Source organism: Rana temporaria, chromosome 8 (assembly GCF_905171775.1).
Source record: "Rana temporaria chromosome 8, aRanTem1.1, whole genome shotgun sequence".
Taxonomy (NCBI): domain Eukaryota; kingdom Metazoa; phylum Chordata; class Amphibia; order Anura; family Ranidae; genus Rana; species Rana temporaria.
In genome coordinates, this window is record NC_053496.1 from 121374689 (window position 1) to 121518867 (window position 144179).

Sequence of the window (144179 nt, forward strand, 5' to 3'; positions counted from 1 at the left end):
AAAATAGCAATTCATTATTTGTATGTCTTACATTGTTTGCACACATATTAACGCCCTTGTCCTGCTGTAGCCAATCTTTGTAATGCTAAAAATATTATTTTTTCGTGTTCCAATAAGTTGAAGGAAAAAAAAATACAGTGATGTGCCTATATTGTGCTGGAAATGTATATCAGTTTTACAGAGATGTTAAAATGTGATGTACAATTAAATCAGTTTACAGTCTAAGACCAAGGCTATTTATTCATCTTGTGCTAAGTTTTACTATATAAAGTGATGTAAATTATAAAAAAAAATAAAATGGTGAACATAATATCTCGTTGCAAAACACCAGAACACAGGCTCTTGGTTTATTAAAATATACTTTTATGTATCACAAAGTGCACATTAAAGAAAAGCTGTATTGATAAAATGTTGGCTTCTCAAGGGTAGTAGGTTGGAATAATCTTCATCTAGAGTCTGCAAGACAAAAAGATCTGATGAATAATAGCACAATGTATAGCTTATGTTTAACTAATATGCTGGACACTAAATGGTGCATTCTTTGAGCATATAACTGGGAAGAGAAGAGGGGTTTGATGTACAAAACCTACAGAAATGGAAAGGTATAGCACCCTGCTGACAACACCGCTTTCTGTTTTTTTTTTTTTTTTCTCCACTGTACTGTTTAGCATTGAAATAAATAGAAACTCAATGTGTGTCTTTACATGCATGTTGTGACATGTATTTCCATTGATTTGAATAGCAAAATTCCAAAGGTGCATTTTCCAGCCTTAAAGTGGTAGTAAAGCCTGCTTGGTAATTTGTACCTGTACGTAAAATGAATGCACCATTTAGGAGATATTCACCCTGCATGCAGCCAGTGACGGCATCGGCGCATGTGCTCTGATGATCCGGCATACCTTGCTGGAACTTCAGAGCTTCAAGCTGGAACCGCGTGAGTGACGTCATCGTGGCTCCAGCCAATCGCACAGCCCGAATCCGGAAGAAAGACCGGGGGAAGGTGTCAGCCCTCTCAGTTGTGACAGCGCAAGGGCTTTGTTCTGAGGTAAGTATTTCATGATGTGCTAGTATGCAATTTGCCTTACAGGTTGGGGTTTTTTTGTTAGTTTTTTTGCTGTTAAATGCACATAATTTATTTTTATTTTTTCTGCACATTTACTTAAATACATGTATATGACACATACTGTTCACATAATGAACATTTATTGTATGGACATTTTGTCCATCATTAAACACAAGTGTAAATTATAATGGCTGTAACAAACTATACTGTAGCCGGTTTTGAGTACAGTACTTGTAATCCATATACAATGAGCTGGTACCCTCAAGGCACAGAACCTCTACTACCTGGGTTGTGACATCAGATATTCAGACTCTCAGCTCAGGTCTTATTTAGGCTAGGAGAATGGACTGTGACAGGATAAATGCATATTATGATTTTTTGTTTCTATTAAATATTTTATTATATCTTTTCATGTGACAACACTGAAGACATGACACTTTACTACAATGTAAAGTAGTGAGTGTACAGCTTGTGTAACAGTGTAAACTTGCTGTCCCCTTAAAGTAACTCAACACACAGCTATTAATGTCTAAACGGCTGGCAACAAAAGTGATTACAGTAACAGTCCCTGTCTTTCTTGGGACCGCCTGTATACTGCTGTTCAGAGTATATAGGGCCTGGGGGCCCCACGCCTTTTCTTTTTTAAATTTGGGTGTGGGGTTCCTCTTAATATCCATACAAGACCCAAAGGGCCTGGTAATGGGCTGGGGGGAGGGGGGGGGGGTACCCATGCCGTTTTTCTCAATAATTTTCATCTATATTGCTGGGACCCAACATTACATTAAAGCCGCCAGTAGTTTTAAATTACTTTTATTCCTTTAGAAATGTTGTTTTGTGCAGGGACTGTTCTAAACACTGGAAACACGCGCCACTTCACAGGCATACTAAAGACACCCCCCAGATACGATATTTAAAGGAATATTTCACTTTTATTTTTTCACTTTAAGCATCATTGAAATCACTGCTCCCGAAAAAACGGCAATTTTTAAAACTTTTTTTTGCATTGATACATGTCCCCTGGGGCAGGAACCGGGTCCCCAAACCCTTTTCAGGACAATAACTTGCACATTAGCCTTTAAAATTTGCACTTGCAGTGCGATGAGGACAGAGCGGGACTTCGGGGACAGACAGAGAGACGCAGTGAGATGAGGACAGGGGTGTAGTGATATGCGGACAGAGAGGGATGCTGGGGACAGACAGAGGGATGCAGTGTAATGAGGACAAGGAGGGATGCTGGGGACAGACAGAGGGACGTAGTGAGATGAGGACAGAGAGGGACACTGGGGACAGACAGAGAGGGACGCAGTGAGATGAGGACAGAGGGACGCAAAGTAAACAGAGGGACACTGGGGACAGACAGAGAGGGACACAGTGAGATGAGGACAGAAAGGGACGCTGGGGACAGACAGAGAGGGATGCCGGGACAGAGTGCGATGAGGACAGAGAGCGATGCAATGGGGACACAGTGGGGAAGGGGGACACACTGGTGGGAGGGACAGGGGGACACTGTGGTGGGGGGGAGGTGGCTTTTTTTTGCAAACACAAGCCAACTGGATAGGGGCTGGGCGGGCTGCTCCATGTATGGTGGCTGATAGAAAGGGGGCGGAGCCACATACACAGAGCCGCCCTCCCAGCCCCCCATCGGCTTGTGTCGATAGGCTAGCTGTTCGGTCCCTCCCACCCCCGACATCAGTGTCGAGTTTTGACAGCTCGTCTGCAAGCAGTGACATTACAATTTAATGCTCTTGCATGCCTCGCTGACTGCTCAATGGGAAACTGTCTCACAGGCAGCGCGCTATACAGTTTCTTGCAGCATTTTACAGCAGATGTCCGGACACACATTAGGGTGTGCCCAGGCGCACACCTATGTGTGTATGTTTATATAATATATATATATATATATATATATATATATATATATATATATATATATATATATATATATACACACACACACACACACACACACACACACACACACACACACACACACACTAGCCATGTGGAGATATTTACATTCTGTTATTTCTTACACTTATTGCAGTATATTACATTTAGAGAACACTAGGTGGTGATGTGAGCCTGTAGAAAGTCATGGTGACATTAGCTGTGCAAGCAATAGTTTCTTCTTCTTGCATACATTTGAACAAGTTGCATGGGTGGACTTTGGCTGAATGGAAGTTTTCTGAGTCACATTATATCTTCGTTATCCATATGCAAATATAAGTTTGTACCAAGTTAACCAGTTATGGTGCAACAGAATATTTCACATATAGAAATATAACAAGAGGAAGAAAATTAGAGGCGTTATTTTGGCCTAGTGGGCAAAAAGGAACCATAAAGAACACCATTGAACCAGAAGCAGTTTTACATTGGTAACACATTTTGCTAACGCATGTAATGTGCATTAACATGCAGTATGTTTAATTGTGAGTCATTGAACGCATTAGAGAAGTGTAAAGTGCCTATAAAAAATGAAAAATACTCACTTATCTGTCATAAATACAACCAGAAATGTATTTCCTGTTGAGCTTCACTGCAAGGGCATGTCAACCGCAAGGCAAACAAAGCGTTTGCTTTGGGCGGCATTTTTTAGGGAGAGGAGGCGGCGCCGCCCCCAGGCAGAGGTGGGTCTTAAACCACTTCCTGTCCTTTCAGTGGCTGTACCGGAATGATGCCTGCATCTATTGCCCCGGTACCGTTTTTTTAAAGCCAATGGTCCACTCTTTTGTAATAGCAATCAGAAACATAAATATATCCCATAGTTTGTAGACGCTAGAACATTTGCGCAAACCAACCAATATACGAGAATCAAGAGTTAGAACGGGATGGGACTTTAAGGTTACAGTTTCCCAACCCTCTCAATCCCTTTATTTTTGATTGATTATTTTTTTTATTTCATTGATAAAATAAAAAAAAGATGTAAAAAATGAGGTGTAAGAACATACAGCAGCAGTCCCCTATAAAAGAAAAAGCTTTATACTTCTCTCGAGTGCTTTGGTATTTTAGAGACTTTGCAATCCAACACTTCCATGTGTGCCAGATAGTGAGTCCCTTGCTGGGCATTGTGGATCATGCTGCTGACCCCTACATTTTTACTGTGTCTTGTAGTGACATAGGGGTCACTGGAAGGAACCACACAGCCCAGCAAGGAACACAATTTCCTAAACACCCTAAGGATGTCCTCGATAGTTTCACTGCATTGGTGTAGTAAAAATGGGCAAAGAAACCCTCTGATGGGACTTTATAGGGCAATAACTTCAAAAATTGTGTATGCAAACAATTAGGTATAAAAAAAATATTTAATACAAAGTCTAAAAAACATCAATACATATAGGTTCATATCAAAAACTGCGTAATCAATTTGATGTCATAGATATGAGATCATAGTCAAACCACTGAGTGAAGCTCAATGCGTTTCACGATTTTTGCGCGATTCCTCTTCATCAGGAGAAAGTGGTTTAGAGGTTTAAGATATCTTACTTGGTGGTTAGTGGTGGGCAAGAGACTGAACTTAAAAGTGGGTCCAAGGAAGAGGGACCCAAAGCCGATAGATAGTAGTATCCTGACCAGAGCTCTAATTTTTGACTGGATGTTCGAATAGAGCGATAATCGCTGATGCATATCAAGAAATCGACCTATTGAATAAGTGTCTCTGAGTTGGAATAGGTATCCCGAGCCAAGCAAGTGGTTGGATGGATCATTGGTCAGGAGTATATGGTGATGTTCCCTCTATCCTAGGAGCAGCTATCCATCTTGGCGATTATCGTTATATTCTAACATCCAGTTAGAAAATTTGAGTTCTGGTCAGGATACTACTATCTATTGGCTTTGGGTCCCTCTACCGTGGACCAGGGATGGACTGGCCATTGGGACTACAGGGAGTTTCCCGGTGGGCCGATGGCTCAGTGGGCCGGCTTCAGTGACAGCGGCCTGGGAGTTTCTCACTTCTGCCTAATCTTGTCCCATAAGGGGGGGCACCAAACTGATTCTTTGCCCCGGGAGAAATAATGTCTAGCTTCCCCACTGGTACTGCCTTATAAGAGTATCAGTACCAGCCGTTCTACTCTAAAGTAAAACGGCTAGTGAAGGGGGAGAGGGGGCTGGGGGGGGGGGTGCGGGAGTTGTCCGGCCGCTGTGGGAGAGACCTGTCAAAGTGGGCCAGTCTGGATGAAGTCCAGGGCCAAATTATTTTCCCAGTCCAGCCCTGCCTTGGACCCAAAGCCGTGAGAGTTCAGCCTCTTGTCCACCGCTTTCGAGTTTGGCCTCTGGCCCACCACTAACCCCCAATTGAGATAGCATAAACCTCTACACCACTTTCTCCTGATGAAGAGGAATAACGCAAAAAAAACTTGAAACGCGTTCACTCTGTTCATTTGCACAAGAGTGTTGTAAATAGGTGGTTTGATTATGATCTCATATCTATAACATCAAACTGAATATGCCGTTTTTGATATAAACCTCTATGCATCGATATTTTTTTAAAGGTTGTATCAAGTTCAATCTTATTTTATTGAGAAAAAGAGGTGTACAGTACACAAGTATAACGTTCGTTAACACATAGAAATAAACATTTCAATATCGTCACATTGAATAGAGAAGTTGTTTGCTTTAACTGAGTTAATTTAGTATATAAGCCTGTGTAGCCATATCATCTAACATTACATATTAAGGGAAAAAGGAAAGAAACTGAGCTAAGATACCATTAACCAAAAGAAGTGAAAAAAAGGAAAGAAAACCTCCGGCCCAATACTGGCCTTTTCACTCTGAGAGCTGCGATAAACAAGTAAACAATAAGTACAAGAAAAAAGTGTGAGAAAAATATAAATCGCGCCAACTCTAAATATAGGAGCCTATTAAAAGCACCAAACAGTGATTTCTAAAAGACAGTGATATATAATGCTATATATAGCTGTATCAGAAAATATATATTGTGTGATAGGAGTGGGTAGCCACTAGAGAGCGCTAGATGGCCATATCAACACCCATCAGTGTTAATAAACTTTGTTATGGTGATACCAACAGTGTATACATTTCAATTAAAACATATATAAACAGAAGCTGAGAATCAAAATAAACAGAGCAAGTAAATGTAATGATATTGAATTTATAAACTGTAACGAAAAAGTCCATAAATTATTGACGAAGATTTCATCAGAACACCCGTGAGTTGTGCCAAATATCATGTAGTAGATAACGTGACCAAAAGAAACGGTGATGCAATCCTCCACCAGTCTAATGATTGGATTCTTACCAGAACTCCACGATCCCTTATTACAGGGAATCATGAACAGCATATAAAAGGGCAATCACTCCCAGTCATGTAGTTCAGACATATGTGATCCAATTGGGTCTCATTCACAAGTGATGACAGCAATATCCACCATGTAAAAACAATCATAGAGGCTCCACATAGTATATTAAATGGGTAAAAAGATTTATTTTTAAAAAGTAACGCACTTCCAGAAATGCAGTAAAACAGTAAAAAGATCGCCTTGAATCTGATGTGCAGGACGGAACACAAATTCACAGACACCCGTCCACTGGGGAACGTTTGGAGCTTGTTTGGGTGACAACAGCGCGCCGCTCCGCCCCACGTCCGTTTCGTAAAAAAACATACTTCCAGGGGCACGGGCAGCGCGCTGCGTCACCTCATTATATATATATATATATATATATATATATATATATATATATATATATATATATATATATATATATATATATATAAAATAAACTGAGCCTCTCTCTGGTTCACAGCCACCTCCCCCACCTGCGCACTAACAGAAAAAGCAGGCTTCAAAATGGCGTCCGATATCGCACACATGCTGCGCATCATGAATCTAACATGCTCAAACAAAGAGTCTGGCACCATAAAAAGCACAATATTAGCCACTATGAGAGAAAGGGGCGGGGGGGGGGAAGTATCTAAATGGCCCTATTTGTCACTATCCCTACCTTTACCACCGCTGTGTAGCCACAAGCAGCTAGGCTACAACATGGCGTCCGATCCTGTGCATGCGCAGTGCGGGCAGCAAAGCCACAACATGGTGCCCGATTCCACGCATGCGCAGTACGGGCAGGTAGACTCAAAAATGGCGCCCACCGCCCCAAACACATACATCGTGTACTGCGGGTGGGCTACAACATGGTGCCCATAACCTCAGACAACACTGCAGGCGACAGGTGGACTAGAACCTGGCGCCCAACCATACGGACAAATAGAGTACAGAGCTAATAGCATTAAATGGTAAACATGTATACAGAAACTTCCAGATCGCCGCCACCACCAACCTTCATAAGGTTGTGGCAAAAGGTCAAGGCAAGGAGATAAGAGGCAAAGTCCAGGTCAGAGGCCGAGGATCAAACACAGGAGACAAGCGGAGTCCGTAATACAAGCCGAGGTTCGGTCCAGGAGAAGATCAGCAGAGTCAGAGGCAATCCGGGTCACAGGAAGCTGAAGACAAACCAGCAATCCCTCTGAGCACTTCCTGAGCTTTTATAGACAGCCAGGAAGTCATGTGGTGCGTGAGTGTTTCACTGACAACTTTGCTGCCATCTAGCGTTCAAATGGAAGTAGAACATGACTTTTCACAATGTGTTTCTCTGACAGTTTCACTGTCAACTTTTCTGCCATCTAGCGTTCGAATGGAAGTAGAACATGACACTTCACAATGTGTTTCTCTGACACAGACATTCTGTCTCCGAGATAATCTACATGAGCTAATTACTAATCATTTACCCAGACAGGTGACTCCGAGATAAGCTCTTCTCATCTGCTATACAATACAGATTTATCATCAATAGAAATTCACACAATACAGTGTCAATTAGCATCACACAATTAAAGGTTCTTGAGAGCCAGACTAAGGTTCATTTACATGACAGTAGCAGACGACATTAAACACCTTAACAGTCTGTGTTCCCACATTGAATGAATCACTCTTTCTATTGACCGGTTGGGTTTAGAATTAACAACCTGTAATATTTCAAGATATCCTGGAATACATTGTGAATTATCATTACTGTCCCATCTCCTGTAATTCAAGATATCATTTCTCAGTCATCCTATGCCCCTATTGGACATAGGATGACTTTAGACACAAGAGTCATCGGTGAAGCTGAAATAGGAGTACCCCACACCCTGCAAGAGCCTCTGGGTACCACGGGCCCTCCCGTTACAATAGTCAACTGACTTGTGTAGAAATGATGGATCAATTAATAAAAAAATACCCCACTCCATTCAAATCCACTCTTATGCCCTGTACACACGATCGGTTCATCCGATGAAAACGGTCTGATGGATTTTTTCATCAGATATCCGATGAAGCTGACTTTCATCAGTCTTGCCTACACACCATCAGTTAAAAAAGTTCAATGCTTCCGAGCATGCGTCGACTTGATTCTGAGCATGCGTTGATTTTTTACCAATGGATTTCCCCACAGACGATCGTTTTTTTCTATCGTTTTTTTAACCATCAGATAATTTTAAAACAGGTTCTACGTTTTTTCACTGATGGGAAAAAAAACGATGGGGCCCACACACGATCCGTTTATCTGATGAAAACGGTCCATCACAAAAAACGATCGTGTGATTCCACTGCTGCCACCTACCGTCTTGGGGGCCCTAAAGTCCTCAAAAAGCAGCATGGGCACACAGTACAGCCAGAGCTGGAACAGAGGCCTTAAATTTAGCCTAATTAACATGGTCAGAGGCAACTAACTCTCTGACCCCCCTAAATTTACAACAGCACCTGCTATGAAAGTAGCTAGGCACTACACATATGAAGAGTTTTATTTCTGAATTTTGGATTTTTTTTGATTGATAGGGTGTTTGGATTAACATTGATCACAGCCTGTGGAAGGCTTACTGAGGGATTTTTTTTTTTTTTTAGAATGACATCAATTTTACTTAAATTTTTTTTATTGGATTTTAGTCTAAATATGACCCCAGATCTCATAATTAAGAGGACCTGTCATGCTTTTTTTTTTTTTATTACAAGGGATGTGTACATTCCTTGTAATAGGATTTAAAGTGACCCAAAAATATATATTTTTTAAAACAGTGTCAAAATAAAGAAAATAAAGTAAAATTAATAAGAAAGCGCCCCATCCCTACAAGATTGCGCGTAGAAGCGAATGCATACATGAGCAGCGCCCGCATATGAAAACGGTGTTCAAACCACACATGTGAGGTATCGTCGTGATCATTAGAGCGAGAGCAATAATTCTACCACTAGATCTCTTCTGTAACTCAAAAAATGCAACCTGTAGATTTTTTTAAACATCGCCTAGGGAGATTTTTAAGGGTAAAAGTTTGTCGCCATTCCACGAGCGAGCGCAACTTCGAACCGTGACATGTTGGGTATCAATTTACTCTGCGTAACATTATCTTTCATAATATAAAAGAAATTGGGCTAACTTTATTGTTGTCTTATTTTTTTTATTAAAAAAGGTGATTTTTCTCAAAAAAAAGTGCGCTTGTAAGACCACCGAGCAAATACGGTGTGACAAAAAGTTTTGCAACGATCGACATTTTATTCTCTAGGGTGTTAGAATTTTTGTTATAAGGTTTGGGGTTTCTAAGTAATTTTCTAGCAAAAAAAAAATATGTTTTTAACTTGTAAACACCAAATCTCAGAAAGAGGCTCGGTCCGTAATGGCCCGTACACAAGATCAGAAAATCGTACGGAAAATACGGCTTTTGAAGCGATTGTACGATAATCTGACTGTCAGTACACAGCTTACGAGAGCCGATCACGACACTTCATCCGATTTTGTCTGATGGGACAAGCGCGAAAAGTTTTCTCGTACGATACCAGATCATGCGATTTTCGTTTAATCAGTATTACAATGCAATAGAAATACTCTACAGCACATTACATCAATTTTCGTGACTTTAGTAAACGCTTCATTTTTGATTTGAGTCTAGCATGCAAAGAAAAAATAAAACAGACGATCATTCGTCCGATAATCTCATTGTGTGTACCAGGCATAAGAAAGAAATGATTGCACTTTGATAACACCAGTGACAGCGGATATGTAAGCAGTTCTTGTGGGAGATCATTAACCAGTTGCAGCGATAATGATCTGCAGACAGCATGGAGTGTGATCACCTCCAAACATGGCTCCTGGCTGCGGTGTATGGGGATTGCTGTGCTGCTGAATGACTGGGATGGAGGCTCAGCCCTGACTATTTACATTGGGTGGACTCCCAGGCCAAGCCTCCTCCCCCATCACACAGCTAGACAAGCAGCAGCTCAGCTGGGACCAGTGACAGCACACAGGCTCAGCCACCGGTTGCTAAATCCCTTGTGAAGACATGGTAAGGTGATGCTTTAATGTTTCTGGATCTGATTTCCTTCTCTTTATCATCTTTTCTTTTATAGAAAAAAATATGACTCTGATGTGCAGGTGGTGAGTCTCATCTGAAGTCAAAGTACATTAGTTAATGAATAGCTCAGGCAGTAGTGCAGTGTGATAAGGCTTTGTTTCCTTTCCTCTAATGTACATATTGGGGAAGGTAGAGAGTTAGCTATATGCACCAATCCCAGCCTTGGTCATTTATAACCTGTGTACCTACCTGAGCTCCCTGCCATGTTCTAAGCTCCCATGGGCTCCTTCTGTTTTATTGCTTGAGAGAAAGGCGGAAGTATGCAAACACTGCCGGATATCAGAGGAGTCATAGGATTGTTCTTACTCAATGGCTTTTATTTATTGTACTTAATGACTTTTATATTTGTTTTTGTTTTGTTTTTACTTTTTGTTTTTTTATTATTTACCTTTGTTACTTTAGGGCTTGTTTATGCAAGTGTTTTATTTCTGTCTCCAAACAAACTCTAAATCAAGGGTGCCCAACCTTTTGAAGAGCGAGGGCCACCTAAGCGACTTGGTAACCGGTGGCAGGCAACAATGCGCAGAGTGGGTGCATGGCAGTCCACTCTACTCTATAGAGCCCACTCAATTTTTTTTTTTTGCACATCGGATTGGAGGTAGGCGTTTGTAAATGGACAAAAAAGGAAAATTTATATGAAATACTTACCGTAATTTTCCTTTCCTGATGGACTCCATGGCAGCCTACGTGTGGGTTAACCCCGCCTCTCATACCTCATAGGACCCTACTCCCATAAAGCTTTGCTTCCTGGCCATAGACAGTGTTCCGTAATATAGCCTACTCCAGCAAAGGGAGGGAACTCCGGCTGCCATGGAGTCCATCAGGAAAGGAAAATTACGGTAAGTATTTCATATAAATTTTCCTTTTTCCTGACAGACTCCATGGCAGCCTACGTGTGGGAAATGACTAGCCAAACACACCCGGGTGGGCAATTGCTGGTTAAAGAAACAAAATTTTAATTGACATTGTCAACAGATAATATATTCAAACCAAAATTCACCGACGACAAGGAGGCCGGTTCTACGCAATAGTGCGTCATAAATGTATTTAAGGACGACCAAGAGGCCGCTTTGCAAATAACTTCAGGGGAAACATGTCGGGCAGCCGCCCATGATGTAGAGACGCTCCTCGTGGAATGAGCGGTTACCGCTTCAGGAAGAGCCAACCCTTTAGCCTTGTAAGCCCTTTGGATAGCTTGGACGATCCATGTGGCGATGGTTCTGGAGGAAGCACGCATGCCTTTGTTTTTTCCATGGAATGACACAAACAAATGATCAGATTTACGGAAGGACGCTGTGGCTTCCAGATATTGTTTAAGGATTTTGCCGACATCCAGAGGATGAACCATAGAACCCTCAGAAGAATGAAATGTGGGAAGTACAATTTCCTGGTTTTCATGAAAGACTGACGTGACTTTAGGCTTGGAACCCAGCATTGGAATCAACACTACACGGTCCGGAAAAAAGGTGAGGAACGGTTCTTTGGAGCCTAGAGAGCCAATTTCGGAGACCCTTTTGGCAGATGTTATAGCCACAAGGAAGACAATCTTGAGGGAAAGATCTTTGATAGATTGATTAGATGAATTTTGATCTCCTGAAAAAAAGTCCAAGACTAATGGAAGATCCCACTTAGAAAATCTCGGTTTTCTTAAAGGTCTTAACCTCATGGCTCCTTTGAAGAATTGACGGACAAGGGAATGTCTGGCCCACGAAATACCTGTGAAGGCAGAGATTGCCGATACTTGGACCCTCAAGGAGCTGACTGATAAGGGTAGGTCAAGCCCAGTTTGGAGGAAGCCCAAAATGTCCTGTACTCTGGGGACTTTGGCTGAACTGTTCATGGAGGAGGTGTAATCCGAGAACTTAGACCATATCCTCTGATAGACTTTATTGGTGCTCACTTTCCTAGCATTTAGTAATGTAGAGATTGCTTGGCTTGGGCAACCTAGCGCTTCCAATCTTTCCCTCTCAAAAACCAGGCCATCAGGTGCAGGTGTGATGGACAAGGGTGAAGGGTCGACCCCTGGAGCAAGAGATCTGGTCTGGATGGGAGCTGAACTGGATCCCGGAAGCTCAACTGAAGCAACAGTGGAAACCATGGTCTGTTGGGCCAGTAAGGAATTATTGCGACCACTTCGACTTCCTCCCATCTGAGTCTCGACAGGAACCGGAGAATAACTGGAGTTGGGGGAAAAGCATAGGCTTTGTGGAACATCCACTGATCTGTTAGAGCATCCACCCCGAACGCTTGGGGACAGCGATTTCTTGTGTAAAATTTCTTCAGTTTGTAGTTGCATGGGGATGCAAATAGGTCCACTTCCGGTGTGAATCCTAGTGACAGGATCCAGACGAAAACCTCGTTGTGGAGAGACCATTCGTTGTTGTCGAGTGTCGTCCTCGATAGGAAATCTGCTTGAATATTCTGAGTTCCGGGGAGATAAACTGCTGTTAGATCTGTCAGATGTGTCTGAGCCCATGACATAATCGGCTCCACCTCCCTCAGAAGGGACAAACTGCGAGTGCCTCCTTGTCTTTTTATGTAAGACACGGCTGTCGTATTGTCCATCCTCAGAAGGACTGACGATCCCTTTATCAGATGGGTGAAGGTTTGAAGGGCACAGAAGGCTGCACGGAGTTCCAGGATATTGGATACTACCTTCCGAGATGGGAAATCCCACTTCCCTTGGGCTATTTCTTTCAGGCAAAGGGCACCCCAGCCGCTGTTGCTGGCATCGGATGTAACTGTGATCCAGGAGACAGGGGCTATTGAGAGACAATTGAGGAGATTTTTCCGCAGAAGCCACCAGAGGAGGCTGTCCCTCATTGACTGAGTTATCCGGATTAATTGGTCCTGGGGCCTCGGATCCCATTGTTGGAGAAAACCCCTCTGGAAAGGACGCATTCGCCATTGTGCCCATCTGACCATGGGAGTCGTGGACACCATGGTGCCTATAATTTTGAGACATAGTGAAGCTTTGAGAAAAGGGGACTCCAGTGCGAGACGAACTCTTTCCCGGATGACTGGGATTTTTTCTAAGGGTAGAGAAATTGTACTCTGGATCGTATCGAACTGGGCACCGAGGAAGACTAGAGACTGTGTGGGTTCTAGATGACTCTTTTCCCTGTTCAAAAGCCAGCCGAACTCGGTCAAAGTGAGAATAACTTGAGCCCGATGTATCAATAGCTGTTCCCTGTTCTGTGAAAGTAACAGCAGGTCGTCTAGATAGTGGTGTAGACGGATACCTTTCATTCTGATTAAGGCCACGACAGCCAGTAAGAGCTTTGAAAACACTCGCGGCGATGTTGTAAGCCCGAATGGGAGACACGTGAACTGTAGGTGAACACTGTCCACTGCGAACCGAAGGTATTTCTGAAATTCTGCCGCTATGGGCACGTGGAAGTAGGCATCTTTCAAGTCGATTGACACAAGCCAGTCGCCTGGTAGAATGGTCTGACGAATTGTGAGAAGTGACTCCATCCTGAATTTTTCCTTTTTTATAAAGGTGTTTAGATGCGTCAGGTCTATCACTGGCCTCCAAGAGCCGGACTTCTTCAAAACCATGAACAGAGGTGAGTACATTCCCTGAAATCTTTCTGCCGCTGGCACTTGTATAGCGGCGCCCTGGGACAAAAGAGTGTCCGTGTATGTTAGAAGGATATTTCTCTTTTCTTCTGAATGAGGCAGAGTTGTGGGGACAAAATGAAGTGTAGGAGGGTTGACAAAGGTCCAGGAGTGACCTAAGGATACAGTCTTGATCGTCCAAAAGTCTTTTATTGAAGCTGCCCAAACGTGCCGGAATTGTAGAAGCCGCGCTCCAACCTGCTCCGTCTGAGCGATCCCAATATCAAAAAGATTTAGGGGTATCTCGGTTACCCGGAGTTGCCCCTTTTGTGGGTTTTTGACCCGAAGGTTGGTTTCTTCTCCAATTTTTCCTGAACTCTCTACCCGGCTTGTATCGACGGGCCTCTCTAGCACGATCTTGGTCTTGCCTGGGAAAAAATTTTCTTTGGTTGAAGGGACGACGGTCCTGGGGAAGGAACCCCGACTTACCCCCTGTGGCGCGGGAGATAGCGCTGTCAAGTTTGTTCCCGAACAGGGAGGATCCCTGAAAGGGAATACGGCACCATGCCTGTTTAGAGGCTGGGTCGGCTACCCAAGGACGGAGCCATAGGGCACGCTTGGCTGTAACAGACGAAAGCATGACCCGTGCCACCAGGCGGATAATATCAAGGGAAGCCTCACCCAAGAAGGCAACAGCCATTCTTAACTCATGAACCGGTAAGTCTCTGACTAGAAGACCAGACATATTGGATAGAGTAGAATCCACTTCATCCGTCCAAGCTTCCATTGCCTTGGAGAGGGCCGCGAGGGCCAGAGCTGGCTTACATGCCATACCCGCTGTGACATATATGCGCTTTAGATCTGTATCAATCTTTCTGTCCAAAGCATCTTTAAAGGAAACTGTGTCTTCCAAAGGAAGGGTAACATGTTTGACCAGTCTCATTAAAGCGGCGTCCACCAAAGGCGCTGATTCTAGATGTTTCACGTCTTCACGTTTAAATGGATACATCTTTGATACTTTAGAAATCAATGAATTTTTCCTTTCAGTGGAAGTCCACTCATCAGTGATCATTTCACCAAGTTCACCCAAAAGGGGAAAGCTGGGACGCTCCTTCTTGAGGTGTTTGAAATATTTTCTTTGTTTATTAGGAGATTCCACCGGGTCTTCCCATTTTAGAGCGGTTTTGACTGCCTTAACCAGATTTGGGACTAGAGAGAAATCAAATCCTGTGGAATTGATGACACTCTCTACCTCACTAGAGGAGGACAAACTTGAGGAGCGATTGCGCTGAGATGGACCCGGAACCTCAGAGTCATCCTGTATAAGGACAGGGGCTGGATTTACAGGAGAAAGAATACCACCAGAGGAAACAGGTTTGTTCAGGGATTCCTGAACCACCTTCCTGACCAGAGCTTCAACTTGTTGGTCTCCATCCACTCTCTCTCTTGCCGCACGAGAATAGCAGGGATCACAGAGAGATTTCCCTTCCGGGACCTGGGCCTTGCACCCCCAGCAAGATCTTCTTCCAGAATAGCCCGAATGACGGTGGGAATGGCGGTCAGAGGTGGATCTATATTTTTCCCCATGATGTCTGGAGGGTGACCTGCTCTTTGGACGTTTAGAGCTTGACCTGGAATGATGACGATGTGCACTAGCGACGTCAATGTCTTCCTGAACTGAGGGCTGATGATCAGACCTAGAAGGGCTGAAGGAGGAGAAAGAAATGATAAGAAAATAAAATACAGAAACCCAAACAACAGGCAGAGGAAAGAAATTTTTCCATCCTACCTGCGGCGTGAGGGTTGGCCACTGGGGGGCGGTGACACATCCATAGTGGTAAGATATATCCACTGAAAACAATTATAATAAAAATATTACCATGAGAGCTGAGCACAGGCAATAAGGTACAGGAGACAATCGGTGCAGTAATAAGAATAGTGCAGCCAAGCACCCTACCTTCTCCAATAAGGATTGAGCCTGGAAGCAGTGATCCTAGGAGAAAATCCCCAAAATCAGCTGTAGCAGACAGCTTTTTAAAAGCTGCCGCCATCGATGACGTCACCGCGCCCGCCGCGTACGCCGCGCACCTGCGCTGTGATTGGCGTGGCCCTGACTGCCGCGCGCGCCTGCGCGAATCGGCAAATGGACTCTAGTGCGCACGCGCGAACCGGAGACTTGCGCGCGCACACACAGGAGACTGAAGGAGGAGAGAGTGGAACGCACAATGCGTTCCAGCAGCCATAGATCCGGAAGGTAAGGAAAGAAACGGCGCTGACAAAACAACATACACAAACAGCTGCCATAGATACAGTAATCGATACATTACCAAGACGATCCGGTCCAGCCTGGGAGTGGGAGCATAGTAAATCACCTGGGCACCATCAGTGGGAAGAAGGTCTCCTGCTAATAGCTAGGACGATTGACCATAAGTAGCATATTAGCCAATGGCTAAATAGTAAGCTTCTACCAGGATTTCTATCTATAGTGTATAATCCGCCCAGCTAATAGCTGGGACTTGTTGGACTCCAACCATTGAATTCTCCCAAAAAAAAAACCGCCAGGACTTGAACTTTAAAGTGTAAAAACGTTATAGGTCCTAGGAGGAGGACAAAAAAGGAACACTGTCTATGGCCAGGAAGCAAAGCTTTATGGGAGTAGGGTCCTATGAGGTATGAGAGGCGGGGTTAACCCACACGTAGGCTGCCATGGAGTCTGTCAGGAAAGTTAATTTACATCTTTTACTCCTTAAGCCTCATACACACGATAGGACTTCAAACAAACTTTGGCCGGGCACACCCATAGCATACACACGGCAGGACTTTTCTGCAAACTTTCCTAAAACTTTCCCAACATTATGTGTTTTTTCTGCTCTTTACCGCCACCCTTTGGTCAACTTGGTCAACTTGGTTCTGGGCATGCGTATTTGTACTTTTGTTGCCGAAAAGTTTGTCCGTTTGCAGAGCGAACTTTTGTCTGATGAAAACCAAAAAAGTTTGTCCGATGGAGCGTACACACGGTAGGATTTTTTTGAAAACGTGCAAATTTTGAAGTTTGTTGTCAAAAAGTCCTACCATGTGTATGGGGCTTTAGAGGTGAATGGTGGGTCCAATTGGGTCAGACTGACTGTGTGAAAGGGGCCTATGGCTCAGTGCAGGTAACCCTCAGGTGCGGTGCTCTGCACCTGCGGATCAGTTTGAAAGCAGCCCAATAACCACTGCAGAAAAAATGTGCCCAAATATACACAGTGGCCCAGATTCTCAAAGGGCTTACGACGGCGCAACGCCATGTACGCTGTCGTAAGTCCTAATCTGGGCCGTCGTATCTATGCGACTGATTCTTAGAATCAGTTACGCATAGATACCCATTAGATCTGACAGGCGTAAGGCTCTTACGCCGTCGGATCTTAACTGCAATTTTTTTTTTGCCCGCTAGGTAGTGCTTCGGTCATTTTCCCCGTCAAGTATGCAAATTAGCTAGATACGCGAATTCCCGAACGTACGTACTGCCGACGCAGTAAAGTTACAACGTTTACGTTAGGCTTTTCCCTGCGTAAAGTTGCCCCTGCTATATGAGGCGCAACCAATGTTAAGTATGGCCATCGTTCACGCGTCGAAATTTGAAAAGTTATGTCGTTTGCGTAAGTCGTCCGTGAATGGGACTTGACGCCATTTACGTTCACGTCAAACAATGACGTCCTTGCGGACGGCGCATGCGCAGTTCGTTCGGCGCGGGGACGCGCTTCATTTAAATGAAACACGCCCCCTACCCGCTGAATTTGAATTACGCGGCCTTACGCCGCCGCAACTTTACACGCAAGTGCTTTGTGAATAATGCACTTGCATGAAAAACTTGCGGCGGCGTAACGTAAATGACATACGTTACGCCGCCGCAGAGATACGCCCGATCGACAAGAATCTGGGCCTGTGATTTTTAGTAATAAACTTGCCTTCCATCCCAGAGCAGGAGGTCGCGTGCCACATCAGAGGGCTCCGTGGGCCACTGGTTGGGCACCCCTGCTCTAAATGTTGGATAATATACGGTTATCTGCATGCTATAGGAAGAGCCTAATGGTTACAAAGTGAAAACTATCCACGTAGCTCTAATGATAGCGGTGCTTTATTAAAGTCCCGTGCTGGAAGTGAGACAGTTAATGAGATGTGCTGTAGAGGAGGGGAAGGTTTGCACAGTGCTTCTTCCATTTCTCTCTGGCTGCTTTAATTAGCATTGCCCAATACTGACTACAAAAGTCATTTAAAACACAACCTAGGACATCTGGGAGTCTTTGTAGATCCCATGATGCAAACAAACTAAATAATAATCACATGTTGAGACTTTTTTTTTTTTTTTTTTTTCTCAAGCGACCCAAATTGGGAGGAAATAAGATCTTGTTCATATTTTTGCATTTATACATTTTGTGGTCAGACTGGCTTCAGCACAAACTATATATTTGATGTAACAAGGCAGACTATTGTTAATAAAGCAGCACAAACCGTAACTAAATAAAGACCCTCTCTTATGCATTTTGTAAGCATTGTGCATTGTGTTTAACACAAATGTGTTACGTTGTGTGTTAATGTGCATTGTGTTAAGGCAGCCCATTTATTTGAACTAGCTAACGCATCAAAGTAAACAGAAAGGGTGCATGCACTATTTCTTGCAATGCATTTTATATTTTCAGCAGTATCAGCAATTGCATTCTGATATAAGAACACTACAGGGAGGGCACAGATAAGCATAACGTGCGTTGCTGCAGTTCAGCAGTGATGTCGCGTACACACGATCATTTTTCAGCATGAACAAAAACGTTTCAAAAATGTAATTTAAAATGATCGTGTGTGGGCTACACATAATTTTTCAGGTTCTGAAAAACGACAAAAAAAAAATTCGAACATGCTGCATTTTTTAACGTCGTTTTTCGAATTGTAAAAAGAAATCGTGTGTGGGCAAAAATGACGTTTTAAACACGCGCATGCTCAGAAGCAAGTAATGAGACGGGAGCGCTCGTTCTGGTAAAACTACTGCTCATAATGGAGTAAGCACATTCATCACGCTGTAACAGACAGAAAAGCGCAAATCGTCTTTTACTAACACTGAATCAGCTAAAGCAGCCCAAAAGGCGAATGGAACTTCCCCTTTATAGTGCCGTCGTATGTGTTGTACGTCACCGCGCTTTGCTAGATCATTTTTTAAAAACAATGGTGTGTAGGCAACATCGTTTTAATGATGAAGTTGGGAAAACGTTGTTTTTTTTTCATGCTGAAAAATGATCGTGTGTACACGGCATGAGAGTCTTGCCTAAATCATTGTGTTTTACAACCTTAAAGTGGATGTAAACCCTCCATACACCCAGGGAAGTGAACCGCCTCAGATGATACACTGAGATGAACCAAATCTCCCTACAGTTTTACATGTATATCTGCTGTCTTCACATTTATACTGTATACTGTTTAGAAAGTTCAGATCGTGTTAGGAAATTTTCTCTTCCTGTTTAACACAGAGTTTGATGTCTGGGCATACAGCCAAGATAGCTAAAATTGCTGATTGGAGTAAAGGCACACACCCCCCTCTCATCATAGGCAGAGACTCTCAGAGGTGTTTTGTAACAGGGCCAGCTCCCTGCTAATCTATTCATAGCAACCTCCCCGGACAGAAATTTCAGGCTGCTTTTATCTGATGTGTCCAAGAATTTGTCAGGAGTTAACAGAGGAATGGGTCAGGAGAGAACTAACAAAACACTGCAGATATATGTGCCCATCTCAAATTTCATGAATTGGGTTTACATCCACTTTAAAGTTTCCCTAAAAACCATAATAAAGATGAACTCCAGTATAAGAATATATTGTCTAAATACAAAAGGCATATATATATATTCTTCCTTGAATCTTGGGTGTGCTTTGTGTATTGCTTCCAGATCTGTGCAGATTGAGGCTTTGCCCCTGTGCAGGAGCTTCCTGTAATAAAGACCGGTCACTGCTGCTCTCTCTCCTTGTGCAGGGTAACTGGTCTTCTCTCCGCCCCCTCCTGTAGTGTTCTGCATGCAGACTGTAGTGGTTGGTGCCTGTTGAGCTCTTCCCTCTGCACAGACTATGTACAGCACAGTGATGATGTCCCTGCTACTTCACAAGATAATATCTGGGTTTGCAAATTTCATTCACTACCAGTTCTGTAAAGACAAAAGGAAGTGAAGAGGAGTTGACTCCATAATGAGGAGAAAACCATCACAGACCTAGTTAGTCAGGTTGAAAAAAGACACAAGTCCATTTACCGTATTTGTCGGGGTATTGCGTGCTCCGGCCTATAGCGCACACCCCTAAAGTGGACCCGACATTCTTGTAAAAAAAGATTTTTGTACTTACAGTTTTGGTGTCTTGCGCGGTGGCCTCGTCGGGTCCGGCGTCCGTCTGCGGCTTCGAACGTCCTCATTGTCGGGTCCGGCGTCCTTCCCGCTCGATCCCCGGACGTGAGCGCGAGAGGAGCTGAGCCTGCCCGACTATACACGAGTGTACTGTGCTCGGTATATGCCGGCGCAGTATTCAAACTCGGCGCGGAAAAGCGGGTATCGGCGTATATCGCGCACCCATGATTTTGCCCTGATTTTCAGGGCAAAAAAGTGCGCGGTATACGCCGATAAATACGGTAGTTCAACCAATAAATAAAAAATAAATCCTACAATCCCATACACCCAACTCCATACCCACAGTTGATCCAGAGGAAGGCAAAAAACCCCAGCAGAGCATGATCCAATTTGCTACAGCAGGGGAAAAAATTCCTTCATGATCCCCGAGAGGCAATCGGATTTTCCCTGGATCAACATTACCTATAAATGTTAGTACCCAGTTATATTATGTACATTTAGGAAAGTATCCAGACCTTTCTTAAAGCAATCTACTGAGCTGGCCAGAACCACCTCTGGAGGGAGTCTGTTCCACATTTTCACAGCTCTTATTGTGAAGAAAACTTTCCGTATTTGGAGATGAAATCTCTTTTCCTCTAGACGTAAAGATTGCGAATAACTGAACACCAAGTTCACTAAACAGCCTTGGCCAGAATAATTTTCCCTACATTTCTGTTTTGGAGACCATTATAACATTTGAGGTTTCCCATTACCTTAAGGTACAGTTGTTATCCGAATTAATAGAGGGGGGTGAATCTCTCCAGTGGGGACACAGACAACAAAAACCTGAAAGGGGTTTCAACACTTTCAAGTTTTAACCAAAGCCTGAAAATGTTCGGTTGGAAAATCTAGCCCCATTCACCTTCTTTAAATTTTTTGTGCTATTAAGGTTTAGGATATGCACAGACTAACAAGAATGAACGATGATGCTCGGGGTTGGCCTTCCAGCATAATGGGGGGGGGAGGGGGAGACTCCCCATGAAGGTCAAAGCAACAGGTTCACTTTAATGCAAACCACCTCATTGGCATACATTTCCTTTCCTTTCACTCCCCCACTTCTCCATTAGCATCCAGTAGTGAAGGCAAAGCCCTACATGAATTACAAGTCTCCAGAGTCAAAACTTACACAAGGCTATGGACTCCTCGTGTGCCAGTACCATTCCATATCCGATATCTGAAAGTGCAGTGTGTTTCCTTCAGCTCCCAGTGCTGAATAGAGCTGTGGGGAAGTGAAGGAAAGGTAACTAACTGCTCCTGGGGAATGGGGGAAATGAAAGCAAAGCTGTTATTTGTCATAATGGGTAAAGCGCTTGTTGGCTTTAAAGCAGAAGTTTGGATATGAATATTTTTGCATTGGTTCAGCTTGTATACGCACGCATGTGCCATACCTGGCCGATCCTTGTGGAAATCAATGTAATGGATGTCTCTAGCACGGTAACTGCCACTAGCTTTTGGGTTCCGTGCCCGCTTTGCATTCTTTGATGAGTGTTTTGTGAGTATGGCACCTGTGCCAAACGCCGAGGTAAAAGGCCCTTTATTTTGTTGGCCAGTGGAAAGAAGGTCCCCCTCCCTCACAAACGACTACAAAAATCATTGATGTCGTGCATATGGCAATGCCAATTGGCGTTGGCCTTGGAATTGTGCAGGCACTATCAAATGTGGGTCAATTAGTCCTTATCCCAAGGATCCCCTGACAACCTCTGGAGGAACCCCAGGATTACATGGAAACCCTGGCTCAGAATGATTGGTCCAAGAGGAGAATGCAACTTGGATTGGTGGGATTTTTCTTATTTCCTGTTGCATCGCCATTACAGGAAATTAAGGGAATTTCCCCCCAAAGGACCGAATCAGAAAAAAAATAAACTGATGGGTTAGAACCCCTCACTGTTCTGAACTGAATAAAAAGTTGTTGGCTATACATACAATTTCAGCAATAGTCACAAATGTATAGGGAGCATATTCTATGAACATGTACAGCCAATTACACATCTAGATACCCCATGCTTCTAAATACATCTTCAGTACATGGTTTGTGCTGTTTATCTTCAAAGGACCAGCCTGAAAAATTCCACATGTCTATGCATAAGGAAAGAATTAAAGTGATCTGCAGAGGACAGAAACTTCATACGGGGGTCCTTAATTTATGGTACTGCTGAATCCTAGAAATGCAGATGAATTTCAAATTTCACATAATTTTAAACAAAAATTCCTTTCATTAAACAAAAGTGCATACCACTCATTATTTTGGTACTTCCTAGTGTATGACGAGCCTTACTATGCCTACAAAGGTCTAAGTAGAAGATAGTCAGGCAGAGCTGACAGCACAACTTACAGAAGGGACATAGACAGGAACAAAAGAACAGGACCTCTGTTAGAATTCCGATAGGCAAAGAGAGAATATAAATTACTGAACCAATGTTACTTGGGTGCCTTCGTAATTGTCATCAGAATGAGACAGCCCAGACAATTTGCACCCATCAACCTTCAGTCAAAGTACAAATCCAAAAATGAAGACTGCTATGGTTTGGTCACGTTTGCAAAATGAACACCAGTTGGTTGCTATAAACTGTATAAACTCCCTGGCAAGTAGGGGCGTCGGGAGGCCCGGTGTAGTGTCACAGTTTGCTGCCTATCGCAGAATGCTCCGGAAGTCACGTGGCGGCCAACTGCGCATGCGTGATGCGTTCCAAACGCAAGTGTGATGCTTTCCAATGGATTTTCGACAGTGCACACCAGCGAACCCGGCATTCAGGGCGACGTGGATTTAGAGGAAAGTGGCCAGTCGGCCTCACGTCCTCGCTTCGCTAGGACGGCTCGCTCCGCTCGCTCGGCCTCCTGGCTCTTTTTTTAACATCCTCCAATCCACGGGGATGTTAAGGAAAGAGCCTGGATGCCGACCAAGGTTTCACTGGTGTGCACTGTCGTGAATCAATTGGAACGCATCGCATTTGCGTTTGGAACGCATCGCGCATGCGCAGTTGGCCGCCACGTGACTTCCGGAGCATTGTAGGATAGGCAGCAAACTGTGACAATACACCGGGCTTGGGTGACTGGAGCCCCGAGTCTCAGGCATGCAGGCTCTACATTGTTGGCCCTGAGTCGAGCGGCGAGAACGATCTGATCCCGAGTCCTGCCGAGTGCGGCTGAGTGCCATAGCAGCAGGTCCCGCCTTCTGGAGCCTGTGATGGACGTCCCACTGGTCCAACACCGTTCCGCAGAACGTGTGACGTCCATCATAGGCGCTGGAGCCTCTCCTCAGGCTCCTTGGCTCTCCTACCCTCCAGACTCCAGTCCTCAGCTCTTCTACCCTCCTCAGCTTTACCACCCTCCTCTGCGCCTCATATGACGCTGGAATGACTGCAGTGCCTGCTGTGACACCTATGAGGTAGGTCATAGACCGTGTAATGTGTATGTATATAGGTCAGGTCACTACCATCAGTGTGTATAGGTCACTACCGTCGGTGTAGGTAGGTCAGTGTATGTAGGTCACTACCGTCAATGTAGGTAGGTCAGTGTATGAAGGTCACGACCGTCAGTGTATGTAGGCACGGGCCAGCCCAAAAAACCCATACACCCCCCCCCCCCCCGCTTTCTGGCCTTGGACTTCGGGCTGAAGCCCCTGGTCTTTTTGCCACCTAGACACGCCACTGCTGGCGAGAGTGACCTGTCCACTGGAAAGTTCAGTGAGCACCATGAACCAGCTACTAACCATCGATGTGGTCAGAAATATCATAGATCCAAGAACATCTGCAGTAGCCCTTTGATTGAAAGGATGACCTGCTCTCCAATCGCCAGGAGAAGAAATGTGTTTTTTTTTTAGGGCTATCATGGCATTTAAAAAAAACAAAAAATCATATTAACAAAGTATTTTAAATATCCAATAAAAACCATCTAGTTGTGATTGCTTGCTCATGAATATACGTTTTCTTACTGAGCAAGTGAATCAACCATGATGGTCTCATTATATGGATAGAAATGGACTAGTAGCTAGTCTTCAGGCGTGTTTGGTGGTTTTCATTGATTTCCATTTCAAACATTCTTCTCCTAGGAGGCAGTTTATGGAATATCTTTTTTCCTTTTAACAATACAGCTTTGTTATTGCATCACCCCCCACCCCCCCCTATCGTTAACTGAGCAATATTTATTTTTTCATCTAGTTGCCAAGTTACCAGACATACTGTCACTGCGCATCACACGGTGAAATGAGCAATGCATGCAATATCGTTTTTTTTTCCTGTTAACATTTATCCCATGTCCTATATTGGTATGTCTGTAAAAATGTAATAAGAGATGGATATATATATATATATATATATATATATATATGTGTGTGTGTGTGTGTCCTACAGTGCATCCAGAAAGTATTCACAATGCTTCACTTTTTCCACATTTTGTTATGTTACAGCCTTATTCCAAAATGGAATAAATTCATTATTTTCCTAAAAAATTTTTATAAACAATACCCCATAATGGAAACCTGAAAGAAGTTTGTTTTGAAATCTTTGGAAATTTATTAAAAATAGAAAAAACAAAAAAAATCGCATGTATTGTATAGAGGTATTCACAGCCCTTGCCCAATTCTCTGTTGCAGCACCTTTGGCACCAATTACAGACTCAAGTCTTTTAAGTATTATGCTACAAGCTTATCACACCTCTCAAGCTTCGTCATGTTGGATGGGGAGCGTCAGTGCACAGCCATTTTTAGATATCTCCAGAGATGTTCAAGTCTTGGCTCTGGCTGGGCCACTCAAGGACATTCCCAGACTTGTCTTTTAGCCACTCCTTTGTTATCTTGGCTGTGTGCTTAGGGTCGTTGTCCTGTTGGAAGATGAACCTTTGCAACAGTATGAGGTCCAGAGCGCTCTGGAGCAGGTTTTCATCTAGGATGTGTCTCTACTTGCTGCATTCATTTTCCCTCAATCCTGACTAGTCTCCCAGTAGCTGCTGCTAAAAAAACATCCCCACCGCATGATGCTGCCACCACCATGCTTCACTTTAGGAATAATATTGGCCAGGTGATAAGCAGTGCCTAGGTTCCTCCAGACATGTTTGCCATTCAGGCCAAAGAGTTCAATCTTTGTTTCATCAGACCAGAGAATTTTTGTTTCTTATGGTCAGAGAGTCCTTCAGATGCCTTTTGGTAAACTCCAGACAGGCTGTCATGTGCCCTTTACTGAGGAGTGGCTTCCGTCTGGCCACTCTACCATACAGGCCTGATTGGTGGAGTGCTACAGAGATAGTTGTTCTTCTGGAAGTTTCTCCTCTCTCCACAGAGAAATGCTGGAGCTCTGTCAGAGTGACCATCGGGTTCTTGGTCTACGATTTTCTCATTGTGTGTACTAGGCATTATTCTTGCATGTTTCTTGGAATCTTATGGTTCCTCCTGGTGTTGCTAGGAGTTCCTTTGAACAGTGAGCAATGGGGGGGGTTGATAAGGGGTAATTTTCCACTAACCACCAATGTAAGGGGACACTTCTACACGAATGCTAATGTCTGAGGACAACATAGTTTTTGCTGACTGCCTGTCTTTTCTGCATTTAAAAAAAATAATTTTGTAGGGGGTTGATAATTTTGTTATCAGCTCTGGGTTTCAAATATGCGAGGTATGTCCTATTACTTATTTACCTAAAACTCTCTCTGTAGGTATTCTCAATTTTAGCACAGGGTTCTCTGGGAACCTAAACCCTTTTTTTTAAGGGTTCATCAGGTATAAAAATGTGGAGAAAGGCTCTGCTGGAATAAAAAATAAATGTTGCTGCATATGAAACGGTGCCCTTGAGCATGTTGCTGCAACACGTAGATGTGAATGGGCCCCAGAAGAGATATAATCATCTGTAAGTTCTAGCAAATGACACTTTGCATTTGATTTAGTTATTTATCTCTGTTATGCCAACAGGCTGGGAAGGCTCACAGACTCAGCGGGGAAGAACGAGATCAGCTCTTACCTAACCTGAGGGCAGTTGGATGGAATGAGCTGGATGGCCGAGATGCTATTTACAAAGAATTTCATTTCAAGGATTTTAATCGGGTAAGCAAGACACACATTAAATATTCTAACACAAATCTAATGAATTATATATGCAAGTTCATTTTTAATGTCACACTGCTGAGTGATGTTAAGCCTTTCTCCGTCGCTTCATTTAAAACCCTTGGAATTCAATGTGCTGCAAATTGGATTACTGCTAACAAGCGGTAACTTTACACCTTAGCATGAGACTCTTTATTCTCAAAGCTGGCCGTAGATGAGCAGACGCATTCCCAACCCAACAGACACATTTCCATCACTAAAGTAGCATTAAATACGAAAGATGGAAGACTAAATAAATAACACCCCAGTTAGTTTACCTTTACTAGAAAACTACCTAGGTAGGTACGGGGTGCCAGTAGATAAAAATATATTTGGCTAAAGTTGGATAGATGTAGGCCATTCACATACTATACCTCCCAAAGCCTGACCAATAAACTCACAAAGATTGCCTTGCCAATCCTGCCTTGTTGCTATGACGCTGTTACTGCTGACCCCCACCCAGGACTGGACTGGGACAGAAATTTGTCCCTGGACTTCATCCAGACTGGCCCACTTTGACAGGTCTCTCCCATGGCGGCCGGGCAACTCCCGCACCCGCCACCCAAGCCCCCTCTCCCCCTTCACTAGCCACTAGCCGCTCTACTTTATTAGAGTAGAACAGCTGGTACTGGTACTCTTATAGGCAGTACCAGTGGGGAAGCTAGACATTATTTCACCCGGGGCAAAGAATCAGTTCCGTGCCCCCCTTATGGGACAAGATTAGGCAGAAGTGAGAAACTCTCAGGCCATAGCTGTTGAGTCAGCTGTCTGTCCCCTCCCCCTTGCTCCTCTGTCCCCTCCCCCTGCTGCTCTGCTCCTCCCCCTGCTTCTCTGTTCTCTGTCCCCCCCCCCCCAGGTGAGCGCTGCGGGGAGGGAGAGAAGGTGAGCGCTGTGGGAAGGGAGACAGAGGAGCAGAGGGGGGCGGCAGTTAACTGAAGCCGGCCCACTGAGCCATCGGCCCACCGGGAAACTCCCTGTAGTCCCAATTGCCAGTCCATACCTGCCCCCACCCAGGTCAAATACATAATCTTCCGGTGTGGCAGGATTAAAAGTACTAAAGGGCTGTAATAGACATTTTATTAAGAGTACCCAGCTATGCCCATCCTTTACGCCCAGATGCTTCAATAGGGGAAGGCAGTACTGAAGCTTCTATGAATGGAACACCATCTATGGAGGGGGTGGGTCTTTCCTTCATCTTCCCCCATCTTCCATCCATAGATGAATAAAGTTGTATGTGTAATATGTCAACTTCTGTGCGTTCAGCTTGGCTTGCTATTATGAGCGGGCTCTAAGGGCTATTTATCTAGCAATTTGGGACTCGGTCATTCCATGAGTTTGTGCAATGTTTTCTGTCTTCGACAAGCTTGCCATTAACAATCACTCTTCATTCACCTCTGGGGCTTTAGTACGAATTGCGATCACTAAAGTTATGATTTAGCAGGAGTTTCACCTGTAACTTGCGACAAAATCTGCAGCTACTTTAGCGATTAAATCACTAGCTACAAATAAATGAATCACTGGTAGTATTGATTTGTAGCGGTGAAGAATTGCTGCTTCAGAATCGCCCATTTGGAAAAAAGGGAAAGGTTTTTTTCTCTAATGCCACATACACACGATCGGTTCATCTGATGAAAACGGACCGATAGATTTTTTCATCAGATATGAATGAATGAATGAATGAAAAAATTTATATAGCGCGGCACATGCGAACTGAATCGCCTCTGGGCGCTTGTTGTTTGTGTCTCATGCCTATCAGAAAAGCAGGGTTTTGATCTGCCTTCTGAAGGACAGGTGGTTTTGCTCCAACCGAATGCTGGTTGGTAAAGCATTCCAAAGCCTGGGGCCCTGGAAAGCAAACCTTCTTTCTCCTTTGGACTTGTATTTGGTTTTAGGAACCTTGACCAGATTTTGGTCGGTGGATCGCAGAATGCGGTTGCAATTGTGCGGTTTGATCTTGTCGCATAGATATCTAGGAGCCTTCCCATGGATGCACTTATGTGTCAGGCAGAGTGCTTTAAATGCAATTCTGTCTTTCACTGGCAACCAGTGAAGGGATCTCAATGAAGGTGAGATTGATTCCCAAGATTTTTTCCCAGTCACCAGTCTGGCGGCCGTATTCTGTACGACTTGAAGACGAGCGATTTGGTACTTGGGGAGCCCGAGGTAAAGGGCATTTGCATAGTCCAGTCTGGAATTCACGATTGTTCCCACCACGACTGCTACGTCTTCTTTGGGGATAAATGGAATCAGTCTGCGTAGTAGGCGCATCAAATGGTGCGCCCCGCTGACTACTGACCCTATTTGTGCGTCCATTGTCATGAAGGTGTCAAACGTGACTCCCAGACTTTTGACTTTGGAGCTAGGGGAGATGATTTGTCCCAGGATGGGAGATGGTGTCCAGTTTGTTGTCGGTTGTTTCTTCCAACTGGCATCGAAGATAAAGAGTTCAGTTTTAGCGCTATTGAGTTTGAGATAACTCTTAGTCATCCAGTTTTCTATTGAAGAGAGACATTTCTCTAATCTGAGATGATGATCCTTTTTATGGCAGATGCGAAAATACAACTGCGTGTCGTCTGCATAAGAGTGATAGAGTAGTTCTTGGCTACCGATAATATCAAAGAGAGGACGAAGATAGATATTAAACAGCACCGGTGATAGGGGGGATCCTTGGGGGACCCCACATGGCACCGTGCGTTTTTCTGAGGTGAAGGATCCCAGTTTCACTGTTTGTGATCGGTTTCCGAGAAAAGAGGAGAACCATGGTAAGGCATCTTCTGAGACTCCGGCGACTTCTGTTAGTCGTCTCAGTAGCAATTTATGGTCTACTGTGTCAAAAGCTGCGCTTAGGTCCAGCAGAACCAGGAGACACGATTCTCCTTCGTCTGCGGCCTCGAGCGCATCGTCCCATATTTTCAGTAAGGCCGTTTCTGTACCGTGTCCGGGACGGAACCCGGATTGAAATGGATCGAGTAGGTTGTGGGTGTCCAGATGCTGTTGCAGCTGATTTACCACCACTTTCTCCATTATCTTGGACAGAGCATTTAGACCTGTTATGGGACGGCGGTGAGTTGGGTCCATAGGATCCAAATTAGGTTTTTTCAAGATCGGCAGGATTGTGCCCTCTTTCAGCAGGGAAGGCACTATGCCTTCCTTAAATGACTGATTTATAAGCTGCGTGATCGGAGGCGCCAGGATGTCGGCACATTCCTTCAGTAGCTTGGTGGGAATGATGTCATTGGGTGCTGTGCTGTTGCGCAGTGCACCAATGAATTTTTTTGTGGTATCGATGGAGATGGGTTCCAAAGTGAACTTAGTTGATTGTAGAGGCGTTCCGTCGGTGTATTGATTGAAGAGGGGGCTGAGTGGAGTATTGTTTTGCCGAATACTTACCCGAATTTTTTCAATTTTGTTGATGAAGAAATCCGATAGTTCATTGCAGAACTCTTGGGTGTCTGAAGTGGGAACTTCAAGACATCCCGGATTCATGGTCTGGGTGACCATCCTGAAGAGTTCGCGTGGGCGATTCCTTGCGCTGTTAATTACCATAGAAAAGTGCAGTTTTTTGGCTTTGAAAATTTCCTTGTGATATCGTGTTGTTACTGCTTTGTAGAAGTTGAGGCGGTCTTCTGAAGGACTTCTTTTCCAGGCGGCTTCCGCCCTTCTGCGCTCTTGCTTCAATAGCGACAGCTGGTTATTGAACCAGCTGGACTTTTTTGCCCGGCTGCGGAGTTTGCGCTTTGGTGCTGCTAAGTCGGCTGACTGTAGCAGAGCTGCATTTATGGCATCCAAAGTATCTGAGGCTGCTAGCTGAGGAGGAATAGCCCCAATTCGGTTTCCCAGGGTAGATCTGAAGAGTTCCGAGTGGAGCTTCTTCTGAGATCTAGCCCAGTGTGTTGTCACCGGCTTGGGTACTTTCATGACTAGTGAAGTTCTGGGAATTATGAAGCTAATTGCATGGTGGTCTGTCCATGGCAAAGGTTCATTTCCCAAAATGTTTATTTTCAGATTTTGTCTGAAAATTAGGTCGAGTGTGTGACCTGAGGCATGCGTGGGACCGCATACAAGTTGCTGAAGTCCTAATCCTTCCAGGTGGTCGATGCAGGCCTCCGCGATGGGATCCTGTGAGGAGTTGGCCCACAAATTGAAATCCCCGAGCAGCAAAAGATGATTGCTGTTAAGGGAGTAAGTGGAAATGAACTCCGTTAATGCTGGAATCAACTGCGATTTGGGCCCAGGGGGCCTGTAGCAGAGGAGAATGTGAACGGTCTCCTGAGAGTGAGCTTGAAGTTGAAGCGTAAGGGTTTCCATAAAAGGTAGAGGATTTTGAAGGACCGGTTTAGTGATTGCAATATGCGACTTATGAATCACCGCCAGGCCTCCTCCTCTTTGCCCTATTCTATTTTCCGTTAGGATGCGATAATTTTCTGGCACCAATTCTCCGAGAATGGTGTTGCAGTCGTCTGACAGCCAACTTTCTGTAATAAAGAGGCAGTCTAGATCGTTTTGTAGTAAGAAATCATGGATTTCTGAGCGGTGTTTAACTGCCGATCTAGTGTTAAGCAACGCACATGATATCCGATGAAGCTGACTTTCATCAGCCTTGCCTACACACCATCAGTTAAAAATCTCCGGTGATGTAAAACACGACGACGTGCAGAGAAAAATGAAGTTCAATGCTTCCGAGCATTAGTCGACTTGATTCTGAGCATGCGTGGATTTTTGACCGATGGATTTCCCCACAGACGACCGTTTTTTTTTCTATTGTTTTTTTTAACCATCAGAACATTTGAAAACGGGTTCTAATATTTTTTTTCACCGATGGGGGGGGGGGGGAACGATGGGGCCCACACGCGATCGGTTCGTCCGATGAAAATGGTTTTCATCAGACGAACCGATCGTGTGTACAGGGCATAAGAGAGAGAATTTCCAGCTTGCTACTGTAGATGATCTTTTCAAAGCTGGCTCTTTCAAACAAAAATGTATAAGAAAAGTCTTGCTACATTTGATGGCCTGACCAATGTCATTAGAAATTAGTTCAAAATTTCATTTTCTTTTAACATTCAATTTTTGGAGCGAATGGACTTTACCAAACAAACCACATATACTGTTAGAAATGTATTTTTTCGAAAGAACAATTCTATCCTGCACCTTCAAACTTTCTGATCACTGCGGTCAAAAATGAACATTGATTCAACACCACTATCCATAAGGAAATCAAATGTTCTTTACACAGAAGCTTAGAGCAAAATGCTACGAGTGTACACCCACCTTTTTCATCGTAAATGGAGGATGTCGCTGACTTCAGTTATGAATATCTTCCAGTAGATTGCATTCAAGCGGAACTAAACCCTCCTATCCTTTACAGCCCAGGAAGAGCCATATTGGCCTCTGGATCTTCAATTGCCATTTGATGTCTTGATAGCTTTGATAAAAGCTCTCAAATTTGTGGTTTTGTACAGCTTGACATAATGGGCCTGATTCTCAAAAGAGATACGCAGACTTAACTGCTGTTCAGCCTGCGTATCCCTGTGCCTAACTTTGGAAACGATTCTCAAAAGGCTTTTTCCAAAGTTAGGCAGAAAATCTGACATGTGTAAGACACTTACACGGTCAGATTTTAGGATGCAGTACCGCATCCGCCACTGGGGGCATTTCTCATTGAAATGCAGCTTTGCGTATGCAAATGAGGACTTAAGCAGATTTTCAAAGCATTTCATCACTGTGATTTCTGCCTAAGTTCCGAATTTGCCTGCGCAAAACTAGGGCTGGTTTTATAATGTGGAAAGTTAGTCACACATTGTAAAGGCCCATTCCAGCGACGGCATTTGGTATGCATTCCCGAGGGAGAACTCCACGGCAATTTTAAAATTCAAAACCGGCATGGGTTCCCCCCCAAGAGCATACCAGGCCCTTAGGTCTGGTATGGGTTGTAAGGAGACCCCCCCATGCCGAAAAATTGACGTAGGGGGTCCCCCTACAATCCATACCAGACCCGTATCCAAAGCACGCTACCCGGCCGGTCAGGAAGGGAGTGGGGACGAGCGAGCGCCCCCCCCCCCCTCCTGAGCCATGCCAGGCCGCATGCCCTCAACATGGGGGGGTTGGAAGCTCTGGGGCAGGGTGGCGCACTGCGGGCCCCCCCACCCCAGAGCACCCTGTCCCCATGTTGATGAGGACAGGACCTCTTCCCGACAACCCTTGCCGTTGGTTGTCGGGGTCTGCGGGCGGGGGCTTATCGGAATCTGGGAGTCCCCTTTAATAAGGGGGCCCCCAGATACCGGCCCCCCACCCTAAGTGAATGGATATGGGGTACATCGTACCCCTATCCATTCACCTGGAGGCAAAAAGTAAAAGTTAGTAAACACACAACACAAGGCTTTTTAAAATAATTTATTATTCTGCTCCGGATGCCCCCCTTGTCTTCTTTATTAGCTCTATTTCCAGGGGGGGCTTCTTCTTCCGCTCTCCGGGGGTCTTCCACTCTCCGGGGGTCTTCTTCCACTCTCCGGGGGGGTTTCTTCTTCCGCTCTCCGGGGGGGGGGCTTCTCCGCTCTCTGGGGGGGGGCTTCTTCCATCTTCTCCCCTCTTCCGCTGTTGACTCGGCGAACCCCGGTTCTTCTCCAGCTGTCCGGTGCCTTCTTCTTCAGCGCTGGCTGCCTGCTATGTTTGTGTGTTAGCTCAATTAGTAACAGGCAGCCGGCGCGGTCTTCTGTGACGTCAGGGTCTTTTGTTCTTCTCCCCTCTTCCGATGTTGACTCGTCGCATCTTGTCGCTGTAATGATGGAAGCGCGCCTTGCATCCCATTTATATAGGCATCACCGTCCCATCATGCTCCGGCAGGTACCCACGTGGTGGGTGCACGTGGGTAGGCACCCACCACGTGGGTACCTACCGGAGCATGATGGGACGGTGATGCCTATATAAATGGTATGCAAGGCGCGCTTCCATCATTACAGCGACAAGATGCGACGAGTCAACATCGGAAGAGGGGAGAAGAACAGAAGACCCTGACGTCACAGAAGACCGCGCCGGCTGCCTGTTACTAATTGAGCTAACACACAAACATAGCAGGCAGCCAGCACTGAAGAAGAAGGCACCGGACAGCTGGAGAAGAACCGGGGTTCGCCGAGTCAACAGCGGAAGAGGGGAAAAGATGGAAGAAGCACCCCCCCCCGGAGAGCGGAAGAAGAAACCCCCCCCGGAGAGTGGAAGAAGACCCCCGGAGAGTGGAAGACCCCCGGAGAGCGGAAGAAGAAGCCCCCCCTGGAAATAGAGCTAATAAAGAAGACAGGGGGGGCATCCGGAGCAGAATAATAAATTATTTTAAAAAGCCTTGTGTTGTGTGTTTACTAACTTTTACTTTTTGCCTCACCCCGACAACCAACGGCAAGGGTTGTCGGGAAGAGGTCCTGTCCTCATCAACATGGGGACAGGGTGCTCTGGGGTGGGGGGGCTCGCAGTGCGCCCCCCTGCCCCAGAGCACCCAACCCCCCCATGTTGAGGGCATGCGTCCTGGCACGGCTCAGGAGGGGGGGGGGCGCTCGCTCGTCCCCACTCCCTTCCTGACCGGCCGGGTAGCGTGCTTTGGATACGGGTCTGGTATGGATTGTAGGGGGACCCCCTACGTCAATTTTTCGGCGTGGGGGGGGTCTCCTTACAACCCATACCAGACCTAAGGGCCTGGTATGCTCCTGGGGGGGGGAACCCATGCCGGTTTTTTCTTTGAAAATTGGCATGGAGTTCTCCCTCTCAGGAATGCATGCTGAGCGACGCTGTCATTTTTTTTTATAATTATTTGTTTTCCCGGCGCGTCTTTTTTTTTTTTCACCCGTCGCAACTTTAGTGTCCCGTCGAAATTCTCAAAGCCGCCCGGCGTTAATTACGTTCGCGCGCTGCACGTCGGGAAAATGACGTCGCACGCATGCGCAGTACGGCCGGCGCGGGAGCGCGCCTCATTTAAATTTTAAACGCCCCCAGGAGAGGAGGACCGCCTTACGACGGCGGCACTTAAGTTACACGGCCTGAAATTTCTAGGTAAGTGCTTTGACGATCGGGCACTTAGGTAGAAATTTTAAGTCAGTGTAACTTAACTGCTGAAATTTAAGTTAGGCAGGTTTTTTGAGAATTTGGCCCAATATGTATACCTGTATGCCCCAATGTACAATTCCTTTATTTCATTGCAGGCCTTTGGATTTATGACCCGGGTTGCACTACAGGCTGAAAAATTAGATCACCATCCGGAATGGTTTAATGTCTATAACAAGGTAAAGCGGTCAGCACAAATGTATTAAAAAATATTTTTCACTTCAATGCAAGTTTTCTTCCTTTAACCTCTTGTCATCTGCATAATGCAAGAAAAGTGGGCTTTAATGTCCTACCGCTGCCACAGATGCACATTTACAGCAGCCTGAAGTTGTATACTGAGGGTGCGCTCCCAGTTCTCACAGCTGTCAGTCATAGCTTCTGACCAGGGACTAGTGGGACAGGTCCCAGATCATTTGACTGTCAATCAGCAGGTGCTGGAAATGGAGGCAGCAAGCAGTGGGAAGTTGAGAGAAGTCCATAATATTAGGTGGCATAACTGAACACTGATGCCGCGTACACACGACCGGTCAAACCGATGAACGGTCTGATGAACCGTTTTCATCGGTTAACCGATGAAGCTGACTGATGGTCAGTCGTGCCTACACCATCGGTTAAAAAACGAAGTTCAATGCTTCCAAGCATGCGTCGACTTGATTCTGAGCATGGCCGGATTTTTAACCGCTGGACGTGCCTACAAACGATCGGTTTTGTTCTATCGGTTAGGTATCCATCGGTTAAATTTAAAACAAGATTTCTTTTTTTTTTTAACCTATGAATAAATAACCGATGGGGCTCACACACGATCGGTTTGGTCCGATAAAAACGGTCCATCAGACCGTTCTCATCGGTTTGAACAATCGTGTGTGTACGCGGCATGACTCCTTCACTACGACTGATGTAGTGCTCAGGAAACCCTGCTGATCAGATTATACAGATTACAGTATAAAATTTGGGGGTGTCTCCTGGTGTAATTGTGGGGGGGGGGGGGGGTCTTTTGGTGCAGGTTCTCTCATTCTCTCTCCCTCGTAACGCACAAGAGAGGATACGCGCATGGTTTATGGAGGGGTTCTCCGTAAACAATGCGCAGTCAGTAGAATTTCCATGGTTTTATCAGTAAAAGAAAAAAGTTGTGAACCTGAGTTGAGTGGGTGCTAAATGGCCACACAAGGTAATTAACCGCTCAGTCATCGGGCATGTTAACTGCACTATGTAACCAGCAGGTTACGCCCCCAGATTATGATCTTGCATACAGGCCCACTGCCTTCATAAAACGCCCCTGGTTGCGACATGAAGATGGCCACTGTGCGCCAGCCATCTTTAAGCCTGGAGGTGCCCAGCAGATTCTATGGAAAGAAGCCATGAACTTCCATGCAGGCTATGCTGCAGTAGATATTTAAATGCCCTCTCTATGCAGCTGAGCTGCAATATGTAGGTGGGGCTTTGTGTGTGGGCAGGGACACAGGGGCCCCATGATCTATTGCCTGGGGGGCCCCATGAGTTGTCAGTCTGCCCCTGGTGCTGACCTAGTATGTTTGTTTGTCCAGTCTTAAAATATATGTAATTTTAATTCCATTTACTCTGTTACATGAACAGATAAATATTCCATTGATATAACACAATTCCTGTTGATCCTGCTAGAAATCCATTGAGCTCTTGGCTCCCTTAGTGTTCTGCTGGTTATGTTATAGAGATGAGAAGTGGGATGTGTCTGTAGTTTTAACACACTTTCTGATCCAGGGTGACAACCATAGATGCAGTACAGTGAGTGGACGTTGTCACCCTAGGACAAGTTGTCTGTTGTTAGGATTACTATGCAAAAAGAAAGAGGGGGGGATAAAAATGAATGTGGTCCCCACATCAAAGGATGGGGAAGCTGCAATGTCTTACAATAAAGTAGCCAAACCCAAGAACAAAAATGTATTTCTACTTTTCTGTGGACATTTATCCTGTGTAATCTTTATCGTTCAGATAATTAAAAGGTTGCAGGGTAGAGCGTTTCATGATCTCACACCATGTAACAGAGCTCTTTGCTGATTTCCTACATGTTCAATTCAAGTACAGCAACAACATTACCACAATTACCAGTGATTTAGCGACAAACGCCTGATTTTTACCTCTTGCATCCTAGTAATAAATACATTTTGCTACTTTGCAGGCCCTGTTCGCACCTCTGAGATTTAGCATGCATTGCCCAATGTTTGTTAATGCACTGGGAGGCCCGTGGGCAGCTTTATTGTTCATTTTTGCCTAAATTAATAAATTGATTTTACTAGACCACACCCTTGCTTACCAGGACTTAAATTACATTTCCCTCATCACATCTCTGAAGGGTGGAGGCAGGTCTTCCCATCAGGCTGTACAGGGCAGGGCCCCTAATTTCTAACAGCAGCCCTTAACAGTACAGTTTTCCTTTCAGGAATCAATATTTTAAAGTGGTTTTAAACCTCAGACATAAAATATGAACAAAGCATATCCCTCTCTATAGAGTGTGGAACTTTAAATCTCCGCCCCCTTTTTTCTGACCCCCTCAGGCAAGCTTATGAATTCAGTACTTGGAACAGATGTTGGAGCAGACTGCAGATAGACAGGTACAACTTACGTAGGAGGATTTATTTCCTCTGTGTTACCTGAGAATAGATAGTCCCTGCACTGGGTATATGGGAGGGTTTACAGGAACACTAAAGGCAAACTTTTTTTTTTTTTAAATAACAAACATGTTATACTTGCCTCCACTGTGCAGCTTGTTTTGCACAGAGTGTCCCCTAACCCTGTCTTCTGGGGTCCCTCGGCGGCTGTCTCGGCTCCTCCTCTCAAAAGCTTTCCACCTTCATGCGAGCTTGCATGGTGTAAAGCTTTTGCGAGCGCGCTCCTGTGATACAGCGGCGGGCATACCCGCCGACTGTATTACTCAGCCCCGCCCCCCGGCACGCCGCGTCATCCGCTGTGATTGACAGCAGCGCCAGCCAATGGCTGCGCTGCTATCAATCCGTCCAGCCTAGCCAATCAACGGCCAGGCTGGGAACCGAAGAGGATCACGTGGACGCGCGCGGGACTTTCGAGGGGGTCAGGTAAGTAAAACTGGGGTTCGGGGGGGGGGGGGGGGGCTACCATCAGATGTTTTTTCACCTTAATGCATTAAGGTGAAAAAACATTTACCTTTTTAATCTCAGCTTTCTTTATGTAAATACAAGAGTGATAATTTTCACACGTTTTGCATTCCGTGAGTTTTTAATTATGAAAGTACCTTCTTCTAACAGTCCTTCTCCTGCAGTGTTGTACCCAGGATCAGTCCATCAAATACTTCTGTCTATATAAGAAAGCTATTGCTGACGTGATGGGATACTGTGTAGTACGTTTGCTTCAGTATTAATACATGCTATTTGACAGTGAAGTTTAGTATATTAATAACGTGTCTAATATATGTTTTTGTTTTGTAGGTTCATATCACGTTGAGCACTCATGAATGTGGCGGCTTATCAGAAAGAGACATCAATCTGGCCAGCTTTATTGAACAGGTTGCCAATACCCTGTCCTAACAATAGGTGGCAGCATTGCCATGCAGTCGGATATCCAGATAATTAAACTAGTCTGTGTTTTATTGGTGATGTGAATGATAGGAATGGTCATTGGTTTCCTGAGCCTTCAGCTGTTAGCCTTCTCCAAGTAATTCAAAGAAGAGAATCGAGCAAAGGAAGAAACTCTGCCACAGGCCTCCTGTCATTGCTCTAAATCCTTCTTGTACTCGGGTCCTCATTTGTAATAATTTCCTACAGTAGTTATATGTTTGAATCCATCAACAGTATTAGACATTTTTATCAAATAAATGATGCCCTCTTGTTTTTATCCAATGTAATGTGAAAATGTATTTCATTCTGTTGTGGTTGACATTTGAACCAATGACCACAGTGCTGCAAGGCAGGAGTGCAACTACTAGGCCACTGCACTGCAAAACATTGCCATGGAACATACAATAACACAACTATGCACATCCTTCCAGGTGTAAGGCTGCGGCCGTACATGGTTCGAATCTGGGCCGGATTCGAACAGTTAATGGGCAGGCTGACTGTACCAAGTTGATCGACTTGGGTACAAGCAGCCTGCCGCATTCTCGTACGATTTTTGGTAGCGGCTGATTTACCAATTAGCGATAATCACTGACTCCCACAGCCAGGAGAAGACGGGGAATCAGGAAAATTTGGTTGCAGAAAAGAAAGTTGCTGTGTATGGCAAGCCCATGTTGTGAAGATAGAGATCTAAAAAGATAAACCTGCCACAGCGTTTCTATGTCTTTCCGCAGTGCCTCTTGGCAGATAGTCAGCATTATTCAATGTGCATGCATTCTCTCTATAATTCATTTAATATTTTAGCGGTTTGGTTTAAATTTGGGTGAAGGAATGCTTCTATGAAATAGCAGGACAGAGGACTGCGCCCTGAGCCCAACCAGTTGTGTGATATTAGCAAATTAATATTCGCTAATGTCTTCCTGCTTCTCCTTCCAGCCAATCAAAAAGCGGTCCTGAGACTTGATTGGCCGGGAGTCTTGGGACTCCCGGCCAATCGGGTCCATAGACCCTGTTAGGCCGGGAGGAGAAGCAATGGCCCTGGCTCTTCCACCAGCAAGCTGGAGCGAGGAGCAGCGGGGCAGCAACAGCTGCATTGAGGTGCCATACCCTGGATCCAGCACCTTCTCGTCATCGGAAGGTAAGGCCATGGAGGGGGGGTCTGGGGGTTGTTTGCTGCCCTCCCAAAATATTGAGCACCAGCTGTCACTGCAGCCTATGTTAGTCTATAGGGGCCCAGTGACTGTATGTACAAAGTCACAGGTTCTAACTTAACAAGTGTGCAAGTGAATGACCCCAAACGTAGATTGTGCATTTTGGAGTTGCTCACCTGCACACCTGTCAAGTTAGGACCTGTGTCAGTACAGCCGCTGCATCCCCATAGACTGCCTGCACGCAGCTCCAGCCACATAAACAAACCGCTCATCGTGCTGCATGAACCAGAGCACCCGTAAGAATCAATCCTTGAGTCTCGTTCACATGGGCATACTATAATGTATGCACATGTAGCGCCCCCTAATTTCAGTATGGGCACTACACCAAAGTTAGTGGGGAATGGGAGAGTTACCTAGCTCCCATTCACTAATTGTTTAAATTTCTGGGACTTCTGTCATTCCAGAAATGTCCGCTGGGTCAGTCTGTGGTCCAGGGATGCAATATCATCCCTGACCAGCAGTTGCCACCAGAGGGATTCTGGCAGAGCAAGTTTTCCCCAGCAACCAATTGGAGAAGTTCTTCCTTGCAAGGCATGCTGGGGAAGAGTATATCTGTGACAGGTGTCATGTGTTCTAAAATCTTTGCGGGGTCCCGTTCCAGGTTCGGCATCCACCTTCAGGGTGCGCGCATCCATGGACCCCGCCGGCGTGGCCCACCTGGCCAAAGTTGCAGTCTACGAAAACCCTCATCCGGAGGTACAAGGGGACCCCAGTGATTCGCTGGGTTCCTGGTTCTACTGAAAGGATCCCAGGCTGGGTGCCCTGCGATTGAGGAGTCGGTTTGAGGAGGACCCGGAAGGCAGGTCGTCCAACAGAGCCTGAACAAACCAATTGGAGTTTCGGTGACCAGAGTACTGACAGGTATGTTGCTGTCATCTGGTGACCAACGCAGAAATCTACTGGGAGGATTGCTTTATTAATCTACCTAGTTCAGTTATTGTACTTGGCCCGTGAGACTGGCCTGCATCCTCCCAGAAATCCTCAGTGACAACTTGGCTGCCAGGCTTGTGTAAAAGGAGTCTGTCTGGGGGCACTTTACCCACTCAGATGGAGTGGCGATGTGTTACAAATTGGTACTATGCAGAGCAGTACTGACTGCTTCCCTTCATCAACCTTGACCTTCCCTCGGATGTTCATGTTGGCCGTGTTGGGCCTGGAAAATAAAGCATTGAGAAAACCTTTGTTCACTGTCCGGACCTTCGCTCACTGCTTTTGCTCTCACTATTACACCCCTAGACAACGCCAGGGTAACTTAGCAGGCCGGTCCCAAAACAAATCAGCGGCTCCTTTGGGGGTGAGCGCTACACACAGTTCCTTTGTGCAAATCCTCGTGCAGGCAGTCAAATTTTTGTGAATTGGGATGCTGCTGTTCCCAATCTGACAGCTGTGTACATGTGGGTGCTCGGCCCCAAATGTAGACAGTGGGGCCACATAGCCACAAGGCTACCAAATTGGGAGCAACAGCTGTGCCACTGCATCACAATTGACATGAATAGGACTGCTTGCACAGGGACCCCAATGCAGACTAACGAGGCAAACATTATTTTTATTTTTTATACAATTTTTTTTTTTTTTTCTAAATTGGCCTCGTTTGGGGGGCATTGTTGAATCAGGGGTCTAAACAGATTCTTGATGTCTCACATTTGAGCCAGAAAAAGGGAGGAATTGGGGACACGGATCAATCTTCTTGTCACTGAATGAATGACAAGGGGGAGCTCTTTACAGTTGCTTCCTGTTCATTCACAAACTGAATGTATAGTAAATATTCATGAACAAACACAGGAGCAATCGGTACCAGTGGGTCACTGTGTTCATTCAGGAATGGGCTGGTAAATATGAGGGAGAGATTACACCCACCACCAACACTGACTATGTTGATGGGTGGAATCAAGTGAGCGTGGTTGAAGGAAATACAATTGCATAACGTATGGTCAGCTGGAAGCTATCCTGTGCCATCTTAAGTTTAATCGTCTCTCCCTCCTGAACCATACCAGGCCGCTTGCCCTCAACATGGGGAGGGTGCTTTTGGGCCCTCCCCCCAAAGCACCTTGTCCCCATGTTGATGTGGACAGGTGCCTCGTCCCCACAACCCTGGCCCAGTGGTTGTGGGGGTCTACGGGTGGGGGGCTTATCGACATCTGCAAGCCCCCTTTAGAAAAGGGGGGGGCCCTAGATCCTGCCTCCCCTATGTGAATGGGTATCGGGTACATTGTACTATTTCCCATTTACCCATGAACAGGGCTTTTTTTTTTTCATCAGAGGTACAGGAACTTCTCCCTTCCAAGCCACCCTTAATTCCGCCCCCTACCCACCTCCGATCACCAATAGAACCCGCTGCAAAAATAGATCCCCTCCAGCAAAAATAGATTCCCCAGTAGCCAGCATCAATAGACCCTCCAGAAGCCAGCAACAAAGACCCCTCTCTTAACAGTAAATCCCTCCTAGCAACGGCTGACCCTCCCAGCATCAATAGATCCACCACGAGCAACAGAAGAACTCCCCAGCAACAATAACCCCCTTCCTTCACAAAAATAGATCCCCCTCCAGCAACAATATATCCCCCAGCATCAATAGACTCTCCAGCACACCCCAGCACCTCTTTCCATTACATACATTCAGTTTGGGAGGTGCTGGAACTGCGTTCCCCCGCGTTCCTGCTGAAAAAAAGCCCTGCCCATAAAAGTAAAAACCACAATAGACAGTTTGTTTGACGAGTCCTATTAAAAAAACAAAAAGTCACCCCATTTAACCACTTCGATACAGGGCACTTATACACCTTCCCGCCCAGACCAATTTTCAGCTTTCAGCGCTGTTGCACTTTGAATGACAATTGCGGGGTCGTGCTACACTGTACCCAAACTAAATAATTTTATCGTTTTGTTCTCACAAATAGAGCTTTCTTTTGGTGGTATTTGATCACCTCTGGGATTTTTATTTTCTGCAAAAAAAAATAAAAAAATTACAGAAAATCTAGAAAAAAAATTGTTTCAGTTATAAAACATTGTAAATAAGTACGTTTTCTCCTGCACTGATGGTACTGCACTGACGGGCACCGATGAGGTGGCACTGATGTGGCATTGATGGGCACTAATATGTGGCACTGATAGGCGGCACGGATAGGCGACACGGATGGGCACGGATAGGCGACACGGATGGGCACAGATAGGCAACACGGATGGGCATGGATAGGCAGCATGGATGGGCACTGATAGGCGGCATGGATGGGCACTGATAGGTGGCACAAACATACTAAAAGTATGTGTTGTACTAATGGATGCCAATCTGTGATGCCCATTGTGGGCACTGATTGGCATCCATTATGGGCACTGATTGGCATCCAATTGTGATTGTCATCCCTGGTGGTCTAGGGTGGCATACCTGTGGTCTAGTGACATCCCTGGTGGTCCAGTGTGGGCATCCTCGGGGGGGCTGTGCTGATAATCGATCAGCACAAACCCCCCCCCTGTCAGAGGAGCAGCCGATCGGCTCTCCTCTACTCGCGATTCTCGGCTTTTCCTGTTTACATCGTGATCAGCCGTGATTGGACATGGCTGATCACATGGTAAAGAGTCTCCCTGCAACAACGATTGCTGAATTTTAAACGGTACTACACTATTTGGGACCATTTTTCTGCTTCATATGGTATAACCACTGGGAGCACCACCAGGATCACAGCAGGACGTACCATTGCCAGAGTGCTGCACAGTGGCATACACTGTGAATGCTGTAAACCCCAAGAGGGGGTGAAAATCAGGTGAGTGCGGGCCACATAGGAGCACAGTTTGAGGGGATCACTGTGTGAATTATAGAACTAGATGTTCACAACAGCACAAAGCACTTTCTCATTATATATTTTTATATTTATTTATTTTTATTTCTATTTTTATCTTCACTTATTATTCTTTTCCATCTATATTTTTTTCTCTGTCAGTTTTTTATGCACATGTTTGGATTGGATATCACTAGTAATTTATTTGAAGCACAAGGATTTTATCAATGTGCACTATTTCATCTGGATTTGATCATTTTTCACCGTGTTTTTCACACATTGAGCCTAGGTTCACACTGCTGCGAATTAAAAATTTGATTTTGCCGCGGTTTTGGCCGCAATTTAATGTAAATCGCGGCCCGAAATCGCAAAAAGTAGTACAGGAACTACTTTTTGAAATCGCAGATGCGGCGTCGCACTGATTAGGACAGTGCCATTGCCGACAATTGCCGCCGATTTGAGATGCGATTTGACATGTCAAATCGCATCTCAAATCGTTCCAAATCGTACCCAGTGTGAACCAGGGCTAAAGCATAGGTGCACCTTATACAAATAGAATAAATCTATTACCCACTAAATCTATTACCCACAATATCGGCATTGCACTTTATATTTATGTATCAATTAAGCTAGCGCCATTTCTACCTCCATTCCTAACTCAAATCATTATCTCACTTAGGTGAAATAAATAAAGTAGGGGCAGCTGCTTAATTAATTAACTAATTAAGGTGTCAAAACCCCAAAAACTCACTAACGGGCAATATTTGGTTTCATTGCGCGTATTCATTTACACCATTTCTGATTGGTGGAGTGCTTCAGAGATGGTTGTTCTTCTGGAAGTTTCTCCTCTCTCCACAGAGAAATGCTGGAGCTCTGTCAGAGTGACCATTGGGTTCTTGATCACCTCCATGACTAAGGCCCCTCTTCCCCGATTTGCTCAGTTTGCCAGGCAGCCCACTCTAGGAAGATGAGGACACTGTGCTCATTGGGACCTTCAATGCTGCAGAGTTTTTTCTCTACCCTTCCCCAGATCTGTGCCTCGATACAATCCTGTCTCGGAGGTCTACAGACAATTCCTTGGACTTCATGGCTTGGTTTGTGCTCTGACATGCACTGTTAACTGTGGGACCTTACATAGACAGGTGTGTGTGCCTTTTCCAAATCATGTCCAATTAACTGAATTTACCACGGGTGGACTCCAGTCAAGTTGTAGAAACATCTCATGGATGATCAGTGGAAACAGGATGCACCTGAGCTAAATTTTGAGTGTCATGGCAAAGGCTGGGAATACTTATGTACATGTGTGTATTGTATTGTAATGTCACCATCTCATAAAGTCTCAACCCATCCCCATTCTATGTAAAACTAAATGCTTTGGCTGTAGTTGGGCGTTCAATTGTTTCTAACAAAATAAAACATCACTCTTTAATGTATTGCCGACCAGCCACCATCATACTGCAGCAGGTTGTCTCTCCTGTGCAAACCACCATAGGTGTATGTCGATCTGTGCAAGGAGGATAGCGGGCGTGCTGTGGGAGCATGCCCGTAGGTCCCGCAGACTTGATGTCTGCCAGCAACCAGCGATCGCTGTACACAGAGGTAGAACGGGGAACTGCCTATGTAAACAAGGCCATTCTACCTAATGACATGTCAGAGATTTTCTGTTCCCAGTGATCCTCATGTCCCAGTGAACCCATCCCCCCCTACAGTTAGAACACACCCAGGGAACACAGTTAACCCCTTGATCGCTCCCCATTGTTAACCCCTTCCCTGCCAGTGTCATTTTTACATTGATCACTGCATTTTTATAGCACTGTTTAATGTAATGTCACTGGTCCCCAAAAGTGTCATTTTGGGTCAGATTTATCCGCCACAGTGTGGCAGTCCCACTAAAAATCACAGATCGCCACCAGTACCAGTAAAAACAATAAAAAATCTATCCCATAGTTTGTAGATGTGATAACTTTTGCCTATTAATAAATACGCCTATTGCGATTTTTTTTTTACCAAGAAAATGTAGAATATATATCGGCCTAAACATTTTTTTGTATATGTATTATAGCAGAAAGTAAAAAAAAAATTCAAATTTGTCGCTCTTTTTTTTGTTTATAGCTTAAAAAAAAAAAAAAAGAAGGAGGTGATCAAATACCACCAAAAGAAAGCTATATTTATGGGTAAAAAGGATGTCAATTTTGTTTGGGTACAACGTTGCAACCATGCAATTGTCAGTTTAAGTGCCGCAGTGTCGTATCGCAAAAAAAGGCCTGGTCAAGTCCAGTCAAAAATGAATTTTTTCTATATATTATATGTAAAATATCTTTATCTATGACATTATTCATGTTCTGTATAGTTGATTGCCAAACTTAGAAAGTCTAATCAAAGCCAGACAATCATCTTCTTCCTGTTCTTCAGGAACCTTATTTCTGAATTCTGCATGCTGCCTCTCACTTCCTGAAAACGTTGTCCTTCTCTTCTACACAGGCATGCCTACTGTTCATTCTAACCACCCCTATCTTGCCCAGCCCCACCCATATCCCGCCTCTCCTTTTTAGAAAGACATGCCTAGACCTGCCCAACCCTACCTCCATCCCTCCTCTCCATCACAGATCTACTCCTCATAGCCTTGTTTTGGGCAGCAGCTTCTTCTGAGAGGGGGGAAGTATGCTTTGGAAGTATGTTATGTTTGTTAGAAACTGTGATATACAGTTGTGCTAAAAAGTATGCATACCCTGGCAGAAATTGAGAAATTTTGGCATTTATATAAAAAATATGACTAATCATGCAAAGAAAATGTATTTTATTCAAGGATAGTGATCACATGAAAATGACATTTTTTATCACATAGTTTTTTGGCCCTTTTTAAAATCACAATAATAACAGAAATCACCCAAATGGCCCTGATTTAATGTTTACACACACCATTTGTGGCTTTTTAAAACACAATTAGTGTCTGTGTATAAATAGTCAATGAGTTTGTTAGCTCTCACTTGGATGCACTAAGCAGGCTAGACACTGAGCCATGAGGAGGTAGAAAAAAAAACAGTCAAAAAACCCACATAACAAAATAATCAAACTTTATAAAGATGGAAAAGGATATGTAGCACCCCCCTCGAAGGAGTCGTTGGTATTTTTTTATTGGGTCCCTTCTGCCATGCACCTGTGATGACTCGCTCCTTTCCTGGACCCGAGAAGACTGACACATCTCAAAGGTTTAAATGGGCTTTATTTAATGGCAAAGCCCTAGAAAGGAATTGGTTAAATAACGAAAAATTTGCAGTATAGCAATGCAGGCACCTTGTTAAATGACACTACTCACAGGGTGTCACTGTTCGGTCACCACATCTGCCTGGGAAGCAACTGGTGCACAAATGTGCACTAGGCAGGTGTTAGTGAGCGATACTGGTTCGTAATTGCAACATAAAAACAATCCAACACAGTACAACAATACAAATGGCATTTTCAAAGGCAATACAGCCTACCTACTATCTAATGCAAAGTTGTCCTGCCTAACCACTGCCCAGGGACTATGTAGAGAGTCTGCCGGCGATGGGGCCCTTACGTGGGAGTACTCACTAAAGTAAACAAGATGGTGGCTGGAAGTCTCTTACAGTTGATGACTGATTCCTGAGGGGTTCCTCTGTGGCGGGTGAAAGGGTCCTTCCTCTTGAGCCAACTCTCTGCAGCTTTAGTAGGTTGCTGGAACACGTGATCACTGGGAGCAACTGGAACGCACTAGAATGGAAGGAAAAGGGGAAAAAACTGTTTTAAGCCATCCTTGCCTCATTGGATTGCGACAGCAGAGTTTCTAGTCTCCCCTCAGAGTAAAATTTGCGGGAAGAGTTCCCATTGGCCCTTGGCCTCTGGACAAGGTCAGGCTGCATCTAGGCAGTGTTAGGGTTTGCTAGTATATTACTAGGGCCGCCTCCAACACAACAGCCACCTCAGACACCATCACCACTGACAACACAGTCACCGCCAAGGATGCTGCTCCTGGGGGCCACAACGGAGCTTCCAGGGCTCTGGAAGATGGAGAAGTCTGGAGCTCAGTGGTGGGTTTGGAGGAAGAGGATGTTCCACCCACAGAGGAAGTTTCAGGTTGGTGGTCAGCTCAGCGGGTCACTTCCCTACTGGCAAGGGGGCCGGCAAATAGGCGGCGCTACAGAAGCTAGCTTTACTTCCCCTCCCTGCACTGTCTCTTCCCGCAGCACGGGGTCCCCCTCGGCGTAAGGGTAGCACGACTGGAAGCAGGGTGGGGGAGCGCAACGCAAGAATAGTAAGGATAGTGCTGCCTGTGTCGCAAGGGGCACTGGAAGACAGCAGACCCTGGCCGGCATGTAAAGCCCCTCTGGAGGTCGGTCAGCATCCCCAAGGACATTCTATTCCGGTGGTCTGCACATCAAGGGAGCAGCAGGCAGGTGGCATGGTACATAGCACTGGTGAGTTTGCTCCATAATTACTTGATTTATTTTCCTCTGTTTTAGTTAGAACTGTTAGGGAATTGAATGCTGTCAGAGAAAGTACAGAAATATCTTTACCTGCTCATGGGTTGAATAACACTGCTCCTCTGGCTGCAATATCATCTGCTAGTAAAGGAAATGTAGCCTCAATTTGGGCGCCATCTAGTGGAATTAATGCCAACTCTTTTTTCATTAACAAATTCTTGGCTTTCTTCTACAGCTGAGACTATTCCTGTACAGCAAGCTAGTGTTCCTGAAACTTCTGTGCAGGTACTCACCCCATCTCCAAGTGTTTCAGGAAACTATCATCCTCAAACCAGTCAGCAGGTAAGGAATCCTTTTCTAAAGGCGGAGTCACCAGTAAAACTCCACGTAATGGCCCCTTGACTCAAGGAATTCCCAGACACACAGACAACACATCTCCTATTTAGAGGGGTTTTCTCTGGGTTTCATTTACCAAGTTTCATTTACCAAGTTTTAAAAAAATACGTCCATACATACCGTTTCCTATATGTGTTCTCACCGCCGCTTCCGGGTATGATGGTCGGGACTGGGCGTTCCTAATTGATTGACGGGCATCGACCGACGCATACAGCGCGTCACGAGATGCCGAAAAAAGCCAAACGTTGGTGCGGCTCTATACGGCGCCTGCGCACCGACGTTTGGCTTCTTTCGGCATCTCGTGACGCAATGTATGCGTCGGTCGGATGCCCGTCAATCAATTAGGAACGCCCAGCCCCAACCATCATACCCGGAAGCGACGGTGAGAACACATATAGGAAACGGTATGTACGGACGTATTTTTTTTAAAAAAACAGCCGATTCTAATTGTCATTAATCTCATAAATGCAATGTTAAAAGTTTATTTTTAGGGGAACCTCCACTTTAATTTGTTAGGTTTCTTTTTTCAAAATAAACTTCGACAAATGACTGGCTATGACAACTATGTTCTCTGTTGACAGCCTCAAGAGGAATCTCATTAACAGGAAATGTTGGGGAAAAATATATAGGTTAGATTAGAGTCCAAGGGCCACGGCTATGGAACGCTCTGCTAACGGACATCCGCATGAAAGAAAACCATCGGGCTTTCAGGAAGAAACTTAAGACCCACCTCTTCTGAAGGATAAGGAAGACAATGGATGGAAAAAGCGCCTTGAGGCGATTTAGTTCGCAGGTGTAGCGCTATACAAGTTTTTCACTCACTCACTCATTGCAGTCCCATTGAGAGATCAGAGCATCTGCCCCCTGCGCCTTGGGGTGCGGAAACAAAGTCAGACATACCCAAAGTTTGCGATTACTCGGGGAAACGAGGAGGTCTGTCTGTGATGGGCCCCACCTGTGGACCAGGTCAGAGAAGACCTGGGACATAGACCCTCGTTGTGCTCTGGGAAGCTTGTACTTGTTCAAAAAATGTGCTGGGAGGTAAACTGCTTCTGGAATTTTGCTGGTGATCTTCCATCCCAGGCGTTATGGGTTTTATCTCTCTCACTAGCATATTGCCGTGAGTTTCACCCTGGAGCTGAATATAGGCAACTACTGCCCTGTTGCTCAACTGCAAGGAGACTGGTCTTCCTTGACTCTGTGTAGTAAGGCCGTAGTGATAAAAGGGGCTGTTTGAACCCCAGCACGTTCAAGATTACCCTCCTTGGCTGGGAATCCCTGATTGCCTTGACCGAAAGTCCTTCACAGTGCATCTTCCCGAGTGTCTTGTAGACATGATTTGTAGCAATTCTCCAGTGTAAAGGTCCTAATGGACCAAAACTTGCTCAAGGACCTTCCATCACTGCGGACCGTTACTCATACTGAGTAACACTGTTATTAGCGGTGTTCGATCCTGTTTCCTCCCTTGCAGAATTCTTGAAATTTAAGTTGAAATTTGCGCAGGTGCCCATGCACCACAGGAATCATCTGTATGCATGATGACGTTGTGCCCAGATGACTGAGGCACTGAGAAACCCTCAAACAAGCAGAAGTATACTTCCTCAGAATTCTGTTCCTGACTGTCACCACTTCCTCTGATAGAAATAAGAGTAACTAGAGCACCCCCAGGGTACACTAACTGTTAGGATGGAGACGGTTGGTTTTGCTTTCCCTCTAAGGTGTGACGATAGGATAGGCATCCTGACAATCCAGCAACAGCATCCAGCCATGTGGTTGTATTGTTTAATGGACTTCATCTTAAAGATCTCAAAGAGGGCCCAGAAGGGTTCGACCTCTTCCGGTCTGCTACTGGACACTAGCCAACATCCCCTGCAAACTCCAAACAGGATTGTATAGAAAACCTGCAATCCCTTGAGTCTGAAGTGTATTGTAGCATTGTAAGCATTGTAGCAGCACACCTGTTGTGGTGGACTTGGCATATGCGTGGGAGAGAAATGGTCTGGAGGAGGAGCAGTGAGGAATTTCCCGAAGTGACCATGAGTGCCTTGTACCTTCATCCAAGGACCTGTACCACATGCTGTCCAGAAACACGTAAAGTGTGCCCTCTAGGTCTTACCTCAAGGCTCCATTTTCACTATTGCAACCCCAAAGTTGCGTGATCTTGCTGCGATTTTTTGCAGGTTTTTTTTTGCTGCAATTTTGATGCGACTGGAAACAATGCCTGTGTAAGTCGCATCAAAGTGGGACCAAAGTAGTGCAGGGACTATTTTGAAGTCGCTGCCACTTGAAGTCGCACAGATATAAACGATACTCATTGAAATCATGGGGAACGGCCTGTCATGCGACTTTCCAATCTCAAGTCGCACTAAAGGAAACTGAGCCCTAGAGTCTGGGCATGCACTTGTGTGACTGATTTTTTCCCAGAAGTCTGCACTAAGATACAAGTCAGACTTTTTTGCACCCACTGCTACAAAAATGTCATTTTTTGGCAAGATACTCCAAAAGGAAATTATGTCTAAAGGGATGCAGACCCTGTCACTCTCCTCAAGGTACTGCAGGTGCAGCAGCTGGTTGATAATTATTAAAGCATTCCCATTAGACTCGCCCAACACATGGGCTGGTTATTACTGGTCTGCTGGCACCTACAGATGCTACAGTATGTAGGAGCAGGTTGGCCCCTTAGCTTGTTCAGGGTATACAGTTTTGACAGCCTGTTTATATGGGCATTTTTTCTCCAACTCCTTCCATTCTTTCCCACTTTTGTTTCTAGGAAGCAATACTCAGCCCAGGGTCTCAACCATATGGCCTCCCTAGCCACCAAAGTGCCAGGATGCTCTTCCAGTGGTTTAAAAAGCAACTGTGCAGCCTCCATATCCTGAGTAGCAGACTGCTGTATCTGTAATATATGTAGGAAGGACCCTGGCCTCCTTCAGTCTAACGAGAACCAGCAGAGCCACGAGTTGCTGACATCCCTTCACATGGGTCGTAAGGTATAATGGGTGCAGTGCAAAGTAGATTCATGGGTGCCAGACACCTAGGGTGTGTCACCTGTCCGGGATTCACCAGGACAATTTGGGCTTTGAATCATGTGTCAGGGCCTCAGTCTGCAAAGCGATTCCATCTCTCCTCAATAGAACTCTGAGAGAGAGGATTAGGGCCAGGACACCCCAGGCAGCTGCAACATCAACCCGGCAGACTCCAAGACTTCTACAGAAGGACAGCCACGCAGGTAAAAGCATCCAGCAAGATGCCACATCTGCACTGATAGGAACGCTGTCTCCTATGGCAACAGTCTACAACAGTTTACAATACAAGTGCAACAGTAGCTTCAGGTAATTAAGGTGAGTTCAAAACAGAATCTTGTGCCATTTTATCAATAATAAAGACATTTGGCATTACCTGTTAGCTGCATACTCCTCCAGGCAGTGTCTACTCACCAGCTTCCTGGGCATAAGTACTGCGCCATAGGCCCTGCAGGACTCTTGCTGGGGCACCGGCTCTGAGGAAGAGGAGCGAAGACGTCTTCCTTGGAAATTTTCTCCTGAGTGGGAGCGCCATCCAGGCTATGCTCCCCTGAAGAACGTCTGCGTTGCCTTGGCCCAGCTCTTTTGAGAGCGTGGGCATGCGGGGCTGAAGCAAATCAAAGCGATACGCATAAGAGGACACTCTTTTCCTGAAAACTTACTTATACGGTGGTCCCCACCCTAGTTGTTGAGGGTCTTTGTATTAGGAGCAGTAACTGACTCTTGATCTGTGGAGAAATGTGACGGCCAGCTGAGGCGAGGACAGCTGAAAAGCGACAGAAGGAGCAGGAGAAGACAGGAAAAAGGATTCCACTTTCCCTTCTAATTTATCTACATACACCTACAACTGTATATACACACACACATAGACCTACCTGCAGAGGGTCAGTCTGGCGCGGGTTAAGAAGGGGTTAATTGAATAGGGTAGGAACTTCCCTTTCAGACCTGATTGTCAGCGGAGCTGAACCTGTCAGAGATGGGTTGTGTGTCTGGAGAGAGAGAGACAGACAGCAGCATGCTGTGTGAGAGGATCCATTGGATTGTGTACCTGCTGGGGTGAGCAAAACCATATCAGAGACTGTAGCTCTGGCTATAGCCGTGTACTTTGTCTATATATCAATCTGTTGGCTAAAGAGACTGAACCTTTCCTATCTCTGTACCTGTGTTAGAAGGCAAGCCTGTAGTTTATTCTGTTTGTTTTGCTGAAGCAGTGAATAAGAAAGGTAATGAAAGACAAAAGAGGGAGATATAGGTAAAAGGTACAGGTGCCCCTGTATGGCATAAGGAGATAAAGCATAGCTGGCCCCTCCATATTCCACAAGCGCTGCAGTTATCAATTTTAAAAGCATATTTTGTTCCTAAAGAGGAAACACTGCAGGGGCCCCAATAAGACCCACAGAAGGGGCTCCCAGACTATAGCGCTTTTAGCAGCCTGAGCGCTGGGACTTCGCACTGGGAGAGGCTCAACCCAGACGACTACTGCGCTGAGGCAGAGGGGGAACATAGTACTGCTTACTCTTCGCTGGTACGTGAGGTATGAGGAAAAAAAGAAGAATAGGGTGGCGGCTAACCATGCCTTAATTTATGCTATTCACACTGGTCCTGAGGGAGTGGTCAAGAGGCGGAGCTCTATCACTAGTATGCCGCCATGTTGGCGTCAGGAAATAAAACTTGTGCATGCATGATATCAGGTCGCTAACATGTGGAAAATAGAAAATAAAAAAATAAAATGGTTCCTCCATCCAAGGAATTGCCAAATCTCCCATAGGGAGGGATGTATTGTATATCACTTAGATAAGAGTTTCATAAAGTGCCTGTAATATATTTTTGGTGAATCAAACAAAGGAAAGAAAAAGGCAAAGGAGGAATTGCACACGTCCATAACAGGCTTATCCAATTATATCATCCAGGTACATTAATCCAAAAACCTAAACATATATGAAAGAGATAATAACTTAAAGTGGTTGTAAACCCACATTTTTGACTTTTACCTACAGGTAAGCCTATAATACGGCTTACCTGTAGGTATAAAGAATATCTCCTAAACCTGTACGGTTTAGGAGATATTCCCCCCGCAATGCGCCGCTGATCCTCGGCTAAAGGACCGGCAGCCGCCGGCCGGACCTTGCCGAATTAAAGTCTCCCATGCGCATGCGCGGGAGTGACGTCATCGCCGCTCCAGCCAATCACAGCGCTGGAGCGGCGATACCCGGAAAACACGCCGAGTCAAGATGACATCTCGCTCGCCGTGGACCAGGTAAGTTCCTCTCACCTTGTTCCGAGGTAAGTATTTCATAATGAGCTAATATGAGGTGCATACTAGCTCATTATGGCTTTTGCCTTTCAGGTGAAAAAATAAATAAAAAATTAATCGAGGGGTTTACAACCGCTTTAATACCATATGATACACTTAGCTTTATATTCTCAAGCATTGGAGAATTCTCTCACCTATAGATAGATCCTGGCCACTTTTGGCCAGATGTCCCTCCAGGGGCTACTAATGATTCCGCTCCAAAGAAAAAACTGGCAAAAAAGACAAACAAATTCCAAGGAAAACGGCCCAAAACTCCTATACACCTATATTCAAAAAAACAAACAAAAAACACACAGGCAGGAGAGCCATCTCTTACAAGGTATACAGCAAAACACCATATCACACCATTGGTAAATCACATACCTATATTGAATGTCCCAGTCCAATGTGAGCTTCCAAACATGGCTGATGCCATGTGGAATTTATATATCCCCCCGATGCGTCACAACGTGCGACGTCCCGCTGTGATGACACATCACGGACGAAAAGGAAGAGGATCTGAGGACCATGGACTGATACCCGGAAGTAGGAAGTAGGAACTGACATCACTTCTGGTCCATGGCTTTGTCTGCAACAACATTCTGTGCAGACATGAAAGTGCTGGGAATGCTAAGTCACAAGCATGCATAGATGGTAAAGCAAAAAAATTGCCGCACTCACCCTCAAAATACCATGGCACATCGGAACCTCAAGGCGGGCAGACACTGGACCAATCACGCCCTGTAAAGGGCGGGATGGTCCTATGGACACCCTTGGGCGTCCATATGGGTATCTGGACAGATGAACGGGGAAGGTGGGAGGGCGCTCAAAAAACCTGGAGGAACACAATCAGCAAAAAATAAAAAATAATTGTTGTTGATTATCCACATGTGACACGGCAAAAATTCCTACATGCATGCACATCACAATACATACCCATTAAGTACAATAAAGAGAGATAACGTAACAAACAAAAATAATAATAAAAGAATAAACATTTAATAAATGTACCTCCCTTTAACGGGGAGGTCACGCTGGCACAGAATATTGTTCAGGGCAACTCCTAGATGGTAACCAACCACCGGGCTGGGTATAAAATCCTGGTGATGATGGAATAAAAGAGGAAGAGCATCAAACGCTGAGTTCAATGAATGTCAAAGGCAGAAGCAGAACAAGTCCCAATGAGGATCCCAAACAAGCAAATGAACACCAAAGTCCAACAAACAATCCACCGTTAGGATCACAAAAAGGGATTATAGCTAATCCCTTCATTCAAACCAGGGTAACGGGTGGCCTGTAATATCTATATCTCCCCCACGTTCGTGTTATGGGATGTGTTCTAAACTAAAAAAAAACAATTGACTTAAAGCCATTGTACAACCCCACATGACGACTGATTGGCGTTTCCATTCTTCTGCGTTAGGCAATTACGAAAACGTGGTCCCTAATTCTGCAGAAGAGGGGCGCTTTGTTTTTCCTATATAAAAAGCACCACAAGAACATTTCATTATGTACACATTTCCATGTCGTGTTATTCGGAAGATCGACATTTTTCTTTCCAAAATAAAAGGACAAAAATTGCATTTCCCACAGGGGTATGTGCCTGGTACTTGTGCTTTTGATGTCCCCTTACTTGTGTAATGACTTGACATCAAGGTGTCTCTCAACAATCTAGACCTCTTGTATGTGATTTCTGGGTATGATTTGATGAATCTAGAAATTCTCTAATCTGCAGTTAGCAGATACCAGAATTTATTATAAATGGTGCGTACCTTGGCATGCTGTCTATTGAATTTAGTAATCACTCTTGTGGATGTGCTTGACCTTTCCTGTCTAGTTTTATATATGAGTGAATGTCTATTCAAATTCTTTACCCTATTGAAAGCCTTTTTCAGATTTGTTTTACTATACCCTCTTATTAGGAGGCGGTCGCGCAGCAAATCCGCCTCTTTTTGAAAGTCTTCGTCCAAAGTACAATTTCGCTTTATCCTTAGAAGCTGGCTGTACGGAATACTTTTTATCAGTTGCTCAGGATGCGAGCTGCTTGCATGTAGCAAACTGTTGCCGGATGAGGGTTTCCTATATAGGGTAGAATAGAGTTCCCCCATTTCATTCATGAAGCTCTCCACATCCAGAAAAGTAATTATTGCTTGATCAAAAGTATATGTGAATTTTAGGTTATATGTATTCACCTGTAAACTGTCCAAAAAGTCTTCCTTTGATCCTGCCCACACCATAAAAACATTGTCGATATAGCGATGCCACAATATTATCTGGCCTATATCGACGAGTTTAGATTCATGTGCAAAAAGGTCTCGTTCCCACCCCCCCCCCAGATACAGGTTTGCATATGAGGGAGCACATTTGGCTCCCAAAGCAACACCCTGCATCTGGAGGTAGTGGGGAACCCTTAAACACAAAAATATTATGTGTCAATATGAAACTCGACAGTTCAATAACGAAGTAATTGTATTTCCATGAATCGAGGTCACGCTCGTTGAGGAACTATGGGGTATGGAGTTATAAAGAGCCTGGTGACCAGCCAAGACCCCTGGGGTATTTGCAACCCATCAGTGATCTTCAATAAATCAATGGTATCCTTTACATATGAAAATAACCCCTTCACATGTGGGTGTAAGTATTCGTCAATCAATTGACTCGCTCTCTTAGTCAGGGATCCACAACCCGAAATTATAGGTCGACCTGGAGGGTTCGTCAAACTTTTATGCACTTTTGGAAGTGCATAAAATGTTGGAGTAGTGAAATTGGCCGTATCCAAATATTTGAATGAGTTTGAGTCTATGATGTCTCTATGTTGTGCTTTGGCAATAATGTCCCTATATTTCCTCATGTAGTACTGGATGTGAGACACCGGAACAGGACGATAACATTTGGAATTCCGAATGATATTGTAGCACATGTTGTTCTCATACTGCTCCACATCCATCACTACCAAGGTACCACCTTTATCTGACGGTTTAATTACTATGGTTTTATTAGAGGTAAGGGCTTTTAATGCTCTCTTTAGGCAAATTGGATTGTGGTCCAGTTTGCCAATTGTCCGCTTCTATTTCCTTGGTAACTTGGATAACAAATATATATAATAATATATATATGATCCTAAAAGTCTAGTTGGCCTGCATATACTGCAAATTGGGCTTATCTTTATTTTTATTTTTTTGTACCTTTGGCCTTACCTTATTACTTCTATTTCATAGCAAACCTTAATATCATCTCGTGAATCTATATGTGGGAAACGGAGTTCTCCCTGGGACTTTTTGTTTGTGGACAGGTCATAAAATAAAATATTAGACTTGAATTCTCCCCTCTCTTCCTCTGTGGAGTTCATGGAGTAACCCCATCAGTGAAGATTATCTAAATTGTTGTTTTTCCTTGGGATTTAAGTTTTCCAGCAAGTTTTTACGTTTGATATGCTGGCGAGACAGGGATGGACAGTTTTTACATTTGTATTTTTTTTTGCGGGTGAGTTTTTTGCACTTTCATAGTTACCTCTCTGTTTCTGGGCATAGTTTGCTCAGGGAGAAAGGGTTGTTTTAATGTCACAAGTGTCCTTGTTATTTTTATGTGTTTCAGCACTGTAAGTGACTATGTATGGCTCTAGGCTTCATTTCTGGTACTGGACTCCCATCTAGTGGTTATAATTGATATTACAGTAATGTCAAATATTAACATTGTCTCCTCGAATGTCAGGGGACTTAATTCCAAATTTAAACGGGCCGTGGTAATGAAATTTTTACAGGCCCAACACCCATACCTTATTTTCCTCCTGAAGACTCACCTGCAGTAAAATTCTTGCTCTGTAACATCCCTGGATCCAACAAGCAATACATGCCACATTCTCCTCTTCTGCAAGAGAAGTATCAATCTTGCTACATAAGTCTTTACCGTGCTCAATAGATGTGGTAAGTACTGACCCCGGGGAACATTATGTGGCGGTATTTATTGAAGTCTATTCACACCATTTAGCACTGGTAAATATGTATATTCCTCCTCTATTCTCCAGTGCCATTCTTTATGATGTGTTGGATAAATTAGCACCTCACTCCCCGTCTAAGCTGCTAATATCAGGAGACTTAAATAATATTTTAGATTATATTTATTTTAGATTATACCATAGATACTTCTAATCCACAACAGGTGTCCAATCATGACTTATCTCATTGGGAAGCAGCTGCGGGTTTCATTGAATTATGGAGGTGGAAACATCCTACAGATTGTTGTTACTCTTATTTATCATGTTTGCATCCTCATCTAGAATTCATTATTTATTTTGCCAATGCTGCCCTTCTGCCTATGGTGTCTGAGGTTACATATCTACCTGGGGGTGTATAGGATCATACTCCACTAAAGTTTATCCTTCAACAAAACAAAAGATACTTCTTAGAATTTTTTGAAATATGACTACAAATTTTATGAAGATAAGAAAAGACAGAGTACAGAGTTCAAGAGTGCACTACTTACAGAGTTCAGGAGTGTGATACATAAAGAATGCAGGGCTAAGGATCACACTACATAAAGAATGCAGGGCTAAGGATCACGCTACATAAAGAATGCAGGGCTAAGGATCACGCTACATAAAGAATGCAGGGCTAAGGATCACGCTACATAAAAAATGCAGGGCTAAGTAACGCTCAGGCACGTGCTACATAAAGAATGCAGGGCTCAGGAGTGCGCTACATAAAGAATGCAGGGCTCAGCAGTGTGCTACATAAAGAATGCAGAGCTCAGCAGTGCACTACATAAAGAATGCAGGGCCCAGCAGTGCGCTACAAAAATAATGCAGGGCTCAGCAGTGCGCTACATAAAGAATGCAGGGCTCAGCTGTGCCCATGAATGTTCAGAGCTGTTTGGCCTCTATAATTGTCTCCAGCACCATTTTGGAGAAGCCCGGTGTCCTGATAGGACAAGCAAATCTCAGGAGATTTGGTCTGCTATTTTTGGGTGGATATCTTATATATAGGAAAGCCCAGCCACATTTAGGTCAGAACACGTGTGTGTGTACACATGAACAGAGAACCCGTTGTTACCGGGTAACGTGTGTGCATATCAGCCTCTACAGATACGCAAAGTACTAGTGCCGCTTATCCTTCTGGTGAACTGGCAAGCACCAGCGGCCTAGTACACTCTGGTCATACATCCAGCACTGCAGTAACACTTGGTGATGTGGCGAGTCCCATAAGTGTAGCGCTACCCCCGGAGGAGCCGCTGGTTGAATTGGGATTGGCGTGTTAAGTTACCTCTATATGTTGTCTAGGGGTGAAGGTAGTGAGTAGAGCAATAAGCGAATGTCCAATTCGTAGATAAGGTTTTCTGAATGCTTTATTTCTTGGCCCAACATGACCAACATCAACTTGAGGTAGACAGAAAAGGTTGATGAAGTAAAGGAACTTTGCGGTATCAGGCTTTGGATAGTAGGAAAGCAGTCCTGCTTTCTGAGGTAATACATTTCATTGCCACTCCAGCCAGAGTGGGTGAAGTGCCCCCGGACAGACCCCTGCCACAGGCCTGGCAGCCAGAGCGTCACTTTAAAGTTGCTGGGAAGAACAGGCCTCTGCCAAAGGCCTGGCTCTGATTGGATTAAGATGCCAGTTGAGGCCTCTGCCACAGGCTCAATGCTGGCAATGTAAACAGCAGAGCGAATCTTCCCAATAAATCACGTTAGGGTCACCGTCTGACAGTTTCAGCGTACCTGTCAGTAACCGGTCACCAGATCCCCTATGGTTCGTTCAAGCCCTTTTGGATAACCTGCCTCCGAGTTTCCTCAAGCCAATCCCCCACCGAACGGCATACAGCCTGGGATCTTCTCAATAGAAGGGGGACCCAGTCAGTCTCTGGGGCCCCTCTGTGGCATCAGTTGCTCCAGGCCAGGAGGGCCCAGAGTCAGGAACTCTGCGTAGCGCGCGACCCCAGGCCAGGTGGGCGCAGACCCTAAAGGTGGGTGCCGCACCTGGAACCAGGAACCCGCGAAGAACCCAGAACAACGGCCTCCGCCACAGAAATACCCCCTCCCAGCATGCACAGCAAGGCTCAACTCCTCTCATTGGCTGCTGGGAAGGAGCGACTCCGCCTGGATCTCTCTGCGCCATCTACCGCCCAGGGATGGTACCGCATCCCTGGAACGCAGACTGACCCACAGTACAATCCAGAATTTGGCGACAGCCAAATTTAACAAAATCAAGGATGAGAGCAACTTATCTCTCTCATCCTCCCACTAACTTTAGCGTAGTGCCCTTACTGAGAGTAAAGGGGGCGCTACATAAGTGCAGTTCAAGCTGGCGAGGTGGCAAGCACAAGTAGTGTCCCGCTGCCACCAAGAAGAAAACAAAGACAGGCCTGGCGTGGCCTTAGTGTCCTTCCTGCAGAATTAGCCAATCCTGATTGGGTGCCCACCACTTCTGCAGCACCCATACTTCCCCCATTCACTGGCCAACCCTGAATTCAGGTGGAAACCGTTGATTTTACAGCAATTGATTTTTATTCGCTGTTTTTCACCGAAGATCTCTATAGATCTATTGTGGACCAAACTAATTTGTATGCTGGTCAATACATAGCTGCTACTCCCCAGTCCTCCCTTGCAAAAGAATGGAAACAAATTACGATTTCCGATTTTAAGACCTTTCTGGGCCTTTCCCTCGACATGGGCATAGTTAAATTGAGTGAGCTGCGGTTATATTGGTCCAGTGACCCAGTTTACCATGTGCCCGTGTTCTCTGCCTCCATGACCAGGGCACGATACGAGCAGATCTTGCGGTTCATGCATTTCAACAGCAATGAACTTTGCCATCCTCGTGGAGACCCTGAATTCGATTGGCTCTACAAAATTCGGCCCCTCATAAACCACTTCAACAAACGTTTTGCAGCCTTGTTTACTCCCCATCAAGTTGTCTGCGTTGATGAGTCCCTGATTACATTTTCTGGCTGCTTGTCTTTCAAATAGTACCTTCCCAGCAAGCGTGCCAGTTATGGGGTAAAGATGTATAAGCTCTGTGATGGGCCACAGGCTATACATCTAGTTTTATGGTTTATGAGGCAAAAGATAGTCACATAGAGCCAGAGAACTGCTCAGATTACATAGGGAGTGCTGGCAAAATGGTTTGGAACTTGGTGTCACCTTTATTCAAAAAGGGGTACTACTTATATGTGGACAATTATTACACGAGCGTGCCACTTTTTAGTCATCAGATTGGCACATGTGGCACCGTGCGACCTAATCGCCTGGGCTTACCCCAGTGGCTTGTAGAATCCCGTCTTAGGCTGGGGGAGAGAGCCTGCTCAAGGTGTAATAATTTGCTCGATGTGAAGTGGAGGGATAATAAGAATGTTTTCGCTCTTTTCTCCCTTCACGCAGACACGACAGTCCAAATTCGTACGGCGACTGGTGTTGTGGAGAAAACCATTTGTGTCCACGAATATAACCAAAATATGGGAGGGAAGGGAGGTTACTGCTCCAGATGGGTGCAATAGGCAATCAGTGTCCTCTCAGAAGCCACAGGTGCCGGCAATCCACTGACACGTTTCGCACTGAGGTCTAGTGCTTAGTCATGACTAAGCACTAGACCTCAGTGCGAAATGCGTCAGCTGTACATCCCACTGTCTGCTGTGATTTGTAGTGCTTTTATCCTTTTCTCAAATAAAGGCAACCGTCAAGTTTTTTTCGGAGTGCGGCTGTCCATATATTTATTTTCCCAAAATATGGGAGGGGTGGACCTCAACGACCAGTTGGTGCCGTATCTAGTTGCCCGTAAGGCCAGACGCTGGTACAAAAAAGTGTCTGTATATTTATTTAAATTGGCTTTGCTGAATGCTTTTGTGCTATACAAAGCTTCAGGACGGACTGGATCTTTCCGTAAATTCCAAGGAGATATTGTTCGAGCCCTCCTGTATCCAGGCGGTGCTGCACCTCACCATCCCCAACCAAATGCAGTAAGCCGGCTGCATGAGAGGCATTTTCCGCATGTCCTCCCGAGTACCCCTACCCAATGAGCCCCCCAAAGAAAATGTCATGTCTGTAGAAAGCGCGGATTTATGTGTGACACCCGTTATTTTTGTCCATGCTGTCCTGACAATCCTGGTCTTTGCATTGGTGAATGTTTTGAATGCTACCACACACTAGTGCAGTATTAGTGTAGGATACATAATTTCACAGACTAGGACACACTTACACAGGGTCTCCCAAGATGCCATTGCATTTTGGGAGACCCAAACCTGGAACCGAACAGTTACAGCTACAGTTGCAAAAAAAGTGTTAAAAAATAAAAAACACAAAAAAAATATAAAATAAAAAAATAAAAAATAGTTGTCGTTTTATTGTTCTCTCCCTCTCTATTCTCTTTCTATTGTCCTGCTCTTTTTGACTGTATTCTATTCTGCAATGTTTTATTGTTATTATGTTTTATCATGCTTGCTTTTCAGGTATGTAATTTTTTTATACTTTACTGTTTACTGTGTTTTATTGTTAACCATTTTTTTGTTTTCAGGTATGCCATTCAGCTGGAGTGCAGATTTATTTATCTTGACAGCAACATCGTTTTCTCCCAGGATACATAAAGCCGTGACTCCAACGCTGTAGAATGTGATTTCCCCACCACAGTTAAAAAAAAGAGCATATGTGCCAAAGCATGGGGGCAGCAGGGGCAGAGGAGCGATCTGCTCATAATGCCGCGTACATACGGTCGAAATTCCGATGGAGGTTTGCCCGTGGAAAAGTCGACCATGTGTACGCGGCATAACTTTTGCAGGACGATGCCCCCATGCTTCGGCAATATATAAATGGTGCACGTATGCCCAGCAAAATAAATAATAATAAAAAAAAAGCACCCCTGTCCCCCCCTGCTCTCGCGCAAAGGCGAACGCAAGCGTCAGTCTGGCGTCATATGTAATCAGCAATTGCACCATGCATGTGAGGTATCCCTCCTCTGTAAATTTAAAGTGGTAACCTGTAAAGGCTTTTAAAAATGTATGTAGTTTTTCGCCACTACGCGTTTGTGCGCAATTTTAAAGCATGTCGTGTTTGGTATCCATGTACTCTGCCTAAGATCATCTTTTTTATTTCATCAAACATTTGGACAATATAGTGTGTTTTAGGCCGGGTACTCACGAGCAAACATGTATGGTGAAAGCGGTCCGTCGGACCGTTTCCACCATACATGTCTGCCAGAGGGCTTCTGTACGATGGTTGTACACACCATCGTACAGAAGTCCGCGCGTAAACAATACGCGGGGCGTGTCCGCGGTGTCGCCGCGTCGATGACGCGGTGTCGCCGCGACAATGACGCGGCGACGTGGGCGGCCCGCCTTTAAAATGCTTCCACGCATGCGTCGAAGTCATTCGACGCATGCGAGGGACGGCGGGCGCCTGGACATGTACGGTAGGTCTGTACTGACGACCGTACATGTCCGAGCGGGCCGAATTCCAGCGGACTGTTTTAAAACAAGTCCACGAATATTTGTCTGCTGGGAAAAGGCCCGGCGGGCAAATGTTTGCTGGAATTCGGCCCGCTCGCGCCCACACACGACCAAACATGTCTGCTGAAACTGGCCTGCGGGCCAGTTTCAGCAGACATGTTTGGTCGTGAGTACGGGGCCTTAGTGCATTAAAATTAAAAAAAGTGTATTCTTTCCCCAAAAAAATCTGTTTTAAAAATCACTGCGCAAATACTGTGTGGAAAAAAAAATGCCCACCATTTTAATCTGTATGGCCTTTGCTTTAAAAAAATATATAGGCCCGGATTCACAAAGCACTTACGCTGACGTATCTCGAGATACGCCGCGTAAGTGTAAATATGCGCCGTTGTATCTATGCGTCGTGCCCATGAACTGAGATACGCCTGAAAATAGGCTTCATCCGACCGACGTAACTTTCCTACACCGGCGTATCGTGGGCACATATTTACGCTGGCCGCAAGTGGCGCTCTCATTGATTTTCTATGCACATATGCCAATTAGGGACATACGCCGATTCACGAACAAAGTTGCACCGGGCGCATAATATACGCGGTTTGCGTAAGTCGTACGTCTGGCGTAAAGTTATTCGCCATATAGGAGGTGCAACTCATGCAAAGGTATGGACCAGGGAACACAGCCGTCGTATTTTACATCGTTTACGTAGAACTTGAATATGGCTAGGTGTAGGTTACGTTCACGTCGTAGGCAGTGATTCGACGTATCTTAGGCAGTTGTTTCGACGTGATTCTGAGCATGCGCACTGGGATGCGGCCCCGGGACGGCGCATGCGCCGTTCGTTTTAAGTACTTCTATGGCGCTTGGCCAATCATTAGCCGGTCACGCCTCATTAGCATGGCTCACGCCCACTTCCACCTACGCTGGCTTGCGCCGAGGAAACCCAGCATAGATTTGAGAGCGAGTGGGAGCAAGTGCATTGTGAATACTGTGCTTGCCTCTCTGCGCTGCGTCGGCGTAGCGTATATTCGATACGCTCCGCCGGCATAAATATGCGCCAATGTATGTGAATCCGGGCCATAATGTTTGGGAGTTCCACGTAGTTTTCATGTAAACAAAAAGGGGCGGATCCACAAAGCCCTTACGCCGGCGTATCTCGAGATGCGCGGCGTAAGTGTAAATTTGCGCCGTCGTATCTATGCGCCGTATCCACAAAACGAGATACGCCTGAAAAATCGTTTTTTTGCCGACGTAATTTTTGGACGCACCATTGTTTTGCTATGCAAATATGCAAATGAGGGAGATACGGCGATCCACGAATGTACGCACGTCCGACGCATGCTACGCGTGCCGCGCATAGGTCATACGTCCGGTCTAAAGTTACCCCTCATAAAAGCAGCTTTAACTTTGCAGCAGACGTGTGCAGGTCAGCTTCAGCAGGACCGTTAAGGACGATCTGAGCAGCCACACTTGCAGGACAACAATCTGTATGCCAACATACCAGGGGCATCCATGGTCATAGCTATACTACTGGCTTTAGATGCGCGTAGAAGGAGGAGGGCACGGGAGAGGATATACCGACCGCGCATAAACATCTTTGGCATGTGTGATTCTGAGGTGTATCGCATCTTCAGATTCAGCCTTACTGCCATCCTGGAATTAACCACAACCCTGAAAGATGACATCACCAGCCAGACACACCGCTCACAAACAGTGGAGCCACTGGTCAAGGTACTGGCAACACTCCATTTCCTTGCCAGTGGCTCATTCCAGCGTACAAGTGGAGTCGTAGCTGGGATGGCACAATCCTCCATTAGCAGATGTGTGCACCAGATTGTCCCCGCAATCCTCAGATGCATGGCCAACCAAATCATCAGACCCACCCAGGAGCATCTGCGGGTGAAGGCAATGCGGGATTTCGTCAGAATTGCAGGATTCCCACGCACCGTGGGGGCCATTGATTGCACACATGTGGCACTACGGCCCCCTGTGACACAGAGCACATATAATGCAATCGTAAGCATTAGCATTCCATCAACGTACAGGTGATAGCTGATGCCCAATGCCTCATATGGCACATCCATGGCAAACACCCAGGGTCCAGCCACGACAGCTACATATACCGTCAAAGCACCATCCCAACAGAATTTGAACAGAACGTGTACGAGAACAGCTGGCTGGTTGGTGAGTGACATGGGAGTCAGGTATGACTGTCCGACCCCATGATGCAGACATCACGAGGGGCACATGCATGACTAACATCCTCCTGTCTTTTCCCTTCCAGGTGACTCTGCATATGCACTTGGATCCCATCTCATGACTCCATTCCAGAATCCCGAAACCAGAGGAGAGCAAAAATACAATGATGCACACATACGTACCCGTGCAGTGGTGGAACGCACCTTTGGCCTCCTGAAGTCCCGTTTCCGATGCCTGGATAAGTCCGGGGGGACCCTGTTGTATTCCCCAAACTTTGTGTGCCAGATCATCGGTGCATGTTGCATGCTGCACAACTTCGCTGTGAGAAAGGGCCTGGAGATTGACATACGTAATGACCTGACCCCCGAACCAGACATTCCCCCCTAACCGAGGCTACCCCATCTGCTGAGGGAAGAGAAGTCAGGAGATGCCTCACAGTAGGCATCTTTGCACGTTAAACACACACATTCATCATGGCACAAGGAGAATGCACGCATGCACACCACTGTTGTCCCTAGCACACATCTTGGCATTTTATGGCCTTCAAAACTGTGATAGGTAGTGATCAGTGTTGCCAACCATCCGTATTTTTACAGACATTTCGTAAAAACGGGCACTTTTTGCAGAGCTCTGCTTTGTGATGCAGTCGGTGTGCTGCCCTTAAGCTGGCCCCAGGAGGGCATCCTGCCTCATTGGAGATGTGCCGCCTCCTCCTCCTCCTCTCTCCTATTAGGCACCCACGTGGAGTCAGTGACCTCATCATCCCCTCCCTCCTCATCACTGTAGAAAACGTGGCAGTATGCTGCAGCTGGGGGAACATGACTGCCAGATTGCTGTCCTTCTTCGGCACCCCCTCTCTCTCGGCTCACGTTACTGCCTTCCTCTAGCTGTGTACCATCATCGGAGCCTTCAAAACGCTGTGCATCCTCCTGAAGCATGTACCCAACACTGTGGTCAAACACTTCGGGGGACTCCTCAGGAGGACATGGTGGGGCTAGGGAAGGAGTGACTGATGCCATTGAGCAGAGGGAAGAGGCCGTGTTGGAAGCTGCTTTGCCAGACAAAGTACCCTGAGCCTGGGTGAGAGAGGATGAGGAGGATGAGGACGGCTTGGTCATCCACTCTACCAAGTCTTCTGCATGTTGAGGCTCAACACGGCCAGCTGCCGGAAAAAAGGACAAGCGTGTCCCACGGCTACATGCTGATGAGGATGCACCGTGTCCACAACCAGCACTGTCGCCTCTAGACGCAGAGCCTGCTTGCCCTCTTTTATCGGCTTGTGACCCTCTGCCTCTTCTTGTTGTCCTTCCAGACATACTAATGGCCTGCAGGGAGATGTAGCTGCACAAATACTGACAATACCTGCTGATCCCTGCTTGTGGTATTAATATGAGCAGATCTCTGCCTGCAGGAATTAATATGAGAACACCAGCTTTACGTAGCTTTAGGTGCACACTGTGCAGAGGACACAGACAGTACACACACCAGGTAGCTTTAGGTGCACACTGTGCAGAGGACACAGACAGTATACACACCACGTAGCTTTAGGTGCACACTGTGCAGAGGACACAGACAGTACACCACGTGAAAGTACTTGCAGAATGATCCCCTGCCTGTGGTATAAATATGACAGATCCCTGCCTCTAGGAATTAATATGAGAAACACCAGCTTTACGTAGCTTTAGGTGCACACTGTGCAGAGGACACAGACAGTACACACCACGTAGCTTTAGTTGCACACTGTGCAGAGGACAGACAGTACACACACAACGTAGCTTTAGGTGCCCACTGTGCAGAGGACACAGACAGTACACCACGTGAAAGTACTGCAGCTAGCACAATCATCTGCCTACCTGTCAGTATATTAGGAAGAGCGGATCTAGCTAAACTCAATACAGTGTATAAATATATATACAACACCTGGGATGCATATATATCCTCTACACACTGTGTGGCAGATCCACAAAAGAATTACGCAGGCGTATCTATTGATACGCCGCGTAATTTTAAATTTCCCGCGTCGTATCTTTGTATCTACAAAACAAGATACGACTGCATCTCGGATCGATCCGACAGGCGTACGTCTTAGTACGCCGTCGGATCGTAGATGCATTTTTCCGCCGGCCGATAGGTGGCGTTTCCGTCGAATTCCACGTCCAGTATGAAAATTAGCTAGTTACGGCGATCCACGAACGTACGTCCGGCCGGCGCATTTTTTTACGTCGTTTGCGATCGGCTTTTTCCGGCGTATAGTTACCCCTGCTATTATGAGGCGTACTCAATGTTAAGTATGGCCGTCGTTCCCGCGTCGCCTTTTGAATTTTTTACGTCGTTTGCATAAGTCGTTCGCGAATAGGGATTTGCGTAGAATGACGTCACCGTCGTAAGTATTGGCTTGTTCCGGTTTAATTTCGAGCATGCGCACTGGGATACCCCCACGGACCGCGCATGCGCCATTAAAAAAAAACGCCGTTTACGTCGGGTCACAACGTATTTACATAAAAAACACGCCTCCATCACATCAAATTGAATTGCGCGCCCTTACGCCGCCAAGGATACACTACGCCGCTGTAACTTACGGCGCAGATTCTTTGTGGATTCGAAAAAAAAAAAAGTAAGTTACAGGGGCGTAGTGTATCTTAGATACGCTACGCTCGGCGGTAATATGCGCCGCTGTACGTGAATCTGCCCCTGTAACTCTAACTGACTAGCCTGCCTGCCTGCCCGCTCGCTCTAACGTTAAAAAAATTACACTCTCTCTCTCTGTCCACTCTTAACCACCGCAACACACTACACAAGGCCAACTTCCAGGCGGCCTTATATAGTGGGGGGCGTGTACTAAACCCTCCGTTTTTTGCAAGCTGTGATTGGCCAAGAATGCGGGTCATAGTGCGTGCTTGGCCAATCATCAGCCAGCAATGCACTGCGATGCCGCAGTGAATTATGGGCCGTGACACGGCACTCGAATTTGGCGTGAAACGGACCGTTTTCATCGGACATGTCCGCTGCCGGATTTTGGTCTGATGTGTGTACACACCATCAGACCAAAATACCCGGGGACAGCGAACGCGGTGATGTGGTCGCGACGTGGCCGCGACGATGACGCAGCGACGTGCGCGACCCTATAAGGTCAATGCTTCCACGCATGCGTCGAATCACTTCGACGCATGCAAGGGCTTTCGGCCGAGCGGACATGTCCGGTGAGTCGTACAGATGACCGAACATGTCCGACGGACAGGCTTCCAGTGGACATGTTTCTTAGCATGCTAAGAAACATTTGTCCGCTGGAAACCTGTCCGCTAGGCCGGGAATCCGGTCCGGTCGGCCGTACAGAAGACCGAACATGTCCGCGGAAACTGGTCCGCTGACCAGTTTCAGCAGACATGTTCGATCGTGTGTACAAGGCCTTAGATGCCTGTGGAAGGGGAGCACGTGTGTCTTTTGCTTCAATACAGCATTTGCATCTAATGAGCCCTTTGCAAGGTGCTATTGTCAAATCTTCTGTTAAACCTTCCTTTATAATGTCCTGTATAACTTCTGGACGTCTGTGCTCCAGCTGCCTGTGCCATAAGTAGAGTTGCCCCGATACTAGTATCGGTATCGGGACCGATACCGAGGATTTGCGCGAGTACTTGTATTTGCGCAAATGCTGCCGATGCCCTGTCCGATACTTCTCTATTGACCGGAGAGAGTGTTTATGTGCCCGTCCATTGATACGGCGCACGCTGATGACATCATCACGTCGGACGTCAATGCCTCACACTCCTCCTGTCAGCTTTTGAAAGCAGGCTTTGCATAAACATTCAGGGCTGGATTCAGATACGAGATACAACGGCGTATCTCCAGATACACCGTCGTATCTCTGAGTGCGGGCCGTCGTATCTATGCGCCTGATTCAGAGATTCAGTTACGCATAGATTTCGATAAGATCCGACCGGCATAAGTGTCTTACACCGTCATATCTTAGGTTGCATATTTACGCTGGCTGCTAGGTGGCGCTTCCGTATAGTTACGAGAGGAATATGCTAATAAGGTATTTACACTGATTCCGAAACGTATGTCCGGCCGGCGCATTTTTTTACGTCGTTTACATTAGGCTTTTTCCGGCGTAAAGTTACCCCTGCTATATGAGGCTTAGCTAATGTTAAGTATGGACGTCGTTCCCGCGCCGAGTTTTGAAAATTTTACGTTGTTTGCGTAAGTCGTTCGAATAGGGCTTTGCGTAAGTTACGTTCACGTCGAAACCAATGGGGGTCAATAGTATTTTACATAGAACACGACCTATCTTGATATGCCGGGCGCACGTCCATTCGTGAATCGCGTATCTAGCTCATTTGCATATTCGACGCGGAAATCAACGGAAGCGCCACCTAGCGGCCAGCGTAAATATGCACCCCAAGATACGACGGCGTAGGAGACTTACGCCGCTCGTATCTAGGCAACAGTGAGGCGTATCTGATTCTATGAATCAGGCGCAGAGATGCGACGCCTCACACTCAGAGTTACGACGGCGTATCTGGAGATACGCCGTCGTAACTCCTTTGTGAATCTGGGCCAATGTTTGTAAAAAAGATCTCCTTGCTAGTCATGTGGCTTTTCGCTCCTTAGTCTATGCGCCAGCTGATTGGCTTGCCGCTTTGTGTCACTTTAAAGGTGCCACTCCATGATGTGTCTGCAGTTTCCTCTGTGGCTGCGTTGACTCTTTTTGTGGATAGCTTTAGCTGTCGTTGCTTGGCTTTCCAGATAGAACAGTCCTTTTTTAAGTAACCGGTCCTTTTACAGCGAAAACAGGCTCTGCTTTCTTTGTTTTGCTTTGTACCTGTGTACATCTTAAGAGCTTTGTCGTCATGGTGCACATTCTCTTTCCTTCTGTCATCAATTGATTTGCCTTTGACATATTCTCCTGCTCGAGTCTGGCTTCTAAAGTGTTAATAAGAGCCGTATATGTCTCTGAAAGTCTGCAAAGGAGCAAGGCAACAATATGGCATAGAAAATGGTGGGGAAAATATTGCGCTCATTCAATGGGTGTCAAGCAGGCAACTATAAATGTTATACAACATTAAACAAGATAAGTAATAAAAAGAAAGCTGCGCTAGTGAAAATTGAAAAAATATAAAGTGACCTATATATAGAATGTAAACACATACGCATGTATGCAATCATTTAAAAAATGAAATATAATGATCTAAATATAAAAAGAGTGAATCTATAAATAAATAAAGAAAATATATGGTGAACCAGTGACATGTGACTTCACATATAAAGTCCAAAAAATGAATAAATGTTCAAGCTTAAAATCTCCAAGTGAAAGAATCGGCATCCAGAAACGTGGTGTTTCGATTATGAGTTAAAGTATGTATTCCTACCATGTGAACTTGATGTGAGTCCCAAGTGGCCGGATACATATTATATTATTCCTAACCATGTGGTGATGTATTTATATTGCCTTTAGTTTTTTTTTATTATTACATCATTGGTCTTTTTTGTTCCGCTATACTAGTTTAAATTACAATGCGGATGGCCCTTTTTATTTTAAATGTGATTTTTTGGTGTGATCAGTCTATCAGAATCACATTTCGATTTTTTACAGTTGTCGATGTTTGTTAATTTTCAGATCCTTCTGATTTAATATATTAATATGCATTTTTTATAAAAAAAAATTGTTATGTATTTTAGCCGGGTATTACCTATTTTTATTAAGCGGATGGTATATTGCTCACTTTTAATAAAGTGGATGGTATATTGCCTGAATAGGATTACTTTGGTAATCTGGGTGGTTCAGCTCGCCCTTTTAAAACCTCTAGACATTATAGTCTTTTTCCCTTTCGTGTTCCATTATCCAAAATGGCGCTGGCGCGGCCTTTCTGGGACTCACAGCGAGGTTAGGACACTGAATACTGTATCTAAGGCCCTGTACACACGATCAGTCCAAACTGATGAAAACGGACTGAAGTTCAGTTTCATCAGTCCAAACCTACCGTGTGTATGGCCCATCAGATTTTTGTCCTTCAGATCAAAGTTTAAAAAATTGCTTTAAAATCAGACTGATGGACTGATGACCAATCGGTCAAAACTGATGGTTAGTACGCAAAAGCATCGGTTCAAAACCCGCGCATGCTCAGAATCAAGTCGACGCATGCTTGGAAGCATTGAACTTCGTTTTTTTTAGCACGTCGTTGTGTTTTACGTCACCGCGTTGGACTCGATCGGATTTTGAACTGATGGTGTGTAGGCACATCAGACTATCAGTCCATCAGACTTCAGCCTTCAGTCCGTTTTCATCAGTTTGGACTGATCGTGTGTACAAGGCCTAAGCGGTGGATCAGGACAGGCAGGGCAGGTAGATAGAGGAGCCGGCCGGGTCGATATTTTTATGCTCACAGTGCTGGAATTTGTTGTGTTTTTTTTTGTGCTATAAACAAAACAATTATGACAATTTTGATTTTTTTGTTAAAAAAGCTAATCTTGATATTACTAGCCTGATACACAGAGGTGAAACAAATCCTCCTAAACAAGTTGTATCTGTTTATTTGCAGCCTTTTGTCCTGTACATCCTTGTAAAACTCAGAGGTTTGCTTGGGGGAGAAGCAAGTAAAAGCTATAGAAATATGTGCTTTGTTCAGATTTCATGCCTGAGGTTTACAACCACTTTAAGTCTGGAGTCAGACAGAGCTACAAAGTATCCGTCTGGTACACAATACAGACACCTCACCACAGTTTGTTTCACAATTCTACAAACAGACTTAAATGGGACAGATAAAAAATGAGGAGACAGTGTGGTCCCTTCCAGTTTCTTCAGTACATTTGAGATTTAGCTTGTTAAAATGTATAAACACCCTATCTTTTACTGCAGAGCATACATAGTGAAATTCTGAGTCACACAAGAACTGTAAATTTAAGTGTTTTTAATAATTGTATTGCTTTGGTTACAGCTGAAAACAAGAGTGCATACAAAGATAAAGTATTTGAAGTTATTTTGACCACTTTATGTAAAAGCCTCAATGATAAATATTTCTTCAGGATGGAACAGGAATTCTCCTGCTGTCTCAGTGTTTCAAAGGCAAAACATGAAGGTGCTGCTGGGAAGACACTTTCTGCTGCAGCCAGGTGCTCCTTGTTTCACAGAAAACACAAACACAAGCAGAGTGGGTCTAAAGATGGCAAGGAACTTCAAGGGCTTGATACCATCAGCACAGATTCCATTCCTTTCCTAGATGGTGAGTAGGGATGAGCTTTGTATTCGAGTCAAACTCATGTTCGACTTGAACATCGTATGTTCGATCGTTCGTTGAATTACAAAAGTTTTGGCCCAAATTCGAGTTATGTTTCACAGCCCATAATTCACTGCGGCATCGCAGTGCATTGCTGGCTGATGATTGGACAAGCATGCACTATGACCCGCATGCTTGGCCAATCGCAGCTTGCAAAAAACAGAGAGCCATAATTGGCCAAAGCCAGGGTGGCTTTGGCCAAATATCTTTTTTTCACAAGAAAAGAAGCACATATCTTTAGGACCACAATTGTTTTCTTCTCTTCTCTGTAGCCATCTCTGCAGCCTTCGCTGCACCCTTTGTTAACCACATGTTCGGAGGCTGTGTCCCTGGAGGAGAGCTTGTGGCTGGAGCAGGAAGAGGAGGGGCGACCTCCGCAAGGTCCATGAAATCAGTAAGGTTTCCCATCAAGCCCCTGTTGACAACCTTCAAAATGAGGGTTTCGCTACGGAGATGTTGGGCCATGTGCATTCTTGGTAGTTTTTTTCCAATAATTGCAGCAAATCCCTCTGCAGCGGTGGGGGGCTCTCTGAGGGCTGCAGTAGCCTCCCTAATTACAGCATGGGTTTCCTCCTCCATCTGCCTAAGCCTCCTGGGCCTTTTTTGTGGAATGTGGAGGGGAGGTATCAGGGAACTTGTGTTAGGCCTGGCCACCTCCTTTATGCCACTGGGGCCTGCCTCCTCCTGTGTGCCACTGGGGCCTGCCTCCTCCTGGCTCTCATTTTCTCCCCCCTCATCCTGGCTGTGCTCTGCCTGTGTATAAAAAAGGGACATGGTGAGGCGCATGCGCGGAGGCGTCCAAGATGGCCGCGTAAGCTAGGAGCTCCGCTCTGCCTCAGCTCCACGTCAGCCCTAGCACCGGTTTCACGGCGGTGCCAAGATCCCGGAGGGTCGGATTCGATTGGGGAACGCTCGGTCGAGCCCCCCATGTACAGCGGAGCGGTCCGGAGGGGCCTGGGGGCGAGTTACGCGGCGCTAGAAACTCAGGCCGAATCCAAGATGGCGGCCGCGCCTCAGCTACAAATACCTCACACAGGAGGAAATGCTGACTCGAGGCAAGTGATCGCCCCTGCTACTTTAAACTTCCCTCCTTTACTGGCCCAAGGCTCTCCAGGCTCCCTGGCACCTTCAGCAGCCACCTCAGGTCTCCAGTCAGACTCCACACTGGTCCACTACACTGGCCAGGCACAAGGTGCAACACAGGCCTCACCAGTCTCCATGGCTGCTGGTCACTCAGAATCAGAAATACCTCAGAATGCGGGGGAGCTCTTTTTGAAGTTCTCTGAACTACTTGAACGAGGGCTAGCCCAAACAGCAGTTAATATTACTAAGGAAATACATGCTGACTTCCAGAATCTGGGCTCCAGGATGGAGATCATAGAAAATAAATTGGACATCACTATATCCAGAACTAACCAGAACACTGACCAAATACAATCACTTCAGGAGCAACTAGACGTGGCCCTCACTAGAATTGACGACCTCGAGAATCGTTCCAGAAGGGACAACTTTAGGGTGAGGGGTCTCCCTGAATCCGTTACAGATATCCCCAAAGCTATCCAGGACCTCATCAAAAGCATGATCCCCTCCATTGCACCCCACAAGCTGGAGCTGGACAGGGCCCATAGGTCCCTGGGCCCTCTGAGAAAGGACGGATCTCCCAGGGATATCATAGTAAAACCCCATTACTTCTCAGTGAAGGAAGAGGTCATGAGGGCTTCCCGTCAGCAACCCCGCATATCCTTCATGGGTCAGGATATTCAAATTTTTGCTGACATTTCTGCTGCTACCATACAAAGACGCAGATCGCTGAAACCTTTATTGCTGATTTTGTCCCAAAAGGACATCAAATATTGGTGGGGATTTCCGTTTGCCTTAAAATTCGCCTTCAAGGGCAAAACCCACGCCTTCACCACGCTATCTGAAGGAGAAAATTTTTGCTAGCCTTGAAACTGATCTCGCTGGACTCAGCAATGGACACGTCAAATTTTCCACCAGGTTCATCCAAACGGCCCACCCCGGCCAGTCCTTTATCCCCTACCTGGCACACGAGCAAAAGCAGACGCACCAAAGATACCACAAAGACCTGAAATAATCATCATAGTGGTCCTGCTCACTGTTCTGGAGTTTGCCTCTGCTTGGTGTTTCTAACGGAGGATATTATACCTGTTAGGTATATTGGTTATGGGTACCCTATCCGTGGCTGGGGACCCATGAAATCCCCATACAGTTTTTTTTTTTGAGACTGTTTTGTTTCCTAGTTTTATGTTCTCCGCACTGACCGTGATCCGTATATTTTTTTTCATGTATCACGATAGTATACATTTAGAGTATTATATGATAAGCTATCATCTCCTGGTTGACTCTAAAGGGTTGATAGGGGCTGAGGCAGTTGCCTTGCGCCTCAGATCATCCCTGGACGGGGACTATGTCGCTGTCAGGGTTTGGTCCTGTAGCCCGAGTTAAGGGCTACGTTATTGGTTCGTCTGACGAAGGTGGAACGGATCTTTTTCCCTTCCACGTTCGTTGTGAGGACATACTTTATATTTTAAAATGTATTACCTCTTCTTTTGTTTGCTCGCTTATCTCTCTTCTCACTAACCTTTTTTTCTTGATTGCCAGTCCGTGCTTGTGTCATCCTGCCTATAGTATTCCAGGCCTCGGCTCCGTTCCTGCTCCGCTCTGCTGTCTCCCATGCCTCCATGTTGATGGGGTAAGTTCCAAATTGCACCCACTTTGTTCTCCCAATGACTTCACCACATAACCCGACTTTGCCGAACTTGGTTAGAGTTGCCTCACACAATGTTCAGGGCTTGAATTCGCCCGTCAAGAGAAGGAAGGTGTTTCATTCTTACCACTCCCGGAGGATGTCAGTCGTCTTATTACAAGAGACACATTTTCCGGCCACTTACACGCCCTCCTTTCTTCATGCGCAATACCCACAATTTTTTCTGGCTAACGCCGAGGATAAAACAAGAGGGGTGGCTATCCTTTTCGCGAAATCCTGCAAATTTAACCCGCTCCTGACTCATAGAGATCCTAATGGTAGGTTCCTGTTGGTTAAGGGGGAATTGGATGAACTTCTAGTGTCATTCATCTCATACTACGCTCCCAACAGAGGACAGACCGAATTCTTTAAAACTATGTTTGATACCTTAGAACCTCTCTTGGAGGGAATGATAGTGTGCGGAGGAGACTCCAACATTGCATTCGACCTAAGCTTGGACAAATCCAAACCTATAGCTACAGCATTGACACGCCCAACTAGAGCCAGCTCACACATAGCAAAACTGATATATCAGCATAACCTGGTAGACATTTGGAGGGAACTCAATCCAAACAAAAAGGACTACTCCCACTATTCCCATCCGCACAGATCGTACTCTAGGATTGACCATATATTTATATCTGCTAGACATATTCCCCTGATTACGAAAGCTAACATAACGGACACAGCCCTTTCGGACCACTCCATGGTGGTTTGCTCGCTACAAACTCAAAACTCAGATCCTCACAAATCACACTGGAAATTAAACGAAACTTTACTACACGACCCTAATGTGGTCTTAGAGATTGAAGGGGCCATCAAGGAATATTTTGGGTTTAACAGCGTTGAAGGGACCTCGGCCGAGATATTGTGGGCAGCTCATAAAGCTACCATTCGCGGCAGGATCATCCAGATAGCCTCTAAAAGAAAGAAGGAAAAGTCTGCGGAGGTGATGAGGCTTGAGAAAGATTTCTTAACCCTGCGCAGACAACATAAGAAGGACCAGACGACGGTTCAGGCCTCGCAGCTTGATGCCGCTCGACTAGCTTTAAATTTAGCTTTGACGGTTAGGGTGGAACGATCATTAAATTGGTCCAGCGCTAGATTTTATTTATACAGGAACAAAATGAACACGATGCTAGCCACCAAGCTCTCGCCGAGGTTCCGAACGTTTGCTCTGCCTAAGATTAAGACCAGGGACGGGACAACAACCCTTAACCCTAAACGCATACTGCAAGAATTCGAAACCTTTTATACCTCCCTATATCGGGGGTCGGGGATGGCCAGACACCCCGAGGTCAATTCCTTTTTGGACCGGTTAGCGATCCCGAACCTACAGGAGAGTCATGTAGATTTGATGGAGGCACCGATCTCCACAGAAGAAACTATAGAGGTAATTAGGGGACTTAAGGATGGTTCGGCCCCTGGACCGGATGGTTTCTCAGTCCCATATTACAAGACTTTCTGTGAAATCTTGGCCCCTCACCTCACTAAATTTTTTAATTCAAAACGGGGAAGGGAGGGCGGATCCATGCACCCGAATTTGAATGAGGCATTTATCTCAGTCATCCCCAAACCAGATAAGGACTCAGAGCTCGTTGAAAATTACAGACCTATTTCCCTAATCAATAACGATTTAAAAATATTGACCAAGATACTAGCCAACAGGTTAAATTCTTTTATAAGAATTTATATCCATAGGGACCAGGTTGGATTCGTCCCTGGTAGGCAGGGCCCTGACCAGGTGAGGCGAGCAATTGATATTATCTCTCTGCTTCAGTCGGGCTGGGACGGGAACCCGCGGCAGGAAGGACTCCTCCTTTCTTTAGACCTACGAAAGGCGTTCGACTCTGTATCGTGGTATTACCTCTTCGAGATTTTGCGGCGTTGGGGCTTTGGTGAACAATTCCGGGGATTGTTGAAATCTCTCTATTCTGAACCCAGTGCACGGGTCAAACTACAGGGATTTTTTTCGGGCCCCATTAGAATTGCTAGGGGTACTAGACAGGGCTGCCCCTTGTCCCCCCTGATTTTCGCAATAGCGATTGAGACACTTGCTGTTGCGATCAGGTCGGATCCGGATATTAGGGGGGTATCATGTGGTTCCCAAATCCATAAATGCGCCCTCTTTGCAGACGACCTTCTTCTGTATATCTCCTCCCCGATCACCTCTCTTCCAATTCTTTGCAACTTACTGGAGTCTTTCGGGAAGATTTCGGGTTTGCGGGTTAATTGGAATAAATCCCAAGCCTTAAACATCTCCACCCCCCCCTCAGTGATCAATCACTTGAAACCCTTTTTTGAATTCCAGTGGGCCGAATCATCCATTCGTTACTTAGGTATAAACCTCACAACCAAAATTGAACATCTCTACCAGGCTAATTATCCCCCTATATTTCGTAAACTAGAATTAGATCTACAGACGTGGGCTCGACACAAACTTTCTTGGACAGGTAGAGTTAACGCAGTCAAAATGACCCTCCTACCAAGGTTACTCTACCTGTTCAGATCTCTACCAATAGCTGTTAAAAAAGACCAACTCAGACCACTACAGAGTAAAATTCTGACATTCGTTTGGGAGGGCAAGGGTTATAGAGTGGCACAAAATGTCCTATACGGGCTCAGAACACAAGGGGGCCTTGGACTACCAAACCTGTTTAAATACTACCAAGCTGCCAGACTAGCACAATTTTCTGCTATTTTTGCGGAATGTGAAAAGCCAGAGTGGATAGACATGGAGGGTTTGGCGATCCCTAATCTTTCGATAGAGAGCCTTTTTTGGTCTCCCCAAAAATCTAGACCTTCAATACTATCCCCCACATTGTCGCAATCTTTCAGACTCTGGGATGGTCTGAGACACCTTCCTTCTTTAGTCTCGGAGACTAAGCCTTTGACAAGGATCTTTCTCAACCCTCAGTTTCCTATAGGGATGGACATTTCGGCTTTCCAATGGTGGCTGGACAAAGGGATCTATAGAATAGGCGACTTTTTGACACCCACGGGCCCACTTTCACTGGAACATTGTGTGAGGACACTTGACTTGCCTCTAATGGAAAGAGCCCGGTACACCCAAATTTTTAACTTCGTGTCATCCTTCTGGACTGACAATTTCAGGTACGCAACTCTTACTAGTTACGAAAGCTGGTGTAAACAAATGATGGAACACAAGGGGGGAATTTCTATAATATATATAGCTTTATCTGAGGTTTCCACGAAATTCTCATACATGGAGGCATGGGAGAGAGACCTGCGGATGACCTGGGACCTGAGTAGATGGCACAAGGTAGGTTTGAAATCTTTCAAAGGTTTAGTAAATACTTCATTAGCTGAAGCTAACACAAAGGTTCTGATGCGGTGGTATCTGGTCCCCAGTAGGTTGGCTGCGATGTTTCCTACGTCTTCCCCGTTATGCTTTCGCAACTGTCAAGCCCAAGGCACGATGCTTCACGTTTGGTGGGAGTGCCCCAGAATCAGGGGGTTTTGGAACAGAATATTTTGCCTTATCAGAAAAGTCACGGGGGGTACCGTTGGTGAAGTCTCCGCAGATAGCTCTGCTGGGCTCCGAAATCCCTCAGGTCTCCAAACCCATACAAAAACTGATAGCTTTCATGCTCATAGGAGCTAAAACCACTTTAGCGGCGGCCTGGAAGCAACCTAGGGTCTCTTTCTTGGCAGCTAAGGGGAAGATTTCATGGATCATGACACAGGAAAAAATGGTCAGCTCTATCTCTAATACAAGCGATATATTTGAGGCCATATGGGAGCCTTGGGCCAGACATGTTGGCGTATCTCTATCGCCGGGTCATGCGCCGTCCCCTTCGGGTACTTAACTAGCCTACTGGCAATCATTCTTTCTCATTTGTTCTATCTTTCTTTTTTCCTCTCTTTCTCTTTCCCTCCTTCTTCTATGCTAACCTTGGTACATTCTCCTCCTCGAGATTTTTGATTTAGTTATCATACTAGTCTGTTAATAGGCAATACTTTCATGGGAGCGCCCTGGGGGAGGGGGAGAGTATGGTGGGGAGTGGGAGGTCTTTTTCTTCACAGGTCCCTTGGGAAGGGACGGGTTGTCTAGCGCTCTTTTCCACATTTTGGGCGGGGTCCTAGGTTATCTGGGGTCACAGAAGTCTCTTACCAATATTTAGTTATGCTATCCATTTATCCGACACAGTTTGCTCCCTTTACGGGGTGTCGGATGAGACTCTGTACGGAAAGCGTTGATTGGGTTCCCCGCCCCTCTTTAGCCCAGCCTACACATAGTTGAGTAGGGGATCTCCTACGGGGATATCGATTTATATTTTAATTGCTCCCCCTTTATGGTGCTAGATTAACCTAAAATGAAAATTGAAGTTTGAATTGTATCTTCACTATTTATTTGTCGCTGACTTTTTGCCATGGAATGTACTGAGAGCTTCATGTTGTACATTGTATTACTTTATTTCTTCATCAATAAAATAAAACACTAAATTAAAAAAAAAAAAAAGGGACATGGTTAAATTTTTGTCCTCATCTATGACACACATTTTTCACCTCATGACAGTTGCAAATTGAATGCTAATAGATATTAAAGACAATCATTCTGACCCCTGCATTTTTCATTCTTGTCCCCATCATTTTTGGCCACTACTGTCTATTAATATGTAAAACACTTTTTGTTCAATCATTAAATTGTTAGCAATAGTAACATCTATTTGACATCATTATACTTTTATTACAAGAAATCTTTAGCAAAATACTATACCTGGCTCCATATGGTCAAATCAGGCTCCTCCAGGAACTCAGGTTGTTCCTCCAAAGAAGGCTAAGCTTGGATGCAGTGAAGGCTGGAGCTACATCTAGGGGGAAGGGTTGAAAGCAAGTATCACTTGCTTCCAGATGGTCAAGGAAGCTTAGTTGACTGTAGTACCACAGACTTGGCTTATAAATCTGATCTGCAGCTGCTCCTGACCTCATGGATTTCAGGACCTATTCCGCTCAATCCGACATGTGCCCCTAATGGTCCCAATTTTGGTATTCACATCCTTGACTGTTGCTGTGGGGATCTGGGTCTTCACAAATTCAAGCAGGCGCTCCAGTGCTTCCTTCCTGGCTTCTTTTTTTTTATTATTAGCTGTGCTTTTGGTTTGCCATAAATAGGAAGATTCTTCCACATTGGCAGGAACTCAGCCATAAAATCATGATCCTTGAAGACCTGCTGTCACAAACTACGGTGAACGAGAGTGAACCACAACTGCGGTTAGAATATTTTTAAAGGGGTCAATGCATTTCTCAATGTAATATGACATTCAGTATTGGACCCCAGGTGTCACTCTAATCTTAGGCAAAGAGTTTGGGGTTCATTACATCATCTGTCACACAGAGAGTAATGGGTTGAACTAAGGGAGGAGGTATTACTGCATACCTACAACCCCTAATTTAAAAGATATATGCGAACATGTTTAAATACAGGCCAGAAGCACGTTTTCTATAGTTAACAAATGGACAGGTAGAGTTAACGCAGTCAAAATGACCCTCCTACCAAGGTTACTCTACCTGTTCAGATCTCTACCAATAGCTGTTAAAAAAGACCAACTCAGACCACTACAGAGTAAAATTCTGACATTCGTTTGGGAGGGCAAGGGTTATAGAGTGGCACAAAATGTCCTATACGGGCTCAGAACACAAGGGGGCCTTGGACTACCAAACCTGTTTAAATACTACCAAGCTGCCAGACTAGCACAATTTTCTGCTATTTTTGCGGAATGTGAAAAGCCAGAGTGGATAGACATGGAGGGTTTGGCGATCCCTAATCTTTCGATAGAGAGCCTTTTTTGGTCTCCCCAAAAATCTAGACCTTCAATACTATCCCCCACATTGTCGCAATCTTTCAGACTCTGGGATGGTCTGAGACACCTTCCTTCTTTAGTCTCGGAGACTAAGCCTTTGACAAGGATCTTTCTCAACCCTCAGTTTCCTATAGGGATGGACATTTCGGCTTTCCAATGGTGGCTGGACAAAGGGATCTATAGAATAGGCGACTTTTTGACACCCACGGGCCCACTTTCACTGGAACATTGTGTGAGGACACTTGACTTGCCTCTAATGGAAAGAGCCCGGTACACCCAAATTTTTAACTTCGTGTCATCCTTCTGGACTGACAATTTCAGGTACGCAACTCTTACTAGTTACGAAAGCTGGTGTAAACAAATGATGGAACACAAGGGGGGAATTTCTATAATATATATAGCTTTATCTGAGGTTTCCACGAAATTCTCATACATGGAGGCATGGGAGAGAGACCTGCGGATGACCTGGGACCTGAGTAGATGGCACAAGGTAGGTTTGAAATCTTTCAAAGGTTTAGTAAATACTTCATTAGCTGAAGCTAACACAAAGGTTCTGATGCGGTGGTATCTGGTCCCCAGTAGGTTGGCTGCGATGTTTCCTACGTCTTCCCCGTTATGCTTTCGCAACTGTCAAGCCCAAGGCACGATGCTTCACGTTTGGTGGGAGTGCCCCAGAATCAGGGGGTTTTGGAACAGAATATTTTGCCTTATCAGAAAAGTCACGGGGGTACCGTTGGTGAAGTCTCCGCAGATAGCTCTGCTGGGCTCCGAAATCCCTCAGGTCTCCAAACCCATACAAAAACTGATAGCTTTCATGCTCATAGGAGCTAAAACCACTTTAGCGGCGGCCTGGAAGCAACCTAGGGTCTCTTTCTTGGCAGCTAAGGGGAAGATTTCATGGATCATGACACAGGAAAAAATGGTCAGCTCTATCTCTAATACAAGCGATATATTTGAGGCCATATGGGAGCCTTGGGCCAGACATGTTGGCGTATCTCTATCGCCGGGTCATGCGCCGTCCCCTTCGGGTACTTAACTAGCCTACTGGCAATCATTCTTTCTCATTTGTTCTATCTTTCTTTTTTCCTCTCTTTCTCTTTCCCTCCTTCTTCTATGCTAACCTTGGTACATTCTCCTCCTCGAGATTTTTGATTTAGTTATCATACTAGTCTGTTAATAGGCAATACTTTCATGGGAGCGCCCTGGGGGAGGGGGAGAGTATGGTGGGGAGTGGGAGGTCTTTTTCTTCACAGGTCCCTTGGGAAGGGACGGGTTGTCTAGCGCTCTTTTCCACATTTTGGGCGGGGTCCTAGGTTATCTGGGGTCACAGAAGTCTCTTACCAATATTTAGTTATGCTATCCATTTATCCGACACAGTTTGCTCCCTTTACGGGGTGTCGGATGAGACTCTGTACGGAAAGCGTTGATTGGGTTCCCCGCCCCTCTTTAGCCCAGCCTACACATAGTTGAGTAGGGGATCTCCTACGGGGATATCGATTTATATTTTAATTGCTCCCCCTTTATGGTGCTAGATTAACCTAAAATGAAAATTGAAGTTTGAATTGTATCTTCACTATTTATTTGTCGCTGACTTTTTGCCATGGAATGTACTGAGAGCTTCATGTTGTACATTGTATTACTTTATTTCTTCATCAATAAAATAAAACACTAAATTAAAAAAATAAAAAAGGGACATGGTTAAATTTTTGTCCTCATCTATGACACACATTTTTCACCTCATGACAGTTGCAAATTGAATGCTAATAGATATTAAAGACAATCATTCTGACCCCTGCATTTTTCATTCTTGTCCCCATCATTTTTGGCCACTACTGTCTATTAATATGTAAAACACTTTTTGTTCAATCATTAAATTGTTAGCAATAGTAACATCTATTTGACATCATTATACTTTTATTACAAGAAATCTTTAGCAAAATACTATACCTGGCTCCATATGGTCAAATCAGGCTCCTCCAGGAACTCAGGTTGTTCCTCCAAAGAAGGCTAAGCTTGGATGCAGTGAAGGCTGGAGCTACATCTAGGGGGAAGGGTTGAAAGCAAGTATCACTTGCTTCCAGATGGTCAAGGAAGCTTAGTTGACTGTAGTACCACAGACTTGGCTTATAAATCTGATCTGCAGCTGCTCCTGACCTCATGGATTTCAGGACCTATTCCGCTCAATCCGACATGTGCCCCTAATGGTCCCAATTTTGGTATTCACATCCTTGACTGTTGCTGTGGGGATCTGGGTCTTCACAAATTCAAGCAGGCGCTCCAGTGCTTCCTTCCTGGCTTCTTTTTTTTATTATTAGCTGTGCTTTTGGTTTGCCATAAATAGGAAGATTCTTCCACATTGGCAGGAACTCAGCCATAAAATCATGATCCTTGAAGACCTGCTGTCACAAACTACGGTGAACGAGAGTGAACCACAACTGCGGTTAGAATATTTTTAAAGGGGTCAATGCATTTCTCAATGTAATATGACATTCAGTATTGGACCCCAGGTGTCACTCTAATCTTAGGCAAAGAGTTTGGGGTTCATTACATCATCTGTCACACAGAGAGTAATGGGTTGAACTAAGGGAGGAGGTATTACTGCATACCTACAACCCCTAATTTAAAAGATATATGCGAACATGTTTAAATACAGGCCAGAAGCACGTTTTCTATAGTTAACAAATGTCATGCACGTAGCATAAGAAAATACTGTATTAGGATAATATATGCTGGAAAGAGGCAGCTGGTGATTATATGAACGGCTTAGGAATGTATGTCCCAAAAGTAAAATGCGTATCACAAAATTGAGCATATTGCCTGAAACCAGACAAAAATACCTACGTTTTGATATATAAATTGTGTATGACAAGTAGGCGTGAGAGCAATTTGTTCCCCCTTTACAAAGATAATTTTTTTTTTTTTTAACAGCTCTCTGCTCTAATGATGTCATCGTCCACTCTAAAGCAGCCCCATAGAAACACATTATAAATCGATAAAATTTTCTGAAAAAATCACTAAACTTAAACTGCTTTTTCACAAAAACTGTAAAAGATATCAAACTGAAAAGTCATAGCCGGATAGCTGAATATTTTGTGAACGTTTGGTGTCTGTAGGTGAAAGTATGAAGGAGCTGAAACTTTTGGGAGCAGAGAAGCTTTTAAGGGGTAAAAAGCATGTTCTCATTGACTTCAATGTTAAAAAAGTGTCTAAAAGCTTAATATTTTAAAAAGTATAAATAGTAGAAAAAAAGTTGAATAAGTCCCACCATTAGCTGAATGAGATGCACATTTTAAAAGTTGAACGGTCTCAATAGCTGAAAGTATGCAGAAGTTACGCAGAGCCAAAAACATACGGAATAAGAATAATAAAAAACGAATATCAATACTGGGAATGCTAAATATAGCATTCCCACTAATGAGTCAAGTCAAAAAAAAATTACGTACCCTTGATCTCAACGATCTCAGCTTCCTGGGCCGGCAAAGGATTTGCTTCATGTAGTGTGGCCTCAGGCCCAACAGTAGTGAGATAATTAGGGGAATGTTTTTTCAAAAAATTGTGAAGAACACAACAAGACATGACAACATGGTTCCACTTGTACTCCGCCAGATTGATAGAGGTCAAAAAGAGGCGGAACCGGCTGGTCATGATGCCAAAGGCATTTTCCACCACACTTCTAGCTCTGGCCAGCCTGTAATTAAACACCCTCCTCTCAGGGGTGAGGGTCCTTTGAGGAAATAGCCTCATAAGATGTGGACCGAGCGCAAACGCCTCATCTGCAGCGAAAACAAAAGGTTTCAATATTCTCAATATTCTCAATACTCATACAATACAATATTCTTCAATACTCAATATTCTCTGCCGCAGGTGACAATGCCAGGTCATCACATAGTAGCCGTTGGGCGAACTCGGTCTGTGCAAAAACTCTGCCCATTTTTCCCCACGTCCACGAAAAGGAACTCATAATTGGCCGACACCACCGCCATCAGCACTATACTGTGGAACCCTTTGTAGTTATAAAAAATAGGATCCCGAATGGGGTGGTGGCACGATGCGCATATGCTTGCCATCGATTGCCCCTCCACAGTTGGGAAATTTCCAACGCTGGGCAAACTCTGATGCCACATTCTGCCATTCCTGTGGCGTAGAAGGGTGGAGTTTAACAAGAAAAAAATTAATACTTCGATACATAAACATTGCAAGCAGATTATCTCAAAACATTCTTGCCCAAACATCAGTATAACATTAATTTGAAGGAGTATTTTAAGACAAAAAAAAATGATCACTAACCAGATTCCTCACCCCCTCTGATGGCCCATTTAAATTATTCTATGGGGGGGGGGGGGTTCGAGATGAGTTGGTGACCTCAGAAATCAAGGCTCTAGCACCCTGTCTGAATTTGAAAAATAAAATAAATGCACACATTTTGGAGGGGGGGAGGGTCAAGCACTACAATGGAGCAGACAAAATACATTGCGAAGTGACTATGCTAGGTGTGTTTGGACCCAGGAGAGCATGCTGGAGAGGTTATTTCATGGGAAATATGCATGTAGGCCAAAAAAGGAGCATTAAAAGCTTACAGCATGCATGGGGACAAAGGGGACATTCACAGCATATTACAATCATGGTAATTAGGGACTGATGAAAAAAATCCTATACATTAGCAAGCATTAAATACATAGAATGTGAGGTTAAAGGAGAAAACTTACCTTAATATAGTCCTCCAGCAGGACTTTTATTATGGTAGAACAGGTTCCTGGAATTATGATCCCCAGAGCATGGGAGGAGATGCCTGTCGAGAACTTGAGGTCCTGCAGACTTCCCTCTGTTGCCAGGTAGCGCAACATCTAGCCTCTGCTTAGCAGTGATGGCTTCCCGCATAACAGTGTCCTGCGTGGGGATATAGGGGGACACCAAAGCCAACAGATGCTGAAAAACAGGTCCGTCATCCAGAGAAAATTCCTGAAGTCATCAGGGTTATTCTCCTGGATCTCCCGAAAAAAAGGCATGTGACAGAATTGGTCCCGCTGGAGCAACCAATTCTTGGTCCATGAACTCCTCTTCACGCTGTTCATGGACTGGAGTCAGGATAAAGCAACAATCCCAACACCAAGCACAGCACTATCTCGGCGACAAGAACGTAGCCGCAACATGGCTCGCAAACGGTCAGCTGGTCAGAACGAACTAAAAAGAACGCACTGAAGAACAGCAAGGCCTATGAAGAATGACCTGAAAAACAGTAATGAGCGGACAAGAACGCACTGAAAAACAGATACAAACTGACTATAATCACTGAAAGACAGATACGAACCCACAAGCACAAACTGAACACCAGAAAATGATCTTTGAAGCACGAAAACTGAAAAGCGCGAATTGTCTCTCACCAAACTTTTACTAACACGCAGTAACACGAAATCAGCAAAAGCAGCCCAAAGGGTGACGCCATTCGAATGGAACTTCCCCTTTATAGTGCCGTCATACGTGTTATACGTGTTGTACGTCACCGCGCTTTGCTCAAGCATTTTTTTCACGAATGTGTGTATGCAAGACAGGCTTGAGAGGAATCGCGACAAATCACGTTGAGAAAAACTTTGTTTTATTGCATGACATGAAAAACGGTCGTGTGTACGTGGCATTAGTTATACCATGTTTCCCCAAAAATAGGAACGGGTCTTATATTAATTTTGGCTATAAAAATTACACTAGGGCTTATTTTCAGGGGATGTGTTATTTATTTATGTTATGTAAAAAAAGTTTCGGTGTCCCCTGTCTTCTCTCTCCCTCTTAGCTCAGGAGTCATCATTGTGAAATCCCAAAAATAAACCTTAGGTAAAGTCCTTGTAAAATCATGTAATCTGTTCTGTAAAAAGATTATACAATGTGCAGTGTGTCTCCTTGTGTTACTTTATTGTGGAAAATACCTTATTCACAGTGCTACTGGGCGCTACGAATACTGCAGAGGGAGAGGCTGAGATCCCCTGCTGACGTCAGCCCGCTTTAAGTATTGCAGAGGGAGGGGCTACTGATGTCAGCGTGGGAGGAGAGGAGAAGAGCTCCGGCGGGTCACATGAGCTCCCAGGAGACACAGTGCACATTACATAATCTTTTTACAGAGCAGATTACATGATTTAACAAGGACTTTTGCAGCCATCCCAGGAACTAACACTAGGTCTTATTTTCAGGGAAAACGGTAGTAGGGAAAATATTCCTTTTCAGGTTTGTTTTTTTTGCTGTTTGTGTACCATCTAGGGGACTCCCTTTTACTTTGTGTCCCAATCTGAAGAATTCCCCTCAACAGTCACCAGGATAAATGGAGAAGGTGACTGCCCAACAAGACACAGACACAGACTCTGACAACCTGATAGTTGTTTTAACACTTCCCCCACTCCATCCACAACTAGAAAAGCATATCTCAAGCCTTACTATTTTTATTTGAAAACAACTAAAACAGCAGACTCAGTGGCTATTTTTATGAACAACTAACTTCATTAGGCTAACCATTAGGTCCACAAATATTGCCCAACACTTACTCATAGTGTGAGAACATGTAATGCCCCCAACTGCAGTCTCACTAACCCTGCTATATCTTCTCCAATAATTATGTATTCAAAACAATGTCCAGTAGGTGGCAGAATGGAGACTGCTGTCTGTTAACTTGTAAGAGAAATAGATACATTATTCTGCTATAGTTCTCGAGTATACTGTAAATTGATATATAGGTTCTGAATACTGAAAATACAATTCATTCCAATGTAGTTTTTCTCTTATATGTTTGTTTTTGCTTTGTTTACAGGGACCCATTCTTTCTAAGGGACAATGTTACACAGAAAAATTCCAAAGAGCAGTTTGAATCTGCACAGAAGGTTGAGCAGGAAGACAGAAAGTATTTCACAGGTGAGTGCACGTGGCCTGATAAATGATTGATAATTGAAATCTAAAGATGTACAACTTCTACTTGTCATCATTAATCTGTTTAAAGGGTAAGTTCACCTTTTAAAAAGTGAAATTATGCAGGTAAAAAAATATTTTTTTTTGAGACGGTAAAACATTGTGTAATGGTACCCTCTTGTTATAGTCCATCTGTCTCCCTTCCCAGACAGGCACACAGTTCTCATTCACCCTCAGGCAGAAAACCATTCGTGAACTTTTTTTAAATTTTTTATTGAGGGAAATAAACTTGGATCGGGATGAGATATTTATGAGATGCTCAAACTGATTTTCAGAACAATATATATGTGGGACCATTTATATAAACTTCCAATATATACAACTCCAATCGTCAACTCCAGCACATTACTTGCTTGCAGACTATCTATCCTCAACACCTCCAGCACATCACTTGCTTGCACTTCTCAGACCAGCTAGTACTGATTTATAAGCCTGACACTGGCTCAGCCAGGCCTAGGGTGAATGCCCTTTGCAGACAGGGACCACAGGCCCTTTAGCGTAGCAAAAATATGGTAGTCCTTAGTGCTAGCTGTCCACGTGGCTACTGAGCCCAGTACCACATCTTCAGGCCCTGCCAGCCCCCATGGCTGCAGCTGCCTCTTTCCAATGCCTGTGACACCCCAGTCCACTCCTCTGGTTCTGCATCTGTCTCAGACTGCACTCTCCCAGACCTCTAAGGCGTGCCTTCCCAATCCCCTACAGACTGTGTGTCACTTACCAGCCCTCTTGTCTGCCACCTGTTGTTCCTCTCCTGGAAACTTTGACTGGCAGCCACCTGTCCAGGACACCTCCGTGTGTTGTGAGAAGGGTACTGTCCACACCCAAGCCCCAGCCCCAAGGTCACCCCCCTAGACTGGGGAGCTCCCTCAAATGCCCCAACAGCCTAACACTCAATCTCCAGCTTCCACTTGAACAACTCCTCCCCTGCTGGGCTTACCCTAGGTATTTAAGGAGGCCAGATTGTGGATTGGTCAGGGCTCCTTAGAACACTCCAGACAGCACCACCTCCCCTCTTCGCCTTCACTTCCAGAAAACACTAGAACATTCTAGAAAGAAGTGGAAGGTCTTGGTGATGCTGCCTGTGAGTCACCCAGCTTTGCTCTGAGTGAATCCCAACCCAGATCAAAAAACATACCCAGGCTTGGCTGCCAGCCAAACCTGGAAATGTACCTACTCTCACAAAAAAACATACACTATCCTTCTAGTACAGTGTTTCTCAACTCCAGTCCTCGAGGCGCCCCAACAGGTCATGTTTTCAGGATTTCCCTGAGATGAATTGGCTGTGGTAATTACTAAGGCAGTGAAACTGATCAAATCACCTGTGCAAAAAAATGGAAAGCCTGAAAACATGACCTGTTGGGGCGCCTCGAGGACTGGAGTTGAGAAACACTGTTCTAGTACATTAGAAGGTGCTACAATTTCACCAGCGATCAGTAGATCGCTGGTGACATGCAGGTCTCCTGTAGGTCTGTCAGTGTATCTGTGTGCCAGAACATCCCATACAGGCAAGCAGATAAAGATAGGAAAAATCAGTGACTACCATGGTGCTCCACAGTGCCGTGGTAGTTCATTGAGAACTACAAGCCAACAGTGGCAAAGGATGTGGGGGCTTGTTGTTCATTCACACACAGAGCTGTGTGAATTAATGACGCGGCCGTGTGGGTGGAGCCGAGTACGGCTAGTACGGCTAGTACGGGAAAATTCTCCCCACATAGCTATCACAGGGAGGTAGGGGATCGGGCAGCAGCTGCAGCATTAGGGACATGTTACATGTAGTTCCACCCTAAAAACACGGTGAACGTATCCTTTAATATAAGGCTGCGTACACACGTCCGAGAAACTCGACGGGCGAAACACATCGTTTTCCCCGTCAAGTTCCTTGTTCGGCTGTCAAAAAACTCGTCGAGCCAAATTTTCCCATTGCCCAACGAGGAAATAGAGAACATGCTCTCTTTTTGGCTCGACGAGTTTCCCAACGGGTTTCTCGGCGAAAAGTGTACACACGACCGGTTTTCTCTGCAGAATACGTCTCCCATCGAGTTTCCTGCTGAATTCTGCCGAGAAAACCGGTCGTGTACAGGGCTTAAGAAGCAGCACATGGGAGAAAACAGACTTGGTTAAAAAAAAAAGGTGTAATGTGCAGATTATAGCAAATCATTGCAAACACAATTCCTTATTTATTGGTCTACTTGCTGAGGGTGATCATTCTTAGGCCCCGTACACACGGGAGGATTTATCCGCGGATACGGTCCAGCGGACCGTTTCCACGGATAAATCCTCTCGAGGATTTGCGCGGATTTTGATGCGATGGAGTGTACTCACCATCGAATCGAAATCCGCGCCGAAATCCTCTGGCGATGACGTGTCGTGTCGTGACGTGACGTGTCGCGACGCAGTCATATAAGGAATTCCATTACGACGCATGCGGGGGATCCCTTTGGACGGATTGATCCGGTGAGTCTGTACAGACCAGCGGATCAATCCGTTGGGATGGATTCCAGCGGATAGATTTGAAGACATGTCTTCAAATATTTATCTGCTGGAAATCCATCGCATGGGAGAAAAATCCGCGGAAACAGATCCGCTGGATTGTACACACCATAGAATCTATCCGCTGAAACCCATTCGCTGGGATTTTTCAGCGGATGGATTCTATTGTGTGTATGGGGCCTTAGTATTGAAATGCATGGTAATGTGCCAATTACAGTTATCCAGGGTGTTGTTCGATTTAAATAGTGTCCCAAGAATGCCTCCAGAACACAATGAACAAAGATGTAAGCAATCTGTGCATTGTGCAATGAAAAAAAAAAGCTAGTTGTAGTGTGTTCGCAGCTCACTCGGGATGGAACTATACTACAACTCAAAAAATGTGTAATTGACCTCAAACAAGTGGGTAATTCCATCCAGCAAGCAAACATATAAATAGACATGAAAGGCTTAAATAAGCACTTATGTTAAAGTTAGGCTCTTCCAGGTATCAATTGGTATAGCTTGCTAGAAAATCAATTACTGCAGAGTGACCCAGGAGGAGCCTTGGACCCCAAGGTTGTCTGCACCTTCTGTATTTGCATAGTCAGTGTTGAGGATTTGGTCCAACACATCCCAATAGGTCCTTGAGGTCCAGCATTGCTTTGTGGGATATGTTGGGGTGTTACTTTGCACTAACTTTTGGAAAAATTGAGTGGTTCTAAAGGTTCAGGTTTTTTACCTTCATGGATTTCTTTCCATGAAGGTAAAAAAACTTTTTTGTGCAGCAGCCTCCCATCCCCCCTAATACCTGAGCCCTATCGCGATCCAGCTATGTGCACAAGAGCCTCTGCTCTCCGGGGGGCTTTGCCTCCTCATTGACTGAGACAGGAGCAAGAGCTGATGGCTCTTGCTGTTGTCAATCACCGCCAGGAAGCCAATGAGAAGAAAGTGGGGGCAGGCCAGGGCTCAGTGTGTGAATAGACATGCAAAGCAGGGACTCAGGAGCGAGCCGGCTTGGGTGCCCCATTGCAAGCTGCTTGCTCTGGGTGCACTTGGAATGAGGGAGGGGCCAGGAGCACTGGCAGGGGACCTGAGAAAAGAAGGATCGCGGCTGCTCTGTGGAAAAAAACATTGTACAGAGCAAGTATAACATGTTATCACTTTAAACTAACGCTGGGGATCCCAAGGTGCCTTGCTGTAATGGCTTTTCTAGCAAGGTATAGCGATTGGCACTTGGCTTATATGCTTATTTTAACCTGTCATGCGTAGTGACATGTTTACTTTTAAATTGGTGTGAATTTCATTTTAGATCCCTCAGCTGATAATAAACACTTTGACAAAAAAATAGCTGAATTACCAACCCAATCGCCTCCAAAATATGTATGCAAGCTAAATGAGACAGCTGTCTTCAAGTGATAAATTTACCTGTCAGTCTGCCCGACGAGCACCTTGAGAGATCTGCATTCTAAACAGATATTTACTGTCAACTGATACGTTTAGCCTCTGTCCATAGTTTCTCTGCGATTTTCTCAAGTGTTGTAAAAAAGAAAATTATTGAAAAAAAATTCGTGATCTTTTTGCTATACATGTAGTATTCCTTTTTTGCAATTTCTCTAAATTTTCTTTTTGTTTTTCCTTTCTCAGCTGTAATTCAAGGAGGTGCGCTGGTCAACATTTGCACTCAGATCCTGGTTGATTTAGAACAAGAACAAAACAAAGCCCTGTGGATCCCAGCCAATGCATTGTGAGGTGTCAGTTTTATTCCTCATATGAAAAATTAATAAATCATCTAGCACATACTCCGCTTCCATAGGTGTGTGCAGCCTATTGCATTAGGGTGTGCACCCCAAAGCTTAAACACACACTACCGATCACTCACAATCTTCATTCAGAAAGGGAAGGAAATTACATATTTACCGGCCCCTTCTCCCACTCATTCTAAAGCATCCACAGCAACAGCCAGCAGGAGAGGAGAGGAGGGAAGCCAGAAGCACTGTAGGGAGAAGGGGAGGAGCCAGGGCAGTAGGGGGAATTTGTGCTGCACAGGGTGATTAGGGTGTGCCTGGGCACACCTGGCACACCCTGTGCGCACGCCTATGTCCGCTTCATTTTACTTTTCACTGAAAATGCAATGGAGTTAAAATCCACATTAGCAAAATGAATGGGAAAGCCACTGAATCACCAACAGAATGGGCCAGATTCAGATACCTTTAGGTGGGCGTAGCGTATCTCCTATACGCTATGCCGCCGTAACTTTGACAGGCAAGTCCCGTATTCAGAAACAATTTACGCCCAAAGTTACGGCGGCGTAGCGTATACGGGCCGGCGTGGTAGGGGGCGTGTTGTATGCTAACTAATCCTGACCCCACGTCTTTGATGTTTTTAACAAACGGCACATGCGCCGTCCGTGAAAGTATCCCAGTGCACATGCTCCAAATTACGCCGCAAATAGTCAATGCTTTCGACGTGAACGTAACTTACGCAAAACCCTATTCGCGAACGACTTACGCAAACAATGTTAAACGTAAAAAATTTGACGCTGGCCCGACGTCCATACTTAACATTGCGTACGCCTCATAGAGCAGGGGTAACTATACGGCGGAAAAGGCCTTACGCAAACGACGTAAAAAAATGCGCCGGGCGCACGTACGTTTCTGAATCGGCGTATCTACTTAATTTGCATATTCAACACGTAAATCTCTGGAAGCGCCACCTAGCGGCCATCGTAAATATGCAAATAAGATACGATGGTGTAAGAGACTTACGCCGGCCGTATCTTAGTAAAATTCTGGCGTATCTTGCTTTCTGAATACAGAAAGAAGATACGCCGGCGCTTCCTAGAACTTACGCGGCGTATCAATAGATACGCCGACGTAAAGTCTATCTCAATCTGGCCCAATGACTCTAGAAGTCGGCAAGCTGAAAACCAGAGTCCTCTGAATTTGTAAGTCAAAAGGAACTTGTTTCCACTACACCTGAAGGTCCATAGAGAAGGGATCCACCAAGGGCAAAGCACATGCTGTCTGTAGAGGAACTATAATGGTTTAGTGGAGAAGCCAGAACTAAACACTTGGACAAATAAGCCTATGACCACCATCAAGGCAGCAATGATGAGGAGTGTGTTGCTGTGCCTGCAGGAGAACTTTTTATCTGTAGTGCTTATGGATTCGGATTAAATTGGGAGCAGTTTTATTTTTTTATACTCTTAACACACTAATAATTGGTACTTGCCCAGGGGTACACCAGGAAGAATTAGTATATCATTGCAAATGTTTAGGTCCTGTAGTAAACCTGCTATGACATATTAAACACTTCACTTCTGGAGATGAATAGCAAAGAGTTGCTTATGCTGATACTTGAATGAATGGCTTCTTGGCAGATGGTTAGATTTGTTTCTGTGATACTACCTGTGTCTGCACTCTTCTGGAAACATGCTAGCGGTCAGAATTTCTCCTGAAAGATTTTCTAACTACTATTCAAAACAATAGCTTTCTCCAGTTATGGCAGGGAACCAAGAAAAGGAAACCAACTAAGATATTAAACTTTGGCTTCAGAATCCATTTTTTGCCCCCGAGGTTCGGTAGCAGAGTAAATCAGGAGCCTCAATAGGTGTTCATGTTTTACATTAAAGGGACCTGGTAAACGTTGTATGTTTTATAAAATAATCATTGTATTTATATCAGAAATAACACAGTACCATGCAGGAGATAATTTCTTGGAAAAGCCACAAGGATGCATAGCGAACTCAGAGGTAGGACGTTGAGACAGCAGGGCACCAACGCCAGTCTCAGATGCATCAACCTCAAGGATGAAAGGTACAGTAGGATCAGGATGATTAAGACTCTCAAAGGCATCAATTGAGTCTGGAGATCAATTCTGTGGGTTACCGTCCTTTCTGGTCATATCAGTCCCCCTGATTGAATTTACGAATAAACTACTGATAATTGGCAAAGCCAACAAATCTCTGAGGACATCTTTGATAAATTCCTGGAAAACTGCCGGAGCGTTGCAAAGACCAAATAGAATAACAAGGTATTCATAATGGCCTGGTAAAATGGTATAAACAGAGCAAACATAGTCAAAACATAGCCAGAGTTCGGTAACCAGGACGGGTAGTCAGAACAAGCCAGAGAAACAGGAGTCCAGAGATCAGTAAAGTCAGTTGTGGCAAAAAGGTTAAGGAACCAGAAGGGAAGTCAGCCAAGCAAAAGTTTTTTCACAGGAAAACACAGCAGAGAGAGTCTGGATATGTTAAACAAGGCAAAGGTGCAGAAGATTTGATCCAAGGAGTTTATATAACCAGCAGCTCTAGCTGACAAGCAGGAAATGAAGACCAGATGAGTAACTGTGGAAGGAAGAGTCTTTGGCAATTAACTGCCAGCTAAGCACAGAGCTCTGAGAAGGAGCCCTGACAGTAGGTTGGAGAACATCTGAAAAATTTCTCTCATGCAGCTGGCTAGCTGCATCTGGATTTGGCCTTTGGGCAACAGCGCCTTCTGGATATTTCTGAAATTTTAGGAAGGATCCATTTATTCCAGTAGCTTTGTAAATAAATGCATTGTATAGAACCAATTGAAGTAAATATAGAGACACTTTTTTGTACCAGTGCGGAAGGCTAAATATGGCTTCATCATTTGGTCGTTGAAGTCTATGCCTCCCACAATTAATTAAAGTCATGGACACAGAGGCTTTTCAACAACATCAAACACATTTGTCCTTCCATTTTACTGCTAGTAGTTCTTCATTCCGAAAGCAGGCTTTCCTTTCCCTTTATAAGTGGGGTGTCTATGAGCCTTTGGGGGAAGCCCCTGTGCTTAGGTCGCATGGTGCCGTATGTCCGTGTTCATCCGATCCGCAGACGGAAGAAAAAATAGGACATTCTTCCGTCTGCAAAATCGGATCTTTGCGGAGGCGGGTGATTACTGGTGTCAGCGGATGTTTATCCGCTGACACCCGCAATCACATAGGGACCAATGTATGTCCCTTTTTCATCCGTAAACAGATGGATGAAAAAGCGCACATACGGTCCGCACGTCTGAAAGGGGCCTAAGGGCAAATGATGAATCGGGTCTGTGGACCAATATGACCACAATTCATTCTTTTTTGTAATGCCCATGTTAAGGGTTAGGCCCAAAAATGTTTCAAATGCGGAAACTGTTATAGGTTTCTACTCGAATGGCCTGGCAAGGTATACATTTTGGTTTTGGCAATGTATTGTTGGGCATATGATTACTTTGGTTCACAATCTCAAATTGTAGAGATCTTCGGTGAAAAAAAAGTTAAAGGCCGTTGTTAAGTTTGCTGTTTCCACCTGAACTCCAGGCTGGGCTGTGAATGTGAGATAACAGGTCCAGCTGAATCTGGGGGTAGCCAATTTGGGTTTGCAAGCACCTCTGGGCTATATGGGCCTATGCTTGAATTCTTGGACTTTTGTTGGCAAAAAGTTTGTCCGTTTGCAGAGCGAATTTTTGTCCGATGAAAACTGAAAAAGTTTGTTGTCAAAAAGTCTGACCGTGTGTATGGGGGCCTTAAAAGGCCAGGATGTACTATGCCACTGGTGCTTGCCAGATCACCAAAAAGTAGTGAAGCACTAGTACCCGCGCCCTGCTGCATATGAGCATAATTATGAATTTCTAGCACTTGGGGGTCATTGTATGAGCTAGCTGTTGGTGCTGCTGCTTTATACAGGTTTGTATTCTGAGCCTGATTCTGACAGTGAAGCTTCCCCTTTGCTGTCATGCTAAAAATCCTGTAAGCCTCCTTACTAGAGTACCTTTTTTGGGACATTGAATTGCTAGTGCTAGTGCTAGCAGAGATCAGGCCTGATCTTGCTAACACTGCGATGTTGTGCACAATGTATGAGAGGTGGCAGTGATCAAAAAATTATAAATTTTAAAATTCGACGCGGTTCCGACATCCATACTTAACACTGGCTGCGCCATCTTTTTGGTGGAATATCTTTAGGCCTGAAAACGCCTTACGTAAACGGCGTATCTTTACTGTGACGGGCAAGCGTACGTTCGTGAATAGGCGTATCTCTAGGTGTAAATCAGCGTACACGCCCCTAGCGGCCGGCCGAAATAGACAGCTAAGATACGACGGCGCCCGCGGTCGTATCTTAGCTAGATTTAAGTGTATCTCAATTTGAGAATACACTTAAATTTACGACAGCGCAGATTCAGAGTTACGACGGCGTATCTACTGATACGCCGGCGTAACTCTCTCTGAATCTGGCTAACAGTGTATAGAGGATGTATTTGCACCCCAGGTGTTGTATATATATTTATACACTGTATAGTTTAGCTAGATCTGCATTTCCTAATTTACTGGCAGGCAGGTGATTGTGCTAGCTGCAGTATTCTCATGTGGTGTACTGCCTGTGTCCTCTGCAGTGTGCACCTAAAGCTACGTGGTGTGTACTGCCTGTCTCCTCTGCAGTGTGCACCTAAATCTACGTGGTGTGTGTACTGCCCGTGTCCTCTGCAGTGTGCACCTAAAGCTACGTGGTGTGTACTGCCCGTGTCTTCTGCAGTGTGCACCTAAAGCTACGTGGTGTGTACTGCCTGTGTCCTCTGCAGTGTGCACCTAAAGCTACGTGGTGTGTACTGCCTGTATCCTCTGCAGTGTGTACCTAAAGCTACGTAGTGTGTACTGCCTGTGTCTTCTGCAGTGTGCACCTAAAGCTACGTGGTGTGTACTGCCTGTGTCCTCTGCAGTGTGCACCTAAAGCTACGTGGTGTGTACTGCCTGTATCCTCTGCAGTGTGTACCTAAAGTGTGTACTGCCTGTGTCTTCTGCAGTGTGCACCTAAAACTACAGTGTGTGTGTACTGCCCGTGTCCTCTGCAGTGTGCACCTAAAGCTACGTGGTGTGTGTAATGTGTGTCTGTGCTATTTTTCTCAATGATTTTCATATTGCAGGGACCAGACATTACATTAAAGCCGCAAGCAGTTTTAAATTACTTTTTTCTTATAGTAATCTCATTTTGTGCAGTTCTAAACACGTGCCACTTCACAGGCATACTATAGACACCCAGCAGGTACGATATTTAAAGGAATTTTTCATTTTGTTTTACTTTAAGCATCATTAAAATCACTGCTCCAAAAAAAATGACCGTTTTTAAAACTTTTTTTCCATTGATACATGTTCCCTGGAGCAAGACCCGGGTTCTCAAAGACGTTTTACAACAATAACTTGCATATTAGTCTTTAAAATTAGCAGTTTTGAATTCGAACGTTCGAGTCCCATAGACGTCAATGGGGTTCTAGATGTTTGCACGAACGTTCAGTCTGTTCGAAGGTTCTGGTGTGAACCGAACGGGGGGGTGTTTGGCTCATCCCTAGTCACCAACATGTTTCACTGTTAAGCGTCTTTAGGGTGCCACATCCATCTAACTCTTCATCTGATCATATACAAAACAGAACACAAAAAATGTCATCAGTATAGATCTGCATTAAAGGATTTTATACGGTATTATTTTAAATTTTTAAATTATTAACTCATAATACTCAATTATATACAATGTGCTCACCTAATATGCGGGACTTTTAGGAAAACTGCATATGGCGCCGTATGAGCATTAATCAGAGAACATACAATTAATGGGAGCCAGACCCATCAACTTGCTATGGAGCTGTTGGACCTTGCTGAAGCTTATGGGATTTTCTGGGGTCAGAATCTACAAAGATTCAATAATATTAATAATGTATCAGTTCGGATAACCAAATATAGGTAGACTCTAATATATACTACAATAGATATAGAAAAAGTACCTACTGTTTTGATAACCAAAATTCAATTGAGATAATGCTATTAATACCAAACCACTAATTGGGGATGGCATCCATGCAGTGCAAGGTAAGTCTGGTGGAATTCATTTAAATATAGCCACTCTGCCATATGCAGAAGGTGATCATCCTGTAGTCAGAAAAGACCAAAAAGACCGCCAGCCGCCATTTACCTGGTTAATGAGTGCGCTGTTTTTATCTGCACCCATATGAGCTCCTTCCTCCTGGTGCCTGTGTGATAGCCCATCGGACGCATATGCCAGCCATACGCCATCATTGGCGTCTCTATATAGCAAGGTCTACCCGGAAGTGAAGGGTCTATACTTAGTAGAGATGGTGGTCTGTACTGAGGGAAGGGGCCTAAACTTAGTGGAGAGGGTGGTCTGTACTGAGGGAGGGGGTCTGTACTTAGTGGAGAGAGTGGTCTTTACTAAGGGAGGGGGTCTGTACTTAGTGGAGTGGGTGGTCTTTACTGAGGGAGGGGGTCTGTACTTATTGGAGAAGGTGGTCTGTATTGAGGGAGGGGGTCTGTACTTAGTGAAGGAGGGGTCTGGACTGAGGGACGGGGGTCTATACTTAGTGAAGACGTGGCCTGGACTGAGGGACGGGGGTCTATATTTAGTGAAGATGTGGCCTGGACTGAGGGAGGCGGGTTTGTACTGAGGGAGGACTATACTTGGTGGGGAGGGTTACACCATGTTTTACCTCACCAGGTGATACCAACTCTAATGACGCCACTGAATGGCAGTGATCAGCGCCAGGTACAGGGCAAACAAAGAATTAAATGTGCCTAACAGATATTGTAGAAAAATTGCAAATAAAAAAGTAAAAATAATATAGCATTAGCATATACAATTGCGACAGAAGTCATATTGTAATTAAATGTTACAAATAATTGTATTTCCTTTTCAGTCTGTATTTTACTGTAAAATGCAATGCAATATAGCTACATGGAGGTGTTCTGTACAGCCAGTCAGGAAGCCAGTCAGCTAATCAGGGGAGCAAGGAGGCGGGGCCAGGCAGGGGCTCCGGGTCTGAATGGATACACAGAGATCTGACTCGGCTCAGGTACCCCCATAGAAAGCTGCTGGCTGAGGGGCACTCGATAGGAGGGAGGGGCCAGAAGTAGCAAAGGGACCCGAGAAGAGGAGGAGCTGCACTGCTCTGTGCAAAACCAACTGCACAGAGGAGGTAAGTATGACATGTTTGTTATGTAGCAAAGTTCCGGGGCCCCTGAAGCCAAATGGTGACTTCCAGAGTTAGGGACAGCTGACATCCTTCTGTGTAAAGTGGGTTGCAAGGCATGGTGGGTGTAATGCAAGATGAAAGAATGGGCGCCAGACACTATTATGCCGCGTACACACGGTCCGAATATCCGACAAGAAAAGTTCGATGTGAGCTTATGGTCGGAAATTCCGACCGCGTGTAGGCCCCATCCGACTTTTTCTGTCGGAAAAATTTGAGAGCCAACGGGAAAAGTTCTTGTCGGAAATTCCGATCGTCTGTATGCAATTCTGACGTGCAAAAAAACACACATGCTCGGAATCAATTTAACGCATGCTCAGGATCACCGAACTTAGGGCCAGATTCACAAAAGAGATACGACGGCGTATCTCCTGATACGCCGTCGTATCTCTGTGATCCGCCCGTCCTAACTATGCGGCTGATTCATAGAATCAGTTACGCATAGATAGCCCTACGATCCGACAGGTGTAATTGACTTACACCGTCGGATCTTCGGATGCAATTCTAGGCCGGCCGCTAGGTGGCGAGGCAATTGCGGTCGGCGTAGAATATGCAAATGACTACTTATGCTGATTCACGAACATCCGCGCTGCCTGTCGATCTAAATTTATGTTGTTTCCGTCGAGATACGCGTCGTAAAATTAGGGCTGCCTCCTAGGTGTTCTAAGCAATGTTAAGTATGGCCGTCGTTCCCGCGTCGAAATTTAAAAAATCACGTCGTTTGCGTAAGTCGTCCGTGAATGGCGCTGGACGCCATTTACGTTAACGTTTAAACAAATGACGTCCGTGCGACGTCATTTAGCGCAATGCACGTCGGGTAATTTTCCCGACGGAGAATGCGCAGTACGTTCGGCGCGGGAACGCGCCTAATTTAAATGGTACTCGCCCCATTTGAATTAGGCGGGCTTGCACCGAGCGCATTTACGTTACACTGCCGCAAGTTTACAGGTAAGAGCTTTGTGAATCAGGCACTTACGCTGTAAACCTGCGGCAGTGTAACGTAAATGGGATACGTTACGCCGCCGCGGAGTAACGTAATTCTTTCTGAATCTGGCCCTTAATTTTTCTCGCGTCATTGTAGTGTTGTACTTCACTGCGTTCTTGACGGTCGGAATTTTGTGTGATCGTGTGTATGCAACACAAGTTTGAGCCAACAATCTGTTGGAAAAAAATCCATGGCTTTCTTGTCGGAATTTCCGATCGTGTGTACGCGGCATTAGGGTGCAAAAAGAGATTTATTGGGGGTTATTTACGAAAGGCAAATCCACTTTGCACTACAAGTGCACTATCTCTACAGGTAAATCTCCATCTGGAATAGCTCATTTAGGGGTATTTATTATTTCTGTCGAACATATTGTATTAATAAATGGTGAAAAAATGAAAATATACGCTCCCTTCTACCTTCTCACACCCCACTGCGCCAAAAACAAACTAAAAAATACCTAGGGCTGCTCCTTTTAAGTAAATAGTGATGTGTAATAATTCTGAGTGAACAAAATAGTAGCGCTATGTTCAGTGAATGAACAATCCTAAATTAGTGTATAAATATATCACCCTGTGAAGAGTATATCACACATATACTAAAAAACATACATGTATATATATTGTGTAAAAACTAAAATAATTTTATAAATGTTAAATAAATGTTCAAAACTTTCATCCAGTGGTCAAAAACCAATAGGTAATAACAAGCCAAGTCCATAAGTGATTAAATTTAAAGTGATTAAACTGAAAGCGGGGGTTCACCCGTACATGATACTTTTTCCCCTTAGATGGATGCTCGTTTTGTCTAGGGGAATCGGCTAGTTGTTTTAAAATATGAGCTGTACTTACCGTTTACGAGATGCATCTTCTCCGCCGCTTCCAGGTATGGGTCTTCGGGAGCCGGCGTTCCTTCTTGATTGACAGTCTTCCGAGAGGCTTCCGACGGTCGCATCCATCACGTCACGATTTTCCGAAAGAAGCCGAATGTCGGTGCGCAGGCGCAGTATAGAGCCGCACCGACGTTCGGCTTCTTTTGGCTACTAGTGACGTGATGGATGCGACCGTCGGAAGCCTCTCGGAAGACTGTCAATCAAGAAGGAACGCCCGCTCCCGAAGACCCATACCCGGAAGCGACGGAGAAGATGCATCTCGAAAACGGTAAGTACAGCTCATATTTTAAAACAACTAGCCGATTCCCCTAGACAAAACGAGCATCCATCTAGCATCCATCTAAGGGGGAAAAAAATGTATGGGTGAATTCCCGCTTTAACGTGTCCACTCAATCTTCTTAAAAAATCTTGCTTGAGACTTTCCACCACACCATAAGTGCTCAGTGACTCCACACCCTGATGCCGTGTACACACAATCATTTTTCGGGTTGTAAAAAACAACGTTTTTTAAAAATGTAATTTAAAACGATTGTGTGTCGGCTTCAGAGCAATTTTTTCGAACATGCTCTATTTTTTCACAACGTTTTAAACAATGTCATTTTTCGGGTTGTAAAAAATTATCGTGTGTGGGCTTTAACGACGTGAAAAACCTGCGCATGCCTGAAAATGATTGTGTGTACGCGGCATAAGGAATTGAGCTTACCAGTAGGACATGCCTTGCACTCACATGTTCTGCAATACAGCTTAATAAAGTCTCCAAAGGTATTAGAGGATTCCACCAGTGATCCAATAAATCAAATTGCTCCACCCACCGATCCGTTCGTTTTGCACACTCAGTGGTCAGTAGTCCGAAAGTTATGGAACACGAATAGTATGCCGTGTAACCACTCCCAGACCAGTTTCGTCACTCAGGACTTCTTCAATGGGAATATATTGTATTCAAAGTCAAAAACACTTTCTCCCAATATCTATGTAACTTGGGACAATGCCATAGCACATTAGATACTGAGCACCGCGGGCATAAAGGCGAAGTATATTTACCCCAGGCAAACAGCTTTTGAGGAGTATAATGAATTCTATGTAAAATGAAAAGCTGAGACAATTGCTGAGATTGTGAGATAGATACCTCAGATAGTATCTCCATAGCCTGTATCCACACTTCTTAATTAAGATCTATCAAATCTTTTTGACAATGGGTAAAACTGTTTACCTGGGCATCTGGTTTCTCAGCGTTTAATAAAATAAGATAAAGATCCCCTATTAATCCTTGTTTAATAGTCCGTACTATGGTTGATTTCAACAAAATCTCTGATGGATTATATAGTAATTGAAACGATAAAGCCTCGTATTGTAAAGCGTGACGTATTTGGAGGTATTGATAAAAATTACTATTTGATAGTTGGAAACGCTCTCTCAGCTTATCAAAGGGTAATAGAATATCCCCTTCAAATAACTGGTAGAGAAAAATTAACCCAGCTTTTTTCCATTCCCATAGTTCTCGTATTTTATTCAGCTCAGGTAGACAATCATTTTCCCATATTGGCATATGTCTTGTATATCCCTTATAGTGGGTAATAATACGTATTATTTCCCATAATTTGTGAATTAGCTGAAATGTTGGGGACTTTCTTTTCACATAGAATTGATGTGACACTATTTTTTGTACTAATAGATATGTCTTAAATTAGGTCATTATTAGATTCTGTATGGGATCGTGATTGTCTACCTCCTCCCAACCACACCAGTGTTGAAGTTGTGCTGCAATAAAAAATAATCTTGAATTTGGGACAGCTATCCCTCCTCTATCCTTTGCTTGTTGCAGGGTTTCCAGTTTGATTCTTGGTTTTCCATCTTTCCAAATAAGGTCTCTAAAAGTCGCATCTATTGTCCTACATAGTTTTAATGTCAGCCAGACTGGACAGTTGTACAATAGATATAACAGCTGGGGCAATCAGACCATTTTCACCAGGTTTGCTCTCCCTAAATGGAAATCTGCACCAAATGTTACCTTGTTGCCTAAATTTAGCGACAAGAGGAAGGATATTTTTATCTATATAATCGTTAATATTTGGAGTAACTATTATCCCCAAATACTTAAATAAATAAAACATGCTATATCCAGTGGATCTGACCTGGGTGCCCCAGCTGTATCAGATCAACAGGGTCAATATGCATTATTACGGACTTATCCCAGTTGATAGTAAATCCTGAGAATATACCATACAAACCTATCTGGACTCTTGCACTCGGGCTACCACTGTGGTTTCCTCACTCAATGAGCTCCCAGTCTCTCTCACTAGACTTCAGATCCAATAGCCACTAAATACCCTGAGCTCTACCACTGTTAGCACACAGTATCTTCCTCAAGCGTCACCCCCACTTCCCCGCTTGGCACTCACAGATACTCTTCAAGCGTGACCCCTGCGGACACGTTAGGTCCCTGGCGCTGTAACAAGGTCCCGCCCCCCTAGACCGACTCGTGTGATAGGCGGAACACTGATTCAATCAGTGTTCCATCTAGAAGACTATCACACAAGCCGATCTAGGGGGGCGGGGCCTTGTTACAGCACTGCCTTACACACACAGACCCAGCTCCATGACATACAAGAGGAGGAGCCAGAGGACAAATGGAGGGAGGGGAGCGCTGTAGCCACCACTCGACGTGGCCCCAGGGCAGGCGACCTACTGGGAAATTTCCCAGTATCCCAGTAGGCCATTCCGGTCCTGCAGAAGAGAGAAGTGCAGCAATTCCAGAATTAGGGGGAAATCAATTGATCTCCTAACAATTGGCCAAGGCAACTATTGCCTGGCAAATACATTTAAACATTAGGGTGCTACAGTTATAAAAAAAAAGCAAAGACTTTACAATCACTTTAAGCCCTGCAGAGCACATTAATAATAAGCCCACTCACAGTATTTATAACAAGCAACTAGACTCAAGGTCAAGAGATGTGTATCTGGCTGACCTAGATTGCTTACTGAGGAACAAAGCACATACATAATACCTTAACATAAACTGTCATGTGTGTGACATTGTATATAGAAGATTTGAAGCAGACACCTCCCAGACTATACACACAAAACATACATTTTAGGTAATTTCTTAAAATGCAATCATTTTCAAGTGAAATAATACTGCATTTTAGTAGCTGCCTGGTTGATTGCAGTGAGCACAGCTTCACATTGTTTAGTAATCTCATTGAAAGTGAACAGTAACTACCTATTTAGTAAATTAACCCCAATGTCTGCAAATGTACAGTATATTGATGACCTGTTTTTTATTTGCGAAGGTAGTGAAGTTTCCTTACATGAATTCATGTGTGAACTTAAAGCGGTGGTTCACCCACACTAACAACATTTTAGCATTAAATTAGGCATAGTAGCGCGAGCTACAGTATGCCTGTATTGATTTTTTTAGCCCGGTACTCACTGTGCAATCCTATATAGAAGATTCCGACTCCCCGCGGGGAATGGGCGTTCCTATCAAGAGGGATGATGATTGATGGCCGGCTATGGCACGTCACGCTCCCCGAAGATAGCCGGAACAGGTCTCGGCTCTTCACGGCACTATACGGCGCCTGCGCACAGACTATGCCCTATTTCGGCTATTTCCGGAGAAGAGTGACGTGCCATAGCCGGCCGTCAATCATCCTCCCTCTTGATAGGAACGCCCATTCCCAGCGGGGAGTCGGAATCTTCTATATAGGATTGCACAGTGAGTATGGGGCTAAAAAAATCAATACAGGCATACTGTAACTCGCGCTACTATGCCTAATTTAATGCTATAAAAAAAATGTTTTATTAGGGTGAACCACCGCTTTAATGCAAATAATAATAATATAAAATTAGAGTACGAGTTCAATAAAGAACACATTCACTTTATGGATGTAAACATTTTAAGGAAAGAAGATGTTTTAATCACTACGGTTTATTTTAAGCCCACAGACAGAAACAGTTATCTCCCCATTAATAGTGGACACCACCCGCACTAGCTAAAAAATATACCGAAAGGGCAGATGATGCGTGTGAGACAAAATTGTACCACTGACACAGACGTTTATGAACAATCAAAAACCATTAAGGACAGGTTTCTACAAAAAGGTAAACTGAGAACCGACTTGATGAAATAATACAAGAAGTGGGTGGGGCCTCACAACAGTCTTGTTTGATAGATAAGGAACATCAAGGGGATTCGAGACAAGAATGGGGGTTTATTTCCAATTTCCATAGTCAATATAAGGAGATTGAAAATATTTGTAGACGCCATTGGCATATTTTATGTATGGACAAAACATTAACCAATTCTCTCCTACTGAAACTGTCCTTCATTTATAGGAAAGCGTATATCAGAACACTTAGATCAGGGCTCAAAATTTCAAGTCCTGAGCCACTAGCCAGGCCTTAAGAGTTACTCGCCACCAGTTGCCCCACCCAACACCTCCCCTGCCCTACCCCTAAGTCCGCCCCTAAACACGACATGTAAATTATCTCATGAAATTACACTGTTAAATATTTTAAGCAGAATTACGTTCCAAAAATAAATATTAACAACTTTAACAATAGTAACATAAAGCATATCAGTACCCATCTGTGCCTCACTGTGCCCGTGAACGCAGCCTCACTGTGCCCCATCAATGCAGCCTTACTGTGCCCCATCAATGCAGCCTTACTTTGCCCCATCAATGCAGCCTTACTTTGCCCCATCAATGCAGCATTACTGTGCCCCCATAAGGAATGGGAGAGAGAAGGAGAGGGGTGTAAGAAGAGGGGAGGTAGGGAGAGAGGGTGTAGGGAGAGGAGGGTAGTGAGAGAGGGGGTGTAGGAAGTGGGGGGGTAGTGGGAGAGGGGGTATAGTGGGGAGGGAGAGGGGGGTAGTAAGAGAAGGGGAGGGTGTGTAGGAAGTGGGGGGGCTGGTGAGAGAGGGGGAGGGAGTGTAGGAAGTGGGGGGCTAGTGAGAGAGGGGGAGAGGAGGAGGGGGGTGTAGAAAGTTGGGGGTAGTGAGAGAGGGGTGTAGGAAGTAGGGGGGGTAGTAAGGGAGAGGGAGGGGTGTAGGAGGTTGGGGGTAGTGAGAGAGGGGGGATGGGGAGGGGGGGTAGTGAGAGAGAGGGAAGTGGGAAGAGGTGTAGGGAGAGGGAGGTTGAGAGAAAGAGGGTGGGTTGATCAGTATGTCTGCTATGTATGTCCCACCAGTATACAGAACAAGAATGCTTCCTAAAATTTGTTACAGCAAAGGAAAGGATTTCAAGTGAAGTCCCCCATTCACATACACAGGTTTCCTCTGAGTGGTCTCACCCTTCTCCGTGTAGAAGGTGGCTGTCACACTCCAGTTCTTAGCTGCTCGCCAGTCCCTCCTCCCACCATCACAGTCAGCAAGTAACACTTCAGTCCAGGAAGTGTCCTCCTCCTTCCCGGGCTCTCTTGGTCCCTCTCTCTCCTCTCAGGACCAAGAGCACGGTCACGCCATCCATCCCAAGGCCGAATCCATCTTGCCCCGTCCATCCTGGAGCTTCTCATAGTTCCCTACTTGCCTCAGCCCACGGGTACTCAGCCCCAGAGCCTGAATGGTCAGTCCACCCCTGGGGGCAGGCCTGTCACCGAGCACCGAGCAACCACTGCCGGCCGGCGCTGCTCGCTCGGCATTGTCTTGTCCCCCCAGGAGTTGGAAGAAGATGACAGAAAGCCGGGAGAGGAGTGGAGGAGGCATGGGAGATGTCATTTAGAACAGTCGGCCCGACAGCCAGGCAGCTGGACTAAATTCCACTTGCATTTTGCGAGTAAAGAGTGCAATTTTTGCGGGCTGACTTAGATAATATATCAATAGGCTTCAAATATCACAGTGTTTCTCTACATTTTAAAAAATACCATAACCAAGACACATCAGGTCTAAAGTTTTGGGGTATTGATCGCATCCAACCAAATTGGAGAGGATCCAATTTGGTCCGAGAGATATTAAAACGAGAAACCCGCTGGATATTTCTTATGAACACATTAATGCCTAGCAGTATCAATGTTGAATTAGACGTTAATTGTTTTATAAGTGATTATTAAAGCATCTGGAGACTAGCCAATTATAAAAGTAACATTTTGAGACTTATGATAATAAAATAGGTATTTCCTATTCTGGGGCTAGCTGTGATTATACAATAAATGCAGTGGATATTGTGAAATGGGGGTGTTTAGCTCAAGTGAATAGATGCATTTTTATGCAGTGAGTCCATATCAGACAGGCGTTCTAGTTAAGGGCCTGGTATTTACTTATTAAAACAGAAAAAAACAAAAGCAAAATGTCCATTCAGGATTCCCACGCAGGGGTTCAAACTTCATTCAGCACACAAATGAAAAACATACCAAGCCACCTGGCTCTCTTGTCAGCAGTTCCTCTGCTTGCTTTCAAATAGAAACAATTCTTTCCAGCCCCCTGGACTCACTGGCTTCCTCAGTCTCCCCGACTCTCAAGGCTGGCCAGCCTTTCTCAGTCCCTGGGCAAAGAATCCCCCTTTACATGGGATGCAGTCCCTTGCAGGGCAGACGCAGGTCTGTCTACACACAGCAATAACAAGCTGTTCATTCTCCACCATCATCCACTCTCTGCACCTGGGAACACAACGTGCTGGCTATTCAAAGACCTGGACCCAGGGTTGGAGATCCCGTCCCACCCAAGTCTCTGTGGGATCTCTATAGAGGCCCATTCTAAACTAGCAACATCTGGAGAAAACCGACAGAGCATTTTTCTCCATTTAAACTCTACACTTGGGTCTACAACATCTGTTTTATATTGTATATGAATTTTTCTATATATAGATATTTTTCTATATTTATTTTTAAGGTATATTGAATTATTAATTTATAATTTTATTAGCCTTTTCAGGTATTTTTGAATAGGGTGGATTAATTTATAGTAGTGTTTTTTACATTAATTGAGATTATTCCTAGTACTGGTATTTTTAGGAATTAATTTTAAATGAAATTACTGTTACTGTCAATTTTATTAATGATACACCACTTGTAAATCATGATTCTATCCTTTTAAAGTTTTGAATGTCATTTGAAATTTAAATGTCATTTAGATTAACATTGAACGGATTTATTTTTAAAGATTATGAATCCGGTAGTACTGTGGTATTAATATGACTCTATATATATTGTGCAATCCAGTTTGTATGTAACCATGCATAATAATTATTGAGTCAGTCACAGCCGATTAAATATTTTTGATACTGTGCTTGCCTCCACGCGCGCATATGTTTGTCTGTGGGTGTAGGATGGCGCTAGTTTCTTGCATGAAGTCCGCTTGTGTCCACTAAATGATCTGCCTGGATAGTAATGTCTGTATTGATTTTGAAATGCTGTGCGATACAAGGGATTAACTTGCCCTGGTCTAGCAGCTGTATAAAAGATGGTATGTCTCGCCGTAAAGCCATGCCCTCAGTTGAAGTCCTTGATGACGAAACGCACCAGGGTGTGACTTTACGACGACCATCAGTGACATCAGCACGCCGCTCGGGGACACAACACTCACCACTGCCGGAAAGGCAGTCTGTTGTGGTAGGAGACACCGCACTAGCTCCGTGTTTTCTCTGCTGGCGAGACTTGTTTAATGTGATGCTGTTTTATCATGTTGTTGATGAAAGGTTAAGTCCTAAGAGGGGGTGCTGTTGATGTCAATAAATTGTACCTGAATGGGATTTCAGTATGGAATTTGTTTATTTTTCTTTATGATCTGAAACAAGCTTATTACCATATGACCCAAACCCTCTGGTGCAGCTTGTCTAGGGAGACTGGATATAAGGATATTAAAACATTGTGGTTTTTTTTTGCCTATAATCCTCTGATTCATTAAGAATCGTTCACACAGGGGCAGCATGACTTTGCGATCTCAAGATGACTTGAGAGGCGACTTGCAAAATAACTTCTGTATTGAAGTCAATGCAATTCGCCCCGAGTCGCCCCCAAAGTAGTACAGGAACCTTTTTCTAAGTCGGAGCGACTTGCATCGCTCCTATTAGAACGGTTCTATTAATTAGAGCGGAGCACGACTTGTCAGGCGGCTGAGTTGCCTGACGAGTCGCCCCTATGTGAACCTCAGAGTTTAATTTAAAGGGGGATATGAGTACCCCCCTTCCCCTGCTTCTTCACGTGTGGAGGTGTTGGTGACAGTATATCTTCTTGCAAGGAGGAATTGAATTTCATTCTGGATATCTTTATGGACTTTATTTTAGCTATAATGCACTATGAACTCTATTGATTAAATTATCTGATTACACTGCATAATTATTTATTTTAGTATTATTATACTATTATATTTATAGTGCTGCCAGTATTGTATATGCACCAATTTTTTTTCTATCTTTGATTAGATTATATGGTAGCAGCTTTTTGCCTTAATTGGCTAGACGATATTAGGAAGTGATTTTGCATTCACTTAATTCAATAGTGCTTGTATGAGTTGGAATAGGCGCAGTTTTCTACAAAATTTTTTAATTTTGTGTGCAAATGTACGCTGATCGGCCATAACATCATGACCACTGACATAATAAAGTGAATAACATTGATTATCTCATTACAATGGCACTGTAAACTGGGTGGGATTTATTAGGCAGCAAGTTAACATGTTGTCCCTGAAGTTGATGTGCTGAAAGTAGAAAAATGGCCAAGCATAAGTATTTATGCAACTTTGACAAGAGCCAAATTGTAATGGTTATATCACTGGGCCAGATTGAAAAGGATTAAACCCCTAACACAACTTCAGGGCAACCTAAACTGCCGTTGACCCAAATTATGAAAGCATGCAGAAAGCTGAGAGGGAGCCCTGCTTCTTTCGGTGTTCCAGCGTCCAAGAGACCGAACCCATTTATTTCCATAACTTTATAGACAAAATGACATCACACACATGAGCACAATTGATTGGTCAGTCCATATAAGGGTGGTTTCTCCTTGCAAGTGCATTTTTGGCACAGACAGTCCTTGTGTCATACAGGGTCCTTACACCCAAGCTCACAGGGGCTTCATTTCGAGCCATATTTGGTTCCTCAGTGAAAGAAGGAGGAGGAGGGGGTTTGAAGTGACATCTGTTTGCTATTTTTAGTCCTTCTTTGTCTCTACTTCAAGCTGAACTTTAAAACATTATAATCTGTTTCTTCATTTAAGGATAATACTGTAGTATATATTTTCACACATACATATGTATGCATATCTTATATAGATCAAGAAATAAAAGAAGATAAAACAAATAAACGATATAAGAAAAGAAAAACAACATTTGAGTGGTTCTAATAAAAAAGTAGCATATCACAAAATATTCATTTTAGTAACTTCCATCACAAGATCTTCCTTAAAACTGTAGATCTTGTGGGATGTTTCCAGTCTGCAGTCTGCAACTATCTGGTGGTTGCCAAGTCCAGCGTGGAGACGGCTGTTCCTCTGGACCTAGGAGAATATTCGTGATCTGCAAGTAAGATACCTGAGTCCTCCCTATCCCTCTATCCCTCTGTTGGAAAGTTTGTTCAATAAAACCCTTGAAATAGACTTTGTGTTGGTGTAGACATTTCTTCTGGATAACTCTTCAAGGAGAACCCCTGAGACGAACGCCAGGAACAGTAAGGTAATGGCAAGCCCAAATCTAAACCAGCAGCTTGTCTGGGGGTAGTGCTACACCGAGGTATGAATATCAAGTCTGTGTCCTGTACTGTACAACTGAGATAGCACTATTTTATTTGTCTTATATTTCTGAAATGACCCTTCATTCTACTATTATTAAGACATACTTGTGTTAAGCCTTGAGATCATTTGGGATCTAGAATAATTAATGCTGACTATTAGCTGGCAGCGCTCTCCCAACAAAGGAGAGTGACTTACATTGAAATATACAATAGTTTGTCCCAAGTTCTTGTCACATGAACAAACACATACTGGGCCAAATTCCCAAAAAAGCTGCCTAACTTAACTTTCAGCAGTTAAGTTACACTGACTTAAAATTTCTACCTAAGTGCCTGATCCACAAAGCACTTACCTAGAAATTACACGCCGTGTAACTTAAGTGCCTCCGTCGCAAGGCGGTCCTCCTCTCCGGGGGGCGTTTAAAATATAAATGAGGCGCGCTCCCGCGCCGGCCGTACTGCGCATGCGTGTGACGTAATTTTCCTGACGTGCAGCGCACGAACGTAATTGACGCCGGGCTTTGTGGATTGCGACGGGACACTAAAGTTGCGACGGGTGAAAAAAAATATACGCGCCGGGAAAACAAATAATTATAAAAAAAATGACAGCGTCGCTCGGCATGCATTCCTGAGAGGGAGAACTCCATGCCAATTTTCAAAGAAAAAACCGGCATGGGTTCCCCCCCCAGGAGCATACCAGGCCCTTAGGTCTGGTATGGGTTGTAAGGAGACCCCCCTACGCCGAAAAATCAACGCAGGGGGTCCCCCTACAATCCATACCAGACCCGTATCCAAAGCACACTACCCGGCCGGTCAGGAAAGGGAGTGGGGACGAGCGAGCGCCCCCCCCCCTCCTGAGCCGTGCCAGGCCGCATGCCCTCAACATGGGGGGGTTGGGTGCTCTGGGGCAGGGGGGCGCACTGCGGGCCCCCCCACCCCAGAGCACCCTGTCCCCATGTTGATGAGGACAGGACCTCTTCCCGACAACCCTTGCCGTTGGTTGTCGGGGTCTGCGGGCGGGGGCTTATCGGAATCTGGGAGTCCCCTCAAATAAGGGGGCCCCCAGATACCGGCCCCCCACCCTAAGTGAATGGAGGAAAAAAGTTAAAGTTATTAAACACACAACACAAGGGATTTTAAAATAATTTATTAGTCTGCTCCGGAGGCCCCCCTTGTCTTCTTTATTAGCTCTAATACCAGGGGGGGCTTCTTCTTCCACTCTCCGGGGGTCTTCTCCGTTCTCCGGGGGGGGCTTCTTCTTCCGCTCTCCGGGGGGGGTCTTCTCCGCTCTCCGGGGGGGGGTTTCTTCTTCCGCTCTCCGGGGGGGGTCTTCTCCGCTCTCCGGGGGTCTTCTTCTATCTTCGCCGCTCTCCGCTGTTGACTCGGCGCACCCCGGTTCTTCTGCAGCCTTCTTCTTCAGCGCTGGCTGCCTGCTATCTTCATGTGTTAGCTCAATTACTAACAGGCAGCCAGCGCGGTCTTCTGTGACGTCAGGTTCTTCTTCTCCCTTCTTCCGATGTTGACACGTCGCCTCTTCTCACTGCAATGATGGAAGCGCGCATCCCATTTATATAGGCATCACCGTCCCATCATGGTCCGGTAGGTACCCACGTGGTGGGTGCACGTGGGTAGGCACCCACCACGTGGGTACCTACCGGAGCATGATGGGACGGTGATGCCTATATAAATGGGATGCAAGGCGCGCTTCCATCATTGCAGTGAGAAGAGGCGACGTGTCAACATCGGAAGAAGGGAGAAGAAGAACCTGACTTCACAGAAGACCGCGCTGGCTGCCTGTTAGTAATTGAGCTAACACATGAAGATAGCAGGCAGCCAGCGCTGAAGAAGAAGGCACCGGACAGCTGCAGAAGAACCGGGGTGCGCCGAGTCAACAGCGGAGAGCGGCGAAGATAGAAGAAGACCCCCGGAGAGCGGAGAAGACCCCCCCCCCGGAGAGCGGAGAAGACCCCCGGAGAGTGGAAGAAGAAGCCCCCCCTGGTATTAGAGCTAATAAAGAAGACAGGGGGGGCCTCCGGAGCAGACTAATAAATTATTTTAAAAACCCTTGTGTTGTGTGTTTAATAACTTTAACTTTTTGCCTCCAGGTGAATGGGTAGGGGTACGATGTACCCCATATCCATTCACTTAGGGTGGGGGGCCGGTATCTGGGGGCCCCCTTATTTGAGGGGACTCCCAGATTCCGATAAGCCCCCGCCCGCAGACCCCGACAACCAACGGCAAGGGTTGTCGGGAAGAGGTCCTGTCCTCATCAACATGGGGACAGGGTGCTCTGGGGTGGGGGGGCCCGCAGTGCGCCCCCCTGCCCCAGAGCACCCAACCCCCCCATGTTGCGGGCATGCGGCCTGGCACGGCTCAGGAGGGGGGGGGCGCTCGCTCGTCCCCACTCCCTTTCCTGACCGGCCGGGTAGTGTGCTTTGGATACGGGTCTGGTATGGATTGTAGGGGGACCCCCTACGTCGAATTTTCGGCGTAGGGGGGGTCTCCTTACAACCCATACCAGACCTAAGGGCCTGGTATGCTCCTGGAGGGGAACCCATGCCGGTTTTGATTTTACAAATTGCCGTGGAGTTCTCCCTCAGGAATGCATACCAAATGCCGTCGTTTGAATGTGCTTTTACATGGTGTTACTAACTTTACACCATGTAAAAGCAGCCCTAATTTTACACTTGCAAACTAAAACTTACGGCGAAAAAACGAAGCTGAAAAGCTTTGTGGATCGCCCTAAGTGCTAATTTGCATACCAGAAGCGGCATTTCGACTCGAAATGCCCCCAGCGGCGGATGCGGTACTGCATCCTAAGATCCGGCAGTGTAAGTCCCTTACAGATGTCGGATCTTCTGCCTAACTTTGGAAAACTGCTTCTGTGGATCAGTTCCAAAGTTAGGACAAGGGATACGATGGAGTAACAGCAGTTACTCCGTCGTATCTCTTTTGTGGATCTGGCCCCATATTCCTAGTTATTAATGCTTGGGTCAAATCAGATAGTTAGAACTTGGCGAATGTACCATAAAGCTGAATAATCCTTGTGGGATCTTTGCTAAGTTGACAGCTTTCCATCTCATCATTGAGGTATTTTTAGCAGTCTTTAATTAGCAATGTGCATACTGCAGCTTTATTTAATGGATGGGTGCAAGCTGGCTACTTGTTCGGGTGTTTGGCAACTAACCAACCAAAATATGGCTTTATTTTCAGAGTGTGTTGTCACTGATTTATTGCATCTTCTAGTATACCATCCTTATTTAATGAGAATAACTGATGTGAAAAAGTGTACAAAAAATATATAAGGGCCATACAGTTCTAATGAAACAAATAATGGAAGAAACATTTCTGAATTATGGCACTGTTTTTATACTGTATTTAATATTGCAATGGGGGGGGGGGTAACAAGAGTCCTCCAGGAGTTGGATGTGCCACTAAATAATCCATGGTATCTAGTTTTCTACAATGGCCTCAATTCACCTGGTTTTAACATCATTTAGAAAGTGTTTAATTTGGACCTATGATGATAACACCAATTTTCTGCAGGCAGGAAAATACATTTCTTGTTCATACATCACGGGACACAGAGCCATTGATAATTACTTTGTGGGTTAGATAGTCAGCCCAGGTGATTGGACACTGGCAACCCTAATTACAAGGCGAGTTTCTCCCCTATATAACCCCTCCCATGGAGAGCACCTCAGTTTTTTCACCAGTGTCTAAGGTGGTTTGTCACGTTGAACATGTGCTAGGAAGAGAGCTCTGTTGATGGTTTTCTGCGGAGACCTAGGAGCTAAACAACCGGATCCATACCTCGGGCCAATACTAAATGCCTAAGATGTATGGTTCGTGGGCCTTGTGTAAAGAAGAAACAAGGTTTGCCTGTAATATCTCTCTTCGGAGGTCTGGGCTCTGAGATCCAGGCTTTGGTGTACTAATACAACAGTGGCACAAAAAATTCTGGCAGAGTCTTCTACAGGTCCAGGTAAGAGGATCCTGTAAGAAGGAACCCATGAACCTGAAGGTTGGAACAACACTACCCGTCGTGATGGGTGAAGGCTGGATCTGCTATTTTTAGCAGCTTTCCTGCAGCAGGGATAAAGTAAGTGAAGATCATTTTTTTAAATGTTATCTTCTGTGAGTAGGCATGTCTTTCCTGGTTTCCCGATACCAAAGGGAGTAAGTTACATACCTGGTGTACTCTTACATGCCATCCAGGGACATTCTCAGTGAGGTCGGTCTGTTTAAAACACCACTCACCTCCTCCGCTGCAGGCTCTGCCACATACGCATAACAGGGGTCTCGAGAAGCCCCCAGTGGTCTGTTCTCTCCCCCTTAACCCCTGGTCGCTGCCATGGCGGGTGGCGCGCGCATGCACATCCCGAAGCGCACTCTGGAGCTGTCAGATGACAGGGGAAGGAGAGGGGGCGTGGTTGCTAGTGCCTGTGCACATGCATGGCTCTCCAATGTGCAGATGCCAAGAGGCTTGTGTTTAAAAGCCCAGCACGCCAGAGCCTTCTGTAAGCAGCGTGGAACAGAGCTGTGGGCTGTAAGCATTCCAGGGGATCGGATCAGGCAAACCTAAGACACCTACTCTGCATCAGGTTGTGCAGTGAGCTGATATATGTATATTGTAAGACTTTTAGCACAGCAGTGATTGCACCTGTACTAGTACCTCTGCTTTGCAGCTTAAAGGACTATATCTCCCAGTAAGAGGGGGTCAGGGGCAAGTACAAAAGGCACTAAGAGATACCCGCCTAGGGCTAGGGGTTCTGGTCATGCCTGCAGATCATCATCCCCCCCTGACAGACTGGTAGCAGCCTCAGGCCCAGTCCTATCCACTCTTGTAAATGCTAGAAAGCCGGCCTCCAGGCTCATCTACTATAGAATCTGGAGGGCATATGTTTCCTGGTGTGAACCCAGGGTGTGGCATCCTAGGAAGTATGCCATTAACAGGATTCTTGCCTTTCTTCAGTCAGGCATAGAAATTAAGTTGGCCTTGAGCACTATCACAGGCCAGATTTCGGCCTTATCTGTATTCTTTCAGAAACTGCTTGCCTCTCATTCCCTGATCAAGTGCTTTGTTCAGGGAGTGCTGCGCTTGAATCCGCCAGTCAAGTCTCCCGTGTGTCCATGGGACTTAAATTTGGTTTTGTCTATTTTACAGAGACAACCTTTTGAACTATTGCACCATGCTTCTTTAGTTCTTTTGACAAAGAAACACATTTTCTTGTAGCCATATCCTCATTAAGGAGGGTATTAGAATTGGCAGCTCTTTCATGCAAAAAGCCATATATGATTATTCATGACAACAGGGTGGTCTTGCGTCCTCACCCAGCTTTTTTTACCTAAAGTGGTTTCAGGATTCCATCTGAATCAAGATGTAGTCCTACCGTCCATTTTTCCAGATCCACACTCCGCAGAGGAAGATAATCGACATTCTCCATATGTTGTAAGAGTGGTAAAAAATTATCTGCAGGCTACGGATCAGATACAAATGACTGATTGTCTATTTATTCTGCCACAAGGCCTAAGAAAGGGAAAGGCAGCATCGAAATCCACTATTGCAAGTTGGATTCGACAAGTCATTATTCAGGCCTATGCTTTCTCCTTTTCAAGTGAAAGCTCACTCGACTAGAGCGGTGGGTGCTTCATGGGCAGTGCATTACCAGGCCTCCATGGCTCACATCTGCAAGGCTGCTACTTGGTCTTTGGTCCATACATTTTTTAAGCATTGCTATGGGACATCCCAAGTAATTATCAATGGCTTTGTGTCCCGTGATGTATGAACAAGAAAATAGGATTTTTAAATACAGCTTACCTGTAAAATCCCTTTCTTGGAATACATCACGGGACACAGAGCTCCCGCCCCTCTTTGGGATTAAAACATTGGGACAGTTATTGCTTTGCTACAAAACTGAGGTGCTCTCCATATGGGAGGGGTTCTATAGGGGAGGAACTCGCCTTGTGATTAGGGTTGCCAGTGTCCAATCACCTGTGATGACTATCTAACCCACTAAGTAATTATAAAGGGCTCTGTGTCCCGTGATGTATTCCAAGAAAAGGATTTTACAGGTAAGCTGTATTTAAAAATCCTATTTTCCTCAGTCTCCTCCTCTTCCTTATTGATCAGACTGTACGTTGAACGTTGTAGAAAGTCACATGGTGAGAGGCTGCAGCAGCGAATGATCAGTGTTAGACATTTGATAGCATGGTCAATCAACACAGGCACAAGGATTTTAATTATTGTGTCATCTCAGGAAGTTAATGCTGATTATTGATGATGCCTGAACAAAGATGACACTTTCTACTGTGGAGAAATGCAGAGAAAGGCATTGTCAGGGGAAGTACTGTAATCTCTGTAACTGTAAGGCCGTGTACACACGGTCGGTCCATCTGATGAGAACGGTCCGAAGGACCGTTCTCATCAGTTAACCGATGAAGCTGACTGATGGTCTGATGTGCCTACACACCATCAGTAAAAAAAATGATCGAGTCCAACGCGGTGACGTAAAACACAACGACGAGAAAAATTAAGTTCAATGCTTCCAAGCATGCGTCGACTTGATTCTGAGCATGCGCGGGTTTTGAACCTATGCTTTTGCGTACTAACCATCGGTTTTGACCTATCGGTTAGGCGTTTATCGGTTGAATTTTAAAGCAAGTTCTAGATATTTTGGCCGAAGGATAACTGACTGATGGGGCCCACACACGGTTGGCTTGGACCGATGAAACTGAACTTCCGTTTTCATCGGTTTTGACCGACCGTGTGTACAAGGCCTAAGAGGGAAGATATACTGTACCTGGAATTATTTCACTGACAATACTTATAGCTATCAGGAATCAAGTACTTACCGAGACCGATATGCAGAGGGTGGCTCACCTTTACGACCAAGTGCGCCCGTCCCCTGAGGTTGAGACAGGAGGCAGAAGCACAAGGCGGTACCGGTGCCAGCGAAGAAGCGGTGCTTGCAGGTAGTAGCAGCAGATGTAGTAGCTTCAGCGGGACTGCAGCCGGAGACAGGAGATAACCGAAGATACGTCAGGGATGCAGGTACGGATCAGGTCCAGATGAAGACTAGGGACGTTCCAAAACACAAGCCGAGGTTCAGGGGGCAGAGAAGGTAGCAGGTCCAAGTCACGAGCCAAAGTCCAAGGGCAGGAGAAAGTACAAGTCCGGGTCACAAGCCAATAGGTCAGGTCAGGAGAGTTCAAGCAAAGTAGGTGAGACAAGCCAAGTTAAAAAGTTCCAGGAGAGAGCTGAGTCGGGAAGCAATCCACAAGGTACGGTTTCCAGGAAACAGGATACGGGTCAGAAGCTGACGACGAACCAGCAATTAGCAGAGGGGAAGGGGCTGGCTTAAATAGGCCGCACTGGCCACTGATTGGTCCACAGAAAGTACAGGTTCAGCACCAGGCTCAAATGGATTGCACACAGGATAGCACTGAGCAGTGGCTCAAAGACAAAGAGCTGGACCTGAAACGGCGAGATCCCAGGTTCAACTCCATCCAGAACCAACTGGGGAAAGTGACCGCAAAAGGTCTGTGCCCTGACAATAGCATGCTGAACTGAACAAGATAAAATATAGGTTCAATTTAGGGCATGGTGCACAGTAATATTGGTCAAGAGACTGTTTAGCACACCTTAAGCACTATTTTACAGAAAGCTGATACTGTGAGAGCATTGGGTTTTTATTTATTGAATAGTAAGGGTGGCAGGATTGTCGACAGTGTGTATGCATCACCAAGGTTTCTCTGATACACATGGTGAGGGGCTCCAGGGTTTATGGCTACAGTGGATCTAAAGAGAGGCATGGCAGGTGTTGCAAGAAGTAGGCACTGCGACTTTTCCAAAATGGTGCTGGAACAAACCTTGCACCCATGGTGCGATCTGTCACCCTGTGTGTCCACCGCATGACTGATCAGTGTACTGGCCACTGTCCCAGTACCATGTGATGACTTTGACCAATCACAGCAGATCACATGACAATTGTACACAATGAAAAAGGGGTCATTTGGGGGATATTTGTACTGTCCTGGCATTTTCAGGCCTCAAGAAATTGGCCTCTATACATCAGGACTGATTAATTTGCAATTTCCATAGTTGTGGACTCTATAACTTTTCTACAGCCTAAATAATAAACACTGAATTGGGTTATTTTACCAAAGAAATGTAGTAGAATACAATTTGTCCTAAATATATGAAGAAAGATTATTTATTTGCAAAATTTTATAACCGAAATGAAGAACAGTTTTTTTTTTCAAAATATTTGGTATTTTTTTTTTTTTTTTTTACCATAAAATGAAAAACGCATTGGTGATTAAATACCAAAAGAAAGCTCTATTTGTCTCCAAAAAATAATAAAAATGTCATATGAGTACAGTGATGCATGACCCCACACTTGTCATTCAAAGCATGACAGTGCTGAAAGCTGAAAATTGGCCTGGGCAGGAAGGAGGTAAAAGTGCCCGGTATTGAAGTGGTTAAAGGAAATCAAAGCTGCCAGTTTGCTGTGGGGAACCCATTGGGGGGCAATGAATTGAGTTTATCTAGTAACTCAGAAGAACAGTTTTTTTTTCTTGTTATAGTATATTGACCTGTTGTACAAAGCCCTCTTGCATTAAAACTGTGTTTGTTTACTGTCTTTTTGAAAAAAGTACAGGACAAATCTGCTTGGACTGTTCCTGGGTTCCTGTCTCGTGTATGATTTACTGCTGCCAATACCAGTTGTGCGGCCTGTCCCCATTACATCTGCCACAATATTACTGTAGCACCCTGCTCCTGTTGAGTAGGCTTTAGTTGTAAATTTAGTTATCTGAGCTGTAGTTTAGCTCAGAATTTTATGTCAAATTATGGGTCTCTGTTCCAGTTCAGCTGCGTTGCACATCTTCCACCTGACTGTGAGTGTCGCTGTCACCAGGAGTCAAGGTTGTAAATGCAATGGACTGGGTGTATTGGGTGCCTCTTGCCCAGAAGCAGCCCAGTGGCGTGGTCCCTGCCTTTGTGCATTCTGGGGAGGGGTACATAAGGGACAGACACCGTTCTGGCGGGGTCTTCCGATCCTGACCCGATGGCCCTCCTGGCCTCAGGGATGTGTTAGCAGCCTTTTGGTCTCAGGGCCTGCTGGCCCAAGGCTCGGCTACTGAGAGTAGGCCCAGGAGTTTCTGGGGCCTACTGGTTCAGGGGTGGTCCTATGCAGTCTTGCCTACGGGAAGAAGCCGAACAATTGAGGATCCAATTGGAGGACGCATTCTGGCCAATTTACCTCTCCGTGCGGCCGGCTTGGCTGAAAGATCTTGGCACCGTGAGCTGTGTAATTTCTTTGGAACTCTGCAAAGTGTGTGTGTAGTTACATGATCCTGTGGCAGAGGACCGTGTAACGACTTGACGGCACTCATCAAGTCTGTGGCAGAGACTTTTAAACAAGCTTAGCACCGGTTGCTAGGTCAGTGAGAGATGCCTATCCGGTGGTTGCTGAATCCAGTGTGGAAACGATTTGTCCTCTGGATCCAAATCATACCCGTGATCCGCAAAGCAAGGTACCTGAATCTTCCCTAACCCTCCACCACTCTGACGGAACTTGTTTAATATAACCCTTGAAGAAAAAGAAACAAAGTGTTGGTATGGACATTTGTAACTCTTCAAGAAGAACCCCTAGGACAAGCATGGTGAACAGTAAGGTAACGGCAGGCCCAAATTTAAACCAGCAGCTCCTATGGGGTTAGTGCTACATTACCAACATGCAGACAATCCTTATAGTCAACAGCAGCAGATGTCGCCTCTCTCCTCCTCTCTTCTTTCCCTCCTGACTGATGTTAGTGGGGGATCCTCGGCCCTGCCCACTGCAGCTGTCAGGCTGAGAGAGGAGAGAGGTGGTGGGTCACGCGAGCACCAAACAGTGCTCTGAAAACAGGTATATAGCTGCATTATTTATAATGCACAGACACAGGGGCACATTACAATAATAAACCAAGAGCATACTGTAACTTTAACTTGAACAACCAAGATATTCAGTTGTGCAACGTATCTAATTAATACATTAAGACAGACAAAAATATTTTTGCTGCAGGTCAGGCTGCCTTTATCTTCAGAAATACCTTATTTATTGCTTGGCTTTGATAAGCATCAGCACCTGCACTGCGTCTTCTTGTTTTATGGGACATCTTGATGGTTTCATGGAGGTCTGTAAGTTCTGATATGAGTTTTAGAAATGTCTAATTATGGCCTATTTATTATGGAGATCTGCGAAATTGAGACAAGCCGTAAAGTCTCTCGTCCTTTTATAGACTTTAATCAGATGGGAGAAACATGGAGAAAAGACTGTGCAGGGTTGGCTGGCACATGATCAAGCTGTCTGCTTGGATCTCTGACTTTAAAAGGAGATCTGTAATGTACAATTGTAGCTCACACATGTAGCTGACGGAATCTGTTTCTACACAAGGGCTTTCCAGAACTCTTACCGACAGAAGCAAGTGCAGGGGGAAATTCCAGCTCACCCAATTCTTTAAAACAGGCATACTGGAAGTGTATACAACATCTATAATGGACATTATGTATCGACCCTGGAATATTTTTCAAGTTAATATTCCTTGGCAGAAAATAAGCATTACTGCACCTCTTTATGTCTTCTTTACCTCATTCTTCATCCAGGTTGGAATACTTAGACCCCTTTCACACTGGATGTGTTTTTCAGGCGTTTTAGCATTAAAAATAGTGCCTGTAAAGCGCCTGAAAAATGCCTCATCTGCAGTCCCAGTGTATCTGCAGTCCCAGTGTATTTGCAGTCCCAGTGTAAAAGCTCAAGTGCTTTCACACTGGGGTGCTGTGCTGGCAGGACATTAAGAGCCCTTTCACACTGAGCCGCCTGCCACATTAGCGGTAAAGCGCCGCTAGTTTTAGCAGCACTTCTCGGCCTCTAGCGGGGCGCTTTTAACCCTTGTTAGTGGCCAAAGAAAGGGTTAATAACGTCTGTGTAGCGGCACCGCTGAATCACTTTGCAGGCGCTTTGGCATCAGGGCCCATTCATTTCAATGGGCAGGGGCGTTGGAGGAGCGGTGTATACACCACTCCTCCACAGCCCCAAAGATGCTACTTGTAGCAATTTTTGTTTTAACATCCTGCCAGCGTAGCGCTCCAGTGTGAAAGCACTCTGTCTTTCACACTGGGGAGCATTGGGAGACATTCTTCAGGCACTTTACAGGTGCTATTTTTAGCGCTAAAATGCTTGAAAATGCCTCCAGTGTGAAAGGGGTCTAAAAAAAAGTCTTTGGGACGGTGGAGGAGCAGTGTATACAACGCTCTTGCCCATTAAAATGAATGGGCACCGCTGCCTTTTCTCGGCCACTAGCGGGGGTTAAAGACGCCCCGTCTAGCAGCCGAAAAGTGCCGCCAAAACTACGACTGCAATGTGAAAGGGCTCTTAAAGTCCCAAACATCCTCACTCACCCCATGCATGTCTTTTGAGCTTTGTAAGGTAAGCAATACACCTGGTAATAAAGAACACATTTCTTAAGAGGAATATGTTGGACATTTGTGAACTCCCTTTGAAAATACAATTAGCTCATTTGTGCCTGGCTTTATTACATCTGAGCCACATAACCAGAACAGAAACTTAAATTAACCACTTCCCTTCCAGTGACGTACCTGTATGTCACTGGACTTTCGATGGTTGTACCGGGATGATGCCTGTAGCTGCAGGTATCAACCGGGTATCGTGTTTTAGAGCCTCAGTCAGCTCTCTTGTAATAGCAATCCGAGCGCCTTACTAGCGACTCAATTGCTATTACAAGCAGTGGAAAGGGCGTCCCAACGCCTCTCTCGGGCTCTCCCGTCCCACCAGGTTTGATCGGCTGTTCATAACAGTAAACCGGAAGTGATGACATGACATCACTTTCGGTTTACTCAGAAACCATTGGCACCAGTTTTTAAACACCTGAGACCTTGTAACACTAACGAGTCACATAACACCAGGGAGGGAAAATGGCTAATTGGACCCGATTTGGACATTTTCACTTAGAGGTGTACTCACTTTTGTTGCCAGCGGTTTAGTCATTAATGACTGTGTGTTGAGTAATTTTGAGGGGACAGCAAATTTACACTGTTATACAAGCTGTACACTCAATACTTTAATACATTGTAGCAAAGTGTAATTTCTTCAGTGTTGTCACATGAAAAGATATAATAAAATATTTACAAAAATTTGAGGGGTTTGCCTCCGCAGTTGCAATCAGAGAGGTGTCTCCCTGAAAATCCAATCCAGGAGGGTCTGTGGCAGAGACTTTTTCTCAAAGGTTCGAGCGATACTCTGGCTGCCAGGTCAGTGAGAGAGGCCTGTCCAGGTACGCTATTCCCACTCAAGCAGGAGTGGCGCAGAGAAGTGTTACACTTGGGAGCAGGACTGTTTCCCTATTGCTACGCCTGAATTTGCTATTCTCCTTTCTTCCTTCAACTCTACTTTCCTCACCACAAGTTTATTTGTTTTTACCCGGCTGGGTAATAAAGAGCACAGAAAAGACACTAGTTGCGGACACTCCTTTTACTATTGCTATATGCACCTTTCACCCCTAGGAATTCGGAAGAGCCACGAGGTAAATGTGCCACCCAAAACAAACCACCAGCTCCTCCGGGGGTAGTGCTACACCTAGATCAATATTCGATCTAGGTCAGCCCCAGGGTTAGTGTTTGGGTCATTATTTTTTGGACAGGATTTTTTTTTAATTAGTAGTAGTGTCAGTTAGTGTCAGTGGGGTAGATTCAGATAGAGATACGACGGCGTATCTCCTGATACACCGTCGTATCTCTGAGATATCTTAGGCTGCATTCTCCCTCTGGCCGCTAGGTGGCGCTTCGCTTTGTATACGCGACAAATATGCAAATGAGGAGAACCACCGATTCATAAACGAACGCCCGCCTTTTTTTTTACGTCGCTTGCGTTCGGCTTTTTCCGGCGTATAGTTACCCCTGCTATGTGAGGGGTATCCTATGTTAAGTATGGCCGTCGTTCCCGCGCCAACTTTTGAATTTTTACGTCGTTTGCGTAAGTCGATTCAGAAAAGCGCTGGACGCAAGTTACGCTCACGCCAAAACCAATGACGTTGTTGTGGCGGAAATTCGAGCATGCGCACTGGGAAAAATCGGGGACGGCACATGCGATAATGTGATATCCATTACCATTTACCACCAAATGAAAGCCCAATTTGTCCTATAAAAAAACAAGGTATAATCCAGCTGGATACACAAAGGTGCAAAATTGGGCTTAGGCATTTCAATTTGTTTTACCCTTAGGTGCAAAGGAGTTAAATCAAATATATATGTAAAAAATAATTTGACTGCACATTTTTGATAGTTAATGGGTGTATTATGTTTTGGAATTTATTCATTTTTAAATTTACAGTAGGTTGTACATGAGTAGTTTTTATCAGAACTCTGCACAATTTTAAAGTGATAAGATATATAACACCAGTTGTGTCACAGTCCACAAAATGTTTAGTCATAAAAATGTGTGTGACTCCTAATGCTAGCCACACATACATCAATGTTTCATCTCTTCGTTATTTCAATCTTATTTAATCAATGGGATATCTAATTCTGTCTGCTCACCCAAACACACCCACATTTTTTTTTATCTTCAGTTTTATGCATTGAAATCATTTGAAAGGTTTTGAAATCATTGCAAAAATAATCAACATTTTCCAGATTCAGTAGAGAAAAATGATTGGTTCATTGAACTTATAGATCAAAATGTGTGGGGCAAGAATTAGGATGTCTGTGTTAGCTTTAAATTTACTTTCCTATCGGTAAACACATTTCTAATTTATCTTAAACAATACAAACAATATTTTAAAATTATGTTTTTTCTGAACAAATAGTTTAAACATTTAAGGTCATTTATACAAAAAGTATATATATTGATTTCAGGAGCTTTCCTGGTGACGCAAGTATTGCAAAACGCGTAGAAGCTGTTTGGATACACACGAAGGGGGAGTGCACCAGCGCGTCAGAATCATCTGTAGACATACAGGGGAACAGGAGCGAGGGACGCACACCACTCGAGGAACAACACAAACGCTGGTCAGCAGCTATAATGCTTGACACTGCCAGAGATACTCAGTGCCGGTCAGAGGCACTTTTCTTGTAAGTGCATTGTTTTTATTATTTTAATAAATAAGTTTTTTTTAACTACTACACTATGATGAGCCCCTTGTTTTTGAGGCAATAAGGAAATTCTTGAAAGAGGGAGAAGAAGGATATACCCAGTGGCGGTCAGAAAATAAACCATTTTGTGGCCTTTACTATCTGGGGTCTGGTGAGTGTTCAGTTTAGCCGTTGGTGATGGTGGCACATGTTTGTCGGGTGGAAGAGACAGCTGCACCTTTAATTATTCACTTTGTGAAATAAGCACTACCAGCATTGAACCCCTCTCCACTTACCACATTGGAATCCATCGCTCAATTACGAAATTGTTTGCTGTTCCATTATTGAACTTTTCTAGTGCTGTTAGCTAGTTATTTATTGGACTTTAAAAAAAATGTTGGTACTTATTTCACATAAAGAGCGCTATCAGCGGTAATATTTCCACCACAGGAGCACAACGTGCAGTGATTTTGTCCCTTGATGTTCCATGTTGACAATTAGCCTCTGTTTTTTTCAAAAAAAAATTTTCATTTTTTTCATTTATTGCACATTGTTTTTAACATTCATTTATTTATTTATTATTTTTTGGTATAGCGTGATAGACTCACGTATGTTTATTCATATAGTATATCAATTATGTCGTTGTACTTGATATAGCACTTTATCTATGGTTGTTTGTGCACTAATTTAGTTCACAGCATAATAGCACTTTATGAAATTGTACTTTCTGGATAATTAGATCAGCGCAGTAAAAAAAAATTCCATATGCACTTTTAACCCTCTATTGAGGGTTTACACGGTATTGCAGCAGATCACTTATTTTATTTATTTAAAATATATTTTTTTGTGCCGGTGACACTTATAGCACTTAACATTAAGACAATACAGACACATTTTACAAACAAAATCACATTAAACAATACACAGGCCAAAAAACTTGAAGTTTCGGACACCGCCACAAAAGATGTATTAGCTTACCTGTATTATCACATCTAGCACAGGCTGGCTCAGATTTCAATCCAATTGCATACAGAAATTGTGGAGTTCTATAGACTCTATGAAGAATAAAGATCTGCATTAGTCTGTGTGATGGAGAAAGAGACACCCGGGGCAAGGACCGAAGAATATCATCCTAGACCTCCTCGGGCATAGAACCGATATCTTTTTCCCAGCCAGCCCTAGAGCGAATGGGAAAGTTCAGTAAAAACTAACAAAAATCTAACAATACCCTATATGTAACAGAGGTGAGACCTTCTGTTGACCCTGCCTGTACTATCTTTTCAAGAATAAGGATAGGGGGGAAAATATCCTAGCAGAAGAGAATTGGGCATGTAAAGCATGTCTTATTTGGAGGAATTGATAGAACCAATTAGATTGTAAAGAGAACTCTCCGATTAGATCTTTAAAGGAGTTAAGTATACCATTTTCGTATAATTGAGCTAGAGTTGTTATTCTTAATTTCCCCCATCTCTGAAAGCCTCTAAGGGCCAACATTTGAGGAAGTCTATCCTTTTTCCATATGGGGGTGTATCTAGTAGGATATGAGACACTTAGTATTTTTTTAACTGTATCCCATATTTTACATATTAACGTGCAGGTAGGCATATCGACAAGCGAGACACCCCCTCTTGCACCATCTAGGAAATAGAGTGGTAACCGACCCTTAAATGCATAAGAAAATAATCGTTGAGCAGGAAGAAGTGTCTGCACAGACTCCCATCCAGCAAAGTGCCAGACCGCCCACATTTTGGGTTGTTGTAAAATCTACAATTTAATGCAAGGGTTTTGTTCCGCCATATTAATCACCTAAATATGGTATTAATCTTAATAAAGATCTGTATGGGTATCCAAATCGGGGCATTGTGTAAAAAATAAAGAAGTTAAGGCATCCATATCATCTTAATTAGATTAATACGGCCTATTAACTATAAGGGGAGCTTATTCCAGGTTTTACTTTGAGAGCATCATAATTAGGTGTGGAAATCTACTGAGAGGTTTTAGACAGTTTGGGAGAGAGGTGTGAGGAGACATGATATAGAGCAGAGTGTCTCCTGTGAATGAAGCCATTTTGTGTTGTATGCCTGCAATGTCCAGGCCATTTATATCTTTATTCTGACAAATGAAGTCCACTAGTGGTTCCAGAGCTAGTATACATAACAGGGACAATAAATTAGAAAAGGGGATGATTCAAAGACATGATATTTAACATTTGTGTGATGTTTAGCATAAACTGCACCTACTCACGCTAGGAAATAAGATCTTAAGCCCCAATGTTGTTGAGAGTGCATAAACAGGACCAAGAGAGTGTGCCAATAGAGAGCATCCTTTCCAGGGATCTCTCGTGGGCTAAGTAATTAAGGAGGATAGTGCGTCTAGTACTGCCAGAATCTGGTTGCCTTGGAACGTAGTCAACTTTGTTTCTGTGAATAAGATGTTTAGTCTTAGTGAGTAAGCTAATTAAAATTTTAACATTGTTATTAAAGTGTAACAAATCTCTCTTAATCAACATTAGTTATTTGTAATCATTATCCTGCTAGCATTAATAAATAGAGGAAGGTATCTTACCTGTTAAAAATAGATAGGAAAGCATATATATATATATATATTTTTACCTGAAATTTTATTAAAGTTTTCAGTAAAACATTACAAAGAATAATCTGTATCGAGTCAATTACAATATGTGAAAATAGGTGGTTAACAGGGTACCAATGTTGAACAATTGGCATAGGTAATACATAAACTCAGAAAGTCTGATCTGGGTATCAAATTACTATAAACGGCTAAAAGAGATAGAAAGAAATGTACATGGAGAATAGAGAGCAGAGAGGCATTACTTCATATATATATTTCTAAATAGACTATAGGGGAGAAATTGGTTGTGCAATGTGCAGGGTGCATTGCTGGGGTTGGTAGCTTATGTAGTGATGTGTATAGGGATCCTAGAGAAAAGTCTCCATTGTTAGATAAGGTTGTAAGCTCTAAGATCTGATAAACAAGGGTTCCAATCAGAGAGAAATTTTGGTGTGGAATTTTATTCCATGTGCATTTGTTGGTTGAGTGTACTAATAACTTGTTGGATAGAGGGGAAAGTGTTACTTTTCCATTTGCGGGCAATATTTAAGTGAGCAGCTATGAAGATGTGTGTTATGATAGGGTGGTAATGTTTGTGCCATGTTTCTAACCCAGCCCCCAGTTATTAGGGCATGTATGTCCTTCCAAAATAGTGATAGTTCTGGGCATGTCCATCAGATGTGTATCGCTGAGCCATGATCTCCGCAATTTCTCCGACAGGAAGATGACACTGAAGATGTGCGAGAGTTTCTTTGATGTGTAGTACCAATGATGCAGGAGTTTTTGTGCTGACTCCCAATGTGATAGGCACTTAGAGAATTTTAGCGTGCTGCGTGCTGCAGAGTTCCACTGGTTTATATCCCCAGGATGCGTTCCCACTTCCTCAAAGATGAGAGTTTATGTTGAGATATTGCTGAATTCAGTAGATGATAGAAATGAGAGATCCCTTTGGTGTTAGGCTGTGTACGTTCGTAATAGCGTAACATTTCCAAAGCTAGGATATCGTGGAAGATTGCTCAATGCGTGCCTTAGTTGAAGGTATTTATAGAAATTTTGGTTGGGGACATCATATTTTGCGTACAGCGCTTGAAAAGAGCAGAGTTCTTAGGAAACAATATTTTATTTCCTTTTTTTTGGTTTCTGGTCTAGGCCAAAATTATGTCATACATACCATCAGTCTTTATTGATGTTTTTTTTTTCTTTCTTGTGAAAAGATCAGAGGACCTATAACCAATAACCACAGGCTATATGGAGTAATTTGTGAGCGTTCAATCGTATGGCCTTCTCACCAAACTGAGATTTGCACACACAGAAAACATAATGAGCCCGAGGTCGGGTGAGGATCAGAAAGTTCTTTTAACTTTCAATTGAGTTCAAATGGTTATATACAAGTATAGAGGTACATGAATATAAAATAATAATAATATGCTTATGGAATCAGCCTCATGTCAATATGCAGCTTATAAAAATAAAAATATTTTCTATTACATACATATATTTTATGACATAATATATTTTTATATGCATAATATTTTCATATGGCATGATCTGATCGATTAATGACTTCCATTGAGTTACAGTAGGGGAAGATGGGTTTATCCATTTAATGGCTATGGCTTTACAAGCCATAAACACTGCTTCTCAGATCACATGACATTCCCATATGAGGTGCATAAAATCATCCTGTGACACATCGCTCATGTGACAGTGTTCAGGCTTGGCAATTAGCGCTCAAAGCTTTCATATGTGGGAGAGAAGAAGTTTCACTCCTTTAGAGCAAGGGTCTCCAAACTTTTCAAACAAAAGGCCACTTTATTGTCCTTCAGACTTTACAAAGGGCCGGATTGTGGCCAGTGGGTGCAGAAAATGTCCCGGGCCCAGCACCAGTAAGAATAAATGTGGCCTCAGGGTTGGTTGTCAGGAGGAGGAGTAGCGCCCCTATCAGTAGGAGGAATAGTATCCCATCATTGATATCAGTAGAAGAAATAGTGCCCCCTTGTTGGTGTCAGTAGAAGGAATAGTGCCTCATATCAGTTGGAGGAATAGTACCCCAAGGGCCTCATAAAGACCAACAAAGGGCCATATCTGGCCCTCGGGCCGCAGTTTGGAGACCCCTGCTTTAGAGTAATAAAGCAAGGGCTTCCAGTTTTTGGTGTCTTTATTGCAGATTAGCACAGTAGGAAAAATACTCAGCATGCATGTCCAGTGTTTCTCAACTCTAGTCCTCAAGGCGCCCCAACAGGTCATGTTTTCAGGATTTCCCTCAGATGACACGGCTGTGGTAATTACTAAGGCAGTGAAACTGATCAAACCACTTGTGCAAAATAATGGAAAGCCTAAAAACATGACCTGTTGGAGTGCCTTGAGGACTGGAGTTGAGAAACACTGGTCTAGACAAATGTGGTCACATGCTCTGCCATTTCCAGAAGGTACAAAAAATTGTCCTCTATTTCCAAAAGAGAAGTTCTAGTAGTTCTAGGGAAGTTCTAGTTCTGGTAGTTCTAAAGTCTGGACTGCTTTGAGTGCGAATAGTGATGAAAAAGTTATATTCCTCTTAAAATCAAGCGTTTAAGCTGCCAAAACACTGGCTTTTATAAGATATAGAAATCTCCCCTTAATATTAGCATTTAAAGCAGTCCAGACTTTAGAACTACCACTTCTCAGTCCTGATGAAGGGGAACTTTTTCAGCCCCTGAAATGCATTAGTTTTCTTTTGTTGACAGCTACATCTATGGCCTTGTACACACGGTCGGACTGTCCGATGAAAACGGTCCACCGGACCGTTTTCATCGGACATGTCCGCTGGGATCATTTGGTCTGATGGCTGTACACACCATCAGACCAAATTCCCCGCGGACAGAATACACGGTGACGTGGCTGTGATGTGGCCACGACGATGACGCGGCGACGTACGCGACCCGGCAAGTTCAATGCTTCCACGCATGCGTTGAATCACTTTGACGCATTCGGGGGATTTCAGCCCAGCGGACATGGTCGGTCGGCCGAAAAATTGTCCGATAGGCCGTACAGACGACCGAACATGTCCGCGGAAACTGGTCCGCGGACCAGTTTCAGCAGACCTGTTCGGTCATGTGTACGAGGCCTAATAAAGACAGACCATATTAGTCATTGACTAGAAGGATGGTGCTTCCATCATTTCATATAGATATCTGTAAAGCCATGAACTAAATGTATGAACAAATACTAGGACACCCCCACCAACCACCACCCAGGGGGCCAGTTCTCCTCCTTTGTACTACTACACATGAAGGATAGGGGAATGACAGTGATGTCAACAAACCCAGGTAAGCTCCAACAACATCTGACAATGGAACCTGACTGCAGGGAGGCAAAGGATTATGAACAGGTGAATGTACTTTGGAGGGGGGGGAGAAATATCAGGGGATGCTGTTAATCTGTCCGGCAGTGGCACATGACAGTGCCTCTTTAAAGTTAAACTTTAAAATATAAGGTTGTTTTGCTGTGATTACCTCTAGTTTTCTTTTTCTAATTGCTGATTGTATTCCTTTTATGGAGATTCTCCCGTGTTTCTGTGTGGTTCCAGCAAAACAGTCACATGACCAAAATACAAGAAAAGAGGGAAGAGTTTTCATTCACTCCTCAGAAACAGTCTGATCTGAGGGGAGGTCTTCTCCTTTGTTCTTATTTAAAGATAGTCTTTACTGGCTTGGGACCCAAATACTATCCTCTGGCAGCTGCCCCTTTTATTCCTATTAGTAATGCAACCCTGCTTCCAGTTATAGAGTTATAAAGTTATAGATAGAGGAGAAGCCTGCTATCCCACAATGCTTCACTTACTGCCTTAGCTCATAGCTGTAACACCTCATAGCTGTGAACTGGCAGGGGCGTACCTAAGTCTATGCAAATACTGACACTCGGAAAAGCCATTATTTGCATAGGACATTTTGCAGGGTGCAAGAAGTTTTAGCCAGGGATATTTCAAGAAGTATGATCAATGTGTGTAACCCAGCACTGTGTTCATCTTGAATTAATTACTCCTAATGCAGGTTAACAGCTCTCATAACCAAATAAACCCACAGAAAATTGTGAAGTGGTTAAACAGCTAACTCTCTACTAATGGAGTCAATTAAAAAAAAATCTACTAAACAATGTATTTAGTATAAGAATTGTTAATTTTACTAAGCATGAGATGCTATTAGCTTGACCTGTGCACATTCTCAGGCAATTTTCTTTGAAACCTATTGCCGCGTACACACGGTTGTTTTTCGGCATGAAAAAAATGTAATTTTTCAGCATTTTTCAGCATTAAAAACGATGTTGCCCACACACCATCGTTTTTGAAAAATGATGAACAAAGCGCAGTGACGTACAACACGTACGACGGCACTCTGAAGGGGAAGTTCTATTCGCCTTTGGGCTGCTTTTAGCTGATTCCGTGTTAGTAAAAGACGCTTTTTTGTCTGTTACAGCGTGATGAATGTGCATACTCCATTCTGAGCGGTAGTTTTACCAGAACGAGCGCTCCCGTCTCATAACTCGCTTCTGGGCATGTGCGGGTTTAAAACGTCGTTTTAGCCCACACACGATCATTTTTTACAACCCGAAAAATGACATTTTAAAAAATGACATTAAAAAATACAGCATGTTCGAATTTTTTTTTTTGTCGTTTTTCAGAAGCCGAAAAACGATGTGAAGCTCACACACGATGATTTTAAATGACGTTTTTTAAAAATGACATTTTTTTTCATGCCGAAAAACGACCGTGTGTACGCGGCATAAGTGTTATCCTCTATGTGTCCTTCCTGATCAGTGAAGGTCATAGACTAAAAGACAGCAGACACAACCAATAAGTGACACAGGAGGTATCCCAGCTGCCATTCTAGAGACAGCTGTCTGTATTAGCTGTGTTTTCCTGCCATTCAGACATTACTATTCTGAATGCCTATGAGCTTAGTACTATAAAGTCATTCAGCATGTGACACTCCAGCGAACATAGGAACACAGCTAGGAACACAAGTAACAAAAAACGGATCAATAAAAACGTTGTTGCCCACAAGCATAAAACTATCCAATATAAAATGAAAATAATTAACAAAAATCACATGCCTTCTTTACAAACAATCACTTAAAACTGCATGTTAGTATTACAAGGTAATCACAAGCTGCTGAATGGTTGTTGAATGTACCATGCTATTGTGGGAATATTCTAGTAGAGCATAAACTACTGTAAGAGTGCAAACATACAATTTATAAAAAGTCTCAGTATCAGCTCACAAAAACCTAAATCTAGGTGGCAAAGATATGACAATAAGTGTACTTGATAACCAGTCACTAAGGGAGTCGCCAAGAAAATCAAGTTAATTTCTAATGCAATACCAGCTGCCTATCATTAGGAAAGGATTAGTGGAAGATTATTAGTGTATTTGTGACTCCTGTGCCTGCAATTATAAGCAGACAACTGTAACAGTTATATGTAAGTGAGACAGTTCTACAAGGATCAGAGACAGTTTTTTTTAACTTCAATAATTACCATTGATTCAATGGTCCAGGGCTCCCAAGCGACTCCACCAGCAACCTCTCTCTGGCTTCTTCCAGGTGCTGGTCTTCAGCCACCTTGATTGACCGGTGTAGGATGACATCAGCAAGAACACAATCATCCCAGCACATGCTCTAGGCTAATACTCAATCATTATAGAAAATATTAGCAGGGGTGTTCCTTCCCCTTTGTTTAGATTTGTGGTCACAATGCCTGGTAGAGAGAGGCCTTCCAGCATCAATCTCCTTTTTAGCTTCATGGTATCATGTTACCAAGTGTAAAACTCTTAGGCCGGGTACACACGGACAAACATGTATGGTGAAAGCGGTCCGTCGGACCGTTTTCACCATACATGTCTGCCAGAGGGCTTCTGTACGATGGTTGTACACACCATCGTACAGAAGTCCGCGCGTAAACAATACGCGGGGCGTGTCCGCGGTGTCGCCGCGTCGATGACGCGGTGTCGCCGCGACAATGACGCGGCGACGTGGGCGGCCCGCCTTTAAAATGCTTCCACGCATGCGTCGAAGTCATTCGACGCATGCGAGGGACGGCGGGCGCCTGGACATGTACGGTAGGTCTGTACTGACGACCGTACATGTCCGAGCGGGCAGAATTCCAGCGGACTGTTTTAAAACAAGTCCAGGAATATTTGTCTGCTGGGAAAAGGCCCGGCGGGCAAATGTTTGCTGGAATTCGGCCCGCTCGCGCCCACACACGACCAAACATGTCTGCTGAAACTGGCCTGCGGGCCAGTTTCAGCAGACATGTTTGGTCGTGAGTATGGGGCCTTAGGCCTCGTACACACGACTGGACATGTCCGCTGAAATCAGCGGACCGAAATCCCGCGCATGCGTCGAATTGATTCGACGCATGCGTGAAAGCATTGAACTCGCGCGATAGAGAACGTCGGTGTCTGTCCGCTGGGATTTCGGTTTGATGGTGTGTACAGCCATCAGACCGAAATCTCCGAGCGGACATGTCCGATGAAAACGGTCCGCGGACCGTTTTCATCGGACATGTCCCCTCGTGTGTACGGGGCCTTAAAGGAAGCTTATGCTGGAAGATGTGTCACAATCCTTGTGACAGACCTAACCGGGACAGGGGCTTTTGGAGGGGACTGCAGGGTAGCCTCTTGCCTACTGACTATGGACCCTGGCATTTGAGGGAGCTACGAGCATTCAGGAAGATATCCTGTTATATAATGCAAGATGACATGTTATTACCACATTTAACAGTCAAGTAAGCCATGATGGTCTCTGTCAACTCGAAACTTGGTGAGAAGATGGATATGATAAGAAAGCTGATTAATGAGATTTGGACAGCCATGGGCCTTCTTTGACACTGGGGTACTGGTGCCAGACTGTCTGGGGTGGAGAATTCCTGTAACTGCTAGTCATACTGATGAGACTTGTATAGGTGCCTAGCTGTTAATTAGATTACTGTTGAAATTGAATCAATGTTAGCTGTTAATAGAATTGCTGTTTGAAGTTTGCATTGTTCATGTGGTGACTGCCCCTATTTTTGAAGTATATAAAAACCTGTATTTCTGTTCAATAAAGTGATTTCTTTGGTTTTTCAACATCTTGTCTGTGTACGATGCTTGGGGTAAAGGGCTGGTATTAGCTATCAGGCCGCGTACACACGGTTGGACAAAACCGATGAGAATGAACCGAAGTTCAGTTTCATAGGACCAAACCGACCGTGTGTATAGGCCATCGGTCTGTTTTCCTTCGGTCCAAAATTTTAAAACATGCTTCAAAACCGAACCAATGGACCGCTGCCCGATCGGACCAAATGGTTAGTACAGAAAAGCATCGGTTCAAAAAAAGAATGCTCAGAATCAAGTCGACGCATGCTTGGAAGCATTGAACTTCGTTTTTTTCAGCACGTCGTGTGTTTGACGTCAACGCGTTCTGACCCGATCGGTTTTTGGAACGATGGTGTGTACGCACATCAGACCATCAGGCCACTTCAGCGGTGAACCGATGGAAATGGTCCGTCGGACCATTCTCATCGGTTTGGAATGACCTTGTGTACGCGGCCTAAGGTTTTTATCGGTGTGTTGCTGTTGGCGAGATATTTCCCATTTTTTCTGTCCCAGAGACATTGGTCCCTGGGACAAGAAGTGGAGGAAGATTGCCCAACAGAAACACAGGCAGCAATTAAAACCTGACAGAGGACTCAACCCTTCCCCGCTCTATTATTAAAAAAAAAAATGCCTGACATTCTACTTTAAAGGCATGCTGCACCGCAAAAGAAAGAAATGCATCCATATTGATTAATAGAAAAATGTGCATTTACATTTTTTTGCATTGGATCCTAAATTTGACTGGAGGAAGGCTGTGGCTCTCTCCAGTGAGGGCCACAGTATTTCTCCTGCTGACAGAGGTGACATGTAGTTTTATCATTCGCAGACTTACAGATTCAGCCAAATTCAAATAATGACAGAACACTTCGGGGAGAGGAACCCTGAATTCTGTAAGGGGGGGTGAGATGGTTTAAGTAAGGGGTGCTGCAGACTCTGAATATGTTTCCTGTTAGGTCTGCCTGTCAGTTTTTCAGGTAGACCTGATCAGACCTTGCAGTCTCCCCTTTGAAGCGGCGGATGGCAGTGGACATATGTCCGTTGCCATCTGCAGCTATGAGTGAGTAACTTGTATAGCGCAACAAATGCAAACTTAATCGCCTCAAGGCGCTTTCCGTCCAGAGTCGTGCCAGTCCTTCAGAAGAGGTGAGTCTTTAGTTTTTTCCTAAAGGCCTGATGGTTTTCCTCCAAGCGGATGGTAGTGGGTAGAGCATTCCAGAGCCGTGGTTCTTGGACCGAAAATCTACGTTCTCCCTTCGATTTGTAGCGGGATTTAGGAATTTGGAGGAGGTTTTGGTCGGATGACCAGAGAACGCGCTTGGTGACGTAGGGTTTTATTTTCTCGCTTAAGAATCCGATCCTGCCCACAAAATCTAGACGATGGTGGTCCTATTTTCCATCCATCAGGCGGATCGGATAGGATCAGATGAAAATAGACAGGTGGTCCATTTCCAATTTCCTCATAGGGGAGAGCAGGACTGTGTCCATTTCTGCTCCACACAGCAGGGCCGACAGGACCTGTCATCCGCCTGCTCAGCTGGAATACGCGGAGCGTATACAAGCGGAATCCATTGCACGGAGGCTCCCGTGTGAAAGGGGCCTAAGAGTATAATATGAAACATGGTCAGAAAGGTGGACTTCTCTTTTAAATATGCACCCTGTAAGCCAATCATGAAACTGCTGGCATAGATTTAATCAGTTCTACGCAGCAAGGCAGCTGCTCTGCATCTACCTAATTACGCTGAATGTTTATCTTGTTATATGCCATTGTTGAAGCTTCCAGACCAGGACATGATATATTACAGATTTCTAATAGGCAAATAAAGGCTTGAAGCAGAACTTATGCTTTCTGTTATTCGTATATGTCAGGCTCCAGCAAAACAGTCTAATGTCTCCAGAAGACATTGCTGAATTATTTCCTGTCACTAACCCCCCCCCGCACTTGTACCACTTCATTGCCTGTATCAAAAGGGCAGTGATGAAACTGTGCTTGCTCTGCATACAGAAACAAAATACATAAACAGAATAATATAGATTTTTTTAAATCCTAACAATACATTTAAATGTTGCATATTCATAACCCTTCATTACAATTTTTATTTGAAGGCATTTAAAATGTAAAAATTGTAATACTGGCTATTTTTTGACAAAAACGATTTCTTTAACAAAAGTTAAATGCAACAATATACAAGGGGGGGCATAGGATGGGACTTTAGATGAGGCATATGATAGGAACTACCACAGGCCTCCATCCCTGTAAATGGATAAAAGGGGGGGGAGGTTTTGGGACTTTAAAGTCCCAAAACCCCCCCCCCCCTTTTAAATGCAACAATATAAACCTGGATGAACTTTATAAATTCTGCCCAGAGAGATGCACAGTGTATAGGAACATTGGAACTGATGGAATGTAGTCTTTGAAAATGAGTTCTCAGGCAGCATGAGATAAGCACATAGGGCCAGATTCACAAAAAACTCCGGCGGCATAACGTATCGTCTTTACGTTACACCGCCGCAAGTTTTCAGCGTAAGTGCCTGATTCTCAAAGCACTTACCTGTAAACTTGCGGCGGTGTATCGTAAAGACGTCCGGCGCAAGCCCGCCTAATTCAAATGGAACGTGTACCATTTAAATTAGGCGCGCTCCCGCGCCGGACGTACTGCGCATGCTCCGTTTTGAAATTCCCGCCGTGCTTTGCGCAAAGTGACGTCATTTTTTTGAACGGCGACGTGCGTAACGTACTTTCGTATTCCCGGACGTCTTACGCAAAAAAACATTTTAAATTCGACCCGGGAACGACGGCCATACTTTAACATGGCTCGTCTAAAGTTAAGCCATGTAAAAGCATGCTTAACTTTGCGACGGGAAAAAATTACTAGCGACGACGTAACGAACGCGAAAACCTTTGTGGATCGCCGTAAAAGCTCATTTGCATACCCGACGCTGGAAAACGACGCAAACTCCCCCCAGCGGCGGCCGAAGTATTGCATCTTAAGATCCGACGGTGTAAGTCAATTACACCTGTCGGATCTTAGGGCTATCTATGCGTAACTGATTCTATGAATCAGTCGCATAGATACTCTCAGAGATACGACGGCGTATCAGGAGATACGCCGTCGTATCTCCTCTGTGAATCTGGCCCATAATGCACAGTTTGACTTATTTTTGACAAGAGAAACTCTTCTACAGTTTCTTCACTAAAAATTGGATCCATTGTTTAGAGTCATGTGTACAGCAATATGATGGAGATTGTACTTGACATATTGCTGGTCTGGACTACAATCATCCTCTAGGTACAATTTTGAACTACCGTATTTATTCGAGTATAACGCGCAAAATTTTATACCCAAAAAAAAGATCAAAGTTTGGGTGTGCGTTATACTCGAGGACTTTGTCCCCCCCGCCGCTACCGCCGCCGCACACGCCGCTGCTACCGCCGCCGCACACGCCGCTGCTACCGCCGAGGGAACATTAGACAGCTTTCGTTTGAATAGCTGTTTTCCCTGCCGCGCGTAGACACTCCCCCTTGGACGGATCTGTCCAATCGCGAGCAAGGGGGAGTGTCTATGCGTGGCAGGGAAAACAGCTGTTCAAAAGAACGCTGTCTGTAATGTTCCCGCGCGCCGCGTGCCGCGTGATTAAAGGTAAGGGGACATGGCTGGACATACGGGGGCATGGCTGGACATACAGGGGGCATGGCTGGACATACAGGGGGCATGGCTGGACATACAGGGGGCATGGCTGGACATACAGGGGGCATGGCTGGACATAAATGATTTTTGGCAATTACAATGATTTTATACCGATTTTTAATTGAAAATTAGGGGTGTGCGTTATACACGGGTGCGCGTTATACTCGAATAAATACGGCACATATCACCACATTGTATGTAAAGGATACATTATACATGTTTAAAAACAATTAATTCATTAGCTTAAGGTTCTTCTTGAGTATGTATTTTGAGTCCCAGTTTGCTATGTAAATGTTCTGTAATTAAAAATAGTACACTGAAATTATAAAATGGCATGGGAGACCTTAGCTATGAGAATCACCCATCAGAAGAGGGGGAAAAGATCATGTTATAAATGGTCTATATAGGTCTGTTATTGAAGTATGACGATTTACATAATCTGATCCCTGCTTTGAGTGCTTTGTATTTCCAATTTTTTTTATTTTTTTTTTACTTAAAACACACCTCCCTATGTGGGAGCTTGAAGCATTATGTCTCTTAAGGAAGCAGAGTGGGGATTGTCAAGTGATTTAATTTATTACATTGCATACCTTGCTCACAAGTGGATACAGAATTGTCCATTTTCCTGTCTTTGCATTTGAAAATTCAAAATAAAGATAACTCAAAAAAATAAATGGTCCCCCCTAACTCATTTTGTTTATATAAATGATGACAACTGTTTATGTTATATAGAGCTTATCATACACTGGTGCAGTTATTCAAGGGAGCAGGCAAGAGTCTCCTCTTTGCCCTAAATGCAAGAGACAGGAGAAAGACCTGATTCACTTGTTGTGGAGATGCCCCAAGCATTTTAGGTACTGGACAGAGGTTACAGATACCATATCTGCTGTGTTTGCATTGAAAGTACCGATGGACCCGTTGGTGTGCATTGAGGGAGCCATTGATTAGGAATCTTTCCCTTCTCCGCTCCACATCACTGCAATCAGGCTATTGTACATAATCCATAAACAGATTGACAAACTTTGGTTGTCTCTACATGTTCCCACAACTAAACAATTGATTGACCAAGTTAATTCTACAGTATATTGGTATGTGAAAAACTGACATATTAGCATAGGCATGCACACCGTAAGTTTTATTTGTTATGGCAAGCCTGGCTTGAAACACCAGGACTGGCTCCTCCCCAGCTGGTCCTGTACCGACTGTTACAGATGTGATGACTGGATAAATTATTTAGCAATTCTGTTTTTTGTGATCTAAAATATTCACTGTTTGGTAAAATATGTTGACTACTACATTAAGTTACTCCCTCAGTAAGGATTGCCAACCCAACCTCTATTATCTATCTAGACATAGCAGTTGATAAGACTGTTACCAGCTTATTGTTGGTACTTTTCAGGTTTATCTTTTGTTTTCTTTTTAATCTTTTGTTTTCTTTACAATTTTTTTTTTTAATCTGCTTGATTTAGCCACATCTCTAAGATACATAGGCCCGGATTCAGATACAATGGTGTATCTATCCACGGGCGTAACATATCTCAGATACGTTACGCCGCCGTAAATTAGGGCGCAAGTTCCGTATTCAGAAAGAACTTGCGCCCTAAGTTAAGGCGGCGTAACGTATGTGGTCCGGCGTAAGCCCGCGGAATTCAAATGTGGATGAAGTGGGCGTGTTTTATTTAAATTAATTGTGACCCCACGAATTTGACGGTTTTTAAGAACGGCGCATGCGCCGTTCGTGAAAGAATCCCAGTGCGCATGCGTCGGATAGAATGTCTACGATACGTCAAACACTACCTACGACGTGAACGTAACTTACGCACAGCCCTATTCGCGTACGAATTACGCAAACAACGTAAAAACATACACTCGTTCTGACGTCCATACTTTGCATGGGCTACGCCACCTAGGGAGCAGCTTTATCTTTACGCCGGTGTACGTCTTCCGTAAACGGCGTAACTAATTGCGACAGGCGTACGTACGTTTGTGAATTGGCGTATCTTGCTCATTTGCATATTCAACGCGGAAAACAACGGAAGCGCCACCTAGCGGCCAGCCTAAATTTGCACCCTAAGATACGACGGCGTAGGAGACTTACGCCGCTCGTATCTAAGGCCCCATACACACGGGAGGATTTATCCGCGGATACGGTCCAGCGGACCGTTTCCGCGGATAAATCCTCTCGAGGATTTCAGCAGATTTTAATGCGATGGAGTGTACTCACCATCGCATTGAAATCCGCGCCGAAATCCTCTGGCGATGACGTGTCGCGCCGTCGCCGCGATTATGACGCGGCGACGTGCGCGACGCTGTCATATAAGGAATTCCACACATGCGTCGAATCATTACGACGCATGCGGGGGATCCCTTCGGACGGATGGATCCGGTGAGTCTATACAGACCAGCGGATCCATCCGTTGGGATGGACTCCAGCAGATGGATATGTTCTGCATGTCAGCGAATATTCGATCTGCTGGAATCCATCCCAGGGGAGATATATCCGCGGAAACAGATCCGCTGGCGTGTACACACCATAGGATCTATCCGCTGAAACCCATTTGCTGGGATTTATCTGCGGATGGATTCTATGGTGTGTACGGGGCCTTAGCCTAATTTAAGCGTATCTGGTTTCCAGAATAAAATGTTTTTTAACTGATTATTGATTGCAATAATACATCTGTTTTTAGGGATTTTCTTAGTTTTTAGATTAGAGCCCTGGTCCCTCAGGGTTTCTATCTTAATATCTATTTTTTAGTTTAATATACTTTTAGAAGTTCTATTAATATTACTACATTATTATTTTTTTTGTGTATTATACTAATCATTTTAAAATTGTCTTTTGATTCGTTAGAATATCTATGGTTGTATTGGTAATTTCTACCATATGGATATTCACCACTAGATGGTGATGTCATAATTGAGTCTTTCATATACAGTGGGGATCGAAAGTTTGGGCACCCCAGGTAAAAATTTGTATTAATGTGCATAACGAAGCCAAGGAAAGATGGAAAAATCTCCAAAAGACATCAAATTACAGATTAGACATTACAGAAAACAAAAAAATGGCGTCTGCAAAAGTTCGGGCACCCTGCAGAATTTTTAGCATGCATTGCCCCCTTTGTAAAGCTGAGACCTGCCAGTGTCATGGATTGTTCCCAATCATCGTCTGGAAAGACCAGGTGATGTCAATCTCAAAGGTTTTAAATGCCCAGACTCATCTGACCTTGCCCCAACCTTGCTCTTCTAAGCAGTTGTCTAGAAAACTGAAACTGAAAATAGTTGACGCTCACAAAGCTGGAGAAGGCTATAAGAAGATAGCAAAGCGTTTTCAGACGTCAATATCCTCTGTTCGGGATGTAATTAAGAAATGGCAGTCATCAGGAATAGTGGAAGTTAAAGCAAGATCTGGAAGACCAAGAAAAATATCAGACAGAACAGCTCGCAGGATTGTGAGAAAAGCAATTCAAAACCCACGTTTGACTGCACGATCCCTCCAGAAAGATCTGGCAGACACTAGAGTTGTGGTACACTATTCCACTATAAAGAGATACTTGTACAAATATGGTCTTCATGGAAGAGTCATCAGAAAAAAACCTCTTCTACGTCCTCACCACAAAAATCAGTGTTTGAACCTTGCAAATGAACATATAGACAAGCCTGATGCATTTTGGAAACAAGTTCTGTGGACCGATGAGGTTAAAATATAACTTTTTGGCCGGAATGAGCAAAGGTACGTTTGGAGAAGAAAGGGCACAGAATTTAATGAAAAGAACCTCTGTCCAACTGTTAAGCATGGGGGTGGATCAATCATGCTTTGGGGTTGTATTGCAGCCAGTGGCACAGGGAACATTTCAGTAGAAGGAAAAATGGATTCAATAAAATGTCAGCACATTTTGGATGGTAACTTGATTCCATCTGTGAAAAAGCTAAAGTTAAAGAGAGGATGGCTTCTACAAATGGATAATGATCCTAAACACACCTCAAAATCCACAGGGGATTACATCAAGAGGCGTAAGCTGAAGGTTTTGCCATGGCCTTCACAATCTCCTGACCTCAACATAATTGAAATAAAATTGAAATAAAAGAGCAGTGCGTGACAGACAGCCCAGAAATCTCAAAGAACTGGAAGACTTTTGTAAGGAAGAATGGGCAAAGATACCTCAAACAAGAATTGAAAGACTCTTGGCTGGCTACAAAAATCGTTTACAAGCTGTGATACTTGCCAATGGGGGCAGTACAAGATATTAACTCTGCAGGGTGCCCAAACTTTTGCAGACACCATTTTTTGGTTTTCTGTAATTTTGACAGTGTAAATGATGGAAATAAAATCTAACTATTTTTGACATATTATAAGAATGTCTAATCTGTAATTTGATGCCTTTTGGAGATCTTTCCATCTTTCCTTGGCTTCGTTATGCACATTAATACAAAATCTTACCTGGGGTGCCCAAACTTTCGATCCCCACTGTAGGAAACAATAGACATGGTTGCATTGGTAATTCCGGCCATATGGATATTCTCCACTAGATGGTGCTGTCCTAATTATTTCCTTCATATAGGAAATAATAGGCATGGTTGCATTGGTAATTCCGGCCATATGGATATTCACCACTAAAAGGGGGCTGTCCTAATCATTTTCTTCAAGCCGCAATATACCCACCTGATCTTACTCAGCTCTAAATTGCATCCATGCACCAAAATACTTTATCTATCACTGCCTAGGTGATTGTTAACTATAAATATTTTTATGTATTTATGTATTAGTTAATTCGTTGATTCCTTTGTAAGGCTGGCTATTTATGTGCAGTGTGGGCAGCGTGTGTGCATCAGCGCTCTCTAGAGGCAGATTCTGTATTACATTTTTGTTCTCTTCTCCATTTTGGAGGAGCCTCACCAATAGCAGCCTTTCTATTCACATAAAAGCAAGCAGGAAGTGTCGTGACGTCACTTCCTGAAGAGCGAATCACGGCAAAACATATGTCGGAGTGGAGGATCCGTCATTTCCGGGTCCATATTTGTCCATATTTGATACCCCACACCAGTCTTTGCCCTTCGGAGCGAGATGTGGAATGCACGCCACCCCCAGGGATCAGCTGACTCACACACGCTGTTTACACCTAGTGCCAGTCCAGGCACTACAACATGTGAGTATAACTGCTATTATTGCTGATGTTTACTTTATTAAAAATTACTACACTATAAGACTTTCATCCGTGTCTCCTGTAGAGTATTTTTTTTACATTCTAGCCCCTTCCTGAGTGGCCATTGAAGTGGATTTATGCTATTAGCGGAACCAATCTGGTGTTCCTGAAGCATTTTTTGACCATCCTGTAAAAAGGGGTCAAACAGCTCTGGTGAGTAGCCATCTTCATATTGAGCACTTGTGGTGGAAGATCTAGAACTTTTTATCTCAGAGCATTCCGTTTTGGTGTTGGGATTTATTCACTTATGGACTTTATGCTTGCTTATTTTTTCATTAATGTGCCCATTTAAGTTTGATGCAATGTTTCCTTTGTGCCAGTTGTTTACATGAACATGTATAGCGCCTTATTCTTTATTTTATAATTTTAAACAGTTTAGTGATTTGTTTACTCTAAGGGGGCAGCTATTTGTTTATATGTTCTTATCCCCAAAAGTTTCGCGAGTCCCTGCTCGCTTCTTCAGGGGCGGATGCATGAATGTTGTATCAGCAATGTAAGTGATGAAATCAATAGATATATGTTGTTAATAAATGGGGGCAGGTGGAATGATTGGCAAGAGAGGTCTGAAAAGGGACCTTATACTTACAGACGGGCTGAATTTAATAGCCAAGTGCTGGATATCAAGATGGCGGCCGGGTAGTGCATCCAGCTCGGGAGCTGAGGAGCAAACAAAAGCCACAACAGGAGAACATCCGGAGGATCAGCATGGTCTGGATAGGGGTATTTCTCACAGCAGTCTCCACTAAGCCCCTTGAAAT

The 144179-nt window shown here is 44.5% G+C and overlaps 2 protein-coding genes and 1 long non-coding RNA gene across 3 annotated transcripts; 2 read left to right on the plus strand and 1 right to left on the minus strand.

Moving 5' to 3' along the window:
- Nucleotides 1–317: 317 nt before the first annotated feature.
- LOC120909028 lies at nucleotides 318–7523 on the minus strand. The gene is made up of 2 exons (XR_005741215.1): nucleotides 7358–7523; nucleotides 318–456 (listed from the first exon to the last, which is right to left on the minus strand). It is a non-coding gene; the product is annotated as an uncharacterized LOC120909028 (long non-coding RNA).
- A 2653-nt stretch (nucleotides 7524–10176) lies between these two features.
- Nucleotides 10177–38413, plus strand: LOC120909029 (pterin-4-alpha-carbinolamine dehydratase). Its single transcript, XM_040320623.1, has 4 exons — nucleotides 10177–10388; nucleotides 26310–26441; nucleotides 34664–34744; nucleotides 38003–38413. The coding sequence occupies exons 1-4, from the start codon at nucleotides 10386–10388 to the stop codon at nucleotides 38099–38101; spliced, it is 315 nt and encodes a 104-aa protein (XP_040176557.1). The 5' UTR covers nucleotides 10177–10385; the 3' UTR covers nucleotides 38102–38413.
- Nucleotides 38414–51905: 13492 nt separating this feature from the next.
- LOC120909030 (disks large homolog 5-like) lies at nucleotides 51906–91957 on the plus strand. Its single transcript, XM_040320625.1, has 3 exons — nucleotides 51906–52025; nucleotides 87535–87635; nucleotides 91803–91957. Exons 1-3 carry the CDS (start codon nucleotides 51946–51948, stop codon nucleotides 91904–91906), a joined length of 285 nt encoding a protein of 94 aa, XP_040176559.1. The 5' UTR covers nucleotides 51906–51945; the 3' UTR covers nucleotides 91907–91957.
- The last annotated feature ends 52222 nt before the right edge of the window (nucleotides 91958–144179 follow it).

What these genes read in the sequence shown, in the direction of transcription:
- LOC120909029 (XM_040320623.1), top strand. An exon ending in ATTTCAAGGATTTTAATCGG is followed by an intron (nt 26,442 to 34,663) that starts GTAAGCAAGACA and finishes ATTTCATTGCAG; the next exon opens with GCCTTTGGATTTATGACCCG. An exon ending in GGTTTAATGTCTATAACAAG is followed by an intron (nt 34,745 to 38,002) that starts GTAAAGCGGTCA and finishes TTTGTTTTGTAG; the next exon opens with GTTCATATCACGTTGAGCAC.
- LOC120909030 (XM_040320625.1), top strand. Translation starts at nt 51,946, where the DNA reads ATGGGTTGTGTGTCTGGAGAGAGAGAGACAGACAGCAGCATGCTGTGT. An exon ending in TGGATTGTGTACCTGCTGGG is followed by an intron (nt 52,026 to 87,534) that starts GTGAGCAAAACC and finishes CTTTGTTTACAG; the next exon opens with GGACCCATTCTTTCTAAGGG. An exon ending in AGACAGAAAGTATTTCACAG is followed by an intron (nt 87,636 to 91,802) that starts GTGAGTGCACGT and finishes TTCCTTTCTCAG; the next exon opens with CTGTAATTCAAGGAGGTGCG.